General features: G+C 44.3%; 11 protein-coding genes and 4 non-coding genes across 27 annotated transcripts in view; 1 reads left to right on the top strand and 14 right to left on the bottom strand.

Annotated features, from left to right (window-relative positions):
- The window catches only part of iffo1b (intermediate filament family orphan 1b), a 41,505-nt gene extending 39,544 nt beyond the window's left edge, over nt 1–1,961 (bottom strand). For 3 of the 6 annotated variants that reach the window (XM_055903378.1, XM_055903381.1, XM_055903383.1), the window contains exon 1: nt 468–1,960. In XM_055903378.1, the coding sequence (XP_055759353.1) occupies nt 468–1,486 (1,019 nt within the window). In that variant the 5' untranslated portion in view covers nt 1,487–1,960. Of the gene's footprint in view, nt 1–467 lie in introns of all 6 variants that reach the window. The other 3 variants (XM_055903379.1, XM_055903384.1, XM_055903380.1) reach the window with 2 other exon arrangements.
- A 110-nt stretch (nt 1,962–2,071) lies between these two features.
- Nucleotides 2,072–9,213, bottom strand: LOC129837317 (melatonin receptor type 1B-like). Its single transcript, XM_055903385.1, is given in 10 exon segments — nt 2,072–2,560; nt 2,644–3,208; nt 3,401–3,481; nt 3,803–3,856; nt 3,858–3,918; nt 4,125–4,263; nt 6,357–6,496; nt 6,692–6,828; nt 7,010–7,038; nt 9,093–9,213. Coding segments are annotated over 10 exon segments (1,554 nt in total). The 3' UTR covers nt 2,072–2,333.
- A 2,786-nt stretch (nt 9,214–11,999) lies between these two features.
- gapdh (glyceraldehyde-3-phosphate dehydrogenase) lies at nt 12,000–16,456 on the bottom strand. Its single transcript, XM_055903717.1, has 11 exons — nt 16,386–16,456; nt 15,661–15,704; nt 14,803–14,905; nt 14,479–14,585; nt 14,165–14,255; nt 13,837–13,952; nt 13,640–13,721; nt 13,246–13,397; nt 12,823–12,901; nt 12,388–12,569; nt 12,000–12,301 (listed from the first exon to the last, which is right to left on the bottom strand). Exons 2-11 carry the CDS (start codon nt 15,681–15,683, stop codon nt 12,232–12,234), a joined length of 1,005 nt encoding a protein of 334 aa, XP_055759692.1. The 5' UTR covers nt 15,684–15,704; nt 16,386–16,456; the 3' UTR covers nt 12,000–12,231.
- Nucleotides 16,457–23,557: 7,101 nt separating this feature from the next.
- Nucleotides 23,558–25,810, bottom strand: nppcl (natriuretic peptide C-like). 2 transcript variants are annotated; one of them, XM_055903927.1, is made up of 3 exons: nt 25,525–25,810; nt 24,681–24,867; nt 23,558–24,403 (listed from the first exon to the last, which is right to left on the bottom strand). In XM_055903927.1, exons 2-3 carry the CDS (start codon nt 24,777–24,779, stop codon nt 24,107–24,109), a joined length of 396 nt encoding a protein of 131 aa, XP_055759902.1. In that variant the 5' UTR covers nt 24,780–24,867; nt 25,525–25,810; the 3' UTR covers nt 23,558–24,106. The 2 variants fall into 2 exon arrangements, with proteins under 2 accessions (XP_055759902.1, XP_055759903.1); XM_055903928.1 differs by lacking the exon at nt 25,525–25,810 and adding an exon at nt 25,413–25,481.
- Nucleotides 25,811–28,594: 2,784 nt separating this feature from the next.
- ncapd2 (non-SMC condensin I complex, subunit D2) lies at nt 28,595–47,945 on the bottom strand. Of its 2 annotated transcripts, XM_055903739.1 has the most exons (32): nt 47,315–47,945; nt 46,844–46,963; nt 46,664–46,739; nt 46,496–46,554; nt 46,194–46,369; nt 45,479–45,624; nt 45,218–45,345; nt 44,936–45,059; nt 43,904–44,051; nt 43,510–43,707; nt 42,674–42,808; nt 42,505–42,592; nt 41,674–41,866; nt 41,254–41,372; nt 40,419–40,634; nt 40,103–40,277; nt 39,392–39,476; nt 38,958–39,094; nt 37,106–37,238; nt 35,753–35,828; nt 35,293–35,514; nt 34,911–35,080; nt 34,312–34,423; nt 34,104–34,227; nt 33,847–34,002; nt 31,856–32,033; nt 30,854–30,948; nt 30,489–30,569; nt 29,995–30,178; nt 29,662–29,830; nt 29,401–29,532; nt 28,595–29,127 (listed from the first exon to the last, which is right to left on the bottom strand). In XM_055903739.1, exons 2-32 carry the CDS (start codon nt 46,959–46,961, stop codon nt 29,045–29,047), a joined length of 4,236 nt encoding a protein of 1,411 aa, XP_055759714.1. In that variant the 5' UTR covers nt 46,962–46,963; nt 47,315–47,945; the 3' UTR covers nt 28,595–29,044. The 2 variants fall into 2 exon arrangements, with proteins under 2 accessions (XP_055759714.1, XP_055759715.1); XM_055903740.1 differs by lacking the exons at nt 46,194–46,369; nt 46,496–46,554; nt 46,664–46,739; nt 46,844–46,963; nt 47,315–47,945 and adding an exon at nt 45,908–46,120.
- Nucleotides 38,565–38,879, bottom strand: LOC129838187 (small nucleolar RNA U85). Its single transcript, XR_008756831.1, has one exon. It is a non-coding gene; the product is annotated as a small nucleolar RNA U85 (small nucleolar RNA).
- LOC129838188 (small nucleolar RNA U85) lies at nt 42,154–42,461 on the bottom strand. The gene has a single exon (XR_008756832.1). It is a non-coding gene; the product is annotated as a small nucleolar RNA U85 (small nucleolar RNA).
- Nucleotides 43,090–43,390, bottom strand: LOC129838186 (small nucleolar RNA U85). Its single transcript, XR_008756830.1, has one exon. It is a non-coding gene; the product is annotated as a small nucleolar RNA U85 (small nucleolar RNA).
- Nucleotides 45,810–46,116, bottom strand: LOC129838185 (small nucleolar RNA U85). The gene has a single exon (XR_008756829.1). It is a non-coding gene; the product is annotated as a small nucleolar RNA U85 (small nucleolar RNA).
- Nucleotides 47,946–48,041: 96 nt separating the features above from the next.
- Nucleotides 48,042–51,863, bottom strand: LOC129837515 (inhibitor of growth protein 4-like). The gene is made up of 8 exons (XM_055903751.1): nt 51,761–51,863; nt 51,387–51,458; nt 50,717–50,883; nt 50,507–50,621; nt 49,567–49,681; nt 49,306–49,450; nt 49,117–49,178; nt 48,042–48,405 (listed from the first exon to the last, which is right to left on the bottom strand). Exons 1-8 carry the CDS (start codon nt 51,795–51,797, stop codon nt 48,366–48,368), a joined length of 753 nt encoding a protein of 250 aa, XP_055759726.1. The 5' UTR covers nt 51,798–51,863; the 3' UTR covers nt 48,042–48,365.
- A 174-nt stretch (nt 51,864–52,037) lies between these two features.
- nop2 (NOP2 nucleolar protein homolog (yeast)) lies at nt 52,038–63,474 on the bottom strand. Of its 3 annotated transcripts, none has more exons than XM_055903746.1 (16): nt 63,384–63,474; nt 59,009–59,136; nt 58,796–58,838; nt 58,626–58,693; nt 58,260–58,489; nt 57,910–58,102; nt 57,538–57,737; nt 57,312–57,401; nt 57,031–57,118; nt 56,738–56,878; nt 54,072–54,211; nt 53,867–53,956; nt 53,633–53,755; nt 53,347–53,444; nt 53,105–53,256; nt 52,038–52,995 (listed from the first exon to the last, which is right to left on the bottom strand). In XM_055903746.1, exons 2-16 carry the CDS (start codon nt 59,112–59,114, stop codon nt 52,526–52,528), a joined length of 2,232 nt encoding a protein of 743 aa, XP_055759721.1. In that variant the 5' UTR covers nt 59,115–59,136; nt 63,384–63,474; the 3' UTR covers nt 52,038–52,525. The 3 variants fall into 3 exon arrangements, with proteins under 3 accessions (XP_055759721.1, XP_055759719.1, XP_055759722.1); XM_055903744.1 differs by lacking the exon at nt 63,384–63,474 and adding an exon at nt 59,884–60,000; XM_055903747.1 differs by lacking the exon at nt 63,384–63,474 and adding an exon at nt 59,884–60,000 and having other exon boundaries at nt 53,105–53,241.
- Nucleotides 62,568–64,941, top strand: LOC129837513 (histone H1-like). The gene is made up of 3 exons (XM_055903748.1): nt 62,568–63,211; nt 63,830–64,122; nt 64,351–64,941. Exons 1-3 carry the CDS (start codon nt 62,920–62,922, stop codon nt 64,813–64,815), a joined length of 1,050 nt encoding a protein of 349 aa, XP_055759723.1. The 5' UTR covers nt 62,568–62,919; the 3' UTR covers nt 64,816–64,941.
- LOC129837514 (ribosomal RNA small subunit methyltransferase NEP1-like) lies at nt 64,942–69,222 on the bottom strand. The gene is made up of 5 exons (XM_055903749.1): nt 68,732–69,222; nt 68,120–68,221; nt 67,885–68,026; nt 67,544–67,752; nt 64,942–66,784 (listed from the first exon to the last, which is right to left on the bottom strand). The coding sequence occupies exons 1-5, from the start codon at nt 68,951–68,953 to the stop codon at nt 66,671–66,673; spliced, it is 789 nt and encodes a 262-aa protein (XP_055759724.1). The 5' UTR covers nt 68,954–69,222; the 3' UTR covers nt 64,942–66,670.
- Nucleotides 69,223–69,483: 261 nt separating this feature from the next.
- Nucleotides 69,484–79,584, bottom strand: kel (Kell metallo-endopeptidase (Kell blood group)). Of its 3 annotated transcripts, none has more exons than XM_055903742.1 (17): nt 79,279–79,584; nt 78,286–78,925; nt 78,011–78,135; nt 77,725–77,877; nt 77,492–77,563; nt 77,187–77,375; nt 76,882–77,042; nt 76,604–76,721; nt 76,398–76,493; nt 75,147–75,245; nt 74,973–75,048; nt 74,711–74,816; nt 74,514–74,603; nt 74,321–74,388; nt 73,845–74,005; nt 70,963–71,052; nt 69,484–70,833 (listed from the first exon to the last, which is right to left on the bottom strand). In XM_055903742.1, exons 1-17 carry the CDS (start codon nt 79,366–79,368, stop codon nt 70,687–70,689), a joined length of 2,481 nt encoding a protein of 826 aa, XP_055759717.1. In that variant the 5' UTR covers nt 79,369–79,584; the 3' UTR covers nt 69,484–70,686. The 3 variants fall into 3 exon arrangements, with proteins under 3 accessions (XP_055759717.1, XP_055759716.1, XP_055759718.1); XM_055903741.1 differs by having other exon boundaries at nt 78,011–78,138; nt 79,279–79,583; XM_055903743.1 differs by having other exon boundaries at nt 78,011–78,138; nt 78,286–78,877; nt 79,279–79,583.
- Nucleotides 79,585–83,026: 3,442 nt separating this feature from the next.
- LOC129837351 (zyxin-like) lies at nt 83,027–104,843 on the bottom strand. 2 transcript variants are annotated; one of them, XM_055903451.1, is made up of 10 exons: nt 104,700–104,843; nt 95,345–95,634; nt 94,471–94,724; nt 93,685–93,777; nt 91,543–92,109; nt 91,324–91,465; nt 88,328–88,497; nt 87,966–88,144; nt 87,744–87,864; nt 83,027–85,447 (listed from the first exon to the last, which is right to left on the bottom strand). In XM_055903451.1, exons 2-10 carry the CDS (start codon nt 95,616–95,618, stop codon nt 85,337–85,339), a joined length of 1,911 nt encoding a protein of 636 aa, XP_055759426.1. In that variant the 5' UTR covers nt 95,619–95,634; nt 104,700–104,843; the 3' UTR covers nt 83,027–85,336. The 2 variants fall into 2 exon arrangements, with proteins under 2 accessions (XP_055759426.1, XP_055759425.1); XM_055903450.1 differs by lacking the exon at nt 104,700–104,843 and adding an exon at nt 104,125–104,669.
- Nucleotides 104,844–112,500: the final 7,657 nt, after the last annotated feature.

The following is a 112,500-nucleotide window of genomic DNA, read 5'->3' as shown; positions in this document are numbered from 1 at the left end:
GCTAGTGGCAAACTCAAGAGTTCAAATGTCTTTGAACTTCAAAAGCATTGGTATGATTGTTGAAACAGAGCCTTCCTGTGTTGGATCTCAGTTACATGACTTCATTCTGAGTCAGTTATGGTCTGATAATGTTTGGTATTTCACCCAGCTGCCCTTTGACTGAAGGCCTTTTGCCTCTCTAGCAATAAGAATGGTGTGGGCTGTGGCAGAAATAGACAGAACACAGGCAGGACACAGCTGCTCTCAGAGGCCATCTGTTGCAATAGGGCCTTTTACTTCACCCAAGTAGCATGAGCAAAATAATACATGTATGCCTATTATAGCTTCATTAAGTTACATCAACTGACTTTTGCCAAGAGACGTTTAATCACAACTCTAGGTCCCCGTGCGTCTTTACACCCGTCAGACACACACGTTAATTAGGCATTACGTTGGTGAATAAATCAACAAAGGTTGATCCTATTTACCTGCGTTTGTACTCGTCTCTCTCCCTCTTGACTTTGGCCAGGACGTTGTACAGGGCTCTGATCTCCGGGGTAATGGTATCAATCTGGACCCCGACCCCGTCCGGCTGGACCCAGGACACACCCGGGCTGGTGACGCGCGTCTCCACGCCAGAACCGAGCTTGCGGGTATGGTTGTAGGACCAGATAGTACCGGGGAGGAACCGGGGAGGCGGGTTGGTGGGGGTTCCAGTGCCAGTACTGGTACTGAAAACCGTTTTCCCGTTGGTGATTGAATTGGACCCAGCTGGAGAGTCGATTGTCGGGGTTGATAGGCTTACCGTGATGGTCGGATTCTTATTCGGTTCGGTGGGGTTTGTTCCAGCTTTGTTGTTGGACTCAAGCGTGAGGACAGTGTTGAGGGCAGGTGTGAAGAGGGTAGTGGGTCGTCTCGCGGAGTTGTTGGTGTTTTGGAACGGGAGTGACCCGGGCCTGAGCGGGATAGTTCCCACAAACCCGGTCTGTACACCCGTTTCTTGGGTATGGGCCCGTCTAGCGCTTTCAGAACAACTTCCATCACAGCTGTTCTTCGCATCCAACGCCTGTTGTAGTTGTTTCTCCAAAATCTTATTCCTTCGCTCAAGTTCATGCACTTTGGCCAGAAAGCATCGGAACCGTAAGTTCAGAGTCTTTAGGACACTGATATTGGAGCCCAGGTCGTTCCTCAGGGCCATCGCCGCAGGAGGTTGAGGCACAGACCGGTGATACGAGTGGTTATTATGGTTCAGATGCAGGTAAGCTTGTGAGGGTGTGGTGAAATCGAACCCTGGCAGAGTCTCCGTACCCAGTCCGGGATGGTCGCCCAGGAAGAAGGACGTCGGGTCGAGCGAGCCGAAGACGGATTCGGGCAGAAGGCCTGAGGGGGAATCCGGATGACTCTGTCCTCCTTGGTTCTGCTGCTGTTGATGTTGGAGAAGCGAGTTCGCCCCTAACAAAGGATTCATGCTATGGTATGGAAAACTAAAGCGCTGCAGATCTGGCATGAACACGGACGGTAATTTTCTCGGTAAAAGATCACCAAAATAAAATAATGATAGACTGAAGGTTGACTTGTTGTTGGATACCAGACGTATCCGTGACTATCCACCTTTATCTGGTTGCGTAAATGGTTGTAATTACGAATGTTATCCTCGATTTATCTCCGTTCGGGCTAAAGAGGCTCGTGGAATAAGTGCCCTTCTCTCTTCCTCTGTCTCTCTCTTTTGTGGATAACGTTCGCCCCAAAAAACAATGCCGAATAGGCCAGTCTGACAGCTATGCGCAGACGACCACACTCAAATATATTTCAGAAAAGTAATGTTTTGGTATATAGGCTATATGAGAGAAAGTACTGTTAAATCCTGCAAATCACTAATGTATTAAAAATAAATCCAGTGTCGTTCGTCAAAGCTTATCTGGCTCCAAAGTGACCACAAGAAGACACAACAAGTGCTGCGGGATTTGGAGAGCAGGGAAGCTACCGTAAATACACAAGTAACTGGTTTTCTTTTAACCTTTGTGCCCATTAGGCTATGAACTGTTCCATAAGACCTCTTAAACTCCTAGTTCACAACTTGGGGAGGTTTTATCAGGAACATTTCCACTTGTGAATGTCATTTTATTGTTATTTTCCCACTTGGCTCGATTTTATTTTGTTACAAAATACATACATACAATTGTACACACTATTCTATTGTGTGAAACTCTAATTTGAACATAATCCACAGACAAAGACAATACTCTGGTTGTCCTTACACAAAACATGTTTTATTTTAAAGCTGTTTTTAAAGATGTCTCTGCTCCTAAACATCTCCATCCTCTCAACATCTCTCTTATCCATCTCTCCCTCTATCACTCGGTCATCAGACTACTAGAGGTGGAACCCCCTCTCCCTGCCTCGCTCAGACTCTGCCCGTCCATGTTGACCTGTGTGTCCAGCGAGGCCACGCCCAGGGCGTCCCACCCCACCGAGGTGGTGTCGCCAGCCCTCTCTTTCTTCCCCAACTCCACCATGGGCATGGCCTTGGGGTTGCTCCTCCCTCGCCAGCTGTGGCAGTAGGAGAGGCTGCCTTTGTGGGCTGAGGAGAGAAAGAGAGAGAGAGAGTTATCGGTCATTCTGCACCTGTCCAGTCCACACCTGTAGCTATGAAAGACTCCTTACTGTCAGAGTAGCTCCCTGCTCTTCCCTGCATTCTCCTCCTCTCCCCGTTCTGTCTCCCAAACAGTATGTCGTACACGTCCTCTCTGAACTCATTGTTCATGATCTGGTAGATGAAAGGGTTAATCATGCAGTGAGACTTGGCGAACATTGCTGGTATCAAAGACACCATAGGTGGCAGGCAGGACACCGGCCGGTTGCTCCCTGTCTCCGACTCCCCCTCCTGGCCTGGGGCTGAACTGCGGGTGGAAGCAGCAGACAGACTGTGGCCTAAACCAGAATAGGAGTAGGGATCTGGGTTGGTCACGTCCCGCAAGGATTCTCCAGGGTCGTAGTAGACACTTCCGTAGTTTTCCGTGGAGGTCCAATTGAGGAGACCCATAATGTTGGGGATGTTTGGGAAGGCTGAGGCCATCCCGGTGGATCCTCCAGTCCCCATGGAGGGGCCTCCTCCCTGCATGGCCTCCCCAGCCCCATGCTCCTCCTTGGGGGCCAAGGCGGAGTAGAGGGAGACAATGGCATAGGGAGTCCAGGATAAGAGGAAGGTGGAGCACACCACAGCTGCTATCTGGGACAGACAGACAATAGATGAAACAACAGAAAGATATACTGTGCTATCTGTACTTACACACTTGTTACAATGTTAATACAAACGTTATTCCCTGGTAGTTCCTCTGCCTGGAATAAAGCAGATGTTACGACATCTTTCATTTCAAGCCAGTAACTAAGCTTCTTCTAACATAGTTTGTTTTCCACATACCTTTGTGAGTCTCAGGTCTTTGCTGGTGTGAGTGACAGTTGAGGAGGGAATAGATGCCAGAGCGCGACTAGAACGGTAAACCTACACAGAGAGACATGTCAGTAAACACAAACTTCAACCGTCACTGACCACAAACAAATACACAAGGGCCACGCTAGCTAGACCACCAGTTGGCTACAGCTATTGAGTCCACCATCACGGTAATAGATCATGCTTGCTGGACTGTACTCGGCATGCATTCCATACGTTATAGTGTGCACCACTCAGAATATGCCAGGACAATTGATTCCATTAATCAATGAGTTACATGGCATGCTGTTTTTTGTAGAGTCTGAGTGGAGTTCCCTGGACTCTTCCCTACTGAATCAGCCATTTTGTGCAGCTGGGTGCAGTTTCTCTCACCGTCAGCAGAATGGTCACGTAGGAGGCGACGATGGTCAGTGTGGGGAGAAAAAAAGCACATGATCAGGATCAGCAAGATGTAGAGCCTGTCGATGAAAGATGACCTCATCCCCCACCTCAAAGAAAAGAGGAAGAAGAAGATGTATATTTAGAGAGAATACTTTTATAACCTCGTACCCAGGATCAATTGCTGCTGCTGGATGAGATGAATGCTTTTATAACTGCAGACATTCACACACACACACACACGCACACACACACACACACACACACACACACACACACACATCAAAACAGAGTCTAATAAGAGAGTCAGGAGTACCAGTTGATGGTGCAGCTGGTCCCAAAGGGTTCTGGTCCGTAGCTGCCAAAGCCGAAGACAGGCAGGGAGGCCCAGAACAGAGAGTAGAACCACACCAGCCCTATGGACATGGACATGTGACGTCTCTCGATCCACTGACCTGGTAGAGAGAGATGGAGGAATGTTATTCCACCATTATTTATTCTCATTGGTTAAGATGAATAAAGTGAAGCACTTTGTTTGATTGACCAGTAATTAGTAAATAAGAAATAGGATTGATCCAAAGGCTCCAGATGTATGAAGCGTGTAATGAATACATGTATTTTTCCTTTATTTTAACAGGGAGTCTCATTGAGACTAAGGCATCTTTTGCAAGTAAGCCCTGAAAATGGATGCTAGTAGTTTAAATGGTTGTGTGTGATATTTACAGTTTTCTATTTCTTTATGTAGTGCTGCATGTTGGTAGTCCAGACATTAACCCTGCCTGACAACTACCCTTCCCCTTCCTATAGTTACCTGCATGACTACCCCGAAACAGCAATACAATAACACCATTGCTACCTCTGCCTTAGAATTCTTCTGAGGTTGTCCCGGTGTTACCTAAACAATCAGGTATTTGGAAGTGTCTACGTAACCGAAAAGTAATCTCCAGGTCAACAGAGCAACAAGATCAAGCTGGACTCTGGACCAATCAAAAATATCAAAAGCTGCTCTTACAATAGTGACCCCAATTATCTCTACAATGTGGGCTTGAAGAAGAGTCGGACATACAGACAAACAGATTATAAACTACACTACATGACCAAAGGTATGTGGACAGGAACTGATGTTTGGCGATTAGGCCTGGCTCGCAGTTGGCATTCCAATTCATTCCAAAGGTGTTCCATGGGGTTGAGGTCAGGGCTCGGTGCAGGCCAGTCATGTTCTTCCAAACCGATTTCGACAAACCATTACTGTATGGACCTCGCTTTGTGCATGGTGTCATTGTCATGCTGAAACAGGAAAGGGCTTCCCCAAACTGTTGCCACAACTTTGGAAGCACAGAATCGTATAGAATATCATTGTATGCTGTAGCATTAAGATTTTTCTTCAGTGGAACTAAATGGCCTAGCCCAAACCATGAAAAAAAGCCCCAGACCATTATTCCTCCACCAAACTTTACAGTTGGCGCTATGCATTTGGGCAGGTAGCGTTCTCCTGGCATCCAACAAACCCAGATTCGTCCGTTGGACTGCCAGATGGTGGAGCGTGATTCATGACTCCAGAGAACGCGTTTACACTGCTCCAGAGTCCAATAGCGGCAAGCTTTACACCACTCCAGCCAACGCTTGGCCATGGAAACCCATTTCATGAAGCTCCAGACAAACAGTTATTGCTCTGACTTTGCCTCCAGGGGCAGTTTGGAACTCGGTAGTGAGTGTTGCAACTGAGGACAGACGGACAAGCGCTACACGCTTCAGCACTTGGCGATCCCGTTCTGTGAGCTTGTGCGGCCTCGGCCTACCACTTCGCGGCTGAGCTGTTGTTGTTCCAAGACGTTTCCACTTCACAGTAACAGCACTTACAGTTGACCTGGTCAGCTCTAGCAGGGCAGACATTTGATGAACTGACTTGTTGGAAAAGGTGGCATCCTCTGACGGTGCCACATTGAAAATCACTGAGCTCATCAGTACGGGCCATTCTACTGCCAATGTTTGTCTATGGAGATTGCATGACTGTGTGTTCGATTTTATACACCTGTCAGCAACGGGTGTGGCTAAAATAGCCGAATCCACTCATTTGAAGGGGTGTCCACATACTTTTGTATATATAGTGTATGTTTAGATTAGATCATTGAATGCAGAGGTTCTGTTCAAAATCAATCATCTGATGTGCTCAGTATAAAGGGCATTATTCAAAGCAAGGGCCTTGTTTATGCTCTGACCCACTGACTAAAGCCTCAGGGAAAACAGGAACTCAATGAGGCCACTAAAAGGGGTCAGGGGTTAACAATATCCTTTTGTGTCACCAATTTTGTTCTCTCAATTGATTATTAGACATGTATTTCATGTTATGAAATGTTTGGAAAAATATCAAATAAGGATGAAGGATAAATGTAGCCTAGGTAAGTTAAATGTTTTGGGATTCAACAACACTTTATCATTGTCTTCCCAAGGGAAAGGAAAGTATGTCAAAAAGAAAAAAGAAGAATAGGATAGAATAAGTATGCACTTACACACATGACTCAAAAGAAATGAAGGGAATCCCACTGACCGTATCTGAAGCTGCAGATCTTGAGGCAGCGGTCCAGAGAGATGAGACAGGTGGTGATGAGGGAGCCGATCCCAAAAACAAAGCCCTGCAACCCGTACCACAGGCACCCTGCTTCCCCAAACACCCAGCCATGGGACACACTGGTGGACCAGAGGAGGAGTTAATGACCTGATAATGATCATTGGAACACTAAGCACTTTGTCTGATTCATGGGATGTGAGTGTTAACTGTTAATTGTTTTGGATAAAAGACACCTGTACCATATCATTCTCTCTAGTTTGATGTTCATACTGTCAGTATGGGGGATTGAAGATTGGTCGACAGGAATCGCTCACCTGGAAATTATGAGGCATGGCGCCCCCAAGAGGCTGTATCTAAAATCACAGATGGCCAGGTTAATAGTCATGAGTTCTGGTGGTCTGAGTTTTTTCTTCTTTCTACAGTAAACCAACAGCACTGCCATTCCCAACCACTGACACTACACCTGGAGAAGAAGAGAGGAGAGAAGAAACCAACAGCACTATGCCATTCCCAACCACTGACACTACACCTGGAGAAGAAGAGAGGAGAGAAGAAACCAACAGCACTATGCCATTCCCAACCACTGACACTACACCTGGAGAAGAAGAGAGGAGAGAAGAAACCAACAGCACTATGCCATTCCCAACCACTGACACTACACCTGGAGAAGAAGAGAGGAGAGAAGGAAGACAGGAGCGGGGAGATAGGAGGTTTGAAGCGACGGGGAGAGAGAGAAAGATAGAAGTATAGAGACAGAGGTGATGATGAAGAGGAAGAGAGGAAGCAGAGAAAGAAGAGACAACAGCGTGATAAAGAGAGAGAGATGGATAGATGTGGCAGAAACAGGGGAGAGGAGGAGGGAGAGAAAGATAGCTTTAGTTTGCTATATGATATACTCTCTTATGGTACAGCAGTATTATCACAGTGGGTGTAGTCATTAAACACAGACTGAAAATATTGTTTCAGCATTATTGGCATGTGGACCAGCTCACTGTCCGCTTTGGGGTATAACAAGGGTCAGTACACCGTCAATCATTTAATATTTCAACCGCTGCTACCTTCCTGACCCCCCCAACACACTATCCGGCTTTGAAAGCATCGGGGAACCAATCCAAAGTGAATAAATGTTATAGCTGAATCGACATAGTTGCTTGCTGGCTGGCTGGCCAGTGGGGTGCAGGGTGCTGTTCATAGCCTCATTTGATTTGTTGTGTAGGTAATTATTGGGAGCAACAGGTATGGAATGTTCCATGCTGTGATTCCTCATGTGTATCCTCTCCTCTCTTCTTTCCTCTCTCCTTTCCTCTCACCTTTCCTCTCTCCTTTCCTCACTGCTCTCTAATTTCCTCTCCATGTATCCTCTATCTTTTCATCTCTCCTCTGTGCTCTCTCTATGTATCCTCTCTCCTTTCCTTTCTCCTCTGTCCTCTCTCCTTTCCTCTCTCTATGTATTCTCTCTCCTTTATACTCTCATCTGTCCTCTATCCTCTCTTCTCTCTGTGTACCCTCTCCTCTCTGGTGTGACCCTGGGGTTGCTATGCTAATACACTTTGTATTCAGTCTGTCTACACAGCTCCATAATGGAAACAGTCACAGAGAGTTAGATCACTGACATACTTGATCAGAAAGGTTGATCCTGATGGATGACAGATCTGTGTTGAAACAAAGTAAACCCATTCAGCCATCTGTGTGGGCTCTGGATTCCATTCAGCCATCTGTGTGGGCTCTGGATTCCATTTAGCCATCTGTGTGGGCTCTGGATTCCATTCAGCCATCTGTGTGGGCTCTGGATTCCATTCAGTCATCTGTGTGGGCTCTGGATTCCATTCAACCATCTGTGTGGGCTCTGGATTCCATTCAGTCATCTGTGTGGGCTCTGGATTCCATTCAGTCATCTGTGTGGGCTCTGGATTCCATTCAGCCATCTGTGTGGGCTCTGGATTCCATTCAGTCATCTGTGTGGGCTCTGGATTCCATTCAGTCATCTGTGTGGGCTCTGGATTCCATTCAGTCATCTGTGTGGGCTCTGGATTCCATTCAGTCATCTGTGTGGGCTCTGGATTCCATTCGGTCATCTGTGTGGGCTCTGGATTCCATTCGGTCATCTGTGTGGGCTCTGGATTCCATTCAGCCATCTGTGTGGGCTCTGGATTCCATTCAGCCATCTGTGTGGGCTCTGGATTCCGATGATTAAGATGTGAAAAGCTGTTGCCCAGCTTATATATCGAAAACCTTTCAGTCCTCTGCGATCAAATTTGATTTTGTTCATATTGTTTTTAAGTCTTGATTTATCTGAACAGAATTTCACCCCTATAAATATACCTTAAGCCAAGCCTAATACTTCTACACTGTACAGATTATGTTATTTTACCAGTGATTATTCTACCAGTGAGTTACTCAGGAGGAATACCAACCAAACTCTGATGTTAACTGACACCAACACTGAATCTCTCATCTATGATGAGGAGAGATGCCTAATTTCAAATCAACCAACAACCCTGAGCCTCTATGCCCAAGTGTCTAGAGACTTATTTGAAGCAATATGGTCATATCTCAAATTTGCCCTCTAGGCTTTGAGGATTTTTCACCATATTGCTTATAGTACACACATAGTGTAAAATCCAATCCTTTCAAATCTCTATCAGTGGTTAAAGAGTATAGGGGTATAGTGGCAAGGGGTGAATGTATTATAGGCAGACGGTAGATTTGACTCACCTGTGACGATGAGGCAGATGGCGACTCCCAAGTCAGTGCTGGGGGAGAGGTGAGAAAGGAAGGCAGGAGGGATGGAGGATGGGACAGAGCCCCCCCATGAGCCATTCACTCCCAGAGACATCAACTGGTGGAGAAAATAAGACAGAGAGAGAGAGATTTTACTGTAAAGCCCAGTAGACAGAAGAGGTCAAAAGAGAGAGGAGGAGAGTAACGTACTGAGACAGAGAACGTGCTAGAAAGTGGAAGGTAAGAGGTTTTAACCCCCTAGACATGCACAGAAAAACAGAGTGAGAGTTAGAGATGTTAAATTCCCTATAGTATTAGCTAACACAGATATTGACAGAGAGAGAGAGACAGCAATGGTTGGGTAGATATATATTGATGGAGAGAGCAAAAAAAAATAGGGGCGAGGGGAAAGGGTAGAGGAGAGCAGAGAGGGTTGGGGAGACAGGGGGTGAGCCAGTGTATTACAGCCAAAAATGTGTAAAAGTAAGAAGTGCACAATCAGGGGAAAAGTGGAGAATTGGAAAAGCAGGAAGAGAAAAAGAGAGACAGCCAATTGAAACACTCACAACTATTATCACAGAATCAAACTCACTGTTTAGTTCAAAGCTGAAATGAGATCACACACACACACACACAGTAATGAGAAATCAAACAGGTGACACACACACACCCACCAAGAGGAGCATCCTTACTCACCTTCCTCTTCGTCTGTCAACCTACCCCTCTCTACCTCTCTTTTTTACTTCCTATCTCACTCTTTTGTTCAGTCTGTCTGTGTTGTGATTTAAGCTCTTTTTAAATCTTAAGCCTCTGTCAATTTTTGTGCTCTATTTTTGAGAAGAGTAAATCAACTTGCTGTCGACAATCTGGCGGAGAAATGATCAGTGAGTGTGTGGTCCGAAATGGCACACAGAGGGAAAATAAATGGAAGGATCTGAGCCTTTTTGACCTCCCTCTCTCTCTCTCTCTCTCTCGCTCTCTTACTCTCTCTCTCTCATCAATCTCTTTCTCTCTCTTCCATGTTCTCGCCCTCTTTCTCTCTCTCTTTCTTCCATGTTCTCTCTGTGTCTCTATCTTTCTATCCATTGTTTAAATTGAATACCGTGGAAGAAATATCACCACTTGTGATAAAGTAACAAGAGCACATATGCAACTGACTCATGTGTATGTGTGTGTCCAACAATGAGAGCAACAACACCCAGGAGACACACGTCTTGTCTTCAATAAGATTATGGATGATGATCTGACTGCCTTGTCTGAGCATGACGTGAGAGAGATATTAGACACTGGGATGTTGACATAACATAGCCTACTGGCTGCAAACTGAACTACTACATTAACCCGATCTTCAATACTGCTCTTATGGGGCTTAAAGTCAACCTGCACACACAAGTCTGACCTGACCCTGAGGGAGCGCACACATACACAAGTCTGACTTGAAAGGTTATATTAAACTGTGTATGTTTAGAGGCTCATCTTTACGACCAGAGGACGCCTTGGAGTGTGGCAGTAGGTGCTCAGCCATCAACATGTTCTCTTCTCTCCTGGAAGTCCTGCTGTGTGTTACTGTCACTAACATAGAAAACCTAATGTGACAGAAAAGGTGGATCATTTTCACTCATTACAGCTAACAGACATTAATTCATTACTTATACTTAAGTGGTCAATTTGAAATACTCAATGAGTTGAATGTTTGATCTAATGACATGATACTTATGATTATCAATTAGTATGATGGAAACCCAATATTCACTAAGCCCTTCTGTCCACTGTAAGCACTAAGTCAGCTATAGTGAAGTCCAGTGAAAGCATGAAAACCTCCCTACATTCTCTATAGGCACCACAAGTTCACCTAAAGCACCTGATAGACACATACTGTCAAGTCTCCAATAATCACTCTGTTCATTACACCTCTTGCAGCCCCCATAGGACCACCATGCTGTGAAAACCCTAGTCTAGAGGTTGTTGGTCTCTGAGCGGGTCAGAAAAGTGAAGCCCAGTAGAGTTGGCTTACCTCTCTTCCCTCTACCATTTTCATTCCCTTGTCAATACCTTCGATTGTGAATATTTTATGAAGGCCAATTGCGTAATCATAATGGTCGGCCATTGTCAACTCTAGTTAGTCATGCCAGAACACCCTTGGCTTAACAAACGGAGCAGGAATTGAGCTGAACCGAGGAAGGAGGGGTTATAGAGAGAAATAGTGATACAACTCAGGAAGGGGGGAGAAAGTGGTGCAGCAGTCTAAGGAATCACTACAGACTCCCTGGTTCAAATCCAGGATGTAGCACAACCGGCCATGATTGGGAGTCCCATAGGGTGGCACACAACTGGCCCAGCATCGTCTGGGTTTGGCAGTCAGTGTAAATAAGAATTTGTTCTTTACTGACTTGCCTAGTTAAATAAGATAATGGTTTGGAAAGTGATTGGGTAAAATTTATTTTTAGGATTCTGTGTGTATTGTTTTGTATTACAACACTGAAGCTAGAAACAAGCATTTTCACTGCAACTGCAAATCTGTGTACACAACCATTAAACTTTGATTTGAGAAGAGAGAACTGGCAGAGGAAGTGACAAGGTCATAAAGAGTGTCTGGGCTGTGTTTGAAATCATAGATCTGTCAAATGCAAGATTCTTACAAGAGTAAACGGATCAGATATGTAAGCAGAGTGTAAGAGCATTCAGATTGATCTGTAAACTACAATCTCTTTGTATTGATACTGTACCTAAACTACTCCTATGTACCCAGGTTCAGGAATAATTGTGTTGTATAGTGTTTCCCCATTGTGTATGAGTGATCTATTCATTCAGGTTTCTTAGCTTGATAGAAATAACAAAGGAATTATTTATGGGTTTGTCCTTCCCCATTATCAACACTAAATTAAAACAGAGAAAGCCATATTTACACAGAGGACTTTTATTCCGCTTCTGAATGAAGCAGGTGCAAACAGACTCACACCCAGATTCCATCTCACCTTTCACAAGACCAGAACAGGGTCTTTACAATACAAAAATAAATAGTTGTGATTGATATTTTTATGCGGGTAACTTTCAGGCAAGTTAAGGGCGATAGTCCAATCGAATGGGAAATGTGGTCAAATGTAGTTTGGTAGCGTTTGGTTGGTTGGTTGCTTTACTCCTTGGTGGCCATGTGAGCCATCAGGTCAATGACACGGTTGCTGTAGCCGAACTCGTTGTCATACCTGGGGAGAGAGACACGGTCAGGTTTCTTCACTCAACAAGAATGTGTGTGGATATGAGTGTATATTTGCAGAGGATGAATGCGTACCATGTAACCAGCTTGACGAAGTGGTCGTTCAGAGCAATGCCAGCACCGGCATCAAAGATGGAGGAGTGGGTGTCGCCGTTGAAGTCTGAAGACACAACCTGTTGCTCAGTGTATCCAAGAATTCCCTTCATGGGTCCATCGGCGGCAGCCTTGACAACCTTCTTGATGGCGTCGTAGCTGGCCTGTGGTTCAAGCAAACGAGGTGGGTTGTCAAATTGTTGCTAAATTTATAATGCCAACTAATCATGTATCAATTAATGTATCGTCTTCTCAACAATGGGCTTTACAGCAATCTTTATTTAACTAGGTGGTCACTGTCTAAGAACTGGTCCTAGGACAGTTATCTTTTTGCTTGTATCGGCAGGCAAGGTACACCATAGAGACACTCAGACATGTGTATTGGCAGTTTGGTAAGGCGGGGGAGGGGCTACTCACAGGCTTCTCCAGACGGACGGTCAGGTCCACCACTGAGACGTTGGGGGTGGGGACACGGAAGGCCATGCCAGTGATCTTGCTGTGAGGAAGAAGAGGGGGTGACAGCAGCATAAGGGCAAAGTTAAACTTACTCCTACAGTTTGATATACAGACATTATGACAAATCCTTAGACAAATGTCTGTTTCATTGCTATACAATTTACTGAAATGTAGCAATGGCTGACTACTAGTGGTATAAATGTGTAACTGGTTAGTTACATACTAGTGTTTTACTGGTGTCTAGTTAGAGGCTGTGTTACAAGTGATTGTACAGCTGTATTGTAATGGTGTTTTACTGGTGGTCAGTTAGAGGTTGTGAACTTGTGACACTAGTATTATAATTGTCTCTTGTTATACTGGTTGTTAGTCATTTGTGGTACTGACCCGTTCAGCTCGGGGATGACCTTGCCGACAGCCTTGGCTGCTCCGGTGGAGGCAGGGATGATGTTCTGGCTGGCGCCACGTCCATCCCTCCACAGCTTTCCAGAAGGACCATCAACGGTCTTCTGGGTGGCGGTGACGGCATGAACTGTGCTCTGAGAGAGGGAAAGAGCGAGAGAGCGATGTTAAGGGAAGGGAGATGAGAGATCCACATTAAGGTACAGAAGTGGTGGTAGTGGTGGACAGCTAGATAAGAACAGAGATGGTGTGTTGGTGATATTAAACACAGTCCATCCCTTGTTCTGTACTGTTACACTTTTGTGTCGGTGTGAAATCTGTCACTGTCAGATTAAGCCCTCTAGGTGATTGTTCCCAGGTGTTGCGTTTTAATCCGTACCATCAGACCCTCAATGATGTGGAAGTTATCGTGGATGACCTTGGCCAGGGGAGCCAGGCAGTTGGTTGTGCATGAAGCATTGCTGTGGAGAGAGACATGCTAAATTATAGTCTGAACCGCAACAGAATAGCAAGGAGCTGCAGATAGTATCTGTTAAGTGGAGGGAGTGTGTTCAGTCGGAGGGAAGAGGGTCTCACCTGACAACCTTGAGGGAGTTCTCGTACTTCTCGTGGTTGACGCCCATGACGAACATGGGTGCATCAGCGCTGGGAGCAGAGATGACAACCCTCTTGGCACCGCCCTTCAGATGGGTCTGGAGGAGGGGGAGAGATGTTAGAGTCCGTTATTACATTTTCTGTAGCCTGGTTAAATATTGTGGCCTAGTTATTGTATGTATTCAACATAATGCACCACATGCAGGTTAAGCCTGATGGGTAAAGTCATGTTATAAAGGAGTTATTTCTGTTCGAATGATATTCCTATATCATACAGTTCTGGATGCTGTGTACTGATGGGGATACTTACAGAGGCCTTCTCAATGGTGGTGAAAACACCTGTTGACTCAACCACATAGGTGGCACCAGCATCTCCCCACTTGATGTTAGCTGGGTCTTTCCTGAGAACAAGAGAGAAGAGGTTCAGGGTTATGTTATGAGGAAGCAGAGCACCATGGACTAATAGACTATAATTGTTATTGTTATAGATTCCACAAGGAGGCGCCATTCCATACAGCCACAAGGGACTTCAGGTCTCTCCTGCATATTCTCCAAATGCTGACCTGATTTCTTTAAATGTGGAAAACAAATGTGAATTATTTGTTATTAAATGAATGAACTCACTCGTGGAACACAGTGATTTTGTGTCCATCGATGACCAGCTTGCCACCCTCAGCCTTGACCTCACCGTGGAAACGTCCGTGGGTGGAGTCATACTTGAACATGTAGACCTGAAGAGGGAGAAGGAGAGGTGAGTCTCTTGGCCTATTGTTAATAGAAGGTTTTAAAGTTATTGAACCCACTTAAGTTATGTATAGATTAGTTCTTCAGCCTAAGACAAATATTTCACTAAGTCTTAAAACCTTACATGTTAGGGATCAATAGGTTTTTTCTACTGATTCAGTGGGCTAGAAGTCCCTGGTCAATTGTAGGCTTTAAGCTACTCACCATGTAGTCCAGGTCAATGAAAGGGTCGTTGATGGCCACAATTTCAACTCCCTTCTTGGAGTGGAATGCAGCACGGGTCACCAGACGCCCGATACGGCCGAATCTGGGGGACAAGACAATTCATTCCATTAATCATTGATGTGACAAGTCACACCCAGTCCTCAATACTATGAAATTTCATAACCCTCTCACTATTGAAAAACAAATGAAGTTGTGGTAGTCCCCCATCTGTCTCTCCTGTAGTCTAATGCAACAGCTGGTGCCTTAGTAGGGAGCCATGTTTCAAAGGTCACAGATAGAAATGTAATGTATACAACTGAACTGACATTTGTTCCACAACATCTGACTGTTGTGTAGCACCTGAAGCAAAAGACTAAAGACTAGATATAGAGCTTTCAGAGAAATCTCAAATGAACATGTGACCTGTTAATACTGTATTTCCAGAGAAAGAGGACAGGGTTCAGGAGGTTGTGTATCATAGCCAGCAGAATGAACAGGACTGAGGCTGTACCCTCTGGGGTATAAAGTCTACCCCTGATGTGGTAATCCTCCACCATGAAGTGAGAGGCCTGTTTGATTAGTAGAGTTACTTTTTAACTAGACAATGAAGGTCAGACAGACAGGCTCTGATACCTCTCAGAGGACCGTGTGGAGGAGAAGGGGAGATGATAGGAGGGGGAAATGCAGGTCCCCTCAGATGTGAGGAGTGACGCCAAAGACACATTTTCAACTGTAGACTGGACAATAAAACTGTTCTATTCAACTAAGCACAAGGTGATCACTTGTCTACTAGTGAAAACATCAGAGAACAAGTGTGTTGTGTTAGTTATTAAGGGGTTAAATGAAAATGTATCTTACCCATTGACACCTACTTTCACCATTTTGCCTGAGTTGGTCTAGTCCTGTGGGGGGAGAGAAGAGGGAGGTAGAAGGAGACATTAGCTATTAAAACAAATATTGATCTTCCATTATGGTTTTTGGGGATTTCCATACTTAATGGGATATAAAGCTATAACTCGGTTGCAAAGGTAAGCAGAGGCATAGAGAACATAGCATAAGAGAGAAAACAGAGAGGTTCCCTTGAATAGACAACAGTATCTACACAAATGTCTGCAACTCATAGTAAGTTCATGCAAAGTACACTAGGCCAATAGACCAAGACACGCATTTAAAAGTGCAGCAAAATGTTTTAAACTAGAGTAAATGTGTAAGTCCATTTAAGCAAATTGCAACATGTTGTAAGCAACAGTTATGAACTTTGAAAGTCTAAACTTTGCGTCAGGGATTCAGAGTTCAATCATGGCAGATTGAAGTCACTTTCACAAGAGGTTTGAATAGGCTTTTCTAACGCAAAAAAAAAAAAAAAAAATCATAGACATCAAGTAGTTGGAGCTGCATCTCATCAATTATGACATTAAATAAATGGTCACGCCTGAAACAAGTCTTAGAATAAAACAAACAATTGCAAGGTTGTCAAGCCAAAAGCTGACAATCTCCCTAATCTTCTTGCTATCTAGGCCCATATTATCCCCAGCCATTAACTTCGTTAGATATCCTAATGTAGCCGTTGGTTGGTCATTTACCGTTTGTGAGATGCCTCAATCCTGTCTTACGACTTTCGGGTGTGAGTGGGGACTGGTAGAGCTGGGCTACCTATTTATTTCCACCCTGTATGGACACGCCCCTTTGTGTGCTACGGGCTCTAAACACCGCCCCTTTCAGAATGTCAAGGTCATAAGGAAGTTGTGACGAGTCAGCCTATTAGAAATGTAGTTTATGTAGCCTAACAATAAAGCTGCATTAGCTATAGTATGAAAACATTAGTTGAAATACCTAATTATTCAAATGGGTCTTGCTGTGTTCACCCCCTTGCCTGGTATTTAAACTAAAGCTGGCCTAAAGTAGCATTGATTTCGTGGGTGATAGTGAAGTGTAGGCCTGAATATTGATTTAAGTGCTTTCACTTTGATTTATTTTGCTTTCAGGGAAGTTCATCAGACTCTCTGTATCTGTCTGAATATATGGCCCTCTTATTTCACTCAAGGCCGCCACGTTCAACCACTAGATTTTATTAACACTGAATGTTTTTTTTTGTATACCTTTTTAAACCTTCCCATAACTTTAATTCTGAAGCATAGGAACAGATGATGCAACACTACACAGATATAATAAGTCCTTGGATGGCCAAATGATATAATAGAGGGTCTGTTCCTGTGTGACCTTCTCACTAGATAGAGAGAGCCAGACAGCGAGAGCAAATGGGGATCAAATCACTTTCCTCCTCAGTGTGACATTTACAGTCCAAAGACCATGACCCTTCACTTTCAACCTCTCTCTCTCTCCTCTCCTTCTCCTGCCTGGGGTGTGAGGAGGGCTGTGTGGACCTATGGCCATGCCCTGGTCAGGTCAGTCTATAGTCTGAACACATCACATTTTGCACATTCTCATGCCTTAAGCCAAGACACAGTTCTCACAGAAATAACTTGTGTGGGTGTGTTTTTGTCTGTCTAATCAAGTGACTGTGTCTAAGGAGTTGAGTTCTATCTATGTCAGAGTAACTGAATGGCAAGTCTGGTTATAACACAAGACTGGGTCCGTGGATTTGGTTTTGTTCACTTGGTGTCTCAAAAGAACACTATGAACAAGAAAACCCAAGGATTTTAGTTCTCTAAATGAAGCTACCCCTCCAGCCTTGTCTTATGTACAGAAATCCAGGCTGTCTGGCCGTGGTAGGGACAAGTATATATGTAGCCCTGTGTCATGTGGCACATTTTCCTAATTTGAAAGCCTTCTCTTTTGCTTTAACATGAAACAGCCCACCTTGTATATTCTAGTGTACCACCCTCCTAAACCTAAACCTAATAGTTGGTTCATTGCAGAATTCTCTGACCTCTGTCTTTGGTTATGTCTAAATATGACAGGGTTATTCTTGGAGATCTAAACATTCATGTTTAGCCCAAATAATGCACTAGCTAGGGAGTTTTCAACCCGTTAGCATCCTTTAACTTTGTGCTACATGCCACAGGGCCGACACACAACCAAGGCCATACTGTTGATCTGGTGCTGTCCTATGGTCCGAATATTGATTACTTGGAAACTATTGATGTGTGTGTCTCTGACAATCTCAGTGTTGTTTTTAAAATGCTTTCTCCTACTTCTCCTAAAAATGTGTTTGTCGCCACTCACTCTCACATCATTATCTCCACAACTCCTAGTAAGTTCATCTACCAATGCCTTTTGATCCTCTACTACTCCTGTTATTTGTCGTCACAAAGATGATTTTCTGGAAAGTTTCAATGATATGGGTGAGGCTACTTTAGACTCAGTGGCACCAGTTAAAACCAGAAATAAACTGCCGGCCAGCGTCTCATCATAGTTAAATGACCACACATCTGCTTTAAAAAGTGAACTTGTAAAGGCTGAACATAAATGGAAGGCCTGCAAACTTCAAGTATTCTATGAGATAATGAAGGAGCTGATGAGAAATGATAATGTTGCAGGTTAACGATGCAAGAGTGAACTACTTCTCTACCCTGATCTCTGAGAACTCCCACAACTTTAGAAATATTACATCCCAGATTGACAGTAGCTGACTCCATACCAGCATTGCTGGCCAGGAGGCACTTGAGGCAACTATTCTGAGACTGTCTACTGCTTCCTGTTTCTCCTTTGAGCAAATATCCTTTGAGTCCCTCCTTGATACTATAGGTCACTTGAAGACCTCCTCCTGGCCCTTGGACATGATCCCTACTAGATCACGCATACCTTCGGGTTGGCCCTTACATTCTGCCTATTGTAAGTAGCTCCCTGACTTCTGGCTTCTTTTCAGCCTATTTTAAAACTGATCTGGTCCAACCTCTGCTTAAAGAGCCCAAACTAGACCCCTCCTCACTGAGTAATTATAGACTTCTCTCTAAACTTTTTCTCCAAGATTTTTTGAAAAAGTCAAGCCTTTCAAGCTTATTTGAGTATGAACAACTTATCTGAAAAATTCCAGTCTGGCTTCCGCTCACTTCACAGCACGGAAACTATTAAAAGTCAATAATGACTTTCTGTTGGCTGCCGATCCTGGCAGATGCTCTACCCAAGTTCTTTTGGATCTCAGTGCCGTGTTTGATACTATTGATCAGAATATTCTTGTCACGCGGCTGTAGAGGTGGATGGGAATCTCCGGCGTTGCCCTCGATTGGTTCAGGTCATATTTATGTGACAAATATTTCTCAGTGAACATATGTGGTTCAGTATTGTCCCCAGTACCTATTCACGATGGTGTCCCTCGGGTCAATTCTGGGGTCAAATCCTTTTTTCCCTGAAACACATTCGGTGACGTTTGTCCATTTATGATTACCTTCTTTTTTTTAAAGCAATGAGCATGTGCTATGACAATTATAAAATGAAAGGATGCATCTATGGTTAATTTAAAAAATGCTGGATACCATTACTGCCTATGCGGTCGCTGGTTTGAAAGGTCAATGGTTTGAATCCTCAAACCGACTACTGTAGGTGAAAAATCAGTCGATGTGGCCTTGAGCAAGGCACTTAACACTAATAATGGCTGATCCCTGGCCGTGAACATACTCTCCGAGGGTTGTCCAAAAAACGAATTCACACGTGTATGAAACACACTTGTACATGTGTGAAATAGTAGAAATGTAAACACCCAACTAATTACTATATTTCAAAATGTAAATTGGTTTTCAATCATTTCTTCTGATCATAAATGTCCCATTAGGTCAATAAGGACTTGTTGGAACCAGGGAGGGGCGTCAGTGATCTTCTCTTTCTGCTCTCTATGTCACGCCCTGACCATAGAGATCCTTTTTATGTCTCTATTTTGGTTTGGTCCGGGCTTGAGTTGGGGTGGGCATTCTATGTTTTGTGATCTATGTTTTCTATTTCTGTGTGTTTGGCCGGGTGTGGTTCTCAATCAGAGGCAGCTGTCTATCGTTGTCTCTGAATGAGAACCATACTTAGGTAGCTTTTTCCCACCTGTGTTTTGTGGGTAGTTGTTTTCTGTTTTGTGTTGCTGCACCTGACAGAACTGTTTTGTTTTCGTTCATTCTCTTTGTTATTTTGTTTAGTGTTCTGTTTAAATAAAAATAACATGTACACTTACCCCGCTGCGCTTTGGTCCACACCTAATTCAACAGATGATCGTTACACTTTATAGGAATATAAAACGACCAATTAGTAGAGTCTGAACCTTTAGGCCTTTGGTCCATATGCCTCTATAAGTAAAACACACAACAACCTGTACCTAAATATCACAGTGAAGGAAATAGCACAGAACTAGTGCAACATGTTCTCAAACACAGCGCGACATGCCATGACACATGAACAACATGTTCAACAGCACAATAGCAGTCATGCCACCCTGCACTAATATTTTTGTCACAGGTGTTGTGATTTAGGGTGTTGACGAGCCAATGTCCTGGGCATAGTTGAACTACCACGACCCCATGTGAACACGCACTGCTCTTGGCCTCCGCTGCACAGCTTAAGGTCAGAGAGGTGAAGTAAAGGTCATTCTATAAATAGAATCAGACCGGTCTACTCCTTGGTGGATGGTATACACTGGTGATACTGTGTACTGTATTTGACCCTGCTTAATATCACACCACATGATCACACAGTCATCATAGGTCATTTTACAGTCCATGGTAGGCTAATATAAAGGCCAACTTCTCCCTTAAATGAGGGTTTTCATGTAGGCCTACAGATTTCTGTAAGAAAATGTTCCATTTGTGTCTGATAACTAACCAACTCAACAGTGAATTCTGTTCAGATTTGTGTAGTGCTTTTGAGAAAATCAGAGGAAGCCAAAAGTAGTTTAGAATACAAAAGAGGAGCCATGGCCCTAAATCTAGACCCAGAAGATCCTAGACCAGACGGTGTGAGGCTGAAAGTAAAGGAAGACTACTGCTGTGAGCTATGTGTCAATATACAGTGCTCTCCGTAATTATTGGGACAGTGTAGCATTTTTTCTTCTTTTGGATGTATACTCTAAAAGTTTTGATTTTGAAATCAAACAATGACCATGAGGTTAAAGTGCAGACTGTCAGGTTTAATTTGAGGGTATTTTCATCCATATCGGGTGAACCGTTTAGAAATTACACCACTTTTTGTACATAGTCCCCCCTTTTAGGAGACCTAAAGTATTGGGACAAATTCACTTATATGTGTATTAAAGTAGTAACAAGATAATTGTGCATCTAACTTTCTCACTCATCCTTATTCACAATTATTTCAGGACTATCCGTAATCATGGTAGCATCCACATGAATGTAGAAGTGTTTAGAAACATATTCTATTCTTATTAACAATAAAAGTGACTCCAAAATGACACAATACATTATTTATCATTAATTTCTATTGGGCACAAAATAATCTGAAAATCAACCAAAACAAACTGAAAAGCATCCAACAAATTTGTAGAGTCACAAGCTTGATGTAATCATTGGTGCTATGAATATGAGACCAAATATTAAATGTTGACTGCTTTAATAGAGCAATCCTACAACCCTGGTGTTGTCAGCACTGTCCATGCCCCGACTAACTTGAGTTATCTGAAATGTCTTTGGATTTTACCTCTGGTAAAACATGCATCAGAAAGGTGTACAACTGGAATGCTGCTGAATTATCATCACTCTCATAATGTTCATTAGCAGAGTACAGCACTAAGTCTGGAGTCTGGATTGCACATCGGTTTGGACCTTGCAACATGACAAACTAATTCAGACTGACCTCTTGTGGTTTACTTTAGGGACTGCATTCAGTCTTTTAACCTGAGTTAACTCTTCTGTGACAAACACACTACTAACTCTCTAGAGCCCTCAAATTCAGCTCTGGACCTCGAAGTCAGTTCCATTGCATTTTTGAATTGTCCCCCTCTAATCAGGGACTTGTTTAGAGCTGGGACACCAGGTGTGTGCAATTAATTACAAGGTACAGCAGAAAACCAGCAGGCTCCAGACCTCGTAGGGTCAGAGTTGAATACCCCTGCTCTAGAGACTCTCAGTATCCATCTCCCAACCTCTAATGCACTCTATTGACCCTGGTGAAATGCCCTCTTTCCCCAACCCAGAACTGACCCTAGTGAAATGCCCTCTTTCCCCAACCCAGACCTGACCCTGGTGAAATGCCCTCTTTCCCCATCCCAGAACTGACCCTGGTGAAATGCCCTCTTTCCCCAACCCAGAACTGACCCTGGTGAAATGCCCTCTTTCCCCATCCCATAACTGACCCTGGTGAAATGCCCTCTTTCCCCAACTCAGACCTGACCCTGGTGAAATGCCCTCTTTCCCCAACCCAGAACTGGCCCTGGTGAAATGCCCTCTTTCCCCAACCCAGAACTGACCCTGGTGAACTCCCCTCTTTCCCCAACCCAGAACTGACCCTGGTGAAATGCCCTCTTTCCCCAACCCAGAACTGACCCTGGTGAACTCCCCTCTTTCCCCAACCCAGAACTGACCCTGGTGAACTCCCCTCTTTCCCCAACCCAGAACTGACCCTGGTGAAATGCCCTCTTTCCCCAACCCAGAACTGACCCTGGTGAAATGCCCTCTTTCCCCAACCCAGAACTGACCCTGGTGAACTCCCCTCTTTCCCCAACCCAGAACTGACCCTGGTGAACTCCCCTCTTTCCCCAACCCAGAACTGACCCTGGTGAACTCCCCTCTTTCCCCAACCCAGAACTGACCCTGGTGAAATGCCCTCTTTCCCCAACCCAGAACTGACCCTGGTGAACTCCCCTCTTTCCCCAACCCAGAACTGACCCTGGTGAACTCCCCTCTTTCCCCAACCCAGAACTGACCCTGGTGAAATGCCCTCTTTCCCCAACCCAGAACTGACCCTGGTGAACTCCCCTCTTTCCCCAACCCAGAACTGACCCTGGTGAAATGCCCTCTTTCCCCAACCCAGAACTGACCCTGGTGAAATGCCCTCTTTCCCCAACCCAGAACTGACCCTGGTGAACTCCCCTCTTTCCCCAACCCAGAACTGACCCTGGTGAAATGCCCTCTTTCCCCAACCTAGAACTGACCCTGGTGAAATGCCCTCTTTCCCCATCCCAGAACTGATCCTGGTGAAATGCCCTTTTTCCCCAACCCAGAACTGACCCTGGTGGAATGCCCTCTTTCCCCAACCCAGAACTGACCCTGGTGAAATGCCCTCTTTCCCCAACCCAGAACTGACCCTGGTGAACTCCCCTCTTTCCCCAACCCAGAACTGACCCTGGTGAAATGCCCTCTTTCCCCAACCCAGAACTGACCCTGGTGAAATGCCCTCTTTCCCCATCCCAGAACTGTATTTAAAGAGAGAAGATGATGTTCTGTTTGGGAAGTACTTGTCATATAGACAAGAGTTAACTCCCTTCTATAAGTGAGATACTAACGACATAGTAAATTCAGTTTGGAAGCATCAGTGGTAGCTTGATTAGCGTAGCTCCAAGCACTAATTGGTCCTCCCACACAAGCCCACCATGTAATGCAGGCATTTCATTTAGCTCTGAGGAAGACATGTACCTTCTCTCTCTCCCTCAGCTGCCTGTGGCAGATTTAATAAAAACGACCATGGAAACAGAGGTATAAATATCTGCTGTGAGAAATTGAACCTTCAAATTGAATGGAAATGCATGAATATGTAGATGACGCATGCCAATGTGAAATGAACAAATGGAGGAGTAGAGGATTTGAGGATGAATCTGCCACTGGAAGATGTCAGGACTTTAATAGAACACAACACTCAATACAACATGTTTCAGTGTACATTTATTCATGCCAAATGTATGTCAAATCAATAGCAGAGAGAAGAAACATTTGACTTTAATTATATTATAATATTTTTTTAAATATTTATTTCCATTAAACATGCCATAACACAACTATTCCTGCAGGATTAACAAGGACAATATTAGTCAAGAAAGACAACTTTTAAATACCTAGTTTTAAATAAAGTGCAGGTTTACTGTCAAAACAACACTCAGAGACTTAAAATAGAATAACAGCTTGATGTAAACATAACTCTGATAATTTCAAGATTCAAATGAATAGATGTCCAATATAAGTACAGCTAACCCCTTCCAACAGCCAGGAGACATCCAGAGTAACTTTCTTTAAGCTCGATGGAACCACATTAGCACTACAGCAAGTACACTACAGCTACGCTACATGTAGACCTCCTTTGTACTCACATTAACATCCTTGTATTCACCGCATGTGTGTAAATGACTGTGTGCTGTGTAGCAGCCTACTGTGTGTTCGTCCTCATATCCCCTGAGGGACTTCAGTCTCTTCCTCTCTCTCCACTAGCAGCCCAGTCCACTCATTGACCCGATCCTGTCCAGTTTGAGTCCGAAGCATCCTCGGTTCCACCCCCTCCTCGACCGGTCCGTCACAGCTCTTTTCTGATTGGCCAGGGTCCCCTTCAGGAGGCGGAGCCAGGTGCTGTCGCCCTGTGCTGGTATGTCAGCCCATTTGGGGTACTCAGCGACTTTGACCCCGGAAGTGAAAGCCGAGGAGGGCTCTTCTGGTTGGCTGCTCACCAGGTTCTCCAGGTCATCCAGGGTCAGGTCGTTGTAGCGATCCAGAAACTGCTCAACAAACTAGGCAGGAACAACAAATATGCTGTTATTATTTTGCAATAAACATGTTATTATTACTACGCAGAAAAGTCACGAGAGCTCCGTAAAAAAGTTATTGATGATCCATCTCTGCCCTCAATCCAAATATACCCTCTACTACCCTCTTCCCCATCTCCCCTCTGTCCCACTCTCCCCAGCTCCCCCCCTCTCTAACTTTCCACTCCCCTCTTTCTCCATCCCCATATCCCCTCTTCTTCCTATTCTCCTCCCACTACCCCTCTCCCTTCACCCTCCTTACCTGGATGGCATCAGGTGAGGGGTGCAGGGTGCGCCCCTCTGTGTGCCCCAGGGGTGCTATCAGGAGCAGAGCAGCACAGAGCAGAGCTGGGTACAGCATGGCAGCAGTGAGTAGAGGGAGGACGGGAACAGTAATGCGGGAGACTGGCTGAACACGACTACACTGACACTGCAATGACAACAGGATTCTGTAAAAACAGAGAGGAATTAATATTAATATGCCAATATAGATAATACAGTGACTATTGATACAACTATAATACATCGCTAAAACCATACAGAAAAATGCTTCTAACTACACAGCGCAATGACCACCACCAAGACTCTACTGACCATAAAGATAAATCCATGATCATGCTTTATGATGGCTTTTAACAATCTGCTGTTAATAATCAAATGCATGAGAAAAACGTAATTTTTGCCAAGGGAGAAATTGCCTTGTACACACAATATACTTCTGTATGAAAAGCTGAGACGAGGTAGAAATTGTGACATTATGTCTGTGAGATGAGTAGTGATTTTCATTTAATATCTTGTAAAAAATCAGATCTACAAATGAGCCACTGATTCCTCTATAACAAATCAGTACATTATACTTCCTGGTTCTTCATGATCAAATAGACATGGATGCATTTAAGTATTTACTCAGGAATAATAATTATTACATGATAATAACGTACAAAATAAAATAAAAACATTAATTGTACATGATGAAATATGCAGCAATACCTACTTTTTGGTACAAATTCCATCTTCCTCTGTATCTAATCAACCTGAAAGTACAGGTGCATAACCTCTCACCCTTTCGCTAAACGAACAAATAAAGAATGCATGAAATAACTCACACTTTGTCTTCTTCTCGTCTCCGATGCTGTGGGTCACTGTGTGCTCTCACAGGCTGGCTGCATCTCTCTTTCTCTCACGCACTTTCCCTCTCCTCTATCAGCTACCTCTCACTGTTTGACACCTGCTGAAAGCATCACTATCTCACGCTTTGCCCCTCCTTTTCTCCTCTTCCTTCTCTCTCACTGATGTTATTGAAGGGATGAGTTTGCCTCTTGCGTTTGTGTTCGCTTGGCAGTGGTTTAATGTTAGTGTATCAGCTGGGATGATGCGGTGGGTTTATACAGGCAAATATCCTCCCTCCGGCCCCCTCCATCTCCCCTCCCCTACTTCATCACTGGGATGATGTCATGGCAGTAGGAGTGTTTGTCATCACCAAGGTGAGTAGTGGTTGCCGGTGGCCACACACCTCCCCTGCTCGGAACACAATGTCACGGGAGGACACCCGCCAGGGTCAAAGGGCAAACAGAAACATGACAAGAGCGCCCAACGGGTACAGTGGCTGGGGAGGACCTATTTTTGTAACTGGACCTACAGTGGAGGTCGTCCTCCATCGGTCTAATAACCCCACCACCCCATCAGTAGGTGTGTATATCCCTGCACTGCATTTGTGTTATAGCATCTTTGCTGTGTCATTGCAAAGCCTCACTTTCCATCCTGTGTGTTTATAGCCTCGCTGTACCCTGTGTGTTTATAGCCTCGCTGTACCCTGTGTGTTTATAGCCTCGCTCTACCCTGTGTGTTTATAGCCTCGCTCTATCCTGTGTGTTTATAGCCTCGCTGTACCCTGTGTGTTTATAGCCTCGCTCTACCCTGTGTGTTTATAGCCTCGCTCTACCCTGTGTGTTTATAGCCTCGCTGTACCCTGTGTTTATAGCCTCGCTCTACCCTGTGTGTTTATAGCCTCGCTCTACCCTGTGTGTTTATAGCCTCGCTGTACCCTGTGTTTATAGCCTCGCTGTACCCTGTGTGTTTATAGCCTCGCTCTACCCTGTGTGTTTATAGCCTCGCTGTACCCTGTGTGTTTATAGTCTCGCTGTACCCTGTGTGTTTATAGCCTCGCTGTACCCTGTGTGTTTATAGCCTCGCTGTACCCTGTGTGTTTATAGCCTCGCTGTACCCTGTGTGTTTATAGCCTCGCTGTACCCTGTGTTTATAGCCTCGCTGTACCCTGTGTGTTTATAGCCTCGCTGTACCCTGTGTGTTTATAGCCTCGCTGTACCCTGTGTGTTTATAGCCTCGCTGTACCCTGTGTGTTTATAGCCTCGCTCTACCCTGTGTGTTTATAGCCTCGCTGTACCCTGTGTGTTTATAGCCTCGCTGTACCCTGTGTGTTTATAGCCTCGCTGTACCCTGTGTGTTTATAGCCTCGCTGTACCCTGTGTTTATAGCCTCGCTCTACCCTGTGTGTTTATAGCCTCGCTGTACCCTGTGTGTTTATAGCCTCGCTGTACCCTGTGTGTTTATAGCCTCGCTGTACCCTGTGTTTATAGCCTCGCTGTACCCTGTGTTTATAGCCTCGCTGTACCCTGTGTTTATAGCCTCGCTCTACCCTGTGTGTTTATAGCCTCGCTGTACCCTGTGTGTGTGGTGCCTTCTCTCCCTCATACAGTGAGCTACAGTCTGTCAGTACCATCTGCTCTCAGCCCCCTGCAGCCTCTCTGCCATAACACCAGCAGGCATTGCAGATTAATCTCAGCACCCAGGACCAAATCTCTCATACATGCTGGTGTTGTCGGTCATAAGAGACTACCAGCAGATATTATTTGGCTATACCCTACAGCCGTGTTGTAGTACATATTGAGTGTCTCAGTCCTGTCTAGGTGTAGGGTATATTTGTACTAGGTCTTGACTCGGTCTCGGACAGTGAGGACCCGTAATTTATTCCCGAGACCAGAGTAAAAAAACTCATAATTATCAACTTCCATTCAGTCAGCACAGAGCTGCTTCTCCAAGCAAAATATATACACTCCTTTCTTAAAACATTAATGTTTCAAGAAAGGAGTGTATCAGCCTTCATATCTATTAGACAATATGTTTGCACAGTGGCAAACCTATAGGCCTTCAGTGATTCTGAAAGGTTTGTGATTCTGAAAGGACATCAACCGTAATACCAGCGCACTCATGTAGGAGAGTGCAGTGCCATTTTTGTAAAACACAAAAGGGCCGTTGTAGTGTTAGGTATACGCAGGTATTTGCGAATTCAGCAACATTCTCCAGTAATACCTCTACAGTATAATGAACACAGATCATGAAGCAGTTTGACAAGCCCGTGTCTCCTAAAAACATCTTCCATATCACTTGGTACAGGTGTTTGTCTAGGTCACAGCAGTTGAGGCCACTCTCGGTTATCTCCGCATGAACGTCTCTCCAAGTGTTCCAGGGTTGACCTCGTTTTCCCTAGGGGTTCCATTTCAGGAAATTGTGAACCTCTAGGGAAAAACTGGACAGGAATCCATTGAACTAGTAATAAAAAGTGACGTTGGATTAGACACACCCCACAGAAACCAACCACCAACATCACTCACCAGTCCCTGAAATGGAAGTAGTTTATTTTCATGCATCTTCAGTTTCTCACAAGTCTTCATCCAACACAAAATGTCTGACAGACTGCCAACGCAGAGTTTATAAACCCAAACTTTACATTTAGTCTGAAGTCAAAAGATGTTTTTTCCCTTGACATAATTCACAAAAACAGAAGTGCACTCCTTTGTCATTTAAAAGGAAAGAGAGTGAGTGGGAGGTAGAGGGAAGAGATTAGCTACAAAAGAGGGGGGGTGAAGGTACAACATGAAGATGTCAGTGAGGAGAGCGACCGAGGAACGTAACAGGCAGAGAAAAAGCATGGAACAGGAGGGAAGAGGTGTGTGGGAGAGGGGAAGACCTTGGAGAGATCAGGAGGTATTGAGGGGCAGAGATGGAGCACGTGTCAGAGGGAGAGAAGTCTAAAATAACATGCTACCATTTTGTTCAGGTGTCAGGCACATCATATACCAGGTGAGACCCGGGGAAAAAGTTTAGGATAAAACATTTTTAACATGTGTGTGGGGTGAAAAAGCATGTTACTAAGAAAAGTTTTTAAAAGGATTTTATTGTGAATTGCCAGGTCTCAGGATTTAGGTTACCAGGTTTAACTTCCAATGGGTGAGATTACAGAATATTTCAAACTGGCAGAAATAGGAGCATGGAGGAGAGAGAGTAAAGGAGTAAGAAGGGTAGCAACCGTGTCTATCCAAGCTGGGACAGTCCAACCTGAACACACACTATTTCACTGACCAAACACACATAAGGCAAGAGAAGGGCATAAATCTAACTCCACTTGCAAACACACACGGATGACAGCGGTTGTGTGGTTCACACCAAAGATTTATTAAAAGACTAGTATTTAGTTAAAGTATTTAGTACTGACTAGAGCAACATTAAAAGATAAAAGGTTATTTTAAAAATTAAAAAAACATGACTTAAAAAGACAACAAAAACAGAACATGTGACATACGAACTAAAAGCAGAGGAAGACAGGGATCAGTGTCGGAGACGAGCACGTCGAGAGGTGCGGGCGATGGGTGTGGTCACCTTAGGTGTCTCACTCTCTGCCATGACAGCGTCTGATTGGGTAAAAAACAAATATCAGTAAAATTGATGTGTTAATTTGACAAGCAACAACTAACCAGATTTGTTCCCAACAGTAATTGCAAAGATTAAAACAAATGTCATTTCATTCACTGAGCTCAAATGTACTTCATGACACCATCCTGGGAAGCCAGCATCAACAATCTACTGAGAGCATGAATCAGTTTATATGCTTTCCATCACTTTAACTGAAAAGCACTGCTAACACTCAGACTAAAACAGATTGTACTGTTAGAAAGTGCAGATACCTTCTTCCTCCTCCTCATCCTCCTCTTCGTCACTGCTGAAGGTGATAGCAGCTTTCTTGGAGGACTTCCGGATTGGTTTAGGGGTCACAAAGCTATCGTCATGGCGACTGGCTACAGAGGGCTTGGCTTGACCTTTGAGGGGAGAGAAAGAAAATCATGGAACATTAGCTAAAGTCTATGTAATTGGCAAAAATAAATACATTCAGGAGGGAAAAATTCACTGTCTACCAGAAAAGGCACTACACTTGTGTGCGCGCTCACCTCTCTTGGGCCTGCCACCCCGTCCCTTGTTGGGTAGTGGCGTGAGAGTGGTGTTCTGGCTGGGCCCAGCTCCCTCGGGCTGGTTCTTCTCCATCTCAGAGCTCTCTACGTTCTCCAGCCCCCGGGTGTGGACCGCCGTCAGACGCTTCTCAAACTCCTCCACCTGGACCTGGGGACAGAGTCAGAAGAATCAGAATAAGACCTGGCATGTGTATTCATTTAGAGCACAGTCAAGAAATCAGTCTGGATAGTCAGAAAGAGTCGGGATAGTCCGTAGTCGCTCACTTGTCCCAAGTTTATTGTTATGTATATCTATACCACTATCATCTGTACCTTGAGCTGTGGCTTGGCTCCTCGGCGTAGCTTAGCAGTGATGGAGAGGAGAGGCTGGTAGACTCCTGTCTCAGTCAGCTTGTCACTGTAACACTCCCAACACTCCTGGAGCCTCTTCAGCCCTCGCTCACACATAGACAGCAGAGACAGAGACACGGCCAGGTCACACCACTGACGCTCAGTCCTGGAGAGAGAATGGGGGGGGGATTTGATTATTCACTTACAACAAATAGTCTTTCAAGAACAGAGGAAGTCTGACCTGAAATTTGAAGAAATCATTCTCCGCCCATGGTCTCACTGATTCACTGTCTGTCTGTGGCTTAATCTAAAATGCCCTTTCTACAGAGGTCTGTGCTTTGAATGATGAGCCAGAAAGAGGGAAAGAGTTGGCCCCGAGTTCGCTGAACAGACAACCCTCGAATACTCCTGAGAGAGGAACTAATGCCAGCCGTTATGACACGGAATGGGAGAACAGAAGTGGTCCTGGGACTCACTTTGCGGTCCTGAAGCGCTGACACAGCTTCTCCACCAGAGACTCAGTCTGTCTCTCCTTAGTGATGTAGGAAAACAGCTGCCTGAAAACAGACAAAGAGGGAAACATTAAAATAAGGCATTAAAACACCACTCACATATTAGCATCCCATTTCCATGTTATTCAGCACAACAGGTTTCAAACCAGAGTCACAATGTGACTCCAGCATGCCAAGTCATCCAGTGTGTAAAGCCTGGGAGAGAACACAGTGAGCGACAGACACACAGGTTAAGTAGCCCTCTATACTGATACACACTATATTGATCACAACACAATATACACAGTGAGAGCAGAAGAGGCACACAGCTCAGTGTGGACACCACTCACTTCATGATGGTGTGGAAGTCTTCCTCGTTCATGGCTCTCTCTGGGTCTGACAGTCTGCTGATGATGTCTGGGAGAAGGTTATAGATAGCATTGTCCTGGGAGGAGAAGAGACGCCACTGTCTGGTTTAGAACATCGGAGGATCCATTACCCTCAGTCTATGTAAAAAGGTCCCCAATACACTAACTCAGATTTACAGTGCATTCGGAAAGTATTCAGACCCGTTGACTTTTTCAGCATTTTGTTACGTTCCAGCCTTATTCTAAATTTGATTAAATTGTTTTTTTCTCCTTCTAATCTACACACAATACCCCAAAACGACAAAGCAAAAACAGATTTAGAAATGTTTGCTAATTTATTTAAAATAAAAACCTGAAATATGACATTTACATAAGTATTCAGACCCTTTACTCATTACTTTGTTGAAACACCTTTGGCACCGATTACAGCCTCGAGTCTTCTTGGGTATGATGCTACAAGCTTGGCACAGCTGTATTTGGGCAGTTTCTCCCATTCTTCTCTGCAGATCCTCTCAAGCTCTGTCAGGTTGAATGGGGAGCGTTGCTGCACAGCTATTTTCAGGTCTCTCCAGAGATGTTCGATTGGGTTCAAGTCCAGTCCTTCAACCTCATGACTTGGTGTTTGCTCTGACAACTGTGGGACCTTATGTAGACGGGTGTGTGTCTTTCCAAATCATGTCCAATTAATTGAATTTACCACAGGTGGACTGCAATCAAGTTGTAAAAACATCAGGGCTGATCAATGGAAACAGGACACACCTGAGCTCAATTTCAAGTCTCATAGCAAAGGGTCTGAATACTTATGTAAATAAGGTGTCTAAAAAACTGTTTTTGCTTTTGGAGTATGGTGTGTAGATTGGATTTTTTAAAAATCAAATAAGGCTGTAACATAACAAAATGTAGAAAAAGTCAAGGGTCTGAACACATCCCGAAGGTACTGTATATCCCAATTAAATAGAAATGCCTGGAAATAATACTGTGTACCTTGGAGGCGAGCTCGTTGAAGAAGTTGAGTGCGAGGCTGGCGATGTGTGTCTGGGGGTCGATGAGCAGCACAGCCACCTCACTGACCTGACCTTTGACCTTGAGCACGTCCTTCAGCACTAGCTGGGTCAGAACAGTCACCGCAGTCTGCCTCACCGCCGGGTTCTCGTCACTCAGCCTAGGCAGGGGAGACAGGGACATGTTATATGATGAAACAATATTATTTAAATGGCATGCAGATTTCCGCTCTAATCAGCATCAGCTGGGATACCATGTAAGAGACTCTGACCAATCAATGACATTAAGCAATCGACTACCTGGGTGAAAATACGACCAGCCATACATTGGACCTGGAGGCTTTGATGCCAATACCCCTGACTGGCATTGACCATAATCCTCTGCTATGCAGTCATTTCAGATGTACGTGTGGGAGGTACAGAGGGCCTCTACCCTGAGGGAGCTCTGACACAAAATGGCTGCAGGGTCTCACCGGGCTCCATTGTTCTAAACAGGGGAATGAATTAACTGCATACACTGGGAAGGGATTTGAGGCCAGGTGAAAAAAAAAAACGTGCAACTTCTCCTCCAGTCGTGGATTAGGACGTGCATTACCATTAGAGTAAAAATCATGTTTAATACCCTTATCAGTCCTCTCCCAGGGAGGGCTTTCTGTCTTTGAGGAGACCCAACACAATGGAGGTGTGTGGGAGACAATTACTGACTGCTACAAAACACTTACCATGAGGAAAAACCTGAGGATTAGTGTTCATAGTGAAAAGCCTGGAAAACAGTATTCACCTGAAACACCTAAAATGTAAGAATAACCAAGCATCATAATTAGCACTATACAAAGACAAAAACAGAACGAGTGGAATGAAGAGATAACGAATTGTAATTAAACTTAAATGGGGGAGGGGTATGGCTTCAGTGCATCTCAATGTGGGAAGAACAACCAGCAATCATCATTAAGATTTCTTCAATTAAGTCCCCATCCATCCTACAGAGTATAACCTATGGCATCACCTGAAATTATCCCCCTTCTCCCTCCAATCTACTCATTGTATAATAATTATACCACCAACAAGTAGTTCTGGACACAATCAGAAACTTCAAGTTGTTCTAGGCCTTTCTGTTCAAATTTTATTTGAGAGTGCACGAGCGAGCAGACCATGGTTGACACAGTCCAGAAGAGAGGTTGGAGTTCTGAAGAGCACAGTACACTGTACTGTCGCGCTATAGCAACAGAGGTCAGAATGATAGTGGAGGACATGACAGAATTTTACAATGCTTCCTATTGGTTTTTTCTGTTCTGAACATATGGAAATAAGTTTTTCGATCAACTGGTTCAGTAGACTGCAGCAGCAGCAGGACTGGAGCGTGTGAAGGAATAACATTAGCAGACAACCAGACATGGAACGAGCTTGTAGCCCTCAGCCATCCTCATCTAATGGCCATGTTTACCTAAATTAAAAAAGCCACACAATCCATAGTACTCACAGCTGGGTAATTAAATAAAGACCAGCTTGTTTGCTACTTCCATATTCTAAACTATAAACAAGTTCTATTAGCTGCTTGGCTAATATTTAGTCACTGAATGAAAATGGCTTGTGGGGGTGCACACCTGGTACAGAGGCTCCGGGTCCAGGTGTTTGGATTACCTGGTACAGAGGCTCCGGGTCCAGGTGTTTGGATTACCTGGTACAGAGGCTCCGGGTCCAGGTGTTTGGATTACCTGGTACAGAGGCTCCGGGTCCAGGTGTTTGGATTACCTGGTACAGAGGCTCCGGGTCCAGGTGTTTGGATTACCTGGTACAGAGGCTCCGGGTCCAGGTGTTTGGATTACCTGGTACAGAGGCTCCGGGTCCAGGTGTTTGGATTACCTGGTACAGAGGCTCCGGGTCCAGGTGTTTGGATTACCTGGTACAGAGGCTCCGGGTCCAGGTGTTTGGATTACCTGGTACAGAGGCTCCGGGTCCAGGTGTTTGGATTACCTGGTATAGAGGTTCTGGGTCCAGGGCTCCAGGATGTTGGGGAAGCGGACGGTGAGATCCCCCAGGCCGATGATGGCGTTGGCCCTGACGACGGGCAGAGAGGAACGCTCCAGCACCGTGAACAGGAGACGGATGTGCTCCTCACACACTGACGGACTGATAGAGGAGAGGGGACAGAGGTTGACAGAGACACACACACACACACACCACAGCCATACCACACAAAGGAAAATTATAGAAAAACAATGTAGTCTGACCTGATCATCATGTACTGTGAGAGGGCCAGGCAGGCAGCGGTGGTAAGCTGGGGGTGGCAGTATCTCCCTGGGGAACTACACACCCTCACCAGCAGGGGCAGGAACGAGCACAACAGGTTCTCCTCTGGGGGGAGGAGAGATGTGGTTGTCAAAGCAATTAAATCACATCAGGAAAAATGACATCGTTTTGAAAAAGTTATGCCTTTACCAGCCAGCAGCTCAGTCTCACAGATCTTCCTGATCAGCTCAGCCTCGGTGTCCTCAGCAGAAGCACCCATCAACCCAAGTTCTTCCTCCACAGAACTGTCATTGGCCGCTTGCTGTGGGAAACATGGATCATGACAGTTGATTAAGAACTCCTTGTTCATGTCTGGTCTACAGCGATTTAATCTAAACGAGTAATTAGGAAGAAGATAGCTGTTGTTCTTAGCCTCCTGATGGGAAGAATCATCAAGACCTGTCAATCACCGTGTTGCGTGACCAAAATTAAACTCATCAAGTGTTTCCCAGGGAGAAAAGTCACTGATTGGCAAGACAATCCTACTCACATGGCCTCTTTACTAATCAACATCCTGTTCTGATAACATATGGTTTATATGAAATGCAATGAGAATCAATTTGACATGTATAGTAAAAGCTTCTTAAACACAGAACATGTGTATAAACCCAGCAGTCTCATTACCACTAGGTTTGTAGTATCCCAATCTCATGATTGACCATTATGTGAATTATTGCATCATTGGTTTGGATTGCCTAAAAATACTGGACATCATAAACATTGTGTTCCCATTCCATGTCCAGACTGACCTTGGCCTTACGGGAGGGTACCTTCGCCTTCTCCTCCCTCTCTTCTGTCTCTCCTCTCCTCCTCCGCAGCTCAGAGCTGACGCTGCGCTCAAGGTGGGACACCTGCCAGAACGCCACGCAGCCACACAGAGACAGCAGCTGGGCCAGTGACACGCAGCTCACCGCAGGGACTAGAGGGACAGGGACACATCACTATAATGCCATACTGATCATAAAGTACCTATACAAAATACTGGTCATCACAATACACTACCACACTGGCAGAGTTTCAACAACTAGGCACAGTGAAAGAGCACCAAACAACTGGAGAATGTCATCTATTCATACTACAGAAGTTACCAGAGTGCACCAACTTTTTAAATAAATATCCACTCTCTCGCACCTTGTTCTCCCTGCTCCTCAGGGTCCTGAGATGCACCCGGCAACTGGCTGACATCCTTGTTTGCTAACATCTCCCCGCCCTCCGCGATCTGGTCCAATAGCAGGCGAGAGCAGCGCTGGAGGAGGCGGGAGCAGAGCTGGTCTGGGGACTCGGACAGGAAGTACAGCAGACGTACAGCCTGCTCCATGAAGCTCTGCCAGTGAGGGTCCGCCATCACCACACCTGGGGCGGGACCAGACAGTTAGTTAAGAGAAGGTCAGGGGCAGAGACACTACATTCTCCCACTCAAGCGATAGTCCCGTGTGGCTCAGTTGGTAGAGCATGGCGCTTGCAACGCCAGGGTTGTGGGTTCAATTCCCACGGGGGGACCAGGATGAATATGTATGAACTTTCCAATTTGTAAGTCGCTCTGGATAAGAGCGTCTGCTAAATTACTTAAATGTAAATAGTGTGTACACACCTTCAGCGATGGCCTGTGTGAGGCAGGTAAAGAGCTGGTTGTCCTGAGGCAGTCTGAATGGAGCTCCTTTGCATTGCTGGGGGGTACAATTAAACTCAATCACTTTACACACTTCAAACATTCAAAACTCTATAGGGCTGACCCCATTTAGTCACCTGGTAAATTGTTTAGTTCAGGCTGTTGGTCGACCGAGATTTCTTTTGTCAAGCAGTTTAAAAAATATTTTTTTCATGGTGCACAAGACTCCTGTCTGATTCCCACCTGTCTCAGTGGACTAATCCATTGCAGAAGCCACGGGGATGGCACAGTTCATCACTCTAAGACATGAGCTACTGAACTTGTAAGGGGTTATATTTTGTAAGAAAATGGTGCAATGGTAATAAATATATTTTATAACAAATGCAGTTTCTCAAAGGGTTGGATAGCGTGAGAATGCGCTGTCCGCGGTTCTGAAACGTAATCTTCAGTGCGCCGTTGAATTGGCGCCTTCCCCTTTATGTTGCTATGTGCATAATAGCAAAGTTAACCAGCATGTTGTTGTGAACAGAGTAAGGAGACGAGAAAATAGCCCTTGCCTTAATTGTCTAAGAAACTAGAGGAAACAAACTTAGATATATAATCCATAGCATAACTGTTAAACCGTGCCTGACTTTATAAATCATCAATTTCTACAGAAATAAAACAGATCCTGTTTGTTGCCAGTTTGAGTGTTTAATAACCTACTGATTCCGTGAGCACCAAGACTCTCACAACCACAGAATGTCAGATAAAGCAACTTCACAAATGTGTATGTTTTTAATCTTTGCTGTAATAAATTTAGATTTTTATTAGAACAGACTAAATTGTAAGTAATACCAGAGTTGTTTACACGGTTCCAAACAGGCAGAAAATATTGAAATCTAATAGGACTGGGCAGAGGCGCAGCCATGGTGGGTGGGCATGGGTCCACACACTACGGATCCAGGCCCAGCCAATCAGAATATATTTCCCCACACAATTAAAAACAGAAATACTGCTCAGCACACAGCCTCCCCCTCAGACAATCTCACAGGTAAAGAAGCTGGGTGTGGAGGTCCTGGGCTGGCGTGATAACATGTGGTCTGCAGTTGTGAGGCCGGTTGGATGTACTGCCAAATTCTCTAAAACAATGTTGAGGTGGCTTATGGTAGAGAAATTAATATTCAAAACAGCTCTGGTGGACATTTCTGCATTCAGCATGCCAATTGCGCGCTTCCTCAAAAGAAGCTTTTTTTTGCATATGGGAAATTTCCGGGATCTTTTATTTCAGCTCATGAAAAATCACTACTTTAAATTTCAACCAATCGATTGGTTAAACTACATGAGGGGTCTTACCCTGACATGGTCAGTGATGTTACAGATGGTGATAACAGAGTCTCTGGCCAGTAGGAAGTCTTCAGTCAACTTCTCTCCCAGAGCCACAGAGCACAGAGTGTCCAGGTTACTGAGGACCACCTCCCTCTCCGCTCTACACAGAGAAATACACAATTACATTAGGCTACACACTGAATAATCTAAAATGCCACATCTAATCTGATACAAGAACACGCATACAAACATGCTATTACACACAGCAACTTTAGTGTGTGGTGCACAAATTATGTTCTTAGCAGTAAATGTACATACTTCCATGTCTACACACAACAGAGTAGTAGGCTACGGCATTTAAATTATGCCCAGGCTCCAGATTAATTAATCATCTCATCGGTGCTCGGCCCTCCACAGAACACACACAGTCCCAGTCTATGGGGGATTGTGTGTGGGAGGGAGGGTTAGAGGAAGTGAGGACAGGATTAAACAGGTTATGTTAAGAGAGGAGGCCCGGTATTGTCCATTACAGTGTGGGTGGACTGCAGATAGTCCCCCTCTCCCCCCCACCGGCAGTGGCTGTCTTTGAAGGAGACCGAATGCCTGTTTAAAACGCTTGTTCTTCATTGAAAACCCTGGCGGTGAGCCCAGATGTGTGTGGTCGTGACTTAGACTCAATTGAGAGAAGTCTGTGTACTCTGCTGTGCTCCTATTCAGAGACTATAAAGGCGCCAGCATGCTTCGTTTCGGCTAGCCAAATGAGTATGCTTGCATACTCTCTTAAAAGACATTCACTTGGACAAAAAAAAGAACGTCAATAGTACTGTTTGTCCATTTTGAGACAGCGTAGCCAGTACACTTCCTCTAGTCTGAATTAATCTAAGATAAAAATGAATGACCGATTTCATGAGTTCACGTTTATGCTGAGGATATCCTTTTTTTGTTTTTGCATCTAAGATGTTTTCGGGAGTAATTCTCAATGAAAAAACTTGCATGAAAACAAGTCGTCTCTCGCTGAATGACAGACTATTGAAGAATCTCTACTGTTGACCAATCATCGACAAAGGGGAGTAGACTTGTTGCCCCCGAACTGAAAAAAAACGCTAAAAAATAAATAAATCTAAAATAAACATGTCACAAGATGTAATAATATATGCACGTCTTCTGAAGTGCTACGGATGGGAAGCATGCAGGCGCCTTAATGAGGTTTAGTGGACAAATTAACCAACGCCAGACTGTTGAGAAAGCCAAGCGCCAAAGGTAGGAGTTGCCAATAGGTGCAGACATAGGAACAGTTTACCATACGTCAATAATGGAACATTGTCATTGGGAGGTTAACTGCAAAACTGGACTTGGATCAGAGTCTCATATTAAACAAAGATCAAGAGATTAAGATTAATGTATTAGTCAAATGGCCACAAGGTCCAACTGAAATTTTACTTCCACTTTTAACCCAACCCCTCCGAAAGACACATACAGGTGTAGAAGCCCTCAGATTACCAAAGAAGAGCGCTCATGGACAACTGAATATTGAGGAGAGGTGGGGTTCTCCCTGCCTCACACATACAGGCACAGACAGACAAACACACGTCAGTCACACTGTCAGCACCCTCCCACTGTTCTCTACCGTGTTTCTTTAACGGGAGAAAAATGTGGGTGGGGACAAGTCACTGTAGGCCGGCCCTTACAGCAGAGCAGCCAATCTCCGCTACACTGCCAAGATTACCGGCCAATCAAGACAAGGTAGAACCCAACTCTCTCGTTCAGTTGGCTCGCATTCGCCTTGGTCTCATCATTGGGCAAGAAGTCAAAGGGGACTGAGGAAGTCAAAGGGGACAGAGGTGTGAAGTTAGAACTTGTGTTTGTGTGAGGGCCTTACCGTGCAGCCATTCCCAGAAGCAGTACTGCTGCTCGTCTGTGCAGGCTGGAGGTCTCTCGTTTGCCAGTGAACCTCTCCCACAGAACCTGCACTACCGTGGACTGCAGGCTGCTGCCACCACCAAAAAACTCCTGGACCTGGGACGACATGAGAGAAGGGGTTGGAACAGATTAGATGAGAGAGAGAACAGGGTTAATAATTGAAGACAGGATGGCTAGAGAGTAATCAGTAAAGAGTAAAGGCTAACAATCACTGGGTAGTATTGATGACAGGATGGCTAGAGAGTAATCAGTAAAGAGTAAAGGCTAACAATCACTGGGTAGTATTGATGACAGGATGGCTAGAGAGTAATCAGTAAAGAGTAAAGGCTAACAATCACTGGGTAGTATTGATGACAGGATTGATAATAAAAGATGGTAATAAGAGAAACTCACTATCTCCTCCAGACACTGGATTGTCCCCAGAGAGGCATCCACCATCAATTCAGACAGACTGTCCACTAGAGTCTGAGCTTTAGCCCTGAGAGAGGGAGAGAGAGTCAGGCACCAGAGCATAGCCCATTGGAGGTTGCTGAAGTCGCTCCACGACATTGTTCTACGGTCAATTGTGCAATTTCCCATCTCAACTTCTACCTTGAGTCTGCATCTCTTTCAGCAGCAATGTGCTGGTGGGAGCAAGATTAACAAATTCACAGCAGAAAATGTAATACAGGGTGTGTTCACACAGGGAGCCCAATTCTGATATATATATTTTGGCACTAATTGGTCTTTTGACCAATCACAAATTTTTTCACATCATTTCTGAGCTGATGCGATCGGTCAAAAGACCAATTAGTGAAAACAAGATCAGAATGGGATTGCATGTCTATAAACGCAGCCGGAGAGTTGAAACCGCTTGGGGGGAATGGCTGAGGTGCTGGAATGAAGATCGCAGGTTCCCATTATAGCTATTTCAGCAGACAAGACAGAGTTCCCTTTACTCTCAATATCATTATAATGTCACTAGCACCGCTTCGCAATTTCACATGGGAAGAAATTACCATTTCAAAAGTAACTTAACCATCTGAAATTGGTAGTGGGATCGAGGGACCTGAGGGGGTCGATAGAAAGTGACGGTGGCAACAGTTTGAAGGTGTGACAGCGTACCTGGTGTTATCTCCCTGGGGGTTGAGGTAGAGGCGTCTGTAGGCCTGCACCACAGCATCTTTAATGGCAGCGTCAGTAGACCAGACCAGAGGCAGCATCTTCCTCACACCAGTCAGAGAGTTCGCCACACTGAACTCGCATACTGTCACACAGAACTGCACCGCCTCCTGGACCACTGAGACACATTCATTCCTCAATACCCCACATATTACATTGTCTCAGAATATATGCATGGAGTCATTGGGGTAAGATGTTGACTGTGCCGGTGATGAAGGTATGGTAATGCGGGTGTAGGTAAGATGAGGTGTGTTTGTACCTGACGTAGTCTTCCAGTAGAGCATGGTGTTGATGACAGCGATGGCTCTCTCAACCTGCAGGGCAAAGCTCTCAGTGTCTCTCAGATACTGCAACAGCATCTCCTGTTTCTTCAGCTCGCTCTCCTCCACCCCTTCCTTCCCTCCATCCCCTGCTCCCTCCTTCTGGGGGGTGGAAGGCAGGTCCTCTCTGATCTCAGAGGCGTCCTGGTCAGGACCTGGGGAGGAACAGAGGTCAGATTATAAAAATGTTCTCCTGAGAGCAGATATGAACATCTTAACTCCTGCCAGTGTGAGCACACATTTGTTCCAGTCCACATGATTTAACTAAATAGTGGTCTAAAATGAGGACCAGTGTTAGTTCTCAGGTGTTAGAGCTAGGTTTGGGTGATTCACCAGTAGAAAACCTTATCACCCACTCCATCAGTAATGCTGTCATCTAGAACTACACCTACACTGCTGAAAGCAAACAGCACTAGATTGACCTTAATTAGATTTTGATTGGTTATATCACACTCTTATTCTAGCACTGATTTCACAACTTGTTTTTGAAGGCTTGCTACTGAATCATTTGTTTAATCCATATGAAAGTGTTTTGATTGAGTGAATATGACTCTTATAGTAGAGTGCTGGTTAGTTCTGAATAGTTCGCTTAATAGACTTGTATTATGAGGTTCTTTCAAAATGCACTTATTGTAAGTCGGTTCTAAAAAAGGGCATTCACTAAATGACCAAACATTTTCAGAATGCTAACTTTCCCCCCTCCCTTTCTATCTCCTACACTTAACCAATACACGTGCTTCGTGATGTGATTGACAGACGGACAGAGTTCAGTACCTTTGAAGAGCAGGGCCAGTGTGTCCAAGAGAGTCTCGGGGGTGAGAGTGGTCAGAGACGAGAACATCTCAGACTCTGGGAACAGGCTGTGGGCTCGCACACACAGACGCACTGCATTCCTGATACACAAACAACAATCAGTTATTATGTGATGACAGTAGAGTTCAGCTTGGTATGCCAATTGTTATCTCAATTCTATAAACAATTGATCCTGATTTTTTACAAATCTAGTCACCTGGGCAGTGTTTCAAAATGTATTTGATTTTGCCTATAGGATAGGATTAAATGGATAGAAATAGAATGAATAGAACGAGCCCCCACCATTTCATTTCTATGCATTTAGTCCTATCCGATAGACGAAATCCAGATAGATGACCTTTGAAAAACTGGGCCCGGTATTTAGATATTGTTTCACTTTACCGGTATTTGTTGACGCGGAGGAACTGGGCGATCTGTACGGCGGTGGCCCTGTCGTCCTCCTCTCCAGCCTCGTCCTCCTCCCTCTCCTGCTGTTCCCCCTCTCCCTCACTGGTGGGCTCCAGCTCGGCTCTGACGGTGAAGAGCAGCTCAGGCTCCATAGCGGCCCACAGTTCGGAGGCCTTGATCACTGCCACTGGATGGAGAGACCAAAGGAATATGGTTAAATGGGAAATCAACACTAAAATCATTTTGCATCATGATGATGTGGCTAGTGACCCGGTTTCTCGAAAGCCCAATATCTTGAAAACTTGACTGCCGACATGCAAAATATTTTTGGGACTGTATCAGGGGATTAATGAAAAAATTAATTTAAAAAAACTTGATTGGAGTTTCCCTTTAATGATAAATATAGTTTGGACAAGAGGCAGAAGATGAGGTAGAGGAGTTCAGAATGAATGGATTCTATTTCTATTGTTACAAAGCCCTCAGATTAACAAAGAGCGCTCATGACCAACTGAATATTGAGGAGAGGAGGTGTTCTCCCTGCATCACACATACAGACACAGACAGACAAACACACGTCAGTCACACTGTCAGCACCCTCCCACTATTCTCTACCGTGTTTCTTAAACGGGAATTTTTTTGGGGTGGGGACAAGTCACTGTAGGCCGGCCCTTACAGCAGAGCAGCCAATCTCTGCTACACTGCCAAGATTACCGGCCAATCGAGACGAGAGATCCCAACGCTCTTTCAGTTGGCTCGCATTCGCCTTGGTCTCATCACTGGGCATTACAGAAAAGATAAATATAAAAGGTGGTGTGTATAATTTACCAGGTGCGTTTTCCTGCAGTCTCTCTCTAAGCTCGCGAAGTTTATCCGTCTCCTTCTCCAGGGGTTTCTTCAGGTCAGCACTGCTCAACTACAGATGAAAAACAATTGTAAGACACTATGTTGTGTGTGTGCTTCACAGTAGTGGTTGTTCGAGTGTGTGCGCGCACACCTTGCAGCTGTAGGGGTTGTGTGCTATGAAGGCAGCCAGTAGCTGGATGGCACTCTTGACCACATTGATGGATTTGTCCATCAGCCTTCCCACTGCCAACCCCATCACTTCACTGTACCTGTTCAGGGGCAGAGCCTGGGGGGGGGGGGGGGGGTAGAAATCACACAGAGGACATTAGAGGAACGCTCAGTAATCGCAGAGGAAGTGACTCTCTCCTTGTCTCCTTTCCTTCAAAAACGGAATAGTCAGGTTTTTGCTGTAAATAAAATAATTCAAATAATTTCTGCGGGCTTGAGAGAATGACAATCAAATGGGGATTTGATGTTGAGGGACAATTTACTTCAAACTCAAACCAGCACAGGGCATTAGTGACTGAATGTTGAGGCCACTGCATAGCTGTAACTAAGATTTCTGAATGCCCTCAGATTACCAAAGAAAAATGTCATAGCAAAGGCTATCAACGAAGAGTTGTGTCTCCTTGCCAACTGAAACATACTCTCACACTCACACAAAGACTTTCAGCAGCCTCCGTCCTGCCTTCTCCCATGTCTCTGGGATGGGCAGAGGATGAGGAGGACTGCTAGTTTACTGTAGGTGGGCCCTTACAGCAGAGCAACCAATCTTCGCCACACTGCCAAGATTACCCACCAATCAGCAGGAAGGAGAACAATCTCTCTGCATGATTGGCTCATATTTGCCATGATCTCATCACTGGGCATTAGTGAATACATAATACTGCAGTTTCATAACAGTGCAAGTAGCACCCGGAATTGCTTCATACATCAACATAGTTGTTTGGGATACCCTTTTAGAGATGTAAGCACACAAACTCGCACCTTGCTGTTGACGATGCGTGTGTAGACCTGCAGCACTCGGGCCCTGACGTAGGAGTGTGTGTCATGGAGGTGCTCCTGCAGTGTGTCCATGAAGCGGTCCCTGTCAGCTCTGCCAGACTCATCCAGTGCATCTCCACTCAGGACCCTGACCAGAACCTCTCCCAACACTTCACACACTGCCACACGCAAACTAGGGCTCTGCAGGCACAGAGAAGGTTTGAACATTCAGTAATGACAAGTTATTAAGGACATGATGATTGATCAAAGGAAGCACAATTTCAAAGGAAAAAGTAGTACTATAAAACCTCATGTTGGGGATAATGGTGTATGAGTTACCTCACCCTCCAGGTGTGTGAGAACACATTGATGTTGGGGATCATGGTGTATGCGTTACCTCGCCCTCTAGGTGTGTGAGTAACACACTGATGTTGGGGATCATGGTGTCGGGAACCAGGGTGCCCAGTTCAGACAGGAAGCTGGAGAAGGCCTTGACCCCTGACCCCTCTCTGGCCAGCTCCTCACTAGACTTCTGACCGATCTCTCTGAGAGAGGAGGTTCAGTATAGAAAACAGGGCATCAGAACAGAGACGTCATACACATTCCAACTCAAGTCACTAATATGTTTCTGTAGGTTCATGCTCTACAACATCCGCAGAGTACGACCCTGCCTCACACAGGAAGCGGCGCAGGTCCTAATCCAGGCACTTGTCATCTCCCGTCTGGATTACTGCAACTCGCTGTTGGCTGGGCTCCCTGCCTGTGCCATCAAACCCCTACAACTCATCCAGAACGCCGCAGCCCGTCTGGTGTTCAACCTTCCCAAGTTCTCTCACGTCACCCCGCTCCTCCGCTCTCTCCACTGGCTTCCAGTTGAAGCTCGCATCCGCTACAAGACCATGGTGCTTGCCTACGGAGCTGTGAGGGGAACGGCACCTCAGTACCTTCAGGCTCTGATCAGGCCCTACATCCAAACAAGGGCACTGCGTTCATCCACCTCTGGCCTGCTCGCCTCCCTACCACTGAGGAAGTACAGTTCCCGCTCAGCCCAGTCAAAACTGTTCGCTGCTCTGGCACCCCAATGGTGGAACAAACTCCCTCACGACGCCAGGACAGCGGAGTCAATCACCACCTTCCGGAGACACCTGAAACCCCACCTCTTCAAGGAATACCTAGGATAGGATAAAGCAATCCTTCTGCCCCCCCCCCCCTTAAAAGATTTAGATGCACTATTGTAAAGTGGCTGTTCCACTGGATGTCATTAGGTGAATGCACCAATTTGTAAGTCGCTCTGGATAAGAGCGTCTGCTAAATGACTTAAATGTAAATGTAATGTTTCTCTCGGGACAAAAAGGACATGACACGAGGACCTTAAGACATTCTAGCGGAAAATTATACACCAATACAAAAAGTAATCTCTTCGACTGACCTCATGACCTCTCCTACAATAGCCTTGACTCCATACTCAATGCTCCACACAGACACAGCCTGGGCACACACTGACGACAGCTGATCAAAGTGCTGCAGCAGCTGGATCACCTTCACACTGGCACCTGTGGATGGAGAGAGCGAGAGAGGACATCAGTACAATGCTTCACTTGAACACCATACCACTAATAAAAAGGCAGTGGCGCAGTAATATTCAAATGCATCAGTATATGTTCTATGGAGCTGTCTAAAAACAGTGATTTGGGGGTGTTGAGTTACGGACCCAGGAGGTGGTTGTATTTCTTGACCTGCACCCCCAGCAGGTGAATGATGGCGTCTCTGGTGGGCTTGTTCTTTACGTGGCTGATGGTTGGGTTCTCCAGGAGCTTATAGCAGCAGCATGTCACACAGCTGAGGACACACAAGAATACTGTAAGTCATGTAGACTGCTGCCCATCGCTCACTATGTTCTCTACCTAGAGTGAAACCCCACAAACCCATGTTTCCTCCAGCCCCACACACTCATCCAGTCTGGCCCTCTCACCTGATGAACTCCTCCTCGACCAAAGAGAGGCTCCAGAGGGAGCGGATGTCCAGCTGAAGGAGCTGGGTTAGAGCATGCAGCACCGTCTCCCTCTCAGAGTCCCACTGTAGTAAACCTTCTCCTGCAACCTTCCCCTTCTTACTGCCCTGAGGGAGTCAACAGAAAGAAAGTTCACTTCAAACTGTCAACACAGTACAGGACTAAGGAGGGTTGAGATTCTAGAATGACTATACTGTACTATCCTTATGCAGTTACAATATCCTTATGCAGTTAGTGTGACTCCTTGTTTATGAGGCCACTATGCATAGCAGTCACAAAGGTGGTTTTTGAATGCCCTCAGATTACCAAAGAAAAATGTCATAGCCATAGCAAAGGCTATCAACGAAGAGTTGTGTCTCCTTGCCAACTGAAACATATTCTCACACTCACACAAAGACTTTCAGCAGCCTCCGTCCTGCCTTCTCCCATGTCTCTGGGATGGGCAGAGGATGAGGAGGACTGCTAGTTTACTGTAGGTGGGCCCTTACAGCAGAGCAGCCAATCTTCACCACTCTGCCAAGATTACCCACCAATCAGGAGGAAGGAGCACACACTCTCAGCCTGATTGGCTCATACTTGCCATGATCTCATCACTGGGCATTAGTGCATGTATTAAATTACTATAGCATGCTATGAGACTACATAATCAAATATGACTGTTTGGAGAATGACCTACCTTACTGGGTGCAGTGACGATACTCTGCCTGTAAGAGTCACTCTCCAGGATTTCTGTGAGCTTGCAGAGGAGGAACACACTCATTTTGACAGCATTGAGCTGCTCCTTGCGGTCCGGTGCGGAGAGTGAGGCATTGAGGAGGAGGGAGGGCAGGGAGACGGACAGGCCACTCACCACTAATAGAGAACGCAATGAAATACGGATGAGGACTTCGGCTGAATAGTGAGCACTAGCAGGCACAGGTATGCCATCATGTGTATAAGTTGAATGACATTTCAACACACACCATCACAAACACTGACCTTGTATGAGTAACTCCAGGGTGTCCTCTTTCACACTCATGTCCACTTTATGACAATGCCTGTGACATTCAATAATATGAAACATGAGTCAATTCGAGATATTACATCATAGTCGTCGTAGGTTTAAGAAATAAAAATACAATAATTTGGGTAAATGTAACTACTCACTGCAGCACAGTGTAACCCGTGTCGAAGTGTTCCAGGATGCACAATGGACCCTGGCTTCTCAGTGCAGCCTTGAAACCTGGAAAATATATAGAATAGTAAAGGAGTTGAGTTGCTTGGTCAGATTTCAGGAGGACAATATTCTAACAATTATAATTCTGTAACAAACTCTGGGATATTTACTGTTGAGATGGGAGGGAAGTTGTTTAGGGGAGACGACATCCTGAACCACGTACTGGTTAATGCCCCCAGTCTTCACCAGGTCACCCACGCACACAGGCACAAAGAAGTCCCACGACATCACTGTACACGAAAAAACAACTTGTGTAAGCCGAGTGTTTGACATTCTAGGTATCGTTAATTATAGTAAGCTAAGTAAATTCCATGTAGTTATAAACGACCCAATCACACAAATGTATTAACTAAGTTAACTTGGTCAAAAGAAAGCTAGTTATTAGTTACGTGTTTGTTTCGATTTATTCGCGAACTAGTTAGTTAACTACCTTAGTTAACCACAAGATAACTTTAGCTAGCTACGTTAATTTATTTTAAGATAGCTACAGTATTTAACGTTGTTTTTAGTCAAGTAGTTATATTTCACAACTAAGAAAAAGTCCAGACATAAGTAACGTTAACCAAGTACAACACACTTACCAATATTTTTTGTAGCGCTCTTAGCCACAATTTAGGATCTTTAGAAACTGTTGAACAGATTGAAACAGCACGGTACTACTCTCAACGGTTTTTGCGGAAGGGTTTTGAATTTTTAACAGCAGCGCGCCAAAGGCCTACGTCATCGGCATCGCTCCCCTCCTCCCACTGGCCCTCTTCCGTGAACAAACTACGCCATCTGTCTGCGGTTAACGGACGCAACAATATTATTGATACTATATTACTGCAAACTCAAATATTGCAATATCAAGTACAGTAATTCTGATAACCTCATGCAACATACAATTGTAGCTATGCTGTTCAGAACCAATCTACATGATAAAGGACAAAAAGGACAAGACTCATGAGGTAGTAACTGTATTCAAACTGAAAATACAATTTTCCTCACATGTACCCAGGTGTCAGCTACAGTATTGATATTTCCCTTATGAAATGTATTCTCTCTTAACCAGATCTTTCATTTTGAAAATGTAAAAAGTAAAATGTAGTTCAATCAACTAACTACCACACAGATAAAAGTGCTAATGTCTTAAATTAACATTTCCCCACTCCCTCTGTCAGGCTAAAATACGCTTTTTAGAGCGCACACAATATAATCGAAAATGATGTAACAAACTTGAAAGCACAACAGTTCTCGATGGTCAATCCACTTCACTCCAGTCAATCACATGTAGTCAGATGCATAGTACAGTATTATGGACACTAACTGTCAAATTTTAGTGTTTATTGTTCAGTTACAAAAAAATGTTAACATAAAAATAAAAAAACACAAAGCAACTCTCGTACCTATCAACTCTCATAACCTTTGAAACATTTTTAAATACATCTGTAACCACATATCTCCTTCACACTGCATTAAACCAAGACAGAAAAATCAAGTAAACAAAAAAAGAAAGCACCAATTGTTCTATGCTAGAAGACCGATAAACAATGTAATACTATCCTGGGGACAGAAACTGTCATGTTACTTTCTCTTCACTACTAACGTAGTAATCCTGACTCTACAATCGGTTGGCCCCTCTACCTTAGGGGCTTACTTTCTCTTTCTGTCTTGAGAGCAGCGTGGACAATACCTGCAGAGTTAGAAAAAAGGAAATACTCAGTTGTGAACCTTAAAATCCCATCATTATTTCCGTTATGTAAGATACACACTCACCGGCCAGTTTATCAGGTACACCACCCTGTTTATAAAAATGGATCGCTCCTACAGACAGTGAGTCACGTGGCCGTGGCTTGCTATATAAAACAGGCATTCAGTTACTGTTTGATTGAACGTTAAAATTGGCAAAACGGTATTTAACGTAGGAATGCAGAACTTATCGATCCTTGTCACGAATTGGCTATTACAGCAGACGACCACACCGGGTTCCACTCCTATCAGCTAAAAACAAGAAGAGCGGCTTCAGTGGGCACGTGATCACCAACACCGGACAATTGAGGAGTGGAAAAACATCACCTGGTCCAACGAATCCCGGTTCCTGTTGCGTCATGCTGATGGCAGAGTCAGGATTTAGTATAAGCAGCATAAGTCCATGGACCCATCCTGCCTGGTGTCAACTGCGTACCGCTGTCCCATCTGCAGCAACTGCATGATGCCATTGGACAAAGCATGGACAAACATCCTTGTGGAATGTTTCTGACTTGTAGAATCCATGCCCCAAAGAATTCAGGCTGTTCTAGAGGCAAAGGGTGGTCTGACCCTGTACTAGATGTGTGTATCTAATAAACTGGCCAGTGAGTGTAGTATGTATGGTTAGTCTGTGTTGGTTGGCTGATTCCCTCACCATTTCCCTCTTGGTTTTGTCGTCAGGCCCACGCAGGCAAAGTGGAACCACTCGATGGAACACTGCAAAAACAATCAACACAGGGGTTTGATGAAGTCTGCACACACTGTAGCTTTCAAGACCCAGGATCAACACAACAATATAGGTCAGGTCAGTGCACACACTGGGGAGGTTTCTGGGGAAACTCACGTCTGTGTTGTCACAGCCAATCATCTCTCCATAGGACACCTGGTGACACAGGCAGTAGGTGGGCTCATTGGGGTCCACTGGCATGTCCAGCACGTCAGAGGGATGCACATTCCCAAAATTAGCAGCTGGAGCAGTGAACTCCCCCCTGACAATGAGAGAGAGTGGTGGATGAGTACACACACACACACACACACAATTAAGGCCAATGAAGGAGATTGTCTTCAAGGAAGGAAGTGATAGAGTGCACAATAACAAACGTACGGCTGGAGAAGTTTGACTTTCTTCTGTGCACTCTTAGGACTGCCATCTTCATCTGAGCTCTTCACTTTAGACCGAGTTTTAGCCACCTTCTTCTCTTTCAGCCCCCTGGACTCACCTGAAATATCAGAACATAGCTTTAAATATATAGTGAGCTCCAAAAGTATTGGATAAGTGACATTTTTAATTATACAATGACTATGGGGTTAAAGTGCAGACGGTCAGCTTTCATTTGAGGGTATTTTTGTCCATATCGGGTGAATTGTTTAGAAATTACAACACCTTTTGTACATAGTCACCCCCATTTTAGGGGACCAAAAGCTGTGGAACAAGTTCACTTGTGTATTAAAATAGTAAAACGTTTAGTAATTGGTCCCATATTCCTAGCACGCAACGATTACATCAAGCTTGTGACTGTACAAACTTATTGGATGTATTTGCTAATTGTTTTGGTTGTTTCAGAATATTTTGTGCCTAATAGAAATGAATGGTAAATAATGCATTGTCATTTTGGAGTCACTTTTAATGTTAATAAGAATATCATGTTTCTAAACACTCGACATTAAGGTCGAAGCTACCATGATTACGGATAATCCTGAATTGTGAATAATGATTAGTGAGAAAGTTAGACGCACAAATATACCGCCAAGACATGCTAACCTTTCACCATTGCAATAACGGGGTGGTGTATGATATTTATGCCTCTTTCACTCTTTATTCACGATTCATTCAGGACTATCCGTAATCATGGTAGCATCCACATTAATGTAGAGTGTTTAGAAACATTTTCTTATTTACAATAAAAGTGACTCCAAAATGACAATACATTTACCATAATTTTTTCTCTGAATGATTTGATATTTTGAACTGTGCGAAGATGCTACAAGGCAAACATTCATGAGAAACAGACCCGAACGTACACACATACACTTCAAATACGTACTTTTCTTTCCCTTACTGGAGGTGGAATCATAGTCTGTGCTCTCTATCTGCTTCTCCTTCAGGTCGGCCTCAAAGCGGGCCAGGTCTGTGTCCAGTCTCCGGATGTGCTTGTCCACCTAGGGAACAACCACTGCAATTTAAGATTCATTTGACTGACCCACACAGGCTCCAACACAAAGGAAGCACAGAGCTCCAAAGTACTACTACTGACCATCTCATAAGTCTGCATGGCCAGCTGCACTTTGTCATCCCCAAACTCCTTGCTTTTGCTGTACGATTGCTGGATCTGCCTCAGAATAGTAAGCTTCTGTTCAGACGATAGGGTCCTGGCATTGGATGTGTAATCCTTTGCCAGGGAGTCTATCTGCCCCTTTAGATCTGAGAGAAAGACAGATGGGTTGAGTGAGAAGTTTGGATAAACAATTTTATTGATGCCACTGGTCTGAGAATATCAGCCTTATGTGATGTGTGTTATTATGTCACTTGCTTCCACATAACATGCATTTTTTTAATGAAGTATGTGTATCTAGGGCTTTTACAGGTATGAATGGATCTAAGAAATCCCATGCCTGTGCCCTTCAAAAGCTCAACAAAGTACTGCTATGTAAAGACGCCTCACAGAATTCTAGTGCAGCTTTTGGCCTATATGACCTGACGATGTTTGAAGATTAGCAGATCATTGAATGGTAAATTGTTGAGGACCGTGGACATGAATGTTATGGAGGCTACAGATTTCATTTGCATACATTCATCATGGGCAATTCAAATGCACAACTTGTGGGTGGGATGACTGCTACTTTATTATGCATTGTAAACATGGTTCACACATACTCTGCAGAGTAGTGAATTGGTCGGTAACAGTTGTTAATGTTATTTCTCACCCTCCGTACGTTGATCCAAGTCCCTCATCAAATTGAAGTTCCTCTGCAGCTCAAATGGCAGATTCTCTATGCCTGTGATGCGAAATGAAGAATCATTAACAACTTTTGACTAATAGTCACTAAAAATACATTTGTTATGCCAATAGTTTGTATCTTCAATTTGTGCTGATACTCAAACTAGGCTACTGCCTAGCAGGCAAAACGACCGTTGGTGTGGCTTAGCTAGGTAGCTAGCGGCCTAATCTTTAAAATAAAGCATTCCTTCTTGCAATGCATTGACTAAATATGCAGAGAAATTCAAATTGATACCTAAACTATCGAAAACATTTGCAGATTCTTCTCTAAATTGTTTAAATAATAGAAAATTAACTCACTATCTAAATAGTGTTCCAAATACATTCCCGCCGCCATCTTGGAAAACGTAAACAACACAACTTCCGGCGAGGACGAGTTCTTTGGTTTGATCCGAAATGTAATCTTAGTACTGGTATTTTATTATCAATCGATAATTCATACGGATATTGTATTTGCACTGTGTCAGAGACTGAATGTAATTTATTAAACATACTGTTTATGAAAACTAATAACATATTTGATGTCATACACAGCCAACAATACTGCAGTAATATAAAAATAAACAGAAGATGGGGGTATATGTCAAACAACCTGAAACATTTTATTGTCTCAAGAATTAGTCTTTACAATACATATCAATTTGACCAAAAGACACTAAATGAAATTAAACCAAACAGATAACATTGCAAGGAAGGAATAAAATGTGAAGTTGTGATGTTTAACGAGAGTTGAAGTTAGAACATTGCCCTCAACCACAGATCTAGGATCATATTACCATATTCCTAACCTGGAACCAATCATCCACGAGGGCCATGAAACATTTCTGATCTAGTATCTGTGTGGTTAGGGACATCATCTACCTACTCCAAAGGGGGCTGAGGCTCAGGGCCCTTGATGGAGAGCCTACTGCAGCGATTCAGTCTGGAGGGAGGCAATATTTATCCTAACATACTCTGCTCAACTCTTGTGAAAATTACTTATCTGTTATGACAATTAGACCTCTCTGACTAGCGACAACTGCAAAATAATTACAGTCTTCATTTTCATAAACATTTTATACATGTTCATTGTCCAACCTCTTCTTTTTTCAGCAGCTTCTTCAACTTATTGAATTTGTTCTTCCCCATTCTCTTCTTGCTCTGCATGGGGGATTTCCTCTGTTTATCGCCCTTTTTCTCAAACCTGCTCCCTTCCTTTGACTCTTTGGTCGTCTCCCCTTCTGTTTTGACTGTGTTGGACTTCTTGAGCTCTCCGTCCACTTTCACAGTCCCACCATCCATCTTGGCGAGCTTTGCCTTTTTCGGCCCGGTTGGTTTCTCATTTCTTTTCAAGGTGCTTGGGTTTGTTGTTTTCTTGGCGATGCTTTTGGCTAGCTTCCCGTTGGCTGTGGCCTTCTGTGACACAGCTGGCTTGCCAGGGACTGGCTTCTGCTTCTTGGACTTGTTCTTAGACCCTGCTTTAGATGGCTCGTCCTCATCAGAGGAATCAGCTGTAACCTCTACTGCCTCAGATGGCTCGGTTTCCTCTTCTCCGTCTGGAATAGTGACAATAACAGGATGTTAGTTTTACATAACACAAGTGGTGTTACCATGACACTGGACAAAGCATGTGGTTTAGTAGATCCAAGATGACATCTACTTTACCTTTGTCAACTGCTGTGGTTGGGACCGTGTTGGAGAACTTTTTCAGCTTGGCCACAAAGAAACCGTCCATGTTGTGGGAATGAGGATAGAACCGGCGTGAGAGTTTCAGAGAGGGATGGAATCGTCTCTCTTTGAATCTAAACGGAGGAAATCTTTTTGTTCATATTGCATGAGAAAAGGGTTAGGGGGTACGGGTAAATATCTGGATGAATGTGAATAATGTGTTCTTATAACCCCTTTACCTAGTGAAACCTTCTTTGCCAAAGTCCAGTCCAGTCTGGACGAGTTTGACGTTTCTTTTCTTGAGAGCATAGTCCACTACCCACTCGTTCTCCTCCACCTGGTGATGAAGTCAATAACGTAATTTCAGCGATTCTAGTCCAAATGAATTTAACCATCAGACATTTTATACATGCACCAACAACAACAAAAAGTCTACGATACAATAAATCATTGCAATTCACTTTAAGTAAAGCCCCACAATTTAGATTGTGTTTATTTGTCATCAGGTTGACACTGTGTACCCACCATGATAGAGCATGTGCAGTACACCACATAGCCTCCAGAGGGAGACTCAGCGTTGACCGAGTCGATGGCCGCCAGGATGAGCTCCTTCTGCAGGTGGGCCAACCGCTGGATGTCAGACTCGTCCTGAGAGACAGGACGTAGGATTAGGAAGACATGAACAGGAAGTTGTAATTAAAGGCCAGTGGCTACTATAAATCTAACGGCCTGTGTAGTGTATAATAGGTTTTTTCTCACTTTACTGGTCTTCACAGCAGGGTCTTTGGAGATTACTCCTGTGCCTGAGCAGGGAGCATCAAGCAGCACTCTGTCAAACCCACCCATTACCTGCAAATATAGTAACCAACAGGTTAACATACCATCAATGGGTGTAACATACATACTTATATTGTGTCACACAGTACATGTAAAAACTGCATGTAGAGCAAGAACCTCTCATTACCTTAGGGAACTGCCTCCCGTCGTAGTTACAGATCATTGAGTTGGTGACTCCCAGACGGTGGATGTTTCCCACCACACTCTTCAGTCTGTCAGCACTGGCATCATTGGCCACAATCACTCCTGTGTTCCTCATCAACTGGGCTGTGGGACACACACATATACACAATAAATAAGTAATCGAATAAAAAGACAAGTCTTGCCTGTCAAGCCCCCAGATCAGGGGTTCTTCATCTTTTTTTAGGATCGGGCCCAAATGATTAATTAAGTGTTTTCCTGGGACCGAAGCACATGAAAACATGCCCCTTTTGAGGGCCCTAAGCAAGATACAGTGGGGCAAAAAAGTATTTAGTCAGCCACCAATTGTGCAAGTTCTCCCACTTAAAAAGATGAGGCCTGTAATTTTCATCATAGGTACACTTCAACTATGACAGAAAAAATTAAATTAAAAAATTTCTGGCTCTCACAGACCTGTAACTTCTTCTTTAAGAGGCTCCTCTGTCCTCCACTCGTTACCTGTATTAATGGCACCTGTTTGAACTTGTTATCAGTATTAAAAGACACCTGTCCACAACCGCAAACAGTCACACTCCACTATGACCAAGACCAAAGAGCTGTCAAAGGACACCAGAAACAAAATTGTAGTCCTGCACCAGGCTGGGAAGACTGAATCTGCAATAGGTAAGCAGCTTGGTTTGAAGAAATCAACTGTGGGAGCAATTATTAGGAAATGGAAGACATACAAGACCACTGATAATCTCCCTCGATCTGGGGCTCCACGCAAGATCTCACCCCATGGGGTCAAAATGATCGCAAGAACGGTGAGCAAAAATCCCAGAACCACACGGGGGGGACCTAGTGAATGACCTGCAGAGAGCTGGGACCAAAGTAACAAAGCCTACCGTCAGTAACACACTACGCCGCCAGGGACTCAAATCCTGCAGTGCCAGACGTGTCCCCCTGCTTAAGCCAGTACATGTCCAGGCCCGTCTGAAGTTTGCTAGAGAGCATTTGGATGATCCAGAAGAAGATTGGGAGAATGTCATATGGTCAGATGAAACCAAAATAGAACTTTTTGGTAAAAACTCAACTCGTCGTGTTTGGATGACAAAGAATGCTGAGTTGCATCCAAAGAACACCATACCTACTGTGAAGCATGGGGGTGGAAACATCATGCTTTGGGGCTGTTTTTCTGTAAAGGGACCAGGACGACTGATCCGTGTAAAGGAAAGAATGAATGGGACCATATATCGTGAGATTTAAATACCAGCAACAGTGTGTGAAAACCTTGTGAAGACTTACAGAAAACGTTTGACCTCTGTCATTGCCATCAAAGGGTATATAACAAAGTAGAGAAACTTTTGTAATTGACCAAATACTTATCTTTAACCATAATTTGCAAATAAATTCATTAATAATCCTACAATGTGATCTTCTGGATTTTTTTCTCTCATTTTGTCTGTCATAGTTGAAGTGTACCTATGATGAAAATTACAGGCCTCTCATCTTTTTTTAAGTGGGAGAACTTGCACAATTGGTGGCTGACTAAATACTTTTTTGCCCCACTGTCTGGTTGGGGGGGCTCCCCCACCTCGCATGAAAAACATTTGTTTTTAAAGTTAATTTCCTGCAATTCTACACACTTTGCCATGACTTACGCCATTTTAATATATCTGAGTGAGAGTGACTAACAAAACCAAATGGGGGGCCCCTTGGAGGCCAGGGCCCTTAGGCACATGCCCGGTCAGTATTCGGCCATGATTAGATAGCTGGCTGGACTAACTTCCCAATCTAAAAAGTGTTTGCTGACATGGCCAATTAAGTAACTGTCAGTAACTAGGTTTCCATCCAATTGTCAACAGATTTTCATGCAAATATTCAAAAATCTGCATAAAGAATGCACATTTTCCCACAAGTGGTGTTTCACTAAACTGACTTGCGTGATGACGTAGGACACAAAATGTACTTTTTCACTTAAGTTTTCATGTATATCTAAAGTTTCCATCACCTTTTCAACTCTGCTGATAGTTTTGTCACAAAAACTGTTGCGTTACACAGTAAATGTGCCTATTCTGGTCTTGGTACGTGCGCTCTCAGATGCAGTGCGGGTAGGCTAGTCTACATTAGGTTTTTTATGGATGAGAGCGAGAATATTTTTATTTGTCAAAACAGCAGTCGTGCATCGATCATCATGTCACCAGAACAAGACCCATGATATTTATTGGAGAGGAGCATGAAGTTCAACACCATGCACTTTCACCACCCTGTGAAGTTCATTATAACTTATTTAATCTGTAGCCTAATAAATTGCATGGTTTCTCAAGTCACGTTTCTACCGCCATTTCTCACATAATTAATTTTACAGACAAAAAGATCCCACCATGTCGACCGAACAAATTATGTCGGCATTTATAGTAATATATATTTTTATACATTATTATGACTTTACTCGCATAAAAACTGTGGATGGAAACGTGGTTATTGACTGACATAGCAAGAGAAAAACAGCTGCTGCACAACCAAATGTCAAAATGATGTTTTCTTCTATTCTAACTCCCATGTCGCAACACAAGAAAGGCTGCCCTTGATTATTAGGCTAATCGTAGAGACCAACAGCAGTAAACAGTATTGTGATCATTGTCATTCAACTCTCATTTTTAACATCCTCACCCATATAGGTGGTCTTTCCCCCAGGAGCTGAGCTCATGTCGAGCACAGTCTCCCCCTCCTGGGGAGAGAGAGCCATGACAGGCAGGAAGCTGGAGGCTCCCTGCAGCATGTAGTGACCAGCCAGGTACTCTGGGGTTGCACCTGGGAATGGGAAAACACAGCTAGGGTATACACTCATCAATTCATGTATACTTACTCATAACACACAGAAAGCAGGATAACAGTAGTAAATAGAGAATTAACATTCTAATCTTTCATACAAATATAAAAGGTTAGACTGTGCTGGTACTGACCTATGGGTACTGAGGAGTCAAAGATTACCAGGCCCACTTTAGACCACTTCCCCAGAGGATCCAGATTCACCCCTCTGTTGATCAGAGCCTGGGACAAACAACATACATGTCACTCGGTCAATCTGGCAGAGGAACAGCCATTACTAATAGCATCCAATTATCCTTTGGTCAATTCCAAATTGACCCTTAGTCTTAATCCTTTCAGAGATACACAAATGTCTAGGGGGTAGGGGTTGATTTGGGGCACCTTTATTTGATCCAACTTGAAATAGATGTGTTACCTGAGCCAAGTCCCTCCTCCTTGTCTTCAGTGTATTGGTCCGAATGGTGACAGGTCGCTGAATTTCATTGGCCTCCAGGAAATCAATCAGCTACAAAGCACATAAAACAAGAGAAGCCTTAATCCAGCATGATGACAAAACCGTTACAACAAAACGTAACCTTCCATAGATTCCTGTTCATTTTGTGTTTCTATGACATTTGGGAGAACAAAGCAATGACACATACCTCTGACACTGGGAAGATATCCAGCAGTTTGTCTATGAGGAAATTGTTGTAGCTGTAGTAAGTGGAAAGATCCTTTTTGAGGAGAGAGAGGTACTCTGTTCTCTCTTTCCCCTCCTCCCTCTTGGTTGCAAAGTGAGAGAGAACATCCACGTTGTCCTTTATTCTCTGGTGGATGGTCTGCAGGTCTACAAGCAAAACGCCTGCAATCACAGGAGAGAGAAAGAAAGAAACTCACTACAGATGGAGTCCACAGGCACTGATAAAGAACATGTAGCAATGTGTAAACTGGCATAGGAAAAAGCATAACTGTCAAATCTAAAAAAAAAATTAAAAAAATTAAAAAAAAGGTACAAATCTAAGCTCTGAACGCACCCTCTTTTGCTATCTCCTCTGCTCCAGGTAGTATGAATTTGTCCATCTCATCTAAATTTGCCTGTACCGTGTCATCTTCACCCATGTCTTCATCTCCACTCTTCCCCTTTTCATCATCATCATCATCACTCTCCTGGCCCATGGCTTCCTGCAGCTTCTTCTGCTTCCTGGCAGCTCGCTCGATAGGGAGCAGCTGAACGAGGGGTGAAGAGAGGAGTAAGGAACAGATGATTCAACAGACAAAGATTCAGCACCTTGCTAAAGAACAGTAAGAACTTTGAAGGACGAACATTGTTTTGCTATTTAGAACATGTCCTGTGTGCATAAATTCAGTGAATAATTTCACATACCTCTCCTTCACTGCTGTCCTCCAATGCACCGTAGTCATCAACCAGGTCATCATCATCATCACCATCTCCCTCAATTAGCAGTTTCTTCCCTTTATTGTTCTCCCCTCCCTCTTGTCCCTCGTCCTCTTCCTGCTCCCATTGGCTGTCACTGTCGTCCTCGTTATCTGATTGGCCGACCTCACGCTTCCTCTTTGCTGGCTTCAGCCATTCACTGTTTTCATCTGTGAATCCTTGAGAACAGGGGAAACAAACCAATTATATCCCCATAGACATTCATGGCTATTGTATTGAGAACACAGTGAATGGATGGGGCTGTGACTCCCCCCCCCCCCCCCCCCCTCCTCAATGCTTACAAATTAACAGTACCTTTTTTTGGCTCCTCCTTCTCAATGGTTTCCTTGGGCTTTTTGGTCACTTGAGCTCGCTTCCCAGCTCTACAAAACATCATCATCATCTTCAGCAAAAGCGTGTAACACATTACATAGTGGTTTAAAAAAGGGATTGACTACATAATATCCAAAAGATTACAAACAGACCTTTTCCTGGACCTGCTTGACAGTCGTTTTGGTGCAGTATCCTCTGCAAATGACAAGCATAGTTATTTAGTGAGCATCAACCTATAAAGCTTCATGTCTCATTCCCAGTCATGCATCTTTGCTTTAGTGCCACTGTACTCCCAGCAAGTGAAGTTATACTGAGCATGTCTTCAGCTCTTTAGAAGCTGTATGTTATAATAGCATCCCTCTCACCATCCGTTAAGAACTTGGCCAGCTCAGTCTCTGCTCCTTTCTGCTTCCTGGACTTCCGCCCCGGCCCCTTCTTCACATAAGTGGTGGGATCCAACTTCCTGCCCATGACTGACACCTACACAGGTAGTCTGGAGAGAAGATATAGCTCATGATCATGTTGGGTTTACACACTAAGGCATAGGATCAGAATGTGATGAAGGTAGTCACTAACTATGCACTGATGGCAGCTCTGAAAGATGGTAGCTAGCTATATTCTCAGTAACATGTTGCTCAGAATCTGTTCCAAGAATGTTGCAGATAACAAAATTATAAATAACGACAAATCAGCTTAACTTGAAGTGTTTACTGAAAATGCTCCTGAGAACATATCACCTCTTAACTCTGACCAGCACTGATGTGGAGAAATAAAAAGCAATGTGAAATAGAAAAAAGTTGACGTCTCTAACACCACGGTGTTATATGTAACGTTAGTTATTATAATACGTGGAACGTCCTTTTAATATGTTAAGTCTGGATTCTCGTCATAAGAATGTTAGGTAGCTATATAGCTAATTAGCTGACAACTGCTAATGTTGGTACACTTTTCCACGCATACTAACGTTTTCCATCAATGGTATCCCCCTATATTCAAGTATGATGATGTGCCGGTAATTAGCTAACGACACATTGACTTCTGTTAAAAACAGACGAGTTGCATTCTAGAGACAACCCAACATTCATCTCATGAGGTTGCTATGAGCGGTAAAGAATGTTAGTTAGTTGGAATTTGATATCACATACGCAGTGCAAGTCCGTCACCATGACTTCTTCATTCACTTTTGTATAGCACAAAAAAATCACGGCATTTCTCTTTACGACAACTCTCCAAAACTCACCTTTGCAATAGTTAAAGTATAATGTATTTATTCGATCCTTGATTCCAGTTAACAGAACAAATTTACGCACATGTGGGTTTTTTTCTCGCACACGTTGATTACCGGAAGAAACAACCATGCGTTTCCGGCGCATGTGATATACGAAGGCAAAATGCTCATCTTTACAGAGGGAGCACAGTTTTCAAACTCTGGAAGTATTCTGTCTCTTTTATATACTAACTGAAAATAAACTTTACTCATTTCGTTTCGTGTAGACCTACGTGAAAATGTGTCAGTTGGATGGGTTGTCCCAATTAATAATATGTTATTTCCCTGGGGCATTGACAATCAGAGAGAATAATCAACCTTTTTCGATTATATACTGAACAAAAATAGAAACGCAACATGTAAAGTGTTGGTCCCATTTTTCATGAGCTGATGGAAAACAGATAGGAAAACGCTGCACACTGCTGCGCATAATCCCAGGTGATATTTATAACAACGTTTCGACCCTTAGGTCTTCATCAGGCATCCATATTCCGGGTGGGGGTGGTAGGTCCTATTTATGTACTCAGTGACATCACTTCCTAAAACAGGTGGTAAAAAATGTACAACATAGGGTCACAATATTAACATTCAATGTATCAAAATATGTGATCAATATTTACAGTAATATACATACACATACAATATTAAATTAGGATAAAAAAAGTATCATTTGAACATTTTGAAACTGAAATAAAAGATCCCAGAAATGTTCCATATGCACAAAAATAGTATTTATCTGAAATGTTGTGCATAAATTGATTTACATCCCTGTTAGTGAGCATTTCTACTGTGCCACGATAATCGATCCAACTGACAGGTGTGGCATATCAAGAAGCTGATTAAATAGCATGATCATTATGTAACGGATGTGAAATGGCTTGCTAGTTAGCGGTGGTGTGCGCTAATAGCGTTTCAATCGGATACGTCGCTTTGAGACCTTGAAGTAGTGGTTCCCCTAGCTCTGCAAGGGCCGCGGCCTTTGTGGAGCGATGGGTCACGACGCTTCGTGGGTGACTGTTGTTGATGTTTGCAGAGGGTCCCAGGTTTGTGCCCGGGGTGAGGGGACGCCATAAAGTTATACTGTTACATTGATGCTGTTGACCCGGATCACTGGTTGCTGCGGGAAAAGGAGGAGGTCGAAAGGGGGGTGAGTGTAACGAATGTGAAATGGCTAGCTAGTTAGCGGTGGTGCGCTCAAATAGCGTTTCAATCGGTTACGTCACTCGCTTTGAGACCTTGAAGTGGTTCCCCTTGCTCTGCAAGGGCCGTGGCTTTTGTGGAGCGATGTGTAACGATGCTTCGTGGGTGACTGTTGTTGATATGTGCAGAGGGTCCCTGGTTCGCGCGAGGGGACGGACCCATCGCTGTTACAAGTACACAGGTGCACCTTGTGCACCACCACCTTGTGCTTGGGACAATAAAAGACCACTAAAATGTGCAGTTTTGTCACATAACACAATGCCATAGATGACTCAAGTTGAAGGAGCATGCAATTGGCATGCTGACTGAAGGAATGTCAACCAGAGCTGTTGCCAGAGAATTTAATGTTAATTTCTCTATCATAAGCCAGGTTCATAGTGGTTTTAGAGAATCAGAATGTCCAACCGGCCTCACAACCGCATACCACGCGTAACCACGCCAACCCAGGACCTTCACATCTGGCTTCTTCACCTGCGGGATGGTCTGAGACCAGCCACCCAGACAGCTGATCAAAGTGGGTTTGCACAACCGAAGAATTTCTGCACAAACTGTCAGAAAACGTCTCAGGGAAGCTCATCTGCGTGCTCGTAGTCCTGCAGTTCAGCATAGTAACCAACTTCAGTGGGCGAATACTCACCTTCAATGGCCACTGGCACACTGGAGAAGTGTGCTCTTCATGGATGAATCCCGGTTTCAACTGTACCGGGCAGATGGCAGACAGCATGTGTGGCATAGTGTGGGCGAGCGGTTTACTGATGTCAACGCTGTGAACAGTGCTCCTTGGTGGTGGGGTTATGGTATGGGCAGGCATAAGCTACAGACAGTGAACACAATTGCATTTAATCAATTGCAATTTGAATGCACAGAGGTACCGTGACGAGATCCTGAGGCCCAATGTCGTGCCATTCATCCGCAGTCATCACATCACTGCCTGCATACTCATTGAGCATATTTGGGATGCTCTGGATCGACGTGTACAACATGTTCCAGTTCCCACCAACTTCGCACAGCCATTGAAGAGGAGTGGGACAACATTCAACAGCACAGAATCAACAGCCTGATCAACTCTACCAGATACTGACTCGTTTTCAGATCCAGGCTCTTACCTTTTTTTTTAAGTATCTGTGACCAACCGATGCATATCTGTATTCCCAGTTATGTGAAATCCATAGATTAGGGCCTAATGATTTTATTCCAATTGACTGATTTACATGAACTGTAACTAAAATCTTTTAAACTGTTTATATTTTTGTTCCGTGTTCAAGGGAGCGAAAATAATGTAGAAAAACGAATGTCTCTAAGAATGTAAAAGATTCTTCAAAGTGTGAATTAACAGTTACAAAGAACAACAAATACCAACCAAGCACCACACAACCCCGACTTTATTGCGGAGACGTTTCGTTCTCCTTCAATGACACTCACGGGCGGTAGTTTTATTATAGGCAAATAAGCGCCACCAACCGGTACACGCACACACCTAAGCTTTGCTTGCAGTAAGTAGCTAGCTCAAACCCACAGTGTATGTTGGTTGCTGGCTTGTTGGTTTTCTTGCTTCCGGTGACCCGACCCGCGTTCAATATAATTATCGAACGACCGTTTAAAAAAAAAATGTTTCGAACGACCGTTTGAAAACTGAAATTGTTGTTTTTTGTAAATTGAAATTGATAACAAAACGTCATCATTTCGATCACTAACGTACCCCATTTTCCCAACTCTGTTTAACCAAATGCTGTTTAACCAAATATAGTAACGTTAGCTAGCTATCTTTACTTTATGTGATTTGCTCGACGACAACTTGTAATCAACGATATGCCTAGAAACGCCCGCAAAAAGGACGCTGTCAAACGAGAGAGAAAAGGGAAAGTCGACATAGAACCAAAGGGAACAGTTACAGTAATCAACCGAGGACAAGAGAAAGTTCAACGTAAACGGCCAGTAAAACCACCGGTCAAGTCGCCCGTGAAGCAGCAAACGAAGCCAGTAAAAAACCCAGGTGGTCGGGGCCTTGGGAAAGCAGGGGCTAGACGTTTGGGTCAGCTATTGAAGCGTGCAATCCAAGAGAAGAAGAATGTTACAGGAAACGAAAAAGTGCCTTTGCCAAGTGAGTGATCTAGCTAGCCAATTTCTTTAGCTTGTTCAATATTTGCTTGCTCATCATAATGTAGCAAAGTCGGGGGGGTTGCCCCCATTCCCAGTTAGCACAAACCCACAGAGTTTCTGTTTTTAACAAACCTCTTGCCCGGTGTGGGCTAGAGGTGGATGCTAAACGTTACCTGGGAACCGGGGCCAGGATGGCATCTGTCAACTCCTAGCTGTTACACGAAGAGGTCTGAACATTTCGACGAGGTCACTTGGTTTTGGGTCAAGGTTGCTACACTACCCCCATCCTTCAGAGAGCACATTCTTGTGCTTCACTACAGTTAATTGCGGCGCCTGCACTCTTGAGTACTGCAACCAGGGGATATCTCACTTCTAACACCAATGCAGCAAAGTCAGGGGGTAGTCACAAATGGGTCTTGAACCCAGGACCGTCAACCCAACACATCTGGTGCGCCAAGACATCCAAAGCTCTTGACCAGGTCGCTAGGTGTTGGGTTAAGGTCACTACAACATCTTCATGATTTTCAAAAAGAAATTTTGAAGTATGTGATGTTTATGTCAATTCAAATATTGAATAACTAATGAGTGTATCCCCATCTTTATCTCAATCTGTATCCAGCGACCCCAGTTCGTCTCTTCAAGTACCAGGCAGAGGCTGCATCTGCACCAAAAACCAACGATGCAAGGCATGTGGCTACCCGGGTCTCCCAGCTCATCCTTCGGGTAGTCTCCCAGTGCAAGCACCGGGGTGGCATCTCCATGGTGGACCTCAAGCATGCCCTGGCTGCTGGTGGCTATGATGTCACCAAGAACAATACCCGTGTGAATTTAGCTGTGAAAGGCCTGGTGAGGAAGGAGACACTGGTGCAGACTACTGAAGCTGGTGCATCTGGGTCATTTAAACTCAACAAGGTAACTGTTTGAGTAATACATTTTTGTCAATGGTGGTTTTTGTTTTAGCTCTTTGGCAGTTTGATTTTCCACTGGCTCATTTCAACTGAGTAGGAAGCAAATTGCACCATGGTGCATAATTCATTGATAAAAGGTGCTCAAGTTGTCATTGTCATGCCACAACCAATTATTTGGGAATTTTGAATTATGCAGATGTTTCTCTCTCGTCTCCTGTTCTAAAAACTACAGAAACTGACGTATGAGAAGAGAGTTAAGACAAGAGCCATGAGAGACCGTGCAGCAGCCAAGAGAGCCAAGCAGAGAGAATGTGCAGCAGCTCAGAGAACCAAGCAGAAAAAAGGAATTTTGAAGCCAGCAGCAGAGAAAGGAAAGGCCTTGAAACCAACAGGAAAAGGCCAGAAACCAGGAACAAAAGCTGTGAAACCAGCAGGAAAAACTCTGAAACCAGGAGCAAAAACAGCTAAACCAGCAGGCAAGGACAAAACTGTTGTAGGAAAAGGTCAAAGGGAAATAGGAGTAAGACCAAAACAAGTAGGCAAAAGCCACAAACCAGCAGGACAAGCATCAAAATCACCAGCCAAGGTCCAAAAAACAGGCTACAAAGCCCCCAAACCTGCAGGAAAGTCCTTGAAAGCAGCCAATCAGAAAACCCGCAAAATGGTTGGAAACCCCAATACAAAGCCACGGATATAGTGACCCGGGGTTGCTAAAAGACGTGCTTCCTTGTGGAAATGGACTGAGTATGGACTAAAAGAGTAATATGTCAGTAGTAGATTTGTCAAATTACCTTAGCCTTACAACAGTTTGATTGACAAAATATAACATTGTATTGGTTTTTATTACATTGTTACTCACAAATTACATGTACACTACCGTTCAAAGGTTTGGGGTCAAATAGAAATGTCCTTGTTTAAAAAATAAAATAAAAAAGTGTCCATTAAAATAACATCAAATTGATCAGAAATGCAGTGTAGACATTGTTAATGTTGTAAATGACTATACAATAGTGAGGGTTTGATTACAGGCTCAGAATGGCCAGAAACAAAGACCTTTCTTCTGAAACTTGTCAGTCTATTCAAGTTCTGAGAAATGAAGGCTATTCCATGTGAGAAATTGCCAAGAAACTGAAGATCTGTTACAACGGTGTGTACAACTCCCTTCAAAGAACAGCGCAAACTGGCTCTAACCAGAATAGAAGGAGTGGGAGGTCCCGGTGCACAACTAAGCAAGAGGACAAGTACATTAGTGTCTAGTTTCAGAAACAGATGTCTCAAGTCCTCAACTGGCAGCTTCATTAAATACTACCTGCAAAACACCAGTCTCAATGTCAACAGTGAAGAGGAGACTCCAGGATGCTGGCCTTCTAGACAGAGTTCCGCTGTCCAGTGTCTGTGTTCTTTTGCCCATCTTAATCTTTTCTTTTTATTGGCCAGTCTGAGATATGGCTTTATCTTTGCAACTCTGCCTAGGCCAGAATCACCTCTTCACTGTTGACTTTGAGACTGGTGTTTTGCGTGTACTATTTAATGAGCTTGCCAGTTGAAGACTCATGAGGCATCTGTTTCTCAAACTAAACACCAATGTTCTTGTCCTCTTGCTCAGTTGTGCACCGGGGCCCCCCACTCTTTCTATTCTGGTTAGAGACAGTTTGCGCTGTTCCTTGAAGGGAGTAGTACACCGCGTTGTACGAGATCTTCAGTTTCTTGGCAATTTCTCGCATGGAGTAGCCTTCATTTCTCAGAATAATAGACTGACGAGTTTCAGAATAAAGTTTTGTTTCTGGTCCATTTTGAGCCTGTAATCGAACCCACAAATGCTGATGCTCCAGATACTCAACTAGTCTAAAGGCCAGTTTTATTGCTTCTTTAATCAGAACAGTTTTCAGCTGTGCTAACATAATTGCAAAAGGGTTTTCTAATGATAAATGAGCCTTAAAAATAAAAAAAAACTTGGATTAGCTAACACAATGTGCCATTGGAACACGAGTGATGGTTGCTGATAATGGGCCTCTATAGATATTTTATGGAATATCTGCCGTTTCCAGCTACAATAGTGTTTGAGTGATTATTTGACCAGTATTACATGAAAACATTTTTGTCCCCATCATGAGTGTTGAATTGTTTTGTTCCCTACTCTCCTACAGTCTCTTGACAAGGAACAACAGAAACCAGAGGACAAACTATACAGATTATTTCCACTGTATAACCATAGGAACAATGATGCACTGGATACATGTAAAGAAAACCACAAAGAAACAAGTAGGAAGACCATATTCGGTGCCAAGTCCTTACAGATGGTGTATTCAAAACAGTATTAATTTCATATTGAAACTCTGCCTTAAATTGAGACATGTAAAATACCATATTTTACACACAATACATACACCCATAGTATCATACAAATCCACAGGAGGTAATTGGTGAAATGGACTGTTTCTGTACAATGTTCCTTGACTGAACGTGACTGTCCGATCCATTTCTAGTCCCTGTAAGACAATGTTCATGTTGACAACAGTTTTAGCTGGAGCAGCAGTGCGCTGTCAACTTCATCACAACACACCCCAGACCTCCTCAAAGGCAGAGCACATCTTGGCACAGGTGAGGGCAGCAGAGAGAGGGTAGTTACTGATGGAAACAGTCTTCTCTGTGTAGTCCACATTCACCTAAGACAGGAGGACAAGCAGAGCTCAAACCAATGCATAATCAATCAAATGTATTTATAAAGCCATTCTTACATCAGCTGATGTCACAAAGTGCTGTACAGAAACCCAGCCTAAAACCACAAAACAGCAAGCAATGCAGGTGTAGAAGCATGGGGGTTAGGAAAAATTCCCTAGAAAGGCCAGAACCTAGGAAGAAACCTAGAGATGAACCAGGATGTGAGGGGTGACCAATTCTCTTCTGGCTGTGCCGGGTGGAGATTATAACAGAACATAGCCAAGATGTTCTAATGTTCATAGATGACCAGCAGGGTCAAATAATAATAATCACAGTGGTTGTCGAGGGTGCAACAGGTCAGCACCTCAGGAGTAAATGTCAGTTGGCTTTTCATATCCGATCATTCAGAGTATCTCTACCAGAGAGTTGAAAACAGCAGGTCTGGGACAGGTAGCATGTCCGGTGAACAGGTCAGGGTTCCATAGCCACAGGCAGAACAGTTCAAACTGGAGCAGCAGCACATAATAATTTACCAAATTCCAGCTCATTTTTTAATTGGTAGAGAATAAAATCAACCCCCAACATCTACATTTCTAACACACACTGCCTACATCAACAGTACCTAAATCAGCTTCTGCCCCAGAGAAGTAGGATGAAGATGCCCCTTAACACTGATCTAAGGTCTGTAATGAGGGAGGGTAAGTGAAGCTGATCCTGGATCGGTGCACACAGGCCATTACCCTAGAGCCTTAAGCAAAACTCACCGCTCCGTGTGCGAATGCTCCGACCACCACAGTGGCAGGCCCCTCCTCTGGTACCACGGTGCGGGCACCCACTGCCTCCCCAGAGGAGAAGGAGGTACAAATCCGGGGGCAGCCAGGGGGCAGGTGGTCTGACACAGGGTTCTTGATGAGCTTCAGCAGGCGCTGGGGACCGTCAGCCGCCCTCACACTCAGCTTGTGCAGGAGCTGGACTAGGAGGAGACAGAAATACAAGTGGGATGAAATGAGAGAGGGAGATATACAGTACAAAAGAGGGGTAGGAGAGAAGGATGGTAAGAGAGTGAAGGTATTTAGAGAATTTCAGCAGAACGTAGCAGGCTTACCCATGAGGCCACAGAAGCGGTTGAAGGTTCGGGGGATGCGTGTCTGTGGGTTGATCTCAATCAAGGCGTTCCTCTCTGTGTGGATGTAAACCTGCAGGAGACCTGCCCTGTTCAATGGACTGTCCATCAGCATCAACAAACACTGGGGGGAACAATTACAGGATATGGCTGGGTTAGAGGAGCGAAGAAGAAAGATGACTGGTATTCCAGGGTCAAAGTGAAAATGACAGCTTACCTGATGTGTAATGTCAGGTCGAATCTTCCCAGGGTCCCGTCCACTTTTGATGATCATGCCCTTGTGTTGGTCACAGTTCAGCAGTTCAAATGTCTTGCCAACCTGAGGGGAAAGAGTAGAACATGATTAACGTCCTTCTTTGATTATGGTGCAACTTCCATGCCCACTATTTAGAACAGGGTTTCCCAAACCTTGTCCTGGGGGCACGTTTTGGTTTTTGCCCTAGCACTACACAGCTGATTCAAATAAGTAAAGCTTGATGAGTTGGTTATTTGAATCAGCTGTGTAATGTTAGGACAAAAACGTGTACCCAGGGGGGCCCCAGGACCGAGTTAGGGAAACCCTGCTTTAGGACATGCATCTGTGCGTCTGCAGGCAGGAACTAACTAATAACAAATAGTTTCATTCATAGTCACAAAACACAGTTATCGTGCAAAATGCAATATTCATATCACAGATCTACCAGGCAAGTCTGGTTGAACAGGAAGCTATCTAGATTGTTTATATCCAATAACCCAGGGAGTCAGAGACGCAGCTAACGTTAGCAGTAACGTTAGTTTGCCAACATAGCAGTTGGATGGCGGAGGTGAATAGCAAAATACTCGTCTTTACCTTCACTGTTTCCAACGTTGCCCCCTCTAAAATAACTACTAGTCGCCTTTCCGCCATGCGATCGTGCAGGCTACGCATATGTTTTGCTGGTTTTGGTTCATATTCGTCTAAATGCTCAAGACCACGCTTGTCACAACTGTGGGCTTCCATGTTGCTTCGGGATGGTAGTCGCCGGAATAACGCGTCATACTGATGGAGTTTTGCCAAGGTTCTACCCCTCATTTGAATAACTAGGCAGCAGGCGGCCGTCTATGGCGGCAGATTGACGAAGACTGCATTTTCTGAACTAACTGACCAAGACGTACCTCCAACAACAGATAAAAGCTCACATAATTCTGCCGAAAATCAATGACAGTTTATCTCAACCAGTGGTATATGGGCTTTTTAGGTGAGCGCTGATGCCACCCTGTGATAAGCAGTGCCCACTTTGTCAAAAGGTAGGGACGCAAAAATATGTATCATGTCCATTCCCAGCCGCCTCTCCAGGGTGCTGTTGGAGAAACGTATCGCTGCAGCGCTCCACCAACATTCCGTCAAAACATGAATCTAACAAATCATGTAGCAGATATAGCATATGGTAGAAAGAGTATGTGGCCGTTTCTGTATTTTTCAGGCCGGAGATAAAATGTATGACAATGTAATAGTCCTACCCGCTTGCCTGTCCACAGTTTTGACCTAGCTATTAGAAACATGTTGTATAACAAACACATATTACATGTATACGTTATTACTCCATAAGAAATACAACTCCCTTCACATAAAAAAATCAACTTTATTTTGTAGAATTATCAGCCTGATATCTATGACCGCACCTCTGATTCAGAGGGGTTGGGTTAAATGCGCAAGACACATTTCAGTTCAATGCATTCAGTTGTAAAACTGACTAGATATCCCCCTTTCCCTTTCCCTATGTATTTACATCCACACACTTCATACACACCTTTTCAACACTGTTTGTGTCTTTGGCACCATCTAAACTGGCAGACACACTCCCCTACAGTTAACAAAGGATAGCAGATCAGAACCTACAAACATAATAGTATCCTTATGGATAACAAGGTGCTTGTTACATACTGCAGTTTTAAATAAACCACAGACAATATGAATAGTTTTATCTCAGAACCCAGAAACAAATCTCCCATGCACAGGATGTCACAAGAGACTGGATGGATGTGCCTAATGAATAATCAACTATCCTGTCAGTTGCATTTGGATTTAGTGTTCTGTGCTATTGCCTTCTTAAAGATCTGACCCTTTTTACCCAATTTTTGCCTAGAATGACATACCCAAATCTAACTGCCTGTAGCTCAGGACCTGAAGCAAGGATATGCATATTCTTCATACCATTTGAAAGGAAACACTTTGAAGTTTGTGGAAATGTTCAATTAATGTAGGAGAATATAACACATTAGATCTGGTAAAAGATAATACAAAGAAAAAAACATGCATTTTTGTTTTGTACCATCATCTTTGAAATGTAAGAGAAAGGCCATAATGTATTATTCCAGCCCAGGCGCAATTTTGATTTTGGCCACCAAATGGCAGCAGTGTATGTGCAAAGTTTTAGACTGATCCAATGAACCATTGCATATCTGTTCAAAATGTTGTTTCAAGACTGTCCAAATGTGCCTAATTGGTTTATTAATACATTTTCAAGTTCATAATTGTGCACTCTTCTCAAACAATAGTATGGTATTCTTTCACTGTAATAGCTACTGTAAATTGGACAGGACAGTTAGATTAACAAGAATTTAAGCTTTCTGCCCATATCAGATATGTTTATGTCCTGGGATTCCTTTGTTGTTGTTACTTACAACCTCATGCTAATCACATTAGCTTACTTTAGCTCAACCGTCCCGCGTGGGGACACCGATCTGTTAAAATCACAGTCTTGTGTGTTCATCAATGGCTCTGCATTTTTTGTTCAGCAGGAGATGTTACTGTAGATCTGTAGGTCAGCATGTCCCTAAGAGGTGCTGCTGGGGTTTGTTGGGGCAGGAGAGGGTCTTAGGGCAGAGGTCAGAGTACCCACAGATGACAGTAACCAGAAAGGAAGGTTCAAAAGGCATGAACTCATGGTACGGGTCAGAGTCGCAGTTGATCTGAAAGAAGATAATATCAATACAATTATAGGAAGGAAAACATCCATTAGTAGGACCTTCATATCCATGGTAAAGTGAACCTTTTAGACATCTGCAATTATTGTTCTGCTACTGTTGTGTTATCCTTACCTGAGTGAATGAAGTAAGGAACAGATGAGTGTGAGAGAGGCCTGAGAGAGAGGAGTCACCAGGATACTTCTTCAAACTCTGATTGTAAGCCTGAGACACAGAGAGTAAAGGATAAAGAGGGAGAAATAAGTAGATAAAGCTTTGACAAACATAGTATGCCTCTGATACCAACCAAAACATAGTGTGCCTCTGATACCAACCAAAAATATAGTATGCCTCTGATACCAACCAAAACATAGTATGCCTCTGATACCAACCAAAACATAGTGTGCCTCTGATACCATCCAAAAATATAGTATGCCTCTGATACCAACCAAAACATAGTATGCCTCTGATACCAACCAAAACATAGTATGCCTCTGATACCAACCAAAACATAGTATGCCTCTGATACCAACCAAAACATAGTGTGCCTCTGATACCATCCAAAAATATAGTATGCCTCTGATACCAATCAAAACATAGTATGCCTCTGATACCAACCAAAACATAGTATGCCTCTGATACCATCCAAAAATATAGTATGCCTCTGATACCAATCAAAACATAGTATGCCTCTGATACCATCCAAAAATATAGTATGCCTCTGATACCAACCAAAACATAGTATGCCTCTGATACCAACCAAAACATAGTATGCCTCTGATACCAACCAAAACATAGTATGCCTCTGATACCAATCAAAACATAGTATGCCTCTGATACCAACCAAAACATAGTATGCCTCTGATACCAACCAAAACATAGTATGCCTCCGATACTAATCAAAACATAGTATGCCTCTGATACCAATCAAAACATAGTATGCCTCTGATACCAACCAAAAACGAATTATGCCTCTGATACCAACCAAAAACATAGTATGCCTCTGATACCAACCAAAACATAGTATGCCTCTGATACCAATCAAAACATAGTATGCCTCTGATACCAACCAAAACATAGTATGCCTCTGATACCAATCAAAACATAGTATGCCTCTGATACCAACCAAAACATAGTATGCCTCTGATACCAACCAAAACATAGTATGCCTCTGATACCAACCAAAACATAGTATGCCTCTGATACCAACCAAAACATAGTATGCCTCTGATACCAATCAAAACATAGTATGCCTCTGATACCAACCAAAACATAGTATGCCTCTGATACCAACCAAAACATAGTATGCCTCTGATACCAACCAAAACATAGTATGCCTCTGATACCAACCAAAACATAGTATGCCTCTGATACCAACCAAAACATAGTATGCCTCTGATACCAACCAAAACATAGTATGCCTCTGATACCAACCAAAACATAGTATGCCTCCGATACTAATCAAAACATAGTATGCCTCTGATACCAATCAAAACATAGTATGCCTCTGATACCAACCAAAAACGAATTATGCCTCTGATACCAACCAAAAACATAGTATGCCTCTGATACCAACCAAAAACATAGTATGCCTCTGATACCAACCAAAACATAGTATGCCTCTGATACCAACCAAAACATAGTATGCCTCTGATACCAACCAAAAACATAGTATGCCTCTGATACCAATCAAAACATAGTATGCCTCTGATACCAACCAAAACATAGTATGCCTCTGATACCAACCAAAAACATAGTATGCCTCTGATACCAACCAAAAACATAGTAGGCCTCTGATACCAATCAAAACATAGTATGCCTCTGATACCAACCAAAAACATAGTATGCCTCTGATACCAACCAAAAACATAGTATGCCTCTGATACCAACCAAAACATAGTATGCCTCTGATACCAACCAAAAACATAGTATGCCTCTGATACCAACCAAAAACATAGTATGCCTCTGATACCAACCAAAAACATAGTATGCCTCTGATACCAACCAAAACATAGTATGCCTCTGATACCAATCAAAACATAGTATGCCTCTGATACCAACCAAAACATAGTATGCCTCTGATACCAATCAAAACATAGTATGCCTCTGATACCAATCAAAACATAGTATGCCTCTGATACCAACCAAAACATAGTATGCCTCTGATACCAACCAAAACATAGTATGCCTCCGATACTAATCAAAACATAGTATGCCTCTGATACCAATCAAAACATAGTATGCCTCTGATACCAACCAAAAACGAATTATGCCTCTGATACCAACCAAAAACATAGTATGCCTCTGATACCAACCAAAAACATAGTATGCCTCTGATACCAACCAAAAACATAGTATGCCTCTGATACCAACCAAAACATAGTATGCCTCTGATACCAACCAAAAACGAATTATGCCTCTGATACCAACCAAAACATAGTATGACTCTGATACCAACCAAAAACGAATTATGCCTCTGATACCAACCAAAACATAGTATGACTCTGATACCAACCAAAACATAGTATGCCTCTGATACCAATCAAAACATAGTATGCCTCTGATACCAACCAAAACAACTAAGGTGCTGAAATTGAAATACCCTAGATACCCTAGAATAGATTTGGAATCCCAAAAACTGATGTAACGGTTGTCGTCTGGAGGAGAAGAAGAGGACCAAGGTGCAGCGTGGTAATATTTCATCTTGATTAATGAAGGTGAACACTCAAAATACAAAAAACAACAAATGTGAAAAAACCGAAACAGAACTGTCTGGTGCAGACACACAAAGACAGAAAACAACCACCCACAAAACCCAACACAAAACAGGCTACCTAAATATGGTTCCCAATCAGAGACAATGACTAACACCTGCCTCTGATTGAAAACCATATCAGGCCAAACACAGAAATACAACACAGAAAAAGAAAACATAGATTACCCACCCAACTCACAGCCTGACCACACATAAAACAAAGAAAACACCAAAGAACTATGGTCAGAACGTGACAACTGACCTGTAGTGCAATCTGCAGAGCAGAGTACTGCACCCACATCTCCTGCTGCTGTGCCGGTGACAGCGAGAACGCCCCCTCTCTCCCTGGTCCCTCTGTCATACTCAGGTACTGGTACCGCACACACTCTGCTATGGACCTGGGAGACACACTCTGAGAATGGACTAAAGCACAGGGTGAACAGTCAGGGCACACACATGCATCATGTATAAACCTACACACACCTACACACACACATGCATCATGTATAAACCTACACACACCTACACACACACATGCATCATGTATAAACCTACACACACCTACACACACACATGCATCATGTATAAACCTACACACACCTACACACACACATGCATCATGTATAAACCTACACACACACATGCATACACACATAAATAAACTTATGCAAACTCTGCACATAATTTCATTAACTGCATTACAATCATAGAGTAATTAATTGAGAATATTTGCCTTACTGTTGGGGAGAAGGAGATGGAGAATATCTTTGGCCATCAAAGACCCCAAAACCCCAAAGTTGATGGCCCTGACACAAAAACATGCAAATACTCAACAAAACATGTCTTTGAGGAATTAGATTCTTTATCTCAATAAGACTACTTGGTTATTCATTGTTTATTATGTGATAGTAAAAATATGAGTTTGGGTTACCTGGGATATGTAGGATGGAAGAGAGGCTGGACAAACATCCCCATGGGAAAGACTAGCTCATTGTCGGAGAGAAATGGAGTGATTGACCAACTGGAGGAGAAGATGGAGAGATAGAGAGAATCCTCAATTCTCATATTAATAACACATACTGTATCTACCCAAATCAAATAGACTTTTCATGACAACTGGGCTCTCACATATCATCTCCTTCAGTCTGGGAAAAGAGTTTGTTTGATCCCTGGCGCTGGAGGGAGAGAGACTGGATGTAGTTGGAGAAATACTTGTGTTTGTCAATTGTCACCTATTAATTAAATAAATAGGGGAAAATTAACTACCAGTACGTATATAGAACAATGTATTATCATCACTGGTAATATGATTCAATAGTGATATTGATTAAGAAATCCTATATCTTATTGGCAATGTAGACTAGTTCCACTACAATAAAATACTCTTCCTTTGAATACAGTTGGTTGAGTTCAGCTTCATTGAAAATGTTGTTTTTAGTTGAAAGTCTTGGAGTTAGAGACTGAATCTGGGAAAACACAGATTGTACATTTCAAGTGGACAATGAATACACAGTTGTTTTTAAATAAGGGTTCCAGTAAATTACATCCACTGTTGACCTTTTACCTTATTCAAAACAGACATGCGAGACTCCTCATCTCTCCACCTGAGATCAGGTAGTTTGGACTTGATGGAGGAATAGACATTCTGAATCAGCTCCTCTGCCTAGAGCAAACAGATAATACAATTTCAACACACTTTTAATGTAATATCACATTTATGAAGTAGTTATCTTGTATTTTGTTGCTAAAAATAATATTTCTTGAAGTTTTTCACGTTTGAAAATCATAAATACTGTCATAAATACTGTAGTTCACATAAATACAATTCATCAATACATTTGAGTTCATAATTACATAACATGATTTACAGATGTAATAGTCTATGGGAGTTTTTGGAGTACATCTTATTTATTTTAGTTCCGTTTAGATTTTTTAAAAATATAAATTGTGTTCGATCAAAAAAATTGTTTATAGTTATAATGCATCTTGTCTTCCAAATTTTACCGTTCACCTTAATTCTTTAGTAATGTCAATGCATATTATTGTTCACCTTAATTCTTTAGTAATGTCAATGCATATTATTGTTCACCTTAATTCTTTAGTAATGTCAATGCATATTATTGTGCACCTTAATTCTTTAGTATTGTCAATGCATATTATTGTTCACCTTAATTCTTTAGTAATGTCAATGCATATTATTGTGCACCTTAATTCTTTAGTAATGTCAATGCATATTATTGTTCACCTTAATTCTTTAGTAATGTCAATGCATATTATTGTTCACCTTAATTCTTTAGTAATGTCAATGCATATTATTGTTCACCTTAATTCTTTAGTAATGTCAATGCATATTATTGTTCACCTTAATTCTTTAGTAATGTCAATGCATATTATTGTTCACCTTAATTCTTTAGTAATGTCAATGCATATTATTGTGCACAATAATTCTTTAGTAATGTCATCAATGTGAGTATCGAAGACACCCTGAAAGATTTATACATACATCAAAAAATATACTTCTCATCAGAACCCATATTTCTTTAGTTCTGTAGCAGTTCAGAGGGGTTGGATTAAATGCGGAAGACACATTTCAGTTGAATACATTCAGTTGCACAACTGACTATGTATCCCCCTTTCCCTTTCACTAAAAGGTGTTCTAAACTCTCTTCCTCATGACAATTAGGCCTAGGACACAATTCACTTTTTCTATTTATATTTTGTTGCTGCTATTCTTCATCACACATTTCACACACCACATCCTCTTCTGTCTTTGCTTTCTCTATGCACACACACACACACACACAGTGCCTCTCACCTCTGTGTATGTGGTAGTCTCTCTCAGTAGGTGTGTTAGTACCGTGTCAAACCCTTTCTCAGTCTGCAGAACACACTGCCTCCAGCGAGGGACATCCTGAGAGAGGCAAGTAGCATTGAACTACAAGTCCCAGGCAATAAATCACTCCAAGCCAGTGTTATTCAACTACAAGAGCAAGCTGGGAAATGTAGTCCATATTCAATTACCTCCTCTGTAGTCCCCAGAGCTAAGGAGAAATTCCTCTCTGTCTGAGTGAACCTGGAGTCCAGCGCGGGTATGACAGTGTGGAGGAGACTGAGGACCATGAAGGTGTGAAGAGGGCCACTAAACAGAGAGATGGACAGGCACCAGACAAACGTGTACTGAATACTATACACCATGCTGTAAGTAACAGAGGTAGCTTGTGTGATGAGAAACCTTCATGAGAAACCTTGTTATATTGGTTACTGTCTTTTGCATGACATTTTTGATTGATATAAAGTACCTCCCACTCAATTCATGCTTGTTCAGCCATTTGACGATGATGCGGGACATGTGGACTATGTAAGGGAGGTTGTGCAGGAGGACGTGATCCGATTGGCTAACAGGGTGGGGATGGAAGGTGGTCTGTAGACAGCCCAGCCAATCAATGGCAGGGGCCAGGGTCTGTTCACAAAATAAGAAATATGCATTCTGTATAGGGAAATACAGGTACACATATACAATAGCTCTATGAGTTAGTGAAGGTTAGGGTAAAGGGAGAGAGAACGAGAGACACTCACACATAAGTACATACACACACACCCGCACCTGTAGCTCTTTGATGGTGATGCGCTGGTACAGTAGCCCCTGCTGCAGGCGATGCGGCAGAGGAGAGGCAGCTACAGCCAGTTCAGAGGACAGAGAGATGAACAGGCCTATATGGAGACTGGTGCTGCTGGAGGGAGAGCCCAACAGGCCCAGCAACCTCTGATACGAGGCCAGGAACAGACGCAGGATCTGGGGGGAAAAGAGAGAAATAAAGAGCTGGAGCAGAGGGGATGAAAGACATAATGCCACATGTTGACATCAACAGATAGATGATATACTGTAGAACAGATATAGACTTAGTGTACCTGCGTGTTAGCTTTGGACTTCTGAGTCTTGCTGCTCCATTCAGTAGGTATCTGAAAATCTGGCTGATCAATCTATGGAAAAAGAGTGTATGCTATAAATGTATAGTATATGGGGAAGTTACCCTTTATGTAAAGCTCCAGTGAAAAGTGCTGTATGAATATAATCCATTACTGTATATACTGTAGAACACCCATTAGGTATTTCACTGCCCCAGAACCCCAGTCTAACTGACCTGAATGTATCGCTTGTCTCCTTGAGTGTCGTTAGGATCCTTGCCCACATAAACACTAAAGAATGGGAAGGTGCCATAGTCTCTCATCAGTAGAGACAGAGTGGAGTTGAAATCTGTCTGGTTCCACCGGCCTGATACAGCCCAGCCACCCAGCTAGAGGGGGGGTGGGGGGGGGGGGGGGGGGTGGAGGTGTAGAGAGAGAGAGAGAGGGAAAGAGTTTTTACCATAAGAGTAGAGAAGGTGTAATCAGTCACCATACCCCACCAATCTATTCCAGGGATCTGACCTTGTGGACTAGCCTGAGGAAAGGTTCTGGCCCGGCGGTCTCTGTGGGGCCAGTGTCCATACAGGAACGGTAGAACATACAGGCCTTCTGCTTCGCTGAGTTACCCGGGCTGGAGCGGTCCTCATCTTCTGACAGAGGAACATTATATCAAAGTTTCATTGTGAGGATAAAAGGTCCTGTTATGGAAACGGTTTCAGCAGTTCTATTTAAATGGTTGTCCCGAAGAACCGGTACAAAATCTACAGAGGATCAACACCAAATTTTTTGATTCTCACCCAAAATCTCCCTCATTGTCAGCAGTAGTGCAGTCTGTCTGTCTGGCATTCTGTCTGCTGGAGCCTTTTCTACTATGTCCGTGCCTGTCTCTCTCTCCTTCCTCCCTCTTTCTCTATCTTTCTCTGCCTGTGCTGCCCTGCTCTTGTGGCCCTGTGGGTGTAGGGGCATGCCCTTGCCCCTCTGTCTCCCCCTGTTGGACAGAGACGCCCCTTCAGACCCACAGGGAAACAGGAAGTAGTCACAGGGCTGAGAGAAGGGGTCTACTGAGATGGAAAGACGGGCGGCAGCCCTCTGACAAGCCGGGGAGGTACATGGAGGAGAGGCTGGCGGTGTGCTCTCTGGTGGGAGGTGCTGCTGGGAGTAGTAGGCCAGACCCACTATGGAGGCGCAGAAGGAGGATGTCAGGAGGAAGAGAAGGAGTACGCGGTGACGTGTCCACATCCAGGGCTTCACCTCCTCTTCAGACTGGGGCTGGGGCTCAGGGAGGGTATCAGGCTGGGGCTCATGAAGGCTATCCGGCTGGGGTAGGGGCTGGGGCCAAGGCTGGGGTAGTGGCTGGGGCTCAGAGAGAGGATGTAGTTGGGACTGGAGCTGAGACTCAGAAAGGGTATTAGATGGGGGCTGCAGCTCACAGTCAATCTAAACAAAATTGAATGATAGTCAGTTTCATATCATTATCATGATACACATTTCTGCTTCATTTAAGACTAATTTGACACGACAGTCTTATAACCTATCTTGTCCTCTATATACATTTAATACCGCATTAAAAACAGGAAGAGACTCCTCTATACAACTTGAAATGTATAGTATGAGGCGCAGGGAAATTGAGAATTGCTCCAACCCCCCCCCCCCCCCAAAAAAACTGATGCAATAAGTAGAAAGTGTTGATGCCTGTGGCAGGCCAACATTGATTTGACATCACCTAGGATCAGCATAAACTTCATAATAACATTTCATGAAATAATTAAAAGTCCTTCTGCAGGTTTTACCTGAGGCTCTGCTGGGGTTTCTGCCATACTCTGTTGTGTCTTGTTCTGTCTGTCTGGGTTTAGCTTGTTGCAGCTACTGACGTTTCTCATTTCTCCCTCACACGTAGCCTCCAGACCTCTATCTCTCCCTCCATCAGCCAGCTGTCATCTCAGCTCTCTATCTTCTTTCATCACTCACTTCTCTCCTCCTCTGACGTTCTGATAAACAGAGTTGACCTGGCAGCCTACCTCTCTCTCTGCTACATTATCAGGTGGCACTGTGGATCTATTTAGACTGTGACATGCACGTGGGTGTGTTTGATGTGTAGGAGGAATCCTCTTCAAACCACAACCTTAAAATGACTGAGTTTTAATTCAAATGTCATTCAAATGTAATGAGAACATAATGTCCCTAAGCAACAGGTCGGTACAGAGCCAATAAAATCAGCCCAACTCTGAAGCACAGAAAAAGTCACAACGTTAAGAGGACACATTGTTACCCTGCATCGAGAGGACCAACATTTTCTCAAAAGCAAAAACAGTGCTTACACAGCCGTCTACCCACGTCACTATCAGTGCAGCAGAGGGTCTGGTATGAATGGATAGAGAGAGAGGGTGTTCTAGAGGTCATCTGGCAATGGAACACGTCACTGATAGCATAGTGGAGGACACGTCACAAGGCCGCTGGGCCAGACGGATTACCAGGACGTGTACTCCGAGCATGCGCTGACCAACTGGCAAGTGTCTTCACTGACATTTTCAACCTCTCCCTGTCAGAGTCTGTAATACCAACATGTTTCAAGCAGACCACCCTAGTCCCTGTGCCCAAGAACACTAAGGTAACCTGCCTAAATGACTACCAAACGTGAGCACTCACGTCTGTAGCATTGAAATGCTTTGAAAGGCTGGTCATGGCTCACATCAACACCGCTATCCCAGAAACCCTAGACCCACTCCAATTTGCATACCGCACCAACAGATCCACAGATGATGCAATCTCTATTGCACTCCACACTGCCCTTTCCCACATGGACAAAAGGAACACCTACATGAAAATGCTATTCATTGACTACAGCTCAGCGTTCAACACCATAGTGCCCTCAAAACTCATCACTAAGCTAAGGACCCTGGGACTTAACAGCTCCCTCTGCAACTGGATCATAGAATTCCTGACGGGCCGCCCCCAGGTGGTAAAGGTAGGTAACACCACATCCGCCACGCAGATCCACAACATGGGGGCCCCTCAGGGGTGCCTGCTCAGTCCCCTCCTGTACTTCCTGTTCACTCATGACTGCACGGCCAGGCACAACTCCAACACCATCATTAAGTTTGCTGATGACACAACAGTGGCAGGCCTGATCACTGACAACAATGAGACAGCCTATAGGGAGGAGGTCAGAGACCTGGCCGTGTGGTGCCAGAATAACAACTTCTCCCTCAACGTGATCAAGACAAAGGAGATGAATGTGGACTACAGGAAAAGGAGGACCGAACACGCCCCCATTCTCATCGACAGGGCTGTAGTGGAGCAGGTTTAGAGCTTCAAGTTCCTTGGCGTCCACATCAACAACAAACTAACATGGTCCAAGCACACCAAGACAGTCGTAGAGAGGGCACGACATAACCTATTCCCCCTCAGGAGACTGACATTTTTTACAGCTGCACCATCGAGAGCGTCACTGCCTGGTATGGCAACTGCTCGGCCTCCAACCGCAAGGCACTACAGAGGGTAGTGCATACAGCCCAGTACATCACCGGGGCCAAGCTTCCTGCCATCCAGGACCTCTATACCAGGCGATGTCAGATGATGGTCCTAAATATCATCAAAGACTCCAGACACCCCAAAGTCATAATGTTCTCTCTGCTACCACACAGCAAGTGGTACCGGAGCGCCAAGTCTAGATCCAAGAAGCTTCTAAACAGCTTCTACTTTGCACCCCCCACACTGCTACTACTGTTATCTATGCATAGCCACTTTAACAACCCTACCTGCATGTACATAATTATCTCAATTATCCCGACACCGGTGTCCCCGCCCATTGACTCTGTACCGGTACCCCCTGTATATAGACCAGCTATTGTTATTCACTGTTGCTCTTAATTGTTTTTCTTATCTTACTTTTATTTTTTTTAAGGTATTGTCTTAAAACTGCATCGTTGGTTAAGGGCTTCTAAGTAAGCATTTCACTGTGAGGTCTACTACACCTGTTGTATTCAGCATTTCACTGTAAGGTCTACTACACCTGTTGTATTCAGCATTTCACTGTGAGGTCTACTACACCTGTTGTATTCAGCATTTCACTGTAAGGTCTACTACACCTGTTTTATTCAGCATTTCACTGTAAGGTCTACTACACCTGTTGTATTCAGCATTTCACTGTGAGGTCTACTACACCTGTTGTATTCAGCATTTCACTGTAAGGTCTACTACACCTGTTTTATTCAGCATTTCACTGTGAGGTCTACTACACCTGTTGTATTCAGCATTTCACTGTAAGGTCTACTACACCTGTTGTATTCAGCATTTCACTGTGAGGTCTACTACACCTGTTGTATTCAGCATTTCACTGTGAGGTCTACTACACCTGTTTTATTCAGCATTTCACTGTGAGGTCTACTACACCTGTTGTATTCAGCATTTCACTGTAAGGTCTACTACACCTGTTGTATTCAGCATTTCACTGTAAGGTCTACTACACCTGTTGTATTCAGCATTTCACTGTAAGGTCTACTACACCTGTTTTATTCAGCATTTCACTGTAAGGTCTACTACACCTGTTTTATTCAGCATTTCACTGTGAGGTCTACTACACCTGTTGTATTCAGCATTTCACTGTAAGGTCTACTACACCTGTTGTATTCAGCATTTCACTGTAAGGTCTACTACACCTGTTGTATTCAGCATTTCACTGTGAGGTCTACTACACCTGTTTTATTCAGCATTTCACTGTGAGGTCTACTACACCTGTTTTATTCAGCATTTCACTGTGAGGTCTACTACACCTGTTGTATTCAGCATTTCACTGTAAGGTCTACTACACCTGTTGTATTCAGCATTTCACTGTAAGGTCTACTACACCTGTTTTATTCAGCATTTCACTGTAAGGTCTACTACACCTGTTTTATTCAGCATTTCACTGTAAGGTCTACTACACCTGTTTTATTCAGCATTTCACTGTAAGGTCTACTACACCTGTTGTATTCAGCATTTCACTGTAAGGTCTACTACACCTGTTGTATTCAGCATTTCACTGTAAGGTCTACTACACCTGTTGTATTCAGCATTTCACTGTAAGGTCTACTACACCTGTTGTATTCAGCATTTCACTGTAAGGTCTACTACACCTGTTGTATTCAGCATTTCACTGTAAGGTCTACTACACCTGTTGTATTCAGCATTTCACTGTAAGGTCTACTACACCTGTTTTATTCAGCATTTCACTGTAAGGTCTACTACACCTGTTTTATTCAGCATTTCACTGTAAGGTCTACTACACCTGTTTTATTCAGCATTTCACTGTAAGGTCTACTACACCTGTTGTATTCAGCATTTCACTGTAAGGTCTACTACACCTGTTGTATTCAGCATTTCACTGTGAGGTCTACTACACCTGTTGTATTCGGCGCATGTGACAAATAACATTTGATTTGAGAAAGAAATACTGTATTTGATGTGAGAGAATGAGGACAATACTGAACAATAACTTCCAGGGATAAAATACCTTTAATTACTGCAAATGCCAAACAGGCACAATAAAACCACACAGGATTTAGACAATTAGCAGTTTTATTTTGAGTACAGTAAAATTAAAGAAGAAAAAGAATGACATGTAATTAATGTTGGCATGTTTGGAACCGTAAACATACACACAAATATAAGAGAAATTTATAAGAACTATATGAAAAGAACAAGGCAATTATTATTAAATAAATGAGCAAAGTGGTGTTTTTGAAGGCATCATCACACACCAATGGTCTGACAGTGAAGACAAAGGCATGGTCATAAAGGTGGAATCATTTGTGCAAATAAAAAACGAAAAACAACTGAGAATACTAAAGATGATACCGACGACCTAGATAACATGCATATTGAGTCGTATTTGGCCAAATGGTTTAGGATGTTAGTTTGGTCATTAGGGTTGTGTTGCTATGCCAGACTGAGGAATGTATAAGGATGGGTGTTCGATGTCAAACCAGTCTGAACAGGAGAGAGAGGAATACTAGCGTGGAAATTGCAACTCACCAAGTTTCACAGAAAAATCACTGAAAATAAAAGTACTTATCAATGAAATACAGTATGGTAAGATTACAAGCAGAGTAAATATAACTGATATTGAGACACAACAGAACACTAAGCTGAATAATGGAAACAGTGGTATTCATTGGAGTATTATGAGAAAGGAAGAGGAACAATATACTGTGTAAAGCACACAAAAAACATGATTAAAAATTGAAGTGAATTCCACAAAAACAAAGGCAGTGAATTTAAAGTGTGATGCGTTTGAGTGACGTGTTACCAACACCTTGAACTGTATTGGTTTGATCTACATGCTGCTGCTACAGTCAATGACCTACTATACTCTACTGGAAAACAGACTGGCCATTTGATCTGCTGCATGTTTCTAATAGTTAAAACCCTGATTCAGAGTCAGTTATATTATGTTATTCAGAGAGCTGTAAATGCCCAAAATACTAAGCATTTGTAAATGCAGGTGTATAGTGCAAAAATCCATGAGTTTACCTTTAGGTGAATTGAATTAATGAGAGGTAATATCTCTATACCTATGTTACTCATTAGATATCTTAACTCGCCTGCACACTAGATAAGTATGCGTTCAAGAGCGCTTCATTGAGGATGATAGGATTATACTATAGGTCCTGGAAGTTGCCCCTAACTACTGATCCAGGATCTGATGTTTTCCCTCCATCCCCTTTAAATTAAGATTAGGGATAGGGTAATCTGATCCTAGCGGTTAAGAGCAACTTCTGCCTGGAGCGTAGTTTGTTCTAAGCCATGCGGTCCTCTTTAAACTACAGCACTCTATTTAACATGAGATCATAGGAATGGAATCTGTGCTTGGCAAACTTTTGACCTTTGTTCTTGGTAGTGTCTCTAATCATGATCTTAAATATTCTATTCTTTTGACAAAGAAATAAATAGTCATTTTGATCGTATTGTACCCTCATTCTGTGCTTGATAAACTGGTGAGAGTAACCGACAGTGATCTGTAGCTATGCATGCCTATAAAGCAACAAACGCACACAACAAAAACAAAAGAGAGCGACATTCACATATTTTTGTTTGTTTTTTTGCACTCAGTTTTTGCCCTAGAGGAACTACATTTCCCACAGCACACTGCTCTGCTACATCATGTCTGATGGGATATGTAGTTCTCTAGAAAGCACACTAAAGGCAGTTAAGCAACTTGTATGTTTGCAGGCACTCCAAAGTGCTTCAGGTGCCACCAGCCCACCAGAGCTCAGCCCTATGGGAGGTGCAGGGGAACATGAATTAGTCCACCTTCAACTTTAGTTCAACTCCTCGTGCACTGGGGTCAGGGCGTTGCAAAACTGACCCAAGATCAGCATTTAGGGGCAACTTCACCTTACTGTTACTATGTCTCAAATACTTCCACACCACTAAAAAGTGAAAGACAAATCAAAGTTGTATGGCTGAAACCTTCTCAACATGTTTCCTATCAGTGGAGAGAGAAGAGGAGAGGAAACCATCTTTGACTGTTGGGACACAGCCCATGACTTAGCTATACTTGTGCAAGTCATGCTGGGAATTTTAGCGTAAACAAAAAATGGCCTTGATAACACTGGCATTAACACAAGGGGAGGAGGAATGGAGTCTCTCAGTGCAGTACATTACCTCTGGACTGAGAGGGGGAATAAGCAGAAAGAGGAGAGAGACATAACGACACATCTGCATGCAAACATACTCGCTTTCACTCATTAACACACACACACACACACACAGTAAAGCTCTGTTGCAAAGACAGAACGGTGGAAGCTGAATGGATCCTGTCTTGGATTTGGTTCAAAGTTTGACTTGAATAACAGATGTGTCCACCAATCACTGCATAGCCTTGGCCCGCTGGGTGTGGCACTTCATGCACAGGATCCTGCCGTCCAATGGGTAGCAGCCGTTTGCATCCGCCTCTATGGAGAGGGGGCGGGAACAATCCTGCAACCAGGAAGAGAGACTTCAGGATGTGCAGAAGGTCACTGGAAAACATTTACATCCAAAACACTCGGGGACACCATTCAAACTGTTAAGATATTTAACCAGCTCTTCATGATACATCTTTAGAAGTTCATCTTTACATCTGGCACTTTCTTTACAGTGCCTTGCAAAAGTATTCATCCCCCGTGGCGTTTTTCCTCTTGTTGCATTACAACCTGTAATTTAAATGGATTTTTATTTGTATTTTATGTAATGGACATACACAAAATAGTCCCCAGAAAAATTACTTGTTTCAAAAAATGATATAAAAAAAACTGAAAAGTGTTGCATGCATATGTATTCACCTCCTTTGCTATGAAGCCCCTAAATAAGATCTGGTGCAACCAATTACCTTCAGAAGTCACATAATTAGTTACGTAAAGTCTACCTGTGTGCAATCTAAGTGTCACATGATCGATAGATGGATATACACACACACCTGTTCTGAAAGGCCCCAGAGTCTGCAACACCACTAAGTAAGGGGCACCACCAAGCAAGCAGCACTATGAAGACCAAGGAGCTCTCCAAACAGGTCACGGACAAAGTTGTGAAGAAGTACAGATCAGGGTTGGGTTATAAAAAAATATCCGAAACTTTGAACATCCCACGGAGCACCATTAAATCCATTATTAAAAAATGGAAAGAATATGGCACCACAACAAACCTGCCAAGAGAGGGCTGCCCACCAAAACTCACGGACCAGGCAAGGAGGGCATTAAACAGAGAGGCAACAAAGAGACCAAAGATAACCCAGAAGGAACTGCAAAGCTCCACAGCGGAGATTGGAGTATCTGTCCATAGGCCAGTTTAAGCCGTACACTCCACAGAGCTGGGCTTTACGGAAGAGTGGCCAGAAAAAAGCCATTGCTTAAAGTGTTCGCCAAAAAGCATTTGGGAGACTCCCCAAACATATGGAAGAAGGTATTCTGGTCAGATGAGACTAAAATGTAGCTTTTTGGCCATCAAGATAAACGCTATGTCTGGCGCAAACCCAACAACTTTCATCACCCTGAGAACATCATCCCAACAGTGAAGCATGGTGGTGGCAGCATCATGCTGTGGGGATGTTTTTCCCATCGGCAGGGACTGGGAAACTGGTCAGAATTGAAGGAATGATGGATGGCGCTAAAGACAGGGAAATTCTTGAGGGAAACCTGTTTCAGTCTTTCAGAGATTTGAGACTGGGACGGTTCACCATCCAGCAGGACAATGATCCTAAGCATACTGCTAAAGCAACACTCGAGTGGTTTAAGGGGAAACATTTAAATGTCTTGGAATGGCCTAGTCAAAGCCCAGATCTCAATCCATTGAGAATCTGTGGTATGACTTAAAGATTGCTATACACCAGCGGAACCCATCCAACTTGAAGGAGCTGGAGCAGTTTTGCCTTGAAGAATGGGCAAAAATCTCAGTGGCTAGATGTGCCAAGCTTATAGAGACATACCCCAAGAGACTTGTCAGCTGTAAATGCTGCAAAAGGTGGCTCTACAAAGTATTGACTTTGGGGGGGGGTGAATAGTAATGCACACTCAAGTCCTGTGTTTTTGTCTTATTTCTTGCATCTTCAAAGTGGTAGGCATGTTGTGTAAATCAAATGATACAACTTTAATTCCAGGTAAGGCAACAAAATAGGAAAAATGTCAAGGGGGGTGACTACTTTCGCAAGCCACTGTATGTGTTAATAGAACTTTAGATGTAGCAGATCTGTTGTCCTTACCTCACAGCGGTAGCACTTTAGATGTAGCAGGTCTGTTGTCCTTACCTCACAGCGGTAGTACTTTAGATGTAGCAGGTCTGTTGTCCTTACCTCACAGCGGTAGTACTTTAGATGTAGCAGGTCTGTTGTCCTTACCTCACAGCGGTAGTACTTTAGATGTAGCAGGTCTGTTGTCCTTACCTCACAGCGGTAGTACTTTAGATGTAGCAGGTCTGTTGTCCTTACCTCACAGCGGTAGTACTTTAGATGTAGTAGGTCTGTTGTCCTTACGTCAAAGCGGTAGTACTTTAGACGTAGCAGGTCTGTTGTCCTTACCTCACAGCGGTAGTACTTTAGATGTAGCAGGTCTGTTGTCCTTACCTCACAGCGGTAGTACTTTAGATGTAGCAGGTCTGTTGTCCTTACGTCAAAGCGGTAGTACTTTAGACGTAGCAGGTCTGTTGTCCTTACCTCACAGCGGTAGTACTTTAGATGTAGCAGGTCTGTTGTCCTTACCTCACAGCGGTAGTACTTTAGATGTAGCAGGTCTGTTGTCCTTACCTCACAGCGGTAGCACTTGAGGTGGAAGTTCTTGTCGAGGGCCACGACTCTGACGGTCTCTTGACTGCCGGCGTCAGGAACTATGGGCTCATTACAGCTCACACAGAGGGGAGAGAAACGCCTACAGGCAGGGGAACAGAGAGGACATTATACCTGTACCACACACACACAGAGGACAATACCTAGGAAGACGGAGAGAAAGACAAGGAGATGAGGCCGTACCTGTGGTAGTCTGGGACACAGTATGGGTTGTTGTTGTCGTCGGTGATGAAGGGCGCCCCCTCCAGGCTGCAGGCGCAGGTGCAGCAGCGGAAACAATGGGCATGGAAACACTGGCCCACCGCCTTCAACACACGGTCTGTAATACGCTCCCCGCACCGAGAACACACCGCCAGAGAACTCTGTAGAGACACACAGACAGGAGGGTGGCAGAGAGAGCAAACAAGTTACATGTCTTTGTGTGGGAGAGAGTTAATTAATTACTGTAAGCTTTTTGTGCATGTAATTGCTGTGTGTGTGTGTGTGTGTGTGTGTGTGTGTGTGTGTGTGTGTGTGTGTGTGTGTGTGTGTGTGTGTGCACTCACAGTGTAGCAGTCGTCACACTGTGGCGTCCCGTCCTTGTCGTAGAACTGCATGCCCTGCAGGGGGCGATGGCAGCTCATACAGCAGAAACAGTCAGAGTGGAAGAGTTTGTTCATGGCTCTCACTGCAGGCTGGGAACGAGACAGAGCCTCACCACACTTACCACATACCTCTGAAAGAGAGAGATGAGGAGAGAGGAGAGAGGGAGAGAGGAGAGAGAGATAAGGAGGCAGGGAGAGAGATGAGAGAGAGAGAGAGAGGGAGATAAAGGGAGAAGGGACAAAGAGAGGGGATAGTTGGTTGACGCTGACAGAGGCAGAGCACAGTCAATCCTATTCCATACAGTCATTAAGTCATTACCACAGACACACTGGTCTAGCACCAATGAGAGAGAGGAGGGAGGAGGCTCCTTACTGCCTAATTACCCTGATCAATCATTTTGATGAAAGGCCAATCAGCACCCCAGTCCATCAGCACCCTAGTCCATCAGCACCCTAGTCCATCAGCACCCCAGCCCAGTGCATCAGCACCCCAGCCCAGTCCATCAGCACCCCAGCCCAGTCCATCAGCACCCCAGCCCAGTCCATCAGCACCCCAGCCCAGTCCATCAGCATCCCAGCCCAGTCCATCAGCACCCCAGCCCAGTGCATCAGCACCCCAGCCCAGTCCATCAGCACCCCAGCCCAGTCCATCAGCACCCCAGCCCAGTCCATCAGCACCCCAGCCCAGTCCATCAGCACCCCAGCCCAGTCCATCAGCATCCCAGCCCAGTCCATCAGCACCCCAGCCCAGTCCATCAGCACCCCAGCCCAGTCTACTAGAACTACAGCCCAGTCAATCAGCACTACAGCCCAGTCAATCAGCACTACAGCCCAGCCCATTAGCACCCCAGCCCAGTCCACTAGAACTATAGCCAAGTCTACTAGATCTACAGCCCAGTCAATCAGCACTACAGCCCAGTCAATCAGCACTACAGCCCAGTCAATCAGCACTACAGCCCAGTCAATCAGCACTACAGCCCAGTCAATCAGAACCAATAGCATACTGAGAAAGAGTGTTGTCAGGCAGGAACTGGACAAGTTAACGACGCTCTGATAATAGAGTTCATTCTGACATGATGGGTATGGTAGTATGAAACAATGAACTAGTGTAGGTGATGAACGGAGGGTGTGTGTGTGTACCTGTAGGTGCTGAGGTGATGAACGGAGGGTGTGTGTGTACCTGTAGGTGCTGAGGTGATGAACAGAGGGTGTGTGTGTACCTGTAGGTGCTGAGGTGATGAACAGAGGGTGTGTGTGTACCTGTAGGTGCTGAGGTGATGAACAGAGGGTGTGTGTGTACCTGTAGGTGCTGAACGGAGGGTGTGTGTGTACCTGTAGGTGCTGAGGTGATGAACAGAGGGTGTGTGTGTACCTGTAGGTGCTGAGGTGATGAACAGAGGGTGTGTGTGTACCTGTAGGTGCTGAGGTGATGAACAGAGGGTGTGTGTGTACCTGTAGGTGCTGAACGGAGGGTGTGTGTGTACCTGTAGGTGCTGAACGGAGGGTGTGTGTGTACCTGTAGGTGCTGAACGGAGGGTGTGTGTGTACCTGTAGGTGCTGAACGGAGGGTGTGTGTGTACCTGTAGGTGCTGAACGGAGGGTGTGTGTGTACCTGTAGGTGCTGAACGGAGGGTGTGTGTGTACCTGTAGGTGCTGAACGGAGGGTGTGTGTGTACCTGTAGGTGCTGAACGGAGGGTGTGTGTGTACCTGTAGGTGCTGAACGGAGGGTGTGTGTGTACCTGTAGGTGCTGAACGGAGGGTGTGTGTGTACCTGTAGGTGCTGAACGGAGGGTGTGTGTGTACCTGTAGGTGCTGAACGGAGGGTGTGTGTGTACCTGTAGGTGCTGAACGGAGGGTGTGTGTGTACCTGTAGGTGCTGAACGGAGGGTGTGTGTGTACCTGTAGGTGCTGAACGGAGGGTGTGTGTACCTGTAGGTGCTGAACGGAGGGTGTGTGTGTACCTGTAGGTGCTGAACGGAGGGTGTGTGTGTACCTGTAGGTGCTGAACGGAGGGTGTGTGTGTACCTGTAGGTGCTGAACGGAGGGTGTGTGTGTACCTGTAGGTGATGAACAGAGGGTGTGTGTGTACCTGTAGGTGCTGAACGGAGGGTGTGTGTGTACCTGTAGGTGCTGAACGGAGGGTGTGTGTGTACCTGTAGGTGCTGAACGGAGGGTGTGACGGGAGCGTGTGTGTGTACCTGTAGGTGCTGAGGTGATGACGGGAGCGTGTGTGTGTACCTGTAGGTGCAGAGGTGATGACGGGAGCGTGTGTGTGTACCTGTAGGTGCTGAGGTGATGACGGGAGCGTGTGTGTGTACCTGTAGGTGCTGAGGTGATGACGGGAGCGTGTGTGTGTACCTGTAGGTGCTGAGGTGATGACAGGAGCGTGTGTGTGTACCTGTAGGTGCTGAGGTGATGACGGGAGCGTGTGTGTGTACCTGTAGGTGCTGAGGTGATGACGGGAGCGTGTGTGTGTACCTGTAGGTGCAGAGGTGATGACGGGAGCGTGTGTGTGTACCTGTAGGTGCTGAGGTGATGACGGGAGCGTGTGTGTGTACCTGTAGGTGCTGAGGTGATGACGGGAGCGTGTGTGTACCTGTAGGTGCAGAGGTGATGACGGGAGCGTGTGTGTGTACCTGTAGGTGCTGAGGTGATGACGGGAGCGTGTGTGTGTACCTGTAGGTGCTGAGGTGATGACAGGAGCGTGTGTGTGTACCTGTAGGTGCTGAGGTGATGACGGGAGCGTGTGTGTGTACCTGTAGGTGCTGAGGTGATGACGGGAGCGTGTGTGTGTACCTGTAGGTGCTGAGGTGATGACGGGAGTGTGTGTGTGTACCTGTAGGTGCTGAGGTGATGACGGGAGCGTGTGTGTGTACCTGTAGGTGCTGAGGTGATGACGGGAGCGTGTGTGTGTACCTGTAGGTGCTGAGGTGATGACGGGAGCGTGTGTGTGTACCTGTAGGTGCTGAGGTGATGACGGGAGCGTGTGTGTCCATGTCTTTGATGAATGCATTGGTCATTCTCTCCAGCTCCTCCACCTCCCTCATGGAGAGAGGAACACCTCCACCTGGGACAGAGACAGGCCCAGGGGGCGAGGGCTGGGGGACAGAAAACACACATTTAACATGGGGAGTACTAAACACACACACTCACCCTAAAGGGTCTCCTAACATACCTTTGTTGAAGGGGGAGATTTCATTGGCTGGCTGTAAGAAGAAGGTGGTGATGTCATCGCTTTGGGCTGAGGAGGGGGCACGGGAGCAGGAGGGGGTGGGCTCACAGTCATCTGAGAGTCAATGGAAGAGGGCTTTGAATGATTGAAGGCTGGGGGAGCCACTTTGTTGGCTGGTGGGGCAGGAGGAGCGGCAGGAGGAGGAGGGAAGGAGCTGGCTGCAGGGGAAGGTTTAGGAGCAACACCAAATGGAGCCGGGGCGTGGTTCTGGTTCTTCAGCACCACAGGAGGCACGGATGTCCCCGTTTTCATGCCCCCAAAAGCCTTAGGAGCCACGACTGGGGCTTTAGCAAATGGCTGTGGGGCAGGAGCAGGAGCTGGGGTGGATGTAGGGTTATTGGCTTGTCTGTGTGTCGTTCGGAGTTTGAGCTCCTCGGCCCAGGGAGCGGGAGGGGGCTTGTCTCCCATCTCTGGAGGGGGGAGGAAGGAGAGGTTGGGCTTGGGAGCAGTGGGGGGAGGACCTGCAGGCTTGGGGGCAGGAGGAGGAGGACCTGAGTACTGACTGGGCAACTGGGGAGACAAGATCAGACAAGAAAAGATTACAGGCTATATGTACTGAAGAACTGAAGAGAACTATGAGACGACACAGAACAACAAGCTGTTGCATGGACTCAAACCTACTTTTAGACTAAAAGCATTAAGTGCCCCTTCAGCTATTTTGGAAGTTTTCCAGTTGAAAATACAATGTTCTATACAGTACTATTTGAAACATTCTAAACCATCCACCCTACTTAACAAGCCGGCTGTGTTTTTAGGAACTGTGAAAACGGCTAATAGTATCATTCAAGTACAGAATTCAAACATTTTAAAAGGTTGCAGGTAGTGATTTTCTATCGTATCAAATGTTCAACTTCCACAAAGCACAGGCTCTGAGTCATACAGGGGAACTTGAGCTCATCAGTAGTAATCTGTCTCTGACATTTTTATCAAGAGCTTGTGCCAACATTTCTCTGTTCTGATCCAGTTCCTCCCAGGAGGATAAAAACACTCCCCATTTATGTCTGTTTCCCCGCTGGCTTGGCCCCACACACGCAGGCCTGATCACTCTCTCACTCTCACACTCACACTCACACTCACTCTCACACTCACACTCACACTCACTCTCACTCTCACACTCACTCTCACACTCACTCTCACACTCACTCTCACACTCACTCTCACACTCACTCTCACACTCACTCTCACACTCACTCTCACACTCACTCACTCTCACTCTCTCTCACTCACTCTCACTCACTCACTCTCACTCACTCACTCTCTCTCACTCTCTCTCTCACTCACTCTCTCTCACTCACTCTCTCACTCACTCTCACTCACTCTCACTCACTCTCACTCACTCTCACTCACTCTCACTCACTCACTCTCACTCACTCACTCACTCTCACTCACTCTCACTCTCACTCACTCTCACTCTCACTCACTCTCACTCACTCTCACTCACTCTCACTCACTCTCACTCACTCTCACACACACACACAGGCCTGATCACAACTCTCTCTCGGTCTGGCTTGGCCCCACACACACGGTCCTTGGCCTCTCTTTCTGTTCTCATCTCTATCGTTCTTTATATACATAATTCAGTGTGAGTTTCTCTGCATCACTCACTTCCTCTGTTTTTGTACATCACGCTCTCATTATCTGTCTGTGTACAGTAACTAACAGCTTTCTCATCTTAGAGCCATCAGCCTGAACAGACACAAAACAGCATGGCATCTGGCCAATTCGTTTCTCCTAACCTGCTGAAAGAGAGACACCCTCTTTCTCTCTACCTTGGAGGCCCCTTTATTCAAACTTCTGAGTCAACGTCCTCCCCTCTTTTCCCCCCCCTCCCCCTTTTATTCCCCCTCCCCACTCCTCCATTTATTCCCCCTCCACATCTCATCTTTATTCCCCCTCCATCTTGTCAGTCCCAAGTCTTTCCTACTCTCTCTCTCTGTGTATCATACTGTGTCTACTGCAGTCTTTTGTTACAGTCAGTTTCCCTGTTGGTTTACTGACGTTGTGTGCTTCTATGAACCTCTACAGTATACGACGCTCTACAGTATATTAAATACTTTCCCTCCTCCCCCTTGTCCTTCTCTGTACCTTGGGGTTGAAGGGTCCTCTGGTCTCCATCTCAGACAGCAGGTCAGTCAGCGAGTCCAGCTGTTTGTCAAAACTAGTCTGCTTTGCCAGACGCTGTGGGAGTGAGAAAGAAGGGGGGAGGGAGGGAGAGAGAGAGAGAGAGAGAGAGAGATGATGGTTTATCAACAGGTTGAATCTTGACTTGAAAAATGTAGCAAACTCCAACTGCCACCTAAATCATACACTTGTGTCAATGGGGAATGTGCACAGAAGTGTACTGATAGAACAGAATGTAACTGATTTGCATGGATCAGAACTTAAGTACTCACATCAGGTTAGGCAATACACTTCCACATCTGCTTACTGGGGACATCCACCATGGTAGTAGATGTGTGGATGAGAGTTCAGGCCGTCATCCAACACAACTACACCAATACAATGACAAGTGCTTTGGGACCTTATGGAAAGTTCTATATTTAAGCAATAAGGCACGGGGGGGGGGGGGTGTGGTATATTGCCAATATACCAACGCTACGGGCTGTTCTTGGGCACGACGCAACGTGGAATGCCTGGACAGACCTTAGCCGTGGTATATTGGCCATATATATCACAAACCCCTGAGGTGCCTTATTGCCATTATAAACTGGTTACCAATGTAATTAGAGCAGTAAAAATAAATGTTTTGTCATACCTGTGGCATACGGTCTCATATACCACAGCTGTTAGCCAATCAGCATTCAGGGCTCGAACCACCCAGTTTATAATACAGAACTCATTCCATTCTTATGATTAGTAACCCAGACTCACCAGAGAGTTCTCCCCAGCACTGAGGACACTGCTGGGACCAGAGACTGGGAGAGGGGGAGGGGGTGGTGGAGGAGGGGGAGACGGGGAACGGGGGAGACAGGCATTCTCCTCAGGCGGGGTGGGGGGCAGGTCATCCACCGCGGGAGGGGGGGGGAAGGCTGGGGGAGGGGCATCAGAGGCTGGGGGTGTGGTTGCACAGTTCGGGGGAGGGGCTGGAAGCTCATCGTCCAACGGAGGAGGAGGGGGCGGGAAGTCTAATAGAAACGGGGAGGGGTGATTGATTAAAACAAAGGCATGGCAATCAAATGGTTTCTAAACATTCTATAATTAATTGAAAACATGTAATCTAAATCACTGCACCCACCCAGACATTCATTCAGGGAACTCCATGACAATACAGTTTCTTCACACAGAGACGTCAAGAAAATAGACTTAAAGGGATAAGTAGGTGGGTAAGTAGAAAAACAGCTTAATTGCCAGAATCTCGCAGTATCCCTTTAAATGCAGTGATTAGAGCGTGTGAGAAACAGGAAAGGCGAGTTTCATTGACGGGATATGGGCCATGTTGCAGTCTACCAATCTGTTGGGTTGCTAACACCAGGCTCAAACTCTGGGATCCAACATCCTTGTTTAATCAGAAACAAAGCTAAATACTTGTAACTAAATAATAACATGCTTGATGCTTCTGTTGCGAGATAAGTTCAGTCTTATAACAACCCCTAGCCACTTCCCCTAACCTCTACCACCATATGTTTTACACCTATCCAGTTACCTCTGCACTGTGAAGGGAAAGAGCTCAAGTGAAGGAGTTAGGGGTCACATTGAACCAGACAACTAGATGCATGGGATAAATGTTTACAAAATGACAAATCACCTTCGCAGAGCGATGGTGGGGGTGGAGGCATCACGCCAACTCGACCAATGACAGCTGTGCCGACACCGCGTGTTGAGGAGACCAGACTGGGGGGAGGAGAGGGACCTGATGGAGGAGTTGAGCCCGGGGGAGGCGACGGGTCGGACTGGCTTTTGGGGCGTGGCGGGTTGACCGAGGCAAACTTCTTTGGCTGATTGTAGAAGGAGGGGGTGGTGACTTTGAGGTTGATGGAGGACGTCACCATGAAGGGTTTACTGCCGCTGGAGTCAGCCATGTTGTCTTTTTACTGTCTGAGGAGAGGAGGACAGCTGTTGTTTATGACAATATTGGTTCATTTCGACGATTTAGAAGAGGACAAACACAATCCATCCAAATCAACACAAACTCAAATGAGCTGTAAGGAGGCTGCCAACTTAAATAGATGGCTGTTTTACAGAGGAGGTCTAGCAAACCTGGAGGCCAGCTGTAGAAAGGATAACAGCAAAGATAAAATAAACCTTTGATATAGAAATGAACCATAGAGCATTAGCTAATCTGAGGTGAGCACACAGAGCTTTTGAAACAGTAGGGGAATATTTTTCTTTGGTGAATTAGTGGGGACACGTCAACAAAGGATCTAACAAACCTGCAGCCAAACTACAGGAGAGAACCTCCAAAGCATGCACACACACACCTCTGAAAGATCTTGGCTGCTTTACACAGTACCTCGCCCTAGATTGTAAATACACACTAGCCACTCCTTAGGCTCAGTATGGAGAGAGGCATACCGTAACCCTTATAGCTGCTTCAAGGTCAACTCTCAGTATGAAACTGGTCATTGTAATAAAAACGGTTGAGAACTACAGCATGGTTTACTATAGGGATGACCGGGTCGGACCTGAGACGGGTAAAACCATCATAACATGTTCATGTGAGCTACGTCAAGGAGAGGGTCATTCAACGGGTTAGCTCAAATATTTACCTCGCGTGTTTGTGGTTAAAAATGCTGACGTTACCACAGCGGCTCTATCTCAGATTCCCCAAACGTCTGTAGCCCTGTAGGTGACCCCTGGTTAAACAGAGACGTGGCCCTGTAGGTGACCCCTGGTTAAACAGAGACGTGGCCCTGTAGGTGACCCCTGGTTAAACAGAGACGTGGCCCTGTAGGTGACCCCTGGTTAAACAGAGATGTGGCCCTGTAGGTGACCCCTGGTTAAACAGAGACGTGGCCCTGTAGGTGACCCCTGGTTAAACAGAGATGTGGCCCTCTCTCTCAGTACCTGTCTAACGTTACTTTCAGCTAGACTCTACGCTGTTATAGTGCCCTACAGAGTATACAGTGCATTTGGACTAATTCCCTTTTCCCACATTTTGTTAAGTTACAGCCTTATTCTAAAATTGATTAAATCATTTCCCCCCCACATCAATCCACACACAATACCCCATAATTAAAGGAAAACAGTTTTTTTGCAAATGTATATATAAAAAGAAAGACATACATTATGTAAATAAGCATTCACACCATTTGCTATAAGACTCCAAATTGAGCTCAGGTGCATCCTGTTTCCATTGATCATCCTTAAGATGTTTCTACAACTTGGAGTCCACCTGGGGTAAATTCAATTGATTGGATATGATTTGGAAAGACACACAACTGTCTATATAAGGGCCCACAGTTGACACTGCGTGTCCGAGCAAAAACCAAGCCATAAGGTCGAAGGAATTGCCCATAGAGCTCCGAGACAGGATTGTGGCGAGGCACAGATCTGGGGAAGGGTACCAAAACATTTCTGCAGCATTGAAGGTCCCCAAGAACAGAGTGGCCTCCATCATTCTTAAAATGGAAGAAGTTTGGAACCCAAGACTCTTCCTAGAGCTGGCCGCCCGGCATAACTGAGCAATTGGGGGAGAAGGGCCTTGGTCAGGGAGGGAGAACCATCAGAAGGACAACCATCTCTGCAGCACTCCACCAATCAGGCTTTCATGGTAGAGTGGCCAGATGGAAGCCACTCCTCAGTAAAAAGCACATGACAGCCCTCTTGGAGTTTGCCAAAAGGCACCCAAAGGACGCTCAGACCATGAGAAACAAGATTCTCTCATCTGATAAAACCAAGATTGAAGTCTTTGGCATGAATGCCAAGCGTCACGTCTGGAGGAAACCTGGCACCAGCTCTATGGTTACGCATGGTGGTGGCAGCCTCATGCTGTGAGGATGTATTTCAGTGGCAGGGATTGGGAGACTGTTCATCTTTCCTTCAATCCTGACTAGAGTAAAGTACAGAGAGATCCTTGATGAAAACCTGCTCCAGAGCGCTCAGGACCACAGACTGGGGCAAAGGTTTAACTTCCAACAGGACAACGACCCTAAGCACACAGCCAAGACAACGCAGGAGTGGCTTCAGGACAAGTTTCTAAATGTTCTTGAGTGGCCCACCCAGAGTCCGGACTTGAACCTGATCCAACATCTCTGGAGAGACCTGAAAATAGCTGTGCAGCGACGCTCCCCATTCAACCTGACAGAGCTTGAGAGGATCTGCAGAGAAAATTGGGAGAAACTCCCCAAATACAGATGTGCCAAGCTTGTAGCGTCATACCAAAGAAGAGACTCGAGGCTATAATTGCTGATAAAGGTGCTTCAACAAAGTACTGACTAAAGGGTCCAAATACTTATGTAAATGTGATATCAGATTTTTATTTTGAATAAATTAGCAAACATTTCTAAAAATCTGTTTTAGCTTCGTCATTATGGGGTATTGTGTGTAGATTGATGGGGGAAAAAAAACAATTTAATCAATTTTAGAATAAGGCTGTAATGTAACAAAATATGGAAAAAGTCAAAGTGTCTGAATACTTTTCAATTGCACTGCATATAAAGGCATTGATGGGTCCTAGTCAGTATCTCACCGCTGTATCATAAATAAGCCTAATGGCTTATGTCTAGAAACATGGTTTTGTCCATAATGTGACATGCTTTCTTTTGTTAGAGTAACAACATATTTAAGAACCATTGCCATAGTGATAATATACAGTGGGGCAAAAAAGTATTTAGTCAGCCACCAATTGTGCAAGTTCTCCCACTTAAAAAGATGAGGCCTGTAATTTTTATCATAGGTACACTTCAACTATGACAGACAAAATGAGAAAAAAAAATCCAGAAAATCACATTGTAGGATGTTTTATGAATTTATTTGCAAATTATGGTGGAAAATAAGTATTTGGTCACCTACAAACAAGCAAGATTTCTGGCTCTCAGACCTGTAACTTCTTCTTTAAGAGGCTCCTCTGTCCTCCACTCGTTACCTGTATTAATGGCACCTGTTTGAACTTGTTATCAGTATAAAAGACACCTGTCCACAACCTCAAACAGTCACACTCCAAACTCCACTATGGCCAAGACCAAAGAGCTGTCAAAGGACACCAGAAACAAAATTGTAGACCTGCACCAGGCTGGGAAGACTGAATCTGCAATAGGTAAGCAGCTTGGTTTGAAGAAATCAACTGTGGGAGCAATTATTAGGAAATGGAAGACATACAAGACCACTGATAATCTCCCTCGATCTGGGGCTCCACGCAAGATCTCACCCCGTGGGGTCAAAATTATCACAAGAACGGTGAGCAAAAATCCCAGAACCACACGGGGGGACCTAGTGAATGACCTGCAGAGAGCTGGGACCAAAGTAACAAAGCCTACCATCAGTAACACACTACGCCGCCAGGGACTCAAATCCTGCAGTGCCAGACGTGTCCCCCTGCTTAAGCCAGTACGTGTCCAGGCCCGTCTGAAGTTTGCTAGAGAGCATTTGGATGATCCAGAAGAAGGTTTTTTAAAGGGTCTGTGTGATACAAGTTGGAGGTAGGTTTTTTAAAGGGTCTGTGAGATACAAGTTGGAGGTAGGTTTTTTAAAGGGTCTGTGAGATACAAGTTGGAGGTAGGTTTTTTAAAGTGTCTGTGAGATACAAGTTGGAGGTAGGTTTTTTAAAGGGTCTGTGAGATACAAGTTGGAGGTAGGTTTTTTAAAGGGTCTGTGAGATACAAGTTGGAGGTAGGCTTTTTAAAGGGTCTGTGAGATACAAGTTGGAGGTAGGTTTTTTAAAGGGTCTGTGTGATACAAGTTGGAGGTAGGTTTTTTAAAGGGTCTGTGAGATACAAGTTGGAGGGAGGTTTTTTAAAGGGTCTGTGAGATACAAGTTGGAGGTAGGTTTTTTAAAGTGTTTTTTCTCCAATTCATGCTTTGGTCACAAAAACGAGTATAGGACGAGTTAACAGAATATAAACGTTAAAAAGTGAGATTTTCACTGGACAGTATAGTTTTTCAGTTTGAAAATGAGGGTTCTACATTGCATGTAGCTGTGACTTGGGGGCCTGGACACAAGTTCTGACAAGACAAAGACATCAACAGTGGGTGAAAGTGTTCCTGATATGCTGACTCAGGCCTCAACACAGTAGGAAGAAAAAAAACACAGGAAGTAATCTAACTTTGTTTGTTAGGATCCTCTGTAAAACACAGCGTTTTCTACATTTCACTCATAACTTCGTACTTTAACAGTTAAAATGCTGACAGGAAGCCAAAGAGAGAAGATATCATATTTGCACTCACAAGCCCCTTCAAAGTGAGCAACAAAAAGCCACAAACTGCTAAAACGTTTCTATCTTCAAAATGGACTTACTGTTAAATAATGCAGAGAAGAGCCGGAATAAATATTAAAGGCAAATGACCAAAGGGGACATCAACCAATCTGGTTGCCCGCCCTAGCACAGCTTGCCTGTAAGCTAGCTAGCTGTCTTATATTTCTAGCTGTCCTATATAAAGTGGCTGTAAAAGTCCAACCTAGTAAGAGTCCAACGCTCCACTGACAAAGCGTTGTCTCCTCTCTGTGATGAAAGAAAGAGCCTGCATCAAGCAGAGCAGACCTCCCCTGTAATATCCTCAGTCAGACAGACACCTGCTCTCCTTGGCCAATAGAACCCTGTTGAAACCTCTGCTAATGAGGGCCACTGCATTGGATAGCAGCAGACTGTTCAGTTGTGAGGGAAATATTACTAGGCTTTGATCTAAAGGCCTTCTATCTTTCTAGAGAGCCAGCGCTCTACACTAAGTGGAGGCAGAGAACTAGGCTTATTGGTTCTAGTGTTCTCATTTAAAAGTGTCTCATTATATTAGCCTACTGTAGAAAAGCTCTGGGGATAATGCATGAGACAGTCACGGGACTGAGACATGCTAGGTGCAAACGTTCCTCATGGTGCCCCTGAAAATAGACCACCCTATTTGAGGAATTAAAAAAACAAATACCGCTATAAACGTCATCCTACATAAGTCAAGTTATTTTTTATGATGTATTATTTAATTCACTACTCAGCCAACTGTAAAGGCATTGACAAAAAACATTCCCCACAGATTCCATGTGGCCGTAGACCTGGCTAATGGTTTTATATGGTGAGGTCAGCTGCAGGCTCCTCCCGGACAGTCCCCTCAGCCTAACTAAAGTAAACCATTGTGGAATTGGATCCAGAGATGATGAGACCCATGGTGAGAATGTTTGGAACTTCAGTTGAATGACATCAACACCATGGTCTGCTTTTTCCTTTCCCTCCGTCTCCAATCTGCTCCCCCTTTCCCTCCCGAAATCACTCTCTACCTCAACACCCCCCCCCTCCAAAAGCTCCCTCCTCTCATTTCAGTTGGATGGCATCACCACGGTCTGTATTTCATCATCTTAACTAGTTTTACAGCTTGTCTGTGAGGCGACATCATGTGTGCAGAGAGAGCGCTAAACTCATGCAAACCATCTCCTGTGAATAATAGCTCATAGCTTATCGAGTGCGTTCTGATTTCCACATGGTCGGTTGGTCGTCGGTCTACAAAGGAGGATTAGAAGACAATTCATTTGGTAGAGGAGATGATATTTGAGATGGTACCAAGGCCCAGACATCGATTGAAGCATCGTTCTGTGTTGCATGTGGATGGGACTATAACACTAAACACTTACAGTACACTGTTGTTTTACCACTGGCTGTCTGTGTTTACCTGAGAGAGACAACACCAACAATAGAAACTGTGCCAGACCAGTAAGAACACTAGTGACAAGCCAACAAGCTGCTTGGGGGCGATCGCTTTGGAATCCAGATGCGGAGTATAAAACAGGCAGAAGCGCTTGATTCTGAAAGCCACTCTTGAACTAGGGCTGGGAATTGCCAAGGACCTCACGATACAATATTATCACCATACTTAGGTGAAGATACAATATGTATTGCGATTCTCACGATTCTATATGTATCGCGATGCGATACTGTGATTTTATTGCGACTCAATGTTCCAAACATACCTCTCACCATACGTCTGCTGCAGAAGGACAAGAGAGAGCCATGAGAAAACATGTATTGATCAGTCATGGAAATAAGTGCTGAAAACAAATTGGCTCCTTATTTAAAAAGATTGAGTACAAGCTATGAAGGAAAAATTATTATTTGATAAAATTGCGATATTGCGATAAAATTGCGATATTGCGATACATCATCAAAAATAATATCCCGATATGTAACTGTATCAACACCCCCCCACACACTATATTGGACCCTAACACCTAACCCTATCCCCTAACATTACCATAACACTAGCCCTAAATCAACAACAAAAATACTTCCTTACTTGCTCATCAGCTCTGACGCCAGTGTTGTCCTCTCTAGCATGGCCATCTAGTGACTACCCTACAGCTGCTAAAGCTCCATCGTTGTCCCTGAGTTTCAGCACAGACACGCCCAGCTCTTGCTGGGAAGCCTGTCTGTGACTTTGTCTGGGAGAGTTACTCATGCACTGACGACGCTCCTAATTGAGTCTGATCTTACAGGTCACTAACCTTTCAGAGGGGACTGGGGTCTCCCTCACAGCGTGGCAGTAGTACTATGTTAGGCTATACTGACTGAGTGAATGGGTGACGTATGACATTAATTGTATCTTACAGTGATCTTATAGAGGTCAAATGGCTGTGGCACGCTTGTCAATGGAATCCCCAGACTCCCACCCAAACAGTCACGCACACAGACGTAGTAAGACCAAGCCTGCTTTACTCTGAACAAGCAAGTTTAATGACAAATTACAAGGGGAGAGAGATTTGGGGAAATGTTATGCATGAAGTATTATGAGGATAGCCTGGGTACCAGTCGGTTTGTGCCATCATTCCACTCAGGGCTCTAAAGTGCGACTGATGAGGTCGCATATGCAACATGTTTTATTTTAGCAGCTCTGTGCGACTAGAAAAAAAATAAGTGGAAAGCCCAAAAAACGGTCAAAGACTCCAGCCTCCCAAGTCATACTGTTCTCTCTACTACCGCATGGCAAGCGGTACCGATGCACCACATCTGCAACCAGCAGGACCCCGAACAGCTTCTACCCTCAAGCCAGAAGACTGTTAAATAGTTAACCAAATAGCTACCCGGACTATGTGACCCTTGCACTACCCTTTTTTGACTCATCACATACGCCGCTGCTACTGTTTATTATCTATCCTGTTGCCTAGTCACTTTATTCCTAGTTATATGTACATATCTACATCCATTACCTTGTACCCTGCACATTGACTCGGTACCCTTTGTATATAACTAAGTTATCATCACTCATTGTGTATTATTACTTTTCTATATTTTCCCTGTATTGTTGGGAAGGGCCCATAAGCATTTCACTGGGGTGGGTATAATTTGTGGTACGTTCCAACAGGAATCTGTTCCAAAAACTTTGTAAATAACAAGGTTGCCAACAAACAACACATTCAAAGTTGTATAGCGGCAGAATAAGATACCGGGTAGGGAGTGGGCTATTTCATTAAGTTTCACTCACCACGTTTATTCCGAAAAGTGTCTGTCCTCACTCTGTTAGCCAATGGACAAACATTAAAAATAAGCTACGTGGTGAGTTGATGCCTATTCGGCAGCTAGGTTATTTGATCATGCTACTTTGTATGCGTTGTTTGTTGGCAGCCTTGTACTTTACAAAGTTTTTGGAACAGATTCCTGTTGGAACGTTCCACAAATGATACCCACCCATTTCACTGTTAGTCTACAGCAGTTGTTTATGAAGCATGTGATGAATAACATTTGATTTGGCAGGTGACAATTTGCTTCTTGAAAGTCCATTATCTTGAAAACTTGACTGCTGACATGCAAAACAGTGGACTAATGAAAACAGTGGACTAATGAAAACAGTGGACTAATGAAAACAGTGGACTAATGAAAACAGTGGACTAACGGGAGAAAAAAAGATCAAAAGAGTTTGAGCTGATTTTCCCTTTAATTGCACTTGTGTCTGGAAAACTACCACAGCACTCAACGTTTTAAATCTATATTCTCTCTTTACATTTTAGTCAGTGGGTTTGCGTGAGGACGACCATCTTGTGAAACAATGGAATCCCATTTTGGATGAAACAACAGCTGGTAGGAACTTGATGAATAACCATGATCCACCGTATTGCATTAGCGCCCCACCCACCTTTTAACATGCCTCTGATTAGCTATGGTAGATAGATGTCTGCTAAGCTCAAGACAGGTAAGAACAACTGAGCACACATAATATACAAAATACCCGACAGTCATCAATGAATCATCCATGTAGTCATAGCTAGATAAAGTCTGTGTAACCCTGATTCAATGGGATTGCAGTGTGTGTCAATCCGTATTGATAGCCCTGGTCTAGCATTCACCTGCATACAACCCAGTGTTGAAATAACTTCAAAACGGCAAATGTATATAATAGCTGCATATAAAAGCGCAATCTATCTAGACATGCTGGCTAGTTAGTTTGTGCACTCACCTATATTTTTGCTGGCTAGCAGCCTCCCTACAGTTGGTAGCTAGCCAGAGGTTGTAGAGGGCTAACGTTACTTCCTCGCCTCTCTCTACTTCGATGACACGGGTTATCGTCCTCAACCGGCCCCTTTCTATTTATTCTTCAACGGTAGGTCTATCTGTACCCTAAATGGATGTTGTCATCACCCTTTCCCTGTATATTTTCAAAGGAATGTGAGATTTCTGTCTGGCTAATCAGCCAGCTAACTTTTCCTCCTAAACTGTACTTCCGGTTACAGCCTCCGAATTTTCTTTGTCGTGAGCGAGCGGGAATCTATCAAAAGCTGTAAAAGTGTAAATGCGCCCTTTGCACAAGGACTGCTCAGTGGACTAAAAAGCGGAACACCCGCCCCGGTAGATGAGTAATAATCGTACCAGACACTTTGCTATTGTTCTTTCATACATCTTCTTAACTGTTGAAACTCTGCAATGCACCAAAACTATATATCACATAATCTGATTATAGCGTTGCTTAGACCGAAATGATAAGGCTACAAAATATTTAATAACTCATATAATCAGTGTCAAATCTGTTCTTACCTATGTGTGCAGTTGGGAGAGCAAACTATTACCCTCCCTACAGTATCTCTCTTCCTTCTCCTTTTCCCTAGCTGTAGATCCAAACCCACACAGAAAGTGTGCTTGTTAATAACTTTCCTCTACCCCTCTCTCTAAGTTCCCCTACAGCTGTTAGACCCTCCCCCTCTCTCCTCCCCACTCTCTCTCTCCTTCTCTCTCTCTCTCCTCCCCACTCTCTCTCTCTCTCCACCCTCTCTCTCTCTCTCTCCTCCCCACTCTCTATCTCTCTCTCTCTCCTCCCCCTCTCCATGGAAAAGGAATGACACCATCCTTCCTAACAAGTTCTTTCTCGTTGGACTTTCTCTCAGGATGTGTATATTACTATGTAAACACCACATCTGTCTCTCTCTCTATCTCATTCTGTATGTTCATAAACTGCTGTAAGGCAGTAGCCCCTGTCTTTCCTCTCGGTTTCTCCCTGTCTCACTCTCTCTCTGGATTCCTGCAACATTCTTCATTCTATGACATCAACGCTGCCTGCCTTTCCTTGTAAGGTCAGAGAGAGAGGGAATGAGAGAAAGGGAGGGGAGAGATACTGGAGGTAGAGGCTTGATTAGCTACAGACACTAAAATGGTTGGGGGACACAAGGGAAAGAGAAAGGCCACATGGTACTGTTGCCCTCGCTGTAAGACCTGCTCCTGTCCAGGTGTAAAAGGCATCACATACATGCATATCTATTACTTCCTTGGCACTGAACATACAGGAGTGTAATGAAATATAAAGTAATACATTGCTGTGGCTCTGTTACTCAGTTTGATTGAGTGAAAAAAAAGGACATGGTACCTCATAGACCCTAACTGTTCCTACTGACATGAGGATGTGAGCCTAACCCTAACCTACAGTAATATCACAACCACAGAGGATGACCCCTCCCATCCTGCACATCTGCTTCCTCTGACACAGCTTCCCTATCACACACACACGTTATGTTTTCTATCCTCGTGGGGACCTAAAATTAATTTTAATTCAAAATCCTTTTTCCCTAACCATAAACCTTAACCCATAACCCAAACCCTAAACCTAATCACTAACCCCTTACCCAAACCCTAACCCTAAACCTAACCACTAACCACTTACCCAAACCCTATCCCTAACCCTAAACATAACCACTAACCCCATAACCAAACCTAACTCCTAAACCTAACCACTAACCCCTTACCCAAACCCTAAACCTAACTTCTATACCTAACCACTAACCCCTTACCCAAACCTAACTCCTAAACCTAACCACTTACCCTAACCTAACCCTAAACCTAACCACTAACCCCTTACCCAAACCTAACTCCTAAACCTAACCACTAACCCCTTAACCAAACCCTAAACCTAACTCCTAAGCTTAAAATAGCCTTTGTCCTCATGGGGACGTGGGAAATGTCCCCATAAGGGAGACTACCTTGTTTTACTGTCCTCATGGGGGATTTTAGATCCCCACAAGAAGAACCAACACACACACACACCTTTTGACCTTGCCCTCCAGCGTCTTAGTTATCGTGCTCTCAGGTGTGTTTTACAGCTGGTACAGGGAGGCGTTGTACACCTTATAGTAGTTCATTGTTCTGTTATCACCGATGTGCTCTTTGCTGTCTGTCACATACTAGGGGCTAGATGGTTTTATTCTCTTTTAGCCCACAATAGGGCTAATCTTCCAAGAATCCAGTGTGACAAGTCAACAAGCAGCACTTTAACTTGTGTTATTTTATATAGTAGTATGTGGCGGGATGATAATGTATGCTGTTCTGTTATACATTGTAGTGTTCTGTTGTGTTGTAAAGTGTTGTGTAACCCACCACTCTTATGGCTAATCCATGAACCAGAGGGTGTGGTCATGGGGATCCTTGGGGTGTGGTCATGGGGATTCTTGGGGTGTGGTCATGGGGATTCTTGGGGTGTGGTCATGGGGATCCTTGGGGTGTGGTCATGGGGATCCTTGGGGTGTGGTCATGGGGATCCTTGGGGTGTGGTCATGGGGATCCTTGGGGTGTGGTCATGGGGATCCTTGGGGTGTGGTCATGGGGATTCTTGGGGTGTGGTCATGGGGATCCTTGGGGTGTGGTCATGGGGATCCTTGGGGTGTGGTCATGGGGATCCTTGGGGTGTGGTCATGGGGATCCTTGGGGTGTGGTCATGGGATTGCTTATTGTCCCTTATGGAAACTTTCCAGGCCCTCCCCACTTCCATTAGGAAAATAATGCAGTTTTTCCATACATAGCGTTCCACCGGTGCAGGCCTGAGAAATCTGTCCCTCCCAGCGTATCACTAGATGGTCATGCCAGAAAGAAGCATGTGAGCTATTTGATTGTTATCTACGGTTAGGGACGGGTCATGAAATCCTGTTTGTAGTTATACACCGCTAGCCATACTCTCCAGCATGGCTAGATAGAGACATCCTGGTCTCATGTGTAGTTTTGTTTTTCTTACCATGTGACCTGACCACGAACAATTCCTATTGCCTATATGTAGGCCCCAGTTTCTCTAGGTCAGAAATACCTCTGGGCTTACAAGGAGGTTGTAGTTGGAGTCAGGCAATGGTAGGGCAGCTGTGGGGTCCTGCAGCCTGCATGGAGGTGAGGCTAAAACCACAGAAGAGTGTCAGAATCACAGCCAGACAGGCTGGAATGTCGCCAAACCCCGGAATGAACAGTCCGCCCTCCTTTTCTTCTCTCTCTTCCCTTCTTTTTTTCTCACACTCACTCTTTTTCCTTCTCACTCTCTCATTCAATTATTACCTCTTTTCCCAAATCTCTATATTCTACCACTTAGTTTCTTTCTTTCTTCCTCCTTCTCCTTCAATCACTCCTTCTCCATTTCCCACCTTCTCCCTCCCTCTACCTCTCTCTCTGCTCCTCCCTCTCTCCCTCCCTTTGTTACAGTGAGTCATGACCTGTTCATATCTTGGTGCAGAGTTAATATCCTGATCCTGCTCTGCATCCAGGGCTGATTCATGAGGTCATGAAAGAGGCACACACACACGCCAGCGTGTGTACGTACGTACATGCACACACACACACACAGACAGACAGACAGACAGACAGACAGACAGACAGACAGACAGACAGACAGACAGACAGACAGACAGACAGACAGACAGACAGACAGACAGACAGACAGACAGACAGACAGACAGACAGACAGACAGACAGACAGACAGACAGACAGACAGACAGACAGACAGACAGACAGACAGACAGACAGACAGACAGACAGACAGACAGACAGACAGACAGACAGACAGACAGACAGACAGACAGACAGACAGACAGACAGACAGACAGACAGACAGACAGACAGACAGACAGACAGACAGACAGACAGACAGACAGACAGACACTGAGTGAGGGAGCCAACATTCTATATGACTCAAACACTGTATTTCTACCTCCCTGGCACAAACACAGACCATCTCAAATTCACCGTAAGTCTACAGAGCCATTTCTACACAATGTTAACTGGACTCTCTGTGATTTCAAAACATCTATAGTATATGCACTACCATTCTAAAGTTTGGGGTCACGTAGAAATGTCCTTGTTTTTGAAAGAAAGGGAAAAAATGTGTCCATTAAAATAGCATCAAATTGGTCAGAAATACAGTGTAGACATTGTTAATGTTGTAAATGACTATTGCAGCTGGGAACGGCAGATTGTTTAATGGAATATCTACATATTCGTACAGAGGCCCATTATCAGCAACCATCACTCCTGTGTTCCAATGGCACGTTGTGTTAGCTAATCCAAGTTTATTTTAAAAGGTAAATTTATCATTATAAAACCCTTTTGCAATTATGTTAGCACCGCTGAAAACTTTTGTTCTGATTAAAGAAGCAATAAAACTGGCCTTCTTTAGACTAGTTGTCATGCCCTGACCTTAGAGATCCTTTTTATGTCTCTATTTGGTTTGGTCAGGATGTGATTTGGGGTGGGTATTCTATTCTATTCTATGTTCTATTATTTGTATTTCTATGTTTTGGCCGGGTAGAGTTCTCAATCAGGGACAGCTGTCTATCTTTGTCTCTGATTGAGAACCATACTTAGGTAGCCATTTTTCCCACCTGTCTTTGTGGGAAGTTGACTTTGTTTATGGCACATAGCCTTTAGCGTCACGATTTGTTTTGTAGTGTTTATTGTTTTGTCAGCGTATTCACTTAAATAATCGAATATGTACGCTCACCACGCTGCACCTTGATCTACTTCATTCAACAGCCGTGACACTAGTTGAGTATCTGGAGCATCAGCATTTGTGGTTTCGATTACAGGCTCAAAATGGCCAGAAACAAAGCACTTTCTTCTGAAACTCGTCAGTCTATTCTTGTTCTGAGAAATTAAGGCTATTCCATGTGAGAAATTGCCAAGAAACTGACGATCTCGTACAACGCTGTGTACTACTCCCTTCACAGAACAGCGCAAACTGGCTCTAACCAGAATAGAAAAAGTGGGAGGCCCCGGTGCACAACTGAGCAAGAGGACAAGTACATTAGAGTGTCTAGTTTGAGAAACAGACGCCTCTATCAAGGTGAGACCCAGATGCAGATGGTTGTAGTCTTATAATGTTTATTAAACCAAAGGGGTAGGCAAGAAAATGGTCGAGGACAGGGAAAAAGGTCAAAACCAGATTAGAGTCCAGGAGGTACAGAGTGGCAGACAGGCTCGGGATCAAGGCAAGCGGGTACAAAGTCCAGAAACAGGCAAGGGTCCAAAAAAAAAAGCTGTAGAATGGGAAAACCACTGGTTGACTTGGAAACATACAAGACGAACATTGCCCTCAGCAATGACATATCCCAGAAAAGTGATAGTAGAGCGGCGGAACTCACACTTCTCGGCTTTCACTAAATAATTTGCTCTCTAGGAAGTGCTGAAGGACCTGTCTGACATGAAGAACATGTTCTTGTGCAGAATGGGGGATAAACAGGATGTCGTCCAGGTAGACGAACACAAGCCGGTTGAGCGTGTCCCGGAGCACGTTGTTTACCAGAGCCTGGAAGACAGCGGGGGCGTTGGGGAGTCCAAATGGCATGACCTGGTACTCATAATGTCCACTAGCTGTGTTGAAGGGTTTTTTCAGAGGTGGCAGGCAGCCTCTGAGCTAACTCCCTGATTTGCTTCATAATAGCCTTTAACCCATGGTTGTGGCGTTCTGTCAAGGAACTGGGCCCTTCCAAAAGGCCCTGTAGCAACTCCTGATGTCTCTCAATGGTGGCTCCCTGCAGGGAGACAACGTGGCGGAGCTGGTCCAAGTCTGCTGGGTCTGTCATGGCCAGTTCCTACTATCAAGACACAAGGCGAGACCCAGATGCAGACACAGGAGGCAGATGGTTGGAGTCTTACAATGTTTATTAATCCAAAGGGGTAGGCAAGAGAATGGTCGTGGAGAGGTTAAAAGGTCAAAACCAGATCGGAATCCAGGAGGTACAGAGTGGCAGACAGGCTCGGGGTCAAGTCAGGTCAGAATGGTCAGGCAGGCGGGTACAGAGTCCAGAAACAGGCAAGGGTCAAAACCAGGAGGACTAGAAAAAGGAGAATGCAAAAAGCAGGAGAACGGGAAAACAGCTGGTTGACTTGGAAAAACATACAAGACGATCTGGCACAGAGAGACAGGAAACACAGGGATAAATACACTGTCACAGAGAGACAGGAAACACAGGGAAAAATACACTGTCACAGAGAGACAGGAAACACAGGGATAAATACACTGTCACAGAGAGACAGGAAACACAGGGATAAATACACTGGCACAGAGAGACAGGAAACACAGGGATAAATACACTGGTACAGAGAGACAGGAAACACAGGGATAAATACACTGGCACAGAGAGACAGGAAACACAGGGATAAATACACTGGTACAGAGAGACAGGAAACACAGGGATAAATACACTGGTACAGAGAGACAGGAAACACAGGGATAAATACACTGTCACAGAGAGACAGGAAACACAGGGATAAATACACTGGTACAGAGAGACAGGAAACACAGGGATAAATACACTGGTACAGAGAGACAGGAAACACAGGGATAAATACACTGGCACAGAGAGACAGGAAACACAGGGATAAATACACTGGCACAGAGAGACAGGAAACACAGGGATAAATACACTGGTACAGAGAGACAGGAAACACAGGGATAAATACACTGGTACAGAGAGACAGGAAACACAGGGATAAATACACTGGTACAGAGAGACAGGAAACACAGGGATAAATACACTGTCACAGAGAGACAGGAAACACAGGGATAAATACACTGGTACAGAGAGACAGGAAACACAGGGATAAATACACTGTCACAGAGAGACAGGAAACACAGGGATAAATACACTGGCACAGAGAGACAGGAAACACAGGGATAAATACACTGGTACAGAGAGACAGGAAACACAGGGATAAATACACTGTCACAGAGAGACAGGAAACACAGGGATAAATACACTGGTACAGAGAGACAGGAAACACAGGGATAAATACACTGGTACAGAGAGACAGGAAACACAGGGATAAATACACTGTCACAGAGAGACAGGAAACACAGGGATAAATACACTGGTACAGAGAGACAGGAAACACAGGGATAAATACACTGGGAAAACAAGTGACACCTGGAGGGGGTGGAGACAATAAAGAGGACAGGTGAAGCTGATCAGGGTGTGACAGCTTTTTCTTTGCAACTCTGCCTAGAAGGCCAGCATCCCGGAGTCACCTCTTCACTGTTGATGTTGAGACTGGTGTTTTGCAGGTACTATTTAATGAAGCTGCCAGTTGAGTACTTGTGAGGCGTCTGTTTCTCAAACTATACACTCTAATGTACTTGTCCTCTTGCTCAGTTGTGTACTGGGGGCTCCCGCTCCTCTTTCTATTCTGGTTAGAGCCAGTTTGCGCTGTTCTGTGAAGGGAGTAGTACACAGCGTTGTACGAGATCTTCAGTTTCTAGAGAGGGAGGGAGAAAGAATGTATGGTAAGAGTAGAAAGGGAGGGAGAGACAGAATAAGGGTAAGAGTAGAGAGGGAGAATGTAGGGTAAGAGTAGAGAGGGAAAGAGAGAATGAGGGTAAGAGTAGAGAAGGAAAGAGAGAATGAGGGTAAGAGTAGAGAGGGAGAGAGAGAATGTGGGTAAGAGTAGAGAGGGAGAGAGAGAATGAGAGTAAGAGTAGAGAGGGAAAGAGAGAATGAGGGTAAGAGTAGAGAGGGAAAGAGAGAATGAGGGTAAGAGTAGAGAGGGAAAGAGAGAATGAGGGTAAGAGTAGAGAGGGAAAGAGAGAATGAGGGTAAGAGTAGAGAGGGAAAGAGAGAATGAGGGTAAGAGTAGAGAAGGAAAGAGAGAATGAGGGTAAGAGTAAAGGGGGAGAGAGAGAGAGAAAATAATACTGAATTATAGAAGAGAACTGGGATCTCCTAACACACACACACAGAGACCTTGAGACATAGTCACGTGACATGAGTTATGTGTGCTCTCCGCCCACTGCCATGTGTGCTGTCTATTAGAGCTGTCTGGTGTGGGCCAGCCTGTTTAATATATCTCCTCGAAGACCTTTACACACATCACACATACTGCATGCCCACATTGACATTTACATGAATCACACTCAAACATTGCACATTTACAAGGTGAAAACCAACCCCAAATATTACACATACCAGTACATGATAGAAACTCTAGAAACATTACATAGATGACATTGCAGCCAGACTCATACAATCATATTTCCATTAGCATGACTAGGCAAAACAGAACAGCTTATCAGACATAAACGGCCTCTTTCCCCATAACACA

The sequence above is a fragment of the Salvelinus fontinalis genome, chromosome 38, assembly GCF_029448725.1.
Source record: "Salvelinus fontinalis isolate EN_2023a chromosome 38, ASM2944872v1, whole genome shotgun sequence".
Taxonomy (NCBI): Eukaryota; Metazoa; Chordata; class Actinopteri; order Salmoniformes; family Salmonidae; genus Salvelinus; species Salvelinus fontinalis.
This window is presented reverse-complemented; position numbering and strand designations above follow the sequence as displayed.

Bases quoted from the DNA above. Each gene is read 5' to 3' on its own strand.
- gapdh (XM_055903717.1), bottom strand. From the start codon at position 15,683: ATGGTGAAAGTAGGTGTCAATGG. The intron at 14,586-14,802 runs GTGAGTAGCTTA...CTCCCTCTTCAG, and splicing joins TCATTGACCTGGACTACATG to GTCTACATGTTCAAGTATGA. The intron at 13,722-13,836 runs GTGAGACCCTCT...CTCTCTCCACAG, and splicing joins AACTCCCTCAAGGTTGTCAG to CAATGCTTCATGCACAACCA.
- LOC129837514 (XM_055903749.1), bottom strand. From the start codon at position 68,953: ATGAGGGGTAGAACCTTGGCAAAACTCCATCAGTATGACGCGTTATTC. The intron at 68,222-68,731 runs GTAAAGACGAGT...CTTTCCCCTCAG, and splicing joins CAACGTTGGAAACAGTGAAG to GTTGGCAAGACATTTGAACT. The intron at 66,785-67,543 runs GTGAGTTTTGCT...CTCCTGTCTTAG, and splicing joins GAGCATTCGCACACGGAGCG to GTGAATGTGGACTACACAGA.
- nop2 (XM_055903746.1), bottom strand. From the start codon at position 59,114: ATGGGCAGGAAGTTGGATCCCACCACTTATGTGAAGAAGGGGCCGGGG. The intron at 58,490-58,625 runs GTACTGTTAATT...CCTGTTCTCAAG, and splicing joins GAAGGAGGAGCCAAAAAAAG to GATTCACAGATGAAAACAGT. The intron at 58,103-58,259 runs GTATGTGAAATT...CCCCTCGTTCAG, and splicing joins AGGACAGCAGTGAAGGAGAG to CTGCTCCCTATCGAGCGAGC.
- LOC129837515 (XM_055903751.1), bottom strand. From the start codon at position 51,797: ATGGCGGCGGGAATGTATTTGGAACACTATTTAGATA. The intron at 50,884-51,386 runs GTGAGAAATAAC...TCTTTCTCTCAG, and splicing joins CTTGGATCAACGTACGGAGG to ATCTAAAGGGGCAGATAGAC. The intron at 48,406-49,116 runs GTGAGGGAATCA...CTAACTCTGCAG, and splicing joins ACAAAACCAAGAGGGAAATG to GTATTGTCCACGCTGCTCTC.
- nppcl (XM_055903927.1), bottom strand. From the start codon at position 24,779: ATGCTGTACCCAGCTCTGCTCTGTGCTGCTCTGCTCCTGATAGCACCC. The intron at 24,404-24,680 runs GTAAGGAGGGTG...GTTCCTGCCTAG, and splicing joins CCTCACCTGATGCCATCCAG to TTTGTTGAGCAGTTTCTGGA.
- LOC129837351 (XM_055903451.1), bottom strand. From the start codon at position 95,618: ATGGCTGACTCCAGCGGCAGTAAACCCTTCATGGTGACGTCCTCCATC. The intron at 94,725-95,344 runs GTGATTTGTCAT...CGTTTCTATTAG, and splicing joins CCCACCATCGCTCTGCGAAG to ACTTCCCGCCCCCTCCTCCT. The intron at 93,778-94,470 runs GTGAGTCTGGGT...TCACTCCCACAG, and splicing joins GTGCTGGGGAGAACTCTCTG to CGTCTGGCAAAGCAGACTAG.
- kel (XM_055903741.1), bottom strand. From the start codon at position 79,368: ATGAGAAACGTCAGTAGCTGCAACAAGCTAAACCCAGACAGACAGAAC. The intron at 78,139-78,285 runs GTGAGAATCAAA...TTCCTCTGTCAG, and splicing joins GACAATGAGGGAGATTTTGG to AAGATGAGGACCGCTCCAGC. The intron at 74,817-74,972 runs AGGAAGAGTATT...TATTTAATTAAT, and splicing joins ACTCAACCAACTGTATTCAA to AGGTGACAATTGACAAACAC.
- ncapd2 (XM_055903739.1), bottom strand. From the start codon at position 46,961: ATGTCGTGGGACTTCTTTGTGCCTGTGTGCGTGGGTGACCTGGTGAAG. The intron at 46,740-46,843 runs GTAAATATCCCA...TATATTTTCCAG, and splicing joins ACTTCCCTCCCATCTCAACA to GTTTCAAGGCTGCACTGAGA. The intron at 40,278-40,418 runs GTACAAACACAC...AATGTGTCTCAG, and splicing joins CTACTGGAAGACTACGTCAG to TGGTCCAGGAGGCGGTGCAG.
- LOC129837513 (XM_055903748.1), top strand. From the start codon at position 62,920: ATGCCTAGAAACGCCCGCAAAAAGGACGCTGTCAAACGAGAGAGAAAA. The intron at 63,212-63,829 runs GTGAGTGATCTA...ATCTGTATCCAG, and splicing joins CGAAAAAGTGCCTTTGCCAA to CGACCCCAGTTCGTCTCTTC. The intron at 64,123-64,350 runs GTAACTGTTTGA...TAAAAACTACAG, and splicing joins GGTCATTTAAACTCAACAAG to AAACTGACGTATGAGAAGAG.